Source organism: Rousettus aegyptiacus, unplaced genomic scaffold, assembly GCF_014176215.1.
Source record: "Rousettus aegyptiacus isolate mRouAeg1 unplaced genomic scaffold, mRouAeg1.p scaffold_m13_p_17, whole genome shotgun sequence".
Taxonomy (NCBI): domain Eukaryota; kingdom Metazoa; phylum Chordata; class Mammalia; order Chiroptera; family Pteropodidae; genus Rousettus; species Rousettus aegyptiacus.
In genome coordinates, this window is record NW_023416292.1 from 2,468,975 (window position 1) to 2,613,153 (window position 144,179).

Here is a 144,179-nt window from a genome sequence, read left to right on the forward strand (position 1 = left end):
CACTGTCTTACTAATTGCCAGGTGCTTTACATATATTTTCTAATTTAATGCTCATGACAACTCATGAGTTAGGTCACTGTTTCCCAGAGTGTGGTCCCGAACCAGAGGCACCATCTCGGGAACTTGTGTTAGAAATGCAAGTCTTCAAGCTCCACTACAGACTCTTGGAATGGGAACTTCTGAGGTTAAGCCAAAAATCTCTGTTGAAACCCCATTCCAGGTGATTCTGATGCCTGCTCCAGGCTGAGAACCATGGAATTAGGTACCAGCAGCCCTCGTTCACAAGTGAGGGAGACAGATGTGGTTACTAGCCCAGTGTCTCAGGGATAGTAAGGGTTGGAGCAGGGATCTGCATCTGGGGATGTGCCTTGGTCCGGAGTGTGCTCCCTTCTTACTTATGGTCCCCGGTCAAAGCTGAGACACACCACACTGCTTGTGGGAGGTGACTGAAGTCCCTTGCTAGCCTTGGGTTGATTCTTTCTCCTTTCCACTTGGTACAGACATGTAGCTCCATCTGGAGCTCAAATGCTCTTGCCTTGGGGAAGAAAAGGGCAGAATACCCCAGGATTCATTCTAAAACTGTTTTATTAGGTGCTTAAAATAGCTTCTGGCAGATGGCGTGTAGAATGGGGACTGGAACAGGGCTGCAAATGACATTTACAAAGTTGTATGTGTTTGTGCAAGTGCATGTACGTGCATGCGTACACGCGGTTCATTTGTGTGTGTGTATGGCAGAGTGTCAGAGAAGTTGATGAACTGGGGAAAGGGCATAAAGGAGAACTGGAACAGGATGGGCGATTCTAATTTACCCCAGATTAAACAGTAGAATGTTCTGAAACTGGGTTTCCTAAGGCACCTGGGAGCACCCTGTGCTCTCCCTGGGCACATGGTGGTCAGATGCCATTGACTGGCGGAGTGAGCTCTAATGTGGCTCTCAGGGTTAGGGGACCCACAGAGCTAACATGGGGGTGGGAAGTGCAGTGAAGTTACAGAAAGCTTGTAGGTTTTCATGGGCTGGAACCGCAAAGCTTTGACTGAAGGTTAGGGGCAGACATAGCAGCCCTGGCTTTGCAAATGAGAACACTGAGAGTTCACTTAATTTTCCTTATTTTAAAGGAAATTTCTATGTATGTAAATCTGAATCCCATTTAGGTGCAGAAATGGCAGATGTTCATCAGTCTAATTCTGCCTGACAGGCCCCCACGTTGTCGTGGGTGGCTGTTTTCCATGGCAACTCCTAACTGTAGTCTGGAGTCCTGCAGCCGTGAATGTGACTCTCAGACCCTCCAATACATCAATCCTTGACTTTTTGGGGGGAGGGTATGGACCCATTTCAGAATCTTATTAAGTCCAAAGTGGCCTCTCTCCAGAAAATTTCACATATGCATATAAGCAGAAAAATTTGTCAGCAGTTCACAGGGTCCACGGACTCTCCTGAGTTTATCTGAACCAGTGAGGACTATGATCCTCCACCAGTGACTGTCAATAGCCTGCTCTGAGCCAGGAGACTGGGGTTCCAGGTCCCCTCCATCCTCACTGTAAAATGATGGCGATAATATCAAGGCCATTAGAAGGCAGGGCCAGATGACTCTGTGAGGCTGGCTTTGGGTGTGAGGGTCCTTACCAAGCAGTGGCCTTTGAGCTTGGGAGGGATGTACTTGCAGCCCAGGCTCCTCCATCTCAGTCTGCAACGAGTCCAGTTCCTATAATCCTTGTCAGTGCAAATGATACTCTTCTCCTTAACCTCTGTAGTTAGTACCTGATTCTTCCTCAGAGAGGAGTGCACTGCATTCACATCCTTGTTTGTATGTAGAAGGCAGTGTGGGTAGGTGAATAGAGTATGGGAATTTGGAATTAGAAGATTAAAATTCCAGCTCTACCCATTGTTGTATGAGCTTGGGTAAGTTACATAAAATTTCCAAGCCTTAGTCTCCTTAACTGTAAAATGGGGATAACAACCATATCTGTGTTGCCTAACTCACTGCGTTATTACTAAGAGCAAATGAGAAAGTAGACGTTGGTGAGCTCAGTCACGTGCCACAACGTACCACACATCATTCCTACGCAGGTTGAGCCTGGGATCCTTCTTCCCTCCTCACAGGCTAATAGCCTGGCCTTTTTGGTTCCTGAGGTGGCAATGAGGGGATGAGGAATAGCTCCTTAGCACACCCTCTACCTACTGTTTTCTCTTGTTGCCACGGGAGCTTTCATCTTCCAATAGAGGCTCTTTAGAGCTGCCGTACATCAATGAACAAGACCACCAGGCCCCTTTGAGCACAGTGGTGCTGCAGGTGGGGGTGAGGGACTGTGGCAATTGGAAATTTCTGCAAACAAGGCAGAAAAGAACTCTGAGTTCCTTGAGGGGACTGTAGAAAAGGGAACCTGGAGGGGCACAAAGATTTGAGGTTTGCAGAGGGGGTCGAGGGTGGATGCTGATTCCTGCCTATAACTGGGCAATGGAAGGTGACAAGTGGAACCAGCTTTTGGATAAGGACAAAAATGAGAATGGCTCAGGAGGGCATTGTGGCATGAGAATGACACTTGGCCAGAAGGAGGCCATAGGGATCGTGTTTTCTAATCAGTGCTAAGAAATGGGCATGAGGACAGATGATGTAGTGGTGGGGACCTTAGACACTTGATTGGTGCCTTGCTCAGCTCAGCGTTGAGCTTCTGACTTACCAGTTGATGTCTGAGCTCAGAAGCAGAGGAGGCCCATAGGCAAAGTCTGCTCTGGACATAATTCTGACCAACAAAGAAGAACCGATTGGTGAAGGGAGAGATCAGAACCTCCACTATGGAATTTTAGAATTCATAGCATCTAAGGACAGAAAGGACGAAGGGGCAAAATGAGACATACCCAGACTTCCATGCATGTTTCAAAAGTTAGAGAAAAGAATCAAAAGCTGTAATTCTCAAGACAATATAGTTCAAGAGGTTTTAAAACTGAAGTCCTGACAATAAAGTCATAAATTATCCTGAATAAAAAGAGGGCAGCATCTAAAAATAAAGTGGCTGCACTGGGAGTGCTCTAAAATCTGCACACAGACTGTAGAAGTTCTTATGTTCTCGGCAAATTATTGACATACTTTTAAAGAATATAAATTTGAATCTAGTAGAGCAGGGTCGTTAAGAGAGTCTGGAATCAGACAGCATTTGAATCCTGACCCTGCCACCTACTAGCTGTGTGACCTTGGATAAATTATTTAGCCTGAGTTCTCATACCTAAATTTGTAAAATGCAGATAATAGAATCCACTTTGTAAGGTGGCAGTGAATGAAATGAAATGGCGTGTGCGGGAAATCTCTACTAGAGTGGCTAGCACATGGTAAGGGCTCAATGTCAGCCATTCTGTAAAAAATACGAGGAGATGGTGTTGATCAAAGGGCAACGGCAAAAGGATAGCACGAATGGGTGAGAGCCACCCTGGGAAGGTTAAATACAGGTGTTCTGACACTTGTAAAATCCATGAGGACTACACAAGGGTTCCCTTGGTAAAATCATCAGAAACGAAGCTGCACATCAGGCCTAGAACAGCCAAAGCGTCAACGGTGACAAAGGAAGGGCTGGACAGGATAGGGGCTCCTCCTGTCACTGCTGTTCCTCCCTCAGAATGACGTGCTTGAATGACAAACACAATGAAGATAGAATTGAAGGCTAATGAAGCTCATTCCTCACGACCTTGAATGAGCTCTAGTCGCTCTGTTACGAGGAAGGGCACCGGCAGGCTTGCGAACTCGATGTTGGAGCCTTAATCTACGTGAGCTGCTTTGCAGATTCATGGGGAAAGGCAAAGGCGGTCAGGAGCCTGCGAAAGAGTAAATGTGGCTTTGATTTTCAAAAATAGGGGAAAGCATAGATTTGAGAAATACAGAGGTGTGCTTAGTGTTCATCCTTGGCAAAGTTCTAGAAGCAATGATTAAACTGTAGTGATTATTGCGGTGGCCTCCCGACCGGCCTTTCTGCCTCTGCCTTTCGCCACCCCACACTCATGCCGTTCTCAGCCTAGCAACCAGAGCGATCCCGTTAAGCCAAATTATGCCGCATCTGCTCAGGACCCTCCAACGGCTCCCCTTTCACTGGAAGAAAAAGCCCACACCCTCCCAGTGGCATACAGTACCGAACGCAGTTGCCTGGCTGTGTCTCTGACCGCAGGTCTCACGGTTACTCTTCCCCCACCTGCTCTTGCTCTGGTCACACTAGTGTCCTTGCTCTTGGCCTTCATCCAGGCTGTTCTCTGCCTGGATCACTCTTCTGCTTGGTTCTCTCTGCCAAATGTCACCTTCTCAACAACACCTGTGCTGAGCACCCTATGTAAGCCCCCATTCGCCCTCTTATCTTCTTCCCTTATTTTTTTCTCCATTGCACTCATTACCATCCAACATACTACATATTCTTATTTATTGGTCCTTTCTATCAACTATTTCCCCTCACTAAAATGTGAAATCAGGCTCAGAGAGTTTTATCTATGTCCCCAGTTCCTAGAACTGTGCCCATCACAGTCATGCTTATTAATTATTTGTGATTCAGAGGAAGCAAGGAAAAAAGGAGGGAGGATGGCTGGGTACACTTAGAAAGAGTCCCCATAACTAGGTGACCAACCATCCTAGTTTGCCCAGGACTGAGAGAGTTCCTGAAACAAGGGCCTTGCAGTGTTAACACCAGGAAAGTCCCAGTTGGTCACCCTATACTAGATCAGCCAAACTCATTTACTTTGGTGATCTGGGGACTAGTCTGATAGCGCTCAGGAATGCCACAGGCTCACTATTTCCTCATTTCGACACTGCCTTCCACAGTCGGCCTCGTGAGAGAATGCAGAAATGTTGGTTGCAGGACAGTATATTTAAGTGGTTTGCAGTTGGCTGAGTGGCCGCGCCAGACATGATGATTGATGGACCCGCATGAGGCTGGTGGGAAGGCTGCTGTGGTGAGCCGCAGGACGTGTCCGCCCAGGTCTGCTCCACAATCTATCTGAGCTGTGGATGAGGACGCAGAAGGCAGGATGGAACCGTGCAGTGGCATGTACTAGGGAGGGAAGGTTCATACATTCGACAGTTAGCCTGGGTTTTAAAATCATCTTGATAGATAGAAATGATAAGCCCTACGTAACAATTTAAAATATAAACAGAAATAAATATTGCTTTCTATTTAGGGTTTAAAAAGGCAATCTTAAATGTACAGAAGAGACCAGGTACATAACTGTTTTGTTTGTTTTAAACCAGCATGTTTAGTTGCCTACCCACTCAGTCTAGGGTGAAAGCTAAGAGTTCAAATGCCACTTAGGTCATATTAATAGGCATAGAGGGCATGGTCCCACTGTCCTCCCACCTGGTCGAAACCCACCTGAGCCATGTGCCCAGCTCTGCTCATCCTCATTTGCTCAGTTTCTAGCTGTTCTAGGACACAGCGACCCACAAAGTGCCTTTTTCTCCCTCTCCATAACTGGCTATGTCCTGACGGCGTCATCTCTTTCCAGGAGAAAAGAGGCCACTCACTCCCATCCTCTCCCCAGCTCACCTGAAATCTCTGGGGTGGCCAGTGTGCATAGGGCATGGAGATTCCATTGAGAGACAGGTTAAATCCCCATAACTGCCTTTTCCCCCCAGAAGAAGGGATTCGTTTTCAAGGACTCAAGCTGCTGTAAGCCCCACAGCACCTGAGAAGCAGCAGTGCAACGAGGCCCTGGGAATGAGGAGACTAGGAGCCAGAATGGCATCCCGTCTCCCCAGGGACTTCCGTCACCCCCCTCAGGCTTCCTGTCCGTAGCCAAGGAGCCTGGGGGAAGGGAGGGCAGTAAGAGGTCTTCCATGTTCCAAACTCAGGCACATTTAGGGTGTTTCCAGCTAGTGGGATCTAAGGCCCTGGGCCCCTAGCGGTGCTGGTGGTCACTTTCTGGGGCCCAGGGCTCCTAGGAGTGTTGTGGGGTGGCAGTGGAGGTGCTGGTGGGAGAGGGCTGCAGGGCTCCACAGGCTCTCCAGGGCTCTGAGTGCTTATTCAAGGGAACAGCACCTCGAATCTCTGTGCCACGTGGGCCCATGTGGAAAGGCAGCGACTGCCAATCATCCTAAAGGAAAAGAGAGGTGTTGATTTCTGACTCCAGTTCTTCGTGATCCATGTGGGTGCTGCCCTGCCCCTTCCCCACAGACCTTCTGGGTCACAGAGAACAAATCCAAACCTCACAGATGGTGAACAGGCTAGATCCCACTGGCCGGCTTCAGCCGGCTGGCAGGGCTGTCCAGAATGCAGCCAAGAAATCCCAAAGTTCAGGAGTGTGGGCCATGGGTGTCAGGAGGGTAAGGGGTTGTGCATGTCATGTCTCTGCTTTCCCAGCCCCCAACCCTAAAGAAAACACCACCTTTCCTTGGAAACGAGCATCTGTGAATGGATCCTGCTGACCTGAGCAGCCCACCAGGAAGGTGGGGAGAAGTGGAGGGATCATCCTCCAGCCCTTCTTTCCCCAGCCCTTTCCTGGGGGCCTGGAGCAGGAGTGAGACATTCTAGCCACCCCAGGCTGGAGCCCTGAGATTCTTAAAGTGTGGTCCCCAGCAGCAGCAGCATCACCTGAAAACTTCTTAGAAATGCAAATTCTCAGGTCCCACCCAGATCTAGACCAGAAACTCTGGGGATGGGCCCAGCCATCTATGTTTAGAAAACCCTAGGCTGGTTCTGAGATAGGTTGACTTGCTCCAGAGGAAGAAGGCTTCTAAACTGGCTGTTGGTGGAAGGTTCAGAGAACACTGCTCTCCTGCGTTCACAGAGAAAGGAACATTACCCTCTGGCTTGGGCTGAGTGTGCTTTTTCTAGGTCCCGTGGGGCCCGATGCTGTTTCCTGGTCTGGCTTCTACCAGTGTATATATTTGACTCTCGATGGCAGCTTAGAGCAGCCTCTAATAAGTCTCCTGAATGTGTCTATAGCACAGAGGTCCTTAGGCTCACATTGCTTCTTTTCGGTCTCAGGAGCCCCATGACTTTTCCCAGCCTAACTCAGAAACAAATGCTGTGGCCAGGGGCCTCTGGCTCTGGAGCTGTGCCCTGGGTTGGCCACAGCAGCCCCTCCCCTTGCCTCTGTTGCCTTTCCAACAGATGTCATCTTCACACTTGGTCCTCGGAAGTCAATCTTTTTTTTTTTTTTTTTAATACTGCAGAAGCAAATCAGGCTTATAGCAAATTATATTGAAATGGACCAGAAAGATAAATGCAGTGATTTCCTTGTCCCATAGCCCTCCCCTCCGCAAATCCTCTACACCCCCCACACCCCCTCCTGCCCCAGTGAGCCCAAGTTCTTGCTGTCTTGATGATTTGCAATTCTCTGCATGATCCTGCCTCTTGGGTTTGTTTAATTAGAAATAGGTCTGAGAAGTGCTTCTTATGCACTGGCATGTTAATTGCTTATCAGAGAACGAGAAGGGGCGACAATGTTTGGTGATGGAAATTTCCACTCCCTCCACCTCTTGCTTTTCCTCCATTTTTCTCCCCACCTCTCTCCTTCCTTGCCTCCTGTGCTTCCTCCCTCTCTTGTCAGTCTCTTCTGCTTTTTGTCCCTCTTCCCCTGGCTCTGCTGCTCACAGTTATGGGGACTTTCTGGGAGAGACCAGAATTCAAACCTAAAGGGAAATACCTGAGCCCCCTTGCCCTCTTTCGCCATTTTTTGCCCTCTCTTCTCCCTCCTCTCCCCTCCCGCCCTCTGGGCTTGGAAGGGGTGCCAGAGCAGAAAGCTCCGAGTTACACCCAGTGTTCAAAGTTTCCTTTTGTTCCCTTTCCCCCCTTATTATTGTTGTTCTTATTTAGTTTTATTTTTTTACAAAACAGGAGAAAAGAATGAATTGGGTTGGGGGGAGGTGACACATTTCTCCACAAAGGTACAAAATTGCCTATAGAAAGTCAACCTCAGAGTGCCAACTGGGGTGCCAAGAGGAGGCAGTCTTGGGCATCCTCTTTCCAAATGTCCTTCAGAGCCTGCCTGGGGTCCACTCTGGGAGCGGATCCCCAAGATGGGAGGAGAGGCCTCCGTCAGCCCTTGCCCAGGAGGGGAACGAGCAAGCAACTGAGACTGTACAGGTGAAAGAGAAGAGGAGGGCGTGCATCCCGTGGGCCATGGGCCTGGGGACACGGGCAGGGGACATCCAGGGGCCTCTAGCCATGTAGACAAGTGGGGAGGTGGGAGGCTCTAGCTAGAGTCCTTCTGTCCCTTGCAGATGCTCCTCAAAAAGGCAGCCGAGGAGCCCCCAGAAGGTAAGGGCCACGTTCTGGAGGCTGCAGAAGCAGACTCTGGGGCCACAAAGCCTGGTCTGCCTTGGTCCAGCTGCCAGGCCTCAAGCATGTGGGTCCATGTCACTTTTTTGGCAGGGCATCTGGCCCAGATTGCTTCCCTTTTGGTAAAACGTAGTCCTAGTTATTTTCCTACTGCTGAGGACAGGCCGAGCTCCAGGAATTTTGTGACAATGGGGGTGACAGTGTCTCCCCTTCTGAGGACCTGGATAGCTTCCTTCCCAGATTCCAGGGCAGGACAAGGGGTGCAGAAACCACCCGGACTGAGGGGGCACCCCAGCCCCAGAAAGCCCAGGCTGGAAAGAGAGGCCGCCCGCCCACCCCCTGCCTGGGCTGGCCAGTGCCGAGATGGGCTGCTAGCCCGGCTGCCAGCAGGAGGACGGCCAGAGCCAGGATGGCTATGAGCCCAGGTCGGTCCCCTAAGGCTCTGTGGCAAGGAGTGGCCTCTTTAGTCCTGGCCCACACACAAGCCAACTGGGTGTGGGCATCAGCAAAGGCCACTTGCAGGCAGGCCCAGTACTCGGTGGCCTGAAGGAGACGGGTGATGTTGAAGCTGTCGGTGCCCCGAGGCAGGCGGGCCAGAGCAGTGGCCCCCCCGCCACGGAGGGAGGAGGTGCTGGACCAGGTGAGGTTGGTGGAGACCGTGTTGGGTGGGGGGACCCAAGACAGCAGGATGTGATAGGGGTGCGTCTCCTGCACGCGGAGCTCTAGCCCCCATCCCTTGTCTCTGCCCGGCTGCAGGGGAGCCCGGCCAATCGCCACACTAACTGTCTTAGTATCAGCCCCCACCAGGTTCTGGGCCACACAGGTGTACAGCCCTGCTTCTTCCACTGTCACCCTCCGCAGCTCCAGGGTCCCCTCGGGGTACACCCGGTATTTCCTGCCTGCGCGGGCAGCTGTCAGTCGAACTCCGGCTGGAGTGACCCAGTAGATCTCAGGTTCCGGTTCAGCCAGCGCCCGGCAGTGCAGCACCAGACTCTCTCCACTGGCCACGTGGAGGCTGGCGGGGAGGCTGCGTGGGGAGATGAGGGGCAGGCAGTGGTCCGTCATCTCCCGGAAGGGCACCTCTCGGACTGGGCGGCGCTGGAGGTCTGGCGGCTCAGCACACAGGGTGGACTGCGGCTCAATGAAGCGGACACGGGTGCCCGTGTCATTAGCCCAGCGGATGACGCAGTCACAGCGGATGGGGTTGCCATGAAGACCCACCTCCTGCAGGTTGGGCAGGGACTCCACCGTCTGCCGGTGCAAGGCACTGAGCGCGTTGTTGTTGAGCATGAGGGTTTCCATCTGGGGCAGGTGGTGGAAGGCGCGGGGGTGGATGAAGGACAGCCGGGGGTTGTTGGTGACATCCAGCTTGGTCAGCTCGGGGAGGTTGACCAGGGCAAACTTGTCGATGGAAACCAGCTCCTCCATGTTGTTTAGCCCCAGCTCCTTGAGGTGCAGCATGTTGGCGAAGTCCCCCGGCCCCACCCGCTGGAGCGGGTTCTTGTTAAGGTCCAGGAACTTGAGGCCCGGCACCTGCTCCAGCGCCCGCCTGGGTACCTGGGCCAGCTGGTTGTCATAGAAGGAGAGGCTCTCCAGGCTTTGCAGCCCCTCCAGGGCGTAGTCAGAGATCTCCCGAAGGTTCATGCCTGCAAGCACCAGGCTGCGCAGGTTGGCCAGGGGCCGGAAGTTCATGTCCAGGATGGCATCCACCCTGTTGCCGCCGATCATGAGGATCTCCAGGTTGGGCAGCATCTCGAACCAGCGGCTGTCCACAGCTCTCAGCAGGTTGGAGTTGAGGTGCAGCCGAAGCAGGTTGCTGAGACCAGCGAAGGCCTGGGGGGCAATGTGGTGCAGCTGGTTGTGGTTGAGATAGAGCTCCTGCAGGCTGGCCAGCCCTGCAAAGCTGTGGTCCTCCAGCCGGGTCAACTGGTTCTCTTCCAGGTGCAGGCTCAGCAGCTGGGGCAGGGCACGGAAATCACAGTCTCGGGCATCCGCAAAGCTGTTCTGGGACAGGTCCAGCTCTGTGAGGTTGGCTAGGTATGCGAGCTCACCCTGGTCCACGCGGACGATGCCGTTGCTCTGCAGTAGCAGGGTCTGCGTGCCGGCGGGCAGTGCGGGGGGCACGGCTGTCAGGAATCGGTCATTGCAGTCCACAGTGGTGGCCTCGCGGTAGGATGAGCGGGGTGTATACCAGGGCCGGATCTGGCAGGCACACTGAGCGGGGCAGGGCACACGCCAGGGTACCACGGGCACAGCAGCAGTAGCACCAGCCACCCAAGCTAGCAAAAGGGGGGCCACAAGGAGCCTCATGGCGGAGCTGCAGGGGAGGGGACCATCCACCGGAAAAGTCTGGAGTCCTTCTGCTCTTAGCGGTTTGCAGGCTGAGGGTCAGCAGCCTGCCAGGGCCTGGGGACCCACCCTCCCAGGGCAGTCATGCTACTTGGGGTGAGGATGGGTGGGCATCACTTCTCGCCCTCATGGGTGCGGCGCTCCATCCTTGTCCGCTGGGCCTGCTCACTCGTCGCCATGCCCCACTGGGACAGCCCTGGAGAAGAGGAGGCAGAGTTAAGCATGAGGCAGAGAAGCGGAATCTATTCCCTACTCTCATCTCCCGTGTCTGACTTGGGGCAAAAGGAGCTGAGAGGGGCGGACAGGGCCAGGGCTCCTGGGTTCCATCCTACAGTGCTTAGGCCTTAGCGTCCTATTCTGTGAACTGCAGGGGGGGGGGGGTGAGTGGCTGTGAGTCTCCAAGGAAGGAGGGAGACATTGGGCCTTGGAAGCTTCCAGGATTCTTGGGAAAGGTGTGTATGTGGAGGAGAGGGGACAGCTGCCATTGCTGTCACCTTTAGAGTCCTTCTGAGTCCAGAGAAATGTGGAATAGAGTCCCTAAGCGTTCTTACATCTCTTTTCCCCGCCTCCTTGGCTCTCTCAGTAAATGGAAAATAGAGCGACAGACCTCTCTTCAAGCGGTATGGGCGGGGGATGATGGCAACGAGCACAGCTTCTAAATTCCAGGGGGGCTCCCAGGACTCCCGAAGTTGAAAGGCAGTGGCTCCTGACCCCACACCTAGACAGGCTGGGGAACAGGGTGGTCCTGCTTGGGGTCCGCTTACGTTCTCCTGGGGTAGGGTTTTTGCCAACTTCCCTACCCGGAGGCAGGGCTTTCCCTTGCCCAGCAGCCTGGGTTGGAGCTCTTCAGCCCCGCAGGTGTGTGACTCTGGCCCCAGCCACTTCTCCTGGCTTCTCTTGCTGCCAGTCCACTTACTGACTGTGCACAACCCTTACAGCCTGAAGTTACCCTGACATGCCCCCCTTCTCATGTCTCCTTCTCATTGTCTCCTAGGCGACCCCTACCTGTTCTTCGAGACTCAAGGTCAGGAATCTCCTACTGAAAACTCTTCAACCCACCCCTGCCTGGCTGAGGTGCCTGCTTGAGGCTCTTACAGGGCCCCACATCTCTTTCCGTCACAGCCCTGACCACATAATGTGGAAATGTCTCCCCATGTAAGGGACCCGTCTTACTCATCATTGTGCTTGTAGCATGGGGCAGGTGCCCACTGAGTGTTTATTGTATGAATCAATCTCTGTGGCCCAGGGCCCCTTCCCCTAGAAGATTGGGCCCCACCCCCACCCCCACCGCCACCTATAATGCAAGCCCTTGCCGCTCATTCCCTCCCAATCTAGGGAACCAGTCCAGGTTCTCTCAGACCTCACAGGTAGGCTGCATCACCCTGGAGGCAAGTCCAGTCTTGGCCCACAACTGGGATGGGGGGAAAAAGGGGCTTTCCTGGGCCTGGCCTGACCACCTGGTGTGAGTGGAGGTCTGATTCAGGTAGTTTTCCAGCTGTAGGTGTCAGAGAAGCGGCCACGATTTGCTTGGACTCTTCAGAGACTCTGAATGCCTTTTTTGATTTAACCTTCATAACTAGTCTATAAGATAAGCATTAATATCCCCAGTTGCAGATGCAGAAATTGAGGTTCAGAAGAGATTAGAGAATTTAGCTTAAGACACATAGCTGGTAAGCGGCAAGAGACAGGAATCACCCAAGTGCAGAACTTGTGCCATTTACGCCATGCTTCTCGCCCCCAGGCTTGGCTCGAACCTATCCTGGGCACCACGGGGTGCAGTGGCAGCTGCGGCAGCACGGTGGGCGCCCATTCTTGTTTCCTGGGGCAATGACTCCTGACCAGGGAGCTTGGGGAAGCTGGGACATGTGTCTCCTGCCATCTTCCAGGCAGGTGACTCTTAGTGGGCTAGAGGGGTTCTTCGCTCACTTCACTCCGCTTTCAGGATGTGGAATGGGGGAGGGCAGCACTTGGAAGCGTGGTACCCTTCCTCAGCAGGAGAGCGGCATGCCTACTTACATCTGACTACCTCCCACCTTCTTTTGCAGCTATTTCGAAAGGTGGGGAAACAACAGTGACTTAAAATGCACAGAGGTTTTGTGTAGGGGGGGGAGTGTGTGCTGACATGGAAAAATCAGGGCAAATAAACACACATGCACTCATGCATGCATGCCTGCACACGCGTGTAAGGCAGGGAGCCTAGAGAAACCTGGCCACCCAAGCCTGTGACCATTGATTAGGACCAGAAGAGGAGATTCTGTGGGCAGAGTAGAAGCAGAGACAAGCTGAGTCCCTGATGGGCCCTGTCATGGAACTGGATCTAAGGCCAGAGGTCCTGCTTCCTGCCTAGACCTGGCACGAGAGAGCAAAACCCACCAGCAAGGAGATCTTACTATTATTATGTACTTACCACTTCCTATCAGAGCAGCCTGGGAAAAGTTATTGACTTCTGAGTGTCTGTTCCTTATGTATAAAATGAAGTTGTCATTAGGATTAAAGGAGCTGAGTGTATTACACAAAGAGCTCAATCAATGTTAGTGCCTTCCAGCTCCGCTCATCTCCCAGGGTTGGGAGGCCCTCCAGCTAGGACTTCTTTGGGGCAGCAGAAGTTGGATCCTAGAGCGCCACAAGCCTCTATTAAACTTGCCACTTGTGTACTCAGTGTTGCCCCCAGGTGGTGGGGTGGGAGCTGTGAGCAGAAATAGACAATGCATATGTCATACCTTTAAAGAGTGCCCGTCTGGCAGGTCCGGAAATGCAAAAACAATTAGGAGAGCCCGAGACTGTTTACAGGCAGAGAGAAGGCTGCAGTGGGTGGATAGGGGCCCTCTGCTGGGCCACCGGCATCCCTAGCCTTCAGGCCTTGTCTGAACCCCAGGAGTCTCTTATCCTCTAGCACCTTGTTCTAACACCTCTGTGAAACCATTTAAAACTTAATTAAAAACCTCCAGAGACTGGCCTTTCCCTGCACCCTCAGCAGCACCCTCCTCCTTGCCCCCTTTGGCTGCACTAGGTGAGTGAGGCATTGCTCCTTCTCTTCCCCAAGAGCCCAGGCCTGGGGTTCAGCACCCAGGGAGAGGCAGCAGCTTGATGACTCATGTTCTCATAGTACCTCTGAGCCCAAGACTTGGCAAAGGCCCAGATAAGTCCTCCCTCTCATTGCTGAACACACAGCCCCTTCTAGGGTGAAACTCAAGAGCTGCCCACTCACCTGCCATCACCATTTAAGGCTGTCTTGCACACGGCCCACTCAGGCAGGCTGATTAGCAATTTCTGCTGGGAGCTTAGAGGAAGCTAATTGTCTTTTATGTATACTCTCCCGGGTGAGCGGGAGTTCAGACCATCACGTGTACATTTCTCACAACTGGATTTCAAGCTCTTTGTGGCAGGGGCCATGTCTAAGGTGATTTTTGTGTCCACATAGCACCAGGTGCAGGACTGAGCATGAGAGGGGACTCGTGAGTGAAACATATAATCTTCTCACAACCCTGTGTATAGGCGGAAGAGGGATTATTTAGTTTCCTTTTGCAGGGGAAGCAACTGACGCTCTGAGAGGTTAAGTGACTGGTCAGAGGTTTCACAGCTTCTACATGGCAAGGTCAGGGTTCAAACTTAGGTCTTGCCCCACTGGCCCAGCCAATGTTTGCTGCCTGGTGGATCAATGCCTGCCTTACAGGAGCAGAGTGCATGGCTGGCCCGGGGAGCCAGCCTCAGGTGCAAATCCTTTCAGAGATGGCCTTGGTCCTTAGTTCCTCCACCCTAATGGCTGCCAGGGCCCTCAGACACTATTCCTTGACTCCCAGCAGAGTGACCTGCTGGGGGAGACGGCATGAGGAAGACATGGTTCCTGTGTGAGTTTGGCTGGGCCCGGAGTCATAGGGGCAAATAGAGCCAGCAGGCCTCACATCCCAGCCTGCCATAGGACTGGGGGCTGCTCTTTGTGTTAGCACTGCTAGCAGCAGGGCCACAGTCAGGGAAGTACAGTTGCCCACTCCAGGGGCAAGCTCTGTTAGACCCACCTCCAGGAAGCTGCTCTGGATTTAGCAGAAAGTGCAGAATTGATCCCCTACACTCCCTTTTAAACTAAGGCTCTTGGCAAAGCTCTAAAATAATGAAGAGATTTGGAGAAACTGTTGTCAGTAGCCAGAGCTGCTTTTCCCTGAGAGTCCTGTGCTGCCACATTTAGATCACTGCTTCTCCTGCCCGCTGGTGGAGGCTGCCTCTCCCTGCCCCTCCTCACTACTCTCCCCTTCCCAGCAGACTCCGCCCCCACCCCCCTGAGTCGAGGGTCTGGAGGGACTAGCGGGCAGGCATCGGGGTGATCGATTGCCTGGCCTCCGCTTCAGTGCTAGGTCCCCCTGAGCTGCGGAGACAGATGGGCAGCATAATTGAGTGTAGCGTTGATAAACTCCGGCCTCCTCACCAGCAGATAAGCCCTGGGTGGAAGGGACGCAGGGGGAGGAGGGAGGCCAGCCGCCCCCCTCCCCGTCTGTACACCTGGCTTTGGCTCCTCCTGAGAGGTGAGCATGGCCCCGCACTCCCACCTCCCATTTAATCACAGACATCCAGGACTTCAGAGCTGAAGGAGACCTCAGAGTTTATGTACTCTTGGGGAGCCGGAATTCCATAAACAACTCATGCAAAGGAGAAGTGGTGGAGCAAGAAGCCTGGGCTTTGCTGTCAGCTTGAGACAGTTCTAACTCCCTGTGTGACCTTGGGCAAAGTGGGTAACCCTCTGAGCCTCCAGTGGCTGGGCTGGAGAACGGGGGTAAAACGCTGCTCACGAGCATCGGTGAGGCGCGCAGGTGTGGGGGGCACGCAGTGTCTGTCAGTTCCCATCACTGCTGCCTCTCATTCCTTACCACCCACTTCTCATCGCTCACATTTTGTAATAAACCTTTTTAAAAATACCCCTGAGCTGTAGGAGAGTGCATAAATGGCACTAATTCTAGGTGTATACCTGGGCAAATTTCTACATCTGTAGATACCAGTACAACCACCACCCAGATCGCGATAAATATTTCCAGCATTCTAGAAGGTTCCTGGGAATCTTCTTCCCAGTCCGTATGCAGCCCCCTCTGGAGCTGGCCAGTGTCTCGACTTCGATCGCCATCAGTCCGTTTCATGTGTTAACCCAGACCCCCCTCCCCCACTTTTCCATCACAACTTGGGACCACAGTCTTTAGACACTTTAGGGAACATTAGAACATCAGACTTGAAATTCACTTAATTCTGAAGGGCTATAGCTTTTCTGGGCCTCGTGCATAATCAGCCATCTCCAGAGAGGCTGATTCCTCTCTCTACTTCTATACGTCCCATATCTAGAAATTGCTCTGTGCTTTAGGACCCGGCTCTGGCTGCACCCCCGTGGTCTGGGCCTGTGAGTGCTTAGCTGCCTCGAGGCAGGGGATGGCAGGATGATCTCCTGGCCCCACATACCCCTGGCAGCCCTGTGACTCTGCTAACCTCCCCTCCCTAAAGCCCTGGTGGGTCTTGGCCACTTCCTGGGGCAGCACTGCTCACCCCACTTTCTGCTGCGGACCCCCAGGTCTTCTTATTACAGAGTTCTGGGGCTCTAGGCAAGAGGGCAAATTGAGGAGCGACCAGGAAGGAGGGGCCCAGACTCACTTCTGACCACCCTGACCTCTCTACCTGGCCGTGCCGGAGGCTCCTCGCACTCAACTTGGCCCAAACGCAGCGTCTCCCACAAAACCTGCTCTTGTTTCTTTCGTCCCATCTCAGCACCAGCAGCCACCCGTCTCCAAGAGAACAGAGGGAGAACAGACCTGTTGTCCTGACCTGTCCCTCTCCCACCTCACAAACGCACACCCCACAGCGCTCCACTTTCCTTTTATCTGTTGTCTTACCCTTATGATAGCCGCTTTGACCTCTCCTCCTCGCCCTTACGTGACCCTCTCGTTCTCAGATATCTTATGCCCCCCTTGCTACTTCCTTCCAAAACTCGGGCATCGTGCTGCCTGCAGAGCCCTGCCCCAACTTCAACGACCAAACTCCTCTTCAGCCATAAAAACCCATCCCAAATGCCATCTCCCAGTGTACCACTTTCCTTGATTGCCTTGAGAAGGGTGGTTACCCTACCCCACCCCCCAACCCCCGCAGTCCCTGAGACTCTGAACAGACTTCCGCCACAGCACCTTCCTTGCTGTTAGACTGCAGGTCTGTCTTCCCGGTCAGGCTGTGAGCTCTTCGAGGAAAGGATGGTTTGTTATTGATTTCTGTATCCCCAGAGCCTAGCGCAGTGCAGATTTTCCCTGCAGGGGTGGGAGGTGTTCTACAGCCATGAACTGCGAAGGGCAACCCATTAGTGGGTCATGAGAACAATTTAAAGTGGGTCACAATCTGCATTAAAGAAAAGAAATAAAATAGAAAATATCAGCATGCATTGTATGCAGCTAGACTAAGCATTGTTTTGAGAAGTTTTTCCTTCTATTTTATACACATATACACAGTGTACAGGTACATGATAAAAATTATGCTTTTTTTTTTTTTTTTTTTTGCTTTGGATTGCAGCTGCAAAAACTTGAAAACAATTATTCTATTGAGCATTTCTTGGAAAGGTGAGTCCCTTCAACTCTAGTTGACACCACTGGAAGGTGACTTAAGTCTCAGAGTGACGTTCTTGAGTACCTTCTGTGTGCCGGGGTTTCTATTTGCTGGCCATGCTGCATTTTTCACCCCATCCTCCCAAGAATCCTGGGAGGGCAGCACTTTTTAGATGAGAAATCCCAGACTCAGTGGAGCTGAGGGATCAGATCAAGGTCCCACAGCAAAACGTGGACGAGCCAGGATGTGAGTCCAGGTGTGTCTCATTTGTCAGCCCTTTCTCTTTCCATGATCCTGGTGTCAGAAGCTGACTTCTGAGAGTGGATGATAGTTGGTAGGAGACTGAGGGAGAGCGGGGAAGGAAATCGGAGGCCATCTCCTAGGGAAGGATGAGGTTTCTCACATCCACCTGTGCCTTCCCCGCCTCTCTAGAACGAGAGGAGTCCGTGTTCTGGTAAAAACTCCTTCCTGGGCCTGGGAGGGAAGAGAGTTGTCCCCAAGCATATATAACTCTCTCTTTCCAGGCCTCCGGGCTGGCCCAGACAGAGGATTTTCAAGCTCTGATGCCTGGAAGGGAGCCTGCCTCATTATTTCTTAATTAGAAGCGGAAGGCACCAGTAGATAGCACACAAAGTCATTTCCGCCTGGTCGCGCTGCGGGGGAGTGGAGGCAGCCTGCGGGGCCCAACAGCAGTGCCGGGCTGAGTCCCACCGCCATGGGTTGCCAGGCTTCTGCTGATCATGCTCAGGAAACTTCTCTGACCCCTCCAGCCCTCCTTCCCCTGGGTTCCCCTGGTGCCACAGCACCCCTTCATCACAACCTGCCTGTTTCCTTGTTTGTCTCCCCCACCAGACAGTGAGCCCCTCAGGGGAAGGACCTGTGCTCCACGCTGCCAGTTCCTCCAACTGTCTGGCACATAGTAGAAACTCAGAAGACATCTATAGAGGGAAGGAAGGAGGGAAAGAAAGGCAAGGAAGGGCAGGGAGAGAGGAAGGGGGTCGGTTGTTTCGGAGCTTGTGAAGACCAGGTGGACCAGAGTGTGGGCTCAGGCCCCTTCCACCTCCTTCCTCACCAACCGGAAGGAGATGCACATGGCTCCCAGGGCCTGTCTTCCTCGGACACCCACCCTGGCTGCCCTGCCCCTGCCCCTGGCTGCTGACAGCCACTTAAACCCTTCTCTGGGTGGAGAAGGTACTTCTCTCCCTCTCAGGTTCCCGCTTCTGGATTCAACAGAATCCTACGATGATCCTCACCCTCCAGAGCTCTCAGGTTCCCCATCCAGAAATCCTGTGCACTCTATCGACCTCTCTGAGGGCTTTCGAGGCGGCTCATCACCTGGATCCTGAGGCTGGCTGTGTGACCTGGAGCTTCCTCACTCAGGTTCTCCTACCTCATGGAGGGACGTCTGTAAAGCACCTGGTGCTCAGTAGAGTCTCCTTCCCTTTTTCTCCACCTCAGTTTGTCTGAGGCACAATCCCTGATTTCTAGACCCCTTTGTACTAGGCCAGCACCGGATGGCCACATGGTCTTGAAGGCAGGCATCCTCTCCTAGGAGCGCTTCCACCACCGCAGGCTGGCGCTCCTTCCAGATGGAGCTGCCCTCTCCTGGTTCAAATATAAGCCTCCACCTGGGTCCCATTTCCAGCCACCAGAGCAGCTCAGTTCATTTGTAGAGAGAGCATGGATGTCTGATACGACTCTCACCCAGTACACAGCCTAGGCCCTGGCTTAGCTGAGCAGCTCCTCCCTTCCTCAAGTGCTTGCTCCCGGGTAGGGACGGTAGAGCGGTCCCCTCCAGCTGAATTCTAAATGTCCCAGCTTGACTACAGTTTGCAGTCATTCCACGTTGACCACAGTCACAAGCCAGAGGGGCAGCCAAGCCCAGGCACTGACCCATAAGACTCTCCAGCCTCCCTTCCCATAATTACATCTGCTCTTTCAAGAATGAGGTGGGGTTGCTGGGCAGACGCTGCAGCATTCTTGAAAGGCTCCCACCCACAGCCAGGACACCAGGATATCCCCTCGGACACAGTGGATCCCTGGGAGCGAGGAGCAATGGCAGGGGGAGGAAGCAGAAGGCTTTAGAGAGATGTGGGCAATACTCCTTCCTGCCCCAGTGCCTTTGCACACCCAGGGTCCGTGCCAAGAACTTGCTTTCCTCAGCTGTGTCTCTGGGGGATGTCTTCTCATCGCTGAAGTCTCAGTTTGCACTGCATCTCTCTGAAGTCCTCCCTGACACAGCCATCTACCTGCCTCCCCAGTTAATTAACCCCTTACTCCTTTCTGTATTTTCTAAGAATTCACATCCAGTATGATGCTCATCTCTCCTTTCAGACTGTGCAGTGCTCCGGGGCAGCTCTGTGGCTTCGTGGTCCCAGAACTAATAAAAAGGAAAGCACCAATAGATCTTCTGGTTGTGTTTGAGGTGAATGGGGACTTAGATGGGGAGGTCTGGGTCTCTCTCTCCACAGTGTTTGTGGCACGAAGGAGGGACCCCCAGGGCATGGTGGGGGTGGGGGCGGTGGGGAGATGCCTGGATGGCTGAGGAGAAAGGGCTGAGGATCGAATGCGGAGCAGAACAGTTAAACAAGGAGAAAGGCCAAAGCCCTTCTAACGGAAAAGGAAAATGAAATCAGAATGAAAATTGATGAGGCGGAGAGAAAAGGAGACTCGTTTCATCAGCAGGTTTGCCAGATGAAGCTGAGAGATAAATCACGCGGCGGAAGGAGCCTTGGTCTCTGCACAGGGCTCACCGCCTGCTCCCTCTGTCAGCTGTCTCAGGCGGGCCTGCCAGATAAATGGCTGCAGCTGAGGCCCGCGGCGGCCAGTTCCCCCCCCCCCGCCCCCAACTGCAGTGAGAATGACCTGTCAGTCCTCACCACCTCCTGAAGGCCTGCTCTGGCCATCCCTTCGCCCGGTCCCCCTCCTTTGGTCCCCTCTGCAATCCCACTGGCCTCTCCCTCAGCAGCCCCTCCTCACTCTCCCTTCCCCAGCTGAGGGCCAGGCCTGTGGAGAGCATTTCTCAGCTCTACTGACCTACCCACCTCATCCTACTTCTCTGAAGCCAGAGGGGGAAGCAGAAGTCAGGGCACGGGAATCGGTGGTTGAGGACACAAGACGAGACGGGCCTGGGTTTTAGTCCTGGCCTGGGGACAGACCTTGGAATATGTCCTCTTACTTCTCTAGGCCTTGGGCTCCTCACCCATGAAATGAGGGGGTTGGGCCAGAGCAGTGAGAGGTTCTAAAACTGTGGTCCCTGGATCAGTAGTGTCAGCATGACCTGGAAACTTGTTAGAAATGCAGGTTCCCAGGCCTACCCCAGCCCTCCTGACTCACAGCCTCTGAGGATGGGGACTAGTGACCAGTGTGTGAACGAGCCTCCAGGTGCTTCTGATCAGTGCTTCTATTTGAGAATCACAGGGCTAATCACTAAGGTCCCTCTAGCTGAGATTAGAATTCTGAATGTGTATATATGTACACAGCTTCTTATCATTACCCTGACAGATAAGACTCGAGTTTCCAGAAGCACCTCTATCCCCACTCCCGCACCTTCTTGGTCCTGGCCACAAGGAAACTCTACCCAGTGAGCATTCACAGAACCCCGACTGGCACTGAGAGGGGCTGGGGATACATGGTTATGGGAAGGCAGGAGGAGAATCACAGATAAAAACCACTCTACTATAGTATAAATGGTGTCGCAGGAGCATTTACCCAGGGCAACGGGGGCACAGCCCAGAGGAAAGAGTATGATTCTGCTTCATGTGGGTAGTTGGGCAAAAAAATCAGAGGACTTTTACCAAAAATCATTGAAATATATGCTAAAGGTAGGTGAATTTGATTGAATGCAAATTCACAACTTCATTAAAGTTGTTTAAAAAAATCACAAGGGAGATGTTGCCCGAATTGGTAGGTCGGCAGGTACAGAGGGTGGAAGGCACTGTATACATATTGAGGACATCGGGAGCAAAGGTCCTGGGATAAGAATGTGTGAAGCAGATTCCAAGGAGCGGCTTCCCGGAAGTCCCAAGAGTGGGTGCTGTGGGGAAGTGGCTGGAGCAGCAGGCCAGAGCCAGAATGGTCTGGACGCGATAGTGCATGCAGAGGGCGGCCGAAGCAGGGATGTAAGGTAGGGACCACTACTGCCATCGATGATCATCATCAGGACTGGATGCATTTTGCAATTTAAATTCATCCACATTCACCATCCTATGTGATTTTTCACACTAGCTCTGCCAGGTCATAGATGTCATTACCTCCATTTCAGTGGAAATGGTGATGATGATGGCAGCCATTGATGAGGACTGCTTATGAGCCAGGCCTTGGACTAGGGGCCCGATACGAGTCGCTGCACTGAATGCTCATGACAACACTATGACTTGGGATGACTAGCCCCTTTCACAGATGTGAAATGCTCACGAATATCCAGCTGGTCAAGCCAGGACTCCAACTTGGTTGTGGTTGGTGCCAAAGCCTGTGCTCTAAACCCTGACCCCACATCACCCTCCCCCAGCCCTTGCTGCCTGGAATGGGATGGGGTGATTTCCAGTTGATTTCTCCTTATTCAAACTCCATTGAGCCTGGCCAACCCAAAAGAAACTGGCTCCTGGCCTATGCTGAGCAGCCCTTCCTCAAGGTAAGGCCTTTTCCAATCTAGCCGAGGTTCCCTCTCCCCCCAGCCCATCTGTGCCTTCTAAGCCCAGCACACCCGCTGGAAGACCAGCGGCTCCTAGGGCCCTAGAGCTAGTAGCTGGAAACACTTCCATCCGCGATCAATAATAGGCATAATTCAGGGGCTGCAGCAAGTACAAAAGAGTGTAGGTTAAATCAATATTTAGAAGCTTCAAAATTAAACTAATTAAGAGCAAGCCTTAATGATTTTTACTGTCTGGGAATAAAAAAGACAGAAAGCCCACCTATATTTCATGATTCTACCTCAGTAGCTTGTAATAATTTGGGAAGAATAGAAGATGAAAAGTGCTGCGAGCCAGCTCCACTTTCTGCATTGCAAGAAAGGAGAGACCTCGACCTTGATAGTAAAAGATGGGGAGAAGAGGGATGGGATGGAGCACAGGATGCAAAAAGCGCATTGTAGAAGTCCACTGGCTTGGGTCAGGGACCATTATGGGTTGAACTGTGTCCCCCCAAAAGATATATGACTGGTGTCCTTATAAGAAGAAGGGAGTTCAGATGCAGACAGAGACACTGGGAGAATTCCATGTGATGATGGAGACAGAGATTGGAGCGTTGTAGCCACATGCTTAGGAGCGATACTGATGGACAGCCATGGCCAGAAGCCAGGAGAAAGCAACGAAGGATTCTCCTCTACGGGTTTCAGAAGGAGCATGGTACTACTGCTTACACCTTGATTTTGAACTTTAGCCTCCGGAACTGTGAGACAACAGATTTCTGTTGTTTTAAGCTGCCTGGTTTGTAGTACTTTGATATGGCAGCCCTGGAAAACTAGCACGAGGATCTTGGATTCTAGTTTCCACTCTAAACAGTAAAATTGTGCAAGCTGGGCAGGAGGCTTAACCTCTAGGAGCCTCAATTTTCTCCTCTGAAAAAGACCTTCTCTCTTTTGTACAGAGATGTGACACAGATAAAATTAAAACATGAGTGTGAAATATGTACTGTGAGCTGTACATGCTATACAAATACCACCTGGGCTCGTAGATAGTGGAAAGAATCTGGGAAAGGACTCAGGAGCCATCTGTCAGATGGGCAGGAAGGTCTCTGCCAGCTCACAGGGCTGGTCTAAAAATCCAATCAGATCACAGGTGTAAGGTGTTTTTGCTTCATTAGAGATATTATGTACATGAAGAGTATTTTTATTGTTCTCAACATGGATTTTATTTGCTTCCCACTTGGTCCAAGTTTTCTCATCTGTAAAATAAAAGGCATTTTAAAGATATTTTCAGCATCATTCTATGGGCTTTATATATATATTTTAAAAACAGTCTTAGCAGCCCAGCCTCATTCTCATTCTTACACCTCAGCCCAGTAGCCCAGGACAATTCAGAGGGTGCCAGTTAAGCATTGTGGCTTTGCTAACCTCTGTCCCCTACTGCCTGGGTTAAGGGAAGCCAGAACCAGAGCACTTTTCCTCTGTCCTTCCTCAAAAGTGTACCAGGCATGGAAGAAACAGGAAACCATGCAGGCAGCAAATAAGATCTCTGTCGATCATGAGATGGCTCGCATCCCAAGTCTGGCTGGCTCCCAGAACTGCTCATCTTAAATAAATGTCCCTAATGATGCACTTGTACTTAATACTGGAGCCGCGTCTTGTTGAAGTGCAGTAGGAAAGGGTGGCTGAGCATGGGGCTGCTGCCACTCTGTCTAGGCCTCTTCTAGGACTCCGGCGGGGAGTAGGTCCTCAGGTGGTCTCATATTTCCAGAAGGAGCTGTACCTTGTAGCAGTGGGGTTCTCCAATGCGGAGACCAAACCTCTTTGCATGTAAAAACCAACATTCTACCCAGATGGGTATCAGTGAGCAGACAAGCATTTATCTGTGCACGTCATCCTCATAGGAAGGGTAACATCAATAGTGTCACCATGATAACCACCTGCATAATGCCATCACCTGGTCACCCCACCTGCAGCCCACCATTTCTATCAATACGACCAGCCCCACCATTGCCATTGTCCTCAGCTGTGATCACCAGGGCCCCCATGCTCACTGCTGTGACCACGTATCACCCTGAACACCCTCAACTAGCAGCATTATCTCTTCCATCCACTGCCCCAATCCTAGTCATCGTAAGTACCCTGATAATCACAAGGAAATTTATATGGCTTCATCATTGTGACAAGGACAGAATCTGAAACCAATATGGATTTTGCCATAAGGGAATATACATGAGACAATGAGACCCATTACAATACTAACACTAGAACAAGGGGATTTGCATGGACACAGAGGTCCACCCTGAACAAAGCATGAACGTGGACGTGGCATGCACGCCTGGAGAGCAGCTGGAGGAAGGGGAGAGGGCCCGGATGGGGACGCGGGGCACCGGCCTCAGCGTGGCCAGCTCAGTGTGGCCAGGGGAGCTCTACGTTCTGCGTGGGGGAAGCAAAAATGAGGATCCTTTGCCTCCTACTATCTCCTATTTTCAACTCTGGCTGCACAATAGAATTATATGGGGGAATCTTTTAAAATATACTGATGCCTAAGTCCCACTCCAGACCAATTAAACCAGTCTCTGGGGGCATGGTATTAAAAACAGAAACAAAAACAAAAACCTCTCAAGGATTTCCTTGCATGCAAATTTACATCAAAAGAAAAAAAGAAAAAAAAACCCTGTAAAACAAAAGTAAAATCCATAGTTGTTGATAATGAAGTATTTATTGAAAAGTGTACTGATGTCTGCAATTTACTTTGAAATGCACCAAAAATAAGATGAATTGAAGGATAGATGAAGAGAGATGTGATAAAGCAACTCTAAGAAAAGGTTAATGGTAGAATCTGGTAGATGGTAGGTATATTGGTTGCTCACTATAAAATTCCTTCAACTTTGCTGTATATTTGAAATTTTTCATAATAAAATATTGGCAAAAAAAGAAAAAAAAAAAATCTCCAACTGGTTTTAACGTGAAGCCAGGACTGAGAACCACTGCATCTAAAAGGAAAATCCATAAGCGAGTTTCTCTTTCCTCCACCCTGCATGTGTGAAAAAAAACTACCCCCTTCCTAGCAAACTCATCCAGTGCTTCCCGACCCTTCTCAGGTAGTGGTACATGTAGGAAGTGTTTGTTTGGTGCACCTGGGGGAAATGGAGGCAGCTACTGGCAGCAGGAGCCTGTGACTGAGGAGGTGAGAGAGACATGCAAGGCTGCCCTGGGCCTCGCCACAGCCACACCAGTGGGCCTGCTCTGCTCGAGTGCCCGAGTGCCCGCCCGGAGCCTCCACTTTCCACAGCCCGAGCTCAGCATTCTTAGCAAGGATTAAATCCTTTCCCAGGAAAGTCAGAGCCTGCGCGCGCACGCGCGCCCACACACACACACACACACACACACACACGCACGCACGCACGCACGCACGGTATGGGACGGACACACTGCGGGCAGGGGCCAGCCCCACACCTCATCTGTATGCTCCTCCACACCCGTTGGCCCTGTGGGTGTGTGTGTGGGGGGGGTGCCATGGCAACACCGTGCTCTTTAAACACAGGAGTTTGTGCTGCCATCGCAAAGCAGCATTAGGCAATTTAATTAAGGAGCTGGCAGCAGACAAACTTTGTGAGTTAAAGGCATTTTATTAAATCCCACTGTATTATGCAGCGCAGTTCCCCCAGGAGCCGCAGAGCTGGGGAGGACAGAGAATTTGCTGGGGTTTTCTTTTCTCTCTTCTGCTTTTCCTGGCCTCCCTTCTGCTTCACAAAAGCATTCCCTGAGCGTGGGGAGACCCCAACTGTGATTGCCCGCTCCCCCACCTGGGCGGCAGGCCTTGGCCTAAGGTCTGCAGGCAACCGTCTAGGGTCTAGGGATATAATCACCAGCTTTGATCCCACAGTTACCGTTCAGAGAGTGCATTCACATGCATGTCCTGGGCCTGACCTCCAACCCCAGCCTCAGTATTCACACAGCACGTTCCATATTGCGGCTTCAAGCATCACGCTTCCCATGCTTGACCTCATTGAATCCTCCCACACCCTTGGGGTCAAGATGCTGGCATTACCATTTTATAGATAAGGAAACTGAGGCTTACAGATGTAAAGTAGCATGTCCAAGATCTTGTAAGCAGTCTGTAGCAAAGGAGAAAGCCTAGCAAGCTGACCGCAGAGCCATGGCTCAAAGCACGACTCCCTGCTACCTCTTAAGCCTGGTGACCTATCTCACCCTGCTGAATGAATTCCACTCTAGTCACCCAGCCAAACAAAACAAAACAAAACAAAACAAAACAAAACAAAACAAAACACAAACACAAACAAAAAAACAATTCCAGGGTAAAGCTGGGATGAGAGTGGGGCTCTCCACGACCCTGACCTCCTAACCGTCCAGGCCTAGAATGTGCCTCGTGAAAAGTCACATCCAGGACTCCAGAACTTGCCAACATACTCAAAGGGCCCAACCTCTCCTCCTGGCTGGCCTAGGGAGAAAGTTCCTTCTGTGAGAGCAAATGTAGGGAGGTCTAGCACAGCCCCTGGGCTCCTGGACTACCAGAGCCTCCCCAGCCTCCCAGCCCTGCCTGACGGGAGAGCCCAGGCTTAGGAGTGGCGCCAGCAAGGGCAAAATGCCCTTTACTCTGCAAAATGCCCTTTACTCTGCAGACATTCATAAGCCCCACCGATGCATGGCCTCACAGCCATGACCAGGACAGGGTGCTGCCCTTCACACCTGTGCCAGACACCGTCTTCTTGGGCTCAGTTTCCTCAATTCTAAAATGAGGTTGTCATCTAAATAAAAATAAATAAAACGGGGCAATGACATATGCCTTGTATAGCTAAAATAGATGCAAAGTCTAGCTAATTTCATCGAGGGCTTATTCTCTGCCAGGGACTTGCTGCTCATTATCTTTTTTCATCCTCATAACAACTCTATGATATTATCCCCAATGTACAGATGAGGAAATTGAGGCTAAAAGAAGTTAAGCCTCTTGCTCAAGGTCAGATAGTTTGTAAAGGGTAAGAACCAGTGCCCTTAACAATTCCATTCTCTCTCTCTGCATATATATAAAGTATACCCATAGGTGCATGCATATGTATATGTGCATCTACACATATTTTATAATTATATACATTATATAATTATATACAGCTTTCAGGTATAATTCAAATATCATAAATTCATAATGAATCACATTATATTTGAAAAGTAAATTTCACAGCTGGATTTGCCATAAGCTTAAGGATGTGTTTTCAGTATCTAATAGGAAGAAGCAGACTTCGTGAATGCAGGGCTTCTCCTCTTGAAAGGGAATTCAAGAGTCACAGGCCGGAGCCGGCCCCCAGCCACGCAGCTCCTGGGAGGAGGTGGCCTGAGGCCTGTGTCCTCACCGCCCCTCCCCCACTTTGCTCTTCATCCGTCACCTCCTCTCCCAGTCCCCACAGACCTGAGGCTTTCACTTGGCCCTGGGTCTCTTCTATTGGTCCCCATTCCCTTGCCCTATGTGGTAGAGAGTGAGTCATTGGGGTGCCATTCGAGTGACCCTTTGAGAAGTCCCCAGAGTGGAGGCTGTGAGTGTGGCTGGCCAGGGAGGACAGAGTCAGCTGCAGGGGAGGGCCAAAGGGCTGATTTGAGGGATGCCTCATTCCACACTGCCACAGGTCATCCCCCAGGGAAACGGCAGCCTCCGAAGGATCTGGGTGGACATCTGGAGGTTCTAATCCCAGCTCTACTGTTTACCAACTATGGGACAATCTCACTGGGTCCCAGTTTCTCCTTATCTGTAAAATGAGGATAAGAATATCTGCCTTGAATTTTAATATGTACCATTCACTGACTGAGCCTTTCACAAAGCTTTTTTCTTATTTAATCCACACAACAACCTACGAGTAGTAGTGTTATATTTACTGAAGGGGAAATTGAGGCTCAGAAAAGTTAAGCAACTTGCCCAAGGGCACATGGCAAGTATATGTAGAAACGGTGATTCAGATCCAGCACCGTGTGAGGCTGAGGTCCTTACTCTTAACCACTGCTCCAGCCGCCAGGCTGTGAGGGAGCTTATGGGAGAGGTGGTGCAAAAGGGCTCCAATGGGGGCTAAACAAAACTAAGGCAGAGGGCTTCCCCCGACTCACATGGCTCTGCTGTAGTTTGGTCATTTTTATTTCATTAGACAAGAACAAATGCTCCACCCCCACTGCTAGAGCTGTTTGGGCAGCACGTGTGCGTGTGCACGCGCGTGGGCGCGTGCGTGCATGTGTGTCTGTCTGTGTGTGTCTGCGTCTGCGTTGGAGGATACAAGCAGACAAAGAGGCACTGTGCCCGGCCAGGTGAACCAGCTTGGAGGGGAATGGACTTGGAGGCTGCACTTTGCCAGTGCTTGCTTTCCTGGGCACAAGGCCTGGGTGATGCCAGCTCGTTTTCACAGCCATTTTCTCAGGGAATTAACAGGGGAACATTCTCCTCTGTAATGATGATAAAAACAATAATAATTAACAGGGCAATAGCTAATATTTCTCTAGCACCTCTCCCAAGACCTCAAGACCCTGGGCAAACAGCAAATCTGCTGGCTTTATAGGCATACCCCAGGGCCTGAGAAGCCTCGGGAATTGCCAGATTTTCTGTCTCATCCAGCAGGGAGGCAAGTGCAGGTGCATACTTGAGACCGACCTGTGCCAGGAGATGTCCTTTGAGTGCCAGGGGCAGAGCTGGGACAGAACCTTGGGTCCTCGCCTCCTGCTCCTCTGCTTCATCACCCCTCATGTTCTCGGATACCCCTGTGCCCAGGAGCAGCAGAATAGGTAAGGGAGGGACTGAGTTGTCAGTTATCTTTGCCAAACCTCCAAAAGCGCCCCCATCAACCTCTGTACTCCCCTACCCAGCTGGCTCTGCCTCAGGGAGGACTGCCCCTGCTCCTGCAGCCAGTGGGGCCACGTCTGTCCAGCAAGTCTGCTCCTTGCAGCGGGGAGCTGATGGCTTTCTCTGGTCCCAGCCAGGAATCATTATGCACCAAATATCTAGTTTAAACAAGTGATTAGGCAGCTCTATTAAGAGCATACGTGCTTCCCACCAGGGAGAGACAGGAGGTGGCCAAAGCAGGAAGGAGAACCCCAGGGCCTTGCAGCAGTGGGTTTTCCTTCTCCAATGCATTTTCCAGAGAATTCAGTGCAAGGTAGAGCTCCCAGGGTTGAGAGCTAGTATCCTGAGCGGCTCAAAGCCTGACAGATTTCAGACACAGAGCCCACTCCTGATGGTCTGGGCAACCCAACCACACGCCCTGACACGAAGGACCTTGAGCAATTTAAGGAGACAGAGAGGCCAAGGCTCTTATGTGGCCTGTGGCCCACCTCCCCATACCTACTCTTGAAGAGCAATAACTGGATCCACGTTACATTCCTTTGCTTTCTCCAGGAGTTGCAGGACAAGGAAGGGGTCAGAAGGGGAGACATGGTCAGGAACCGTGTTTATCATAAACATATTCCCCCAGAAACTCCAGAAGAAAGCCTACTTGATCTCTTGAGTCTCCAGATGGACTGAAGAGTCTGGAAATATCTCCAGTTGTATGCGAACATGTTTGTGTGTGTGCATGTGTGTGTGTGTGTGTGCGCGTGTGCATGTGCGTGTGCGTGGGTGTGTTTTCCTGGAAAGAATGTCCATAGCTTGTATCAGATTTTCAATGGAGTTTATGAAAATCTGTTCCTTGGTCAGCTTTGAAGAGACTGGGTTGCCCCCTTCTGTAAAGGTGACTTTATCTTTTGGAACCCAGTGGTGGATTTTGAGGCCTGGATTCCACCTGCTGGAAGAGGGGGGTGGGTAGGACAAGCTTGGGGACACACTGAAGCAGAACTATGACAGATATTTGCCAGGCAGTGATAAGTTGCCTTCCTCATCACCTCAGTTTTCCCATTGTGACAGTTTCATATCTACTGTTCCCTGTCACTCCAGTGACAGCCCTCTAATGATGAAGGTGGCATTGATGTCATAAAAGTTGCTCCAGAACCCCAGGGGATAGAAAGAGATCAGGTTCAGGAAGCTGGGCACTAAATGTTTTGCACAGCAAAGTGGAAAGAACAAAGCCTTCAGAATATGAAAGACCTGAGACAAATCCTACTTCTGCCTCTTACTGTGTGGCTTTGAATAATTAACTCAGCCTGAGTGTCAGTTTCTATATCTGCAAAATGGGAATAGTACCTCATGGGGTTATCTGGAGGATTAAATGAGGCCATGCTAACAGAAACTGGCATAATGCCGATGGCACACAACAGGAGCTCAATAAATGCATTCTCTTTCCCAGCAGGCATGCGTGCGGCATGGATGCCTTTAGCCATCGGCTGAACCTCCGCAATATCAGAGAAAAGGGGGCACTGGGGAATGGCTACTTGGTTAGATGTGCAGTCAGAAGCCATTTTCCCTACAATGCCGCCTGAACTCTCCCAGTCCTTCATGGCTTGCCTTCCTCCATGAAGCTCCCCTCCACGAAGCAGTGAGTGTTCTCAGCATCCCACAAACCATCAGGGCTTCTCGTCCATCTCATGTAGTCTTTACTCAGTCTCTCCTTGTGTGATGAGAGAGGTCACTGGCTCACCTAGATCAAAAGGCGGACCCCCAGGCTGCTCCAGCAGCAGCCTGAACCCCAAGTCCCACCTTTGCCCACCTCTCCAGTCCTCCCTCTCTCCTTTCCCCCGACTGCGACTGCGATAGGGACTGGCTGTCCTCTTGTGCTCTTTCAAATCTTTGAATTTGTTGTTCTGGAATGTCCTTTCACTCTCTGCTCGGAGAGCTTTTAATTATCCTCCAAGTGTCGTCAGCTCAATTGTCATCTCCTTATGACACTCTGCCTCCTTCCTGCTCCCACAGCACCTACCCTCGCTTAGCAGGGGTCATGGGGTGGCCGTCTGCCTCCCTAGGCTGAGCTTCTCCAGCGCAGGGCCTGGCACATGGTCGGTAGTCAGTAAATGTGGTGTGGGGTAAAAGAATAAATGGTGTGGTTGCCCGTGGCTGGCATTAGGGTCCCTTTTAACAGAAGGCTTTTTATAAAAGTGGCAGTCCTCTCACGGGTGGCTAGCTTGGATCCTGCTGGAGTAGGTTCAACCCTGTCCAGACAAGAAGAGCAGGCGGGTGACGTTAGAGGGCTGATGCGTTCATCCCATCTGGGGTGGGGTCAGGGCAGAGGGCTTCTGTCAGTCACCCTACAACCTTCTCTACCTTGTACCTGCACAGGGAAGGAGCAGATAGGGAAGGGAGTTAACAGTTGTGAGCACTGGCGGTGCCAGGCCTAGCTCTGCAAGACTGGCATCCTTAACTCATTTCCCAGATGAGGACAATGGGGCTCCGGGGTGACTTACTTGCTCAGAGCCAAGTAAGAAGTCATATGGAGTTAACACTGGAGCCAGGTTGGTCCAGCTCTAGAGTGAGAGTTCTTTTCTTTATAGGATGCTTCCTTTTATAGAAATCACAAATGGCACCCAGCGGGGACAGGAATGGGGAAAGGCTCACACTGAAAAATTGTGTGTGTGTATTTCTCCTTCACTGATGATGAAGACAAAAGAATGGATAGAGGATGATTTGAATCGGTTGCCAAAGTGGCTATGGACAGCCTTTCCGCCAACCTGTCTGGATGTGGGTCAGAGGATTGCACACTGGGGTTTAGTTTTATAAGGCAACCCTCTAAGCTGTTATCTCCACCTCAAGTTCTGTTGAGAAATGGCTATTTCAGCGCAGATTCCTTCCTCAAACTCAGTAAAAACCTGAGGCCTTTATCCCGCCCATGTTTCTAACACACCACATTTGGTTACCTGCACTACTTGGCCGAAGCCTCAACCCCAAGAGTGTGGGGAGGAAGATGTGCCAGGAGGGGAGGAGGAAGCCCTCCATGGCAAGAAACACGGGGGACTCCAGACAGAAGAGGGCAATGAGGGAAAGGGGTGGGGCCCATCTCATCAGGGACTTGAGTACCTTTATTTTTGATCAGTAATATGTGACCTGAAAAACTTGGGATTTATTGCTATGCTTTTGTTTTTTCCAGTGTTATTGTTTTTCTTTAGTTTTTAGTGAATGTTCCTTTCCAAAAAACTACTCTCGTTACTGTTGAAATTGAGAGAAAGTAGCGATGGTAGGCACCTGAGGCACAGCCCCTCAGGGCAGCAGCTGGTGGCAGACTCTGGAGAGCTGGGGAGCGGGGGGGGGGGGGGGGGGGGGGGGGGGCCGGGAGGACCAGCAACCTCGACCAGGAAGGAGCAATGCCTATGAAGAAGGCCGGACTTCTTCACTGCTCAGGAGCTGTTTCAGGCCCCAAGTGAGATTCCCTGGCAACCCCAAGCACCTAGATTCTGAGCCAGGGCTCTGCAGCAGCGTTTACAGCTTCCTGTTGGGTTGCCATGGAGGTGGCTGCTTGGCTCCTGCTGGAGTGGGACAGGAGGAGCCTGAGAGTGGCCTTCAGTGAGGAACACTCTAGACAGCAAAGGAGCAAAGAGGCAAAAGAGAGGCTGGAAAGTTAAGGAGGGGGTGCGGTAAAGGCCTCGAGGAGCATAGTGTGGCAGGGTTAATAGTTTCTTTCCTTCAAGAGAGATGTCATGCCATGTTGGATAAATAAAATGCTGTGCAATTGCAAAAGCCAAGTTCCACAGTGTATTAGGTACCACCACACTGTTACCCCACTGTCAGCCACCATCAGGGTGACTGATGACTTATCAAAAGCCACTCTGACATTTCCAAATGAGATGTTTTGATAGACATGCCATTCAACAGGGCCAAAAATGCCAGATAGAACCTGAATGTAAATGAGGAACATTCCGTCACCTTTGTCTCACCTATTTAAAGGGTTTTAGTTTGACAACAAGGCCTTCTCCGGAAGAGAGCTGAAGGTGGGGGGTGGGGGGTGTGAAAGGGAGGAAGGGACACGGAGAGAAGGGACATTGGAAAATGAATAGGTGAGAGGGAAGGGAGGACGAGCTCCCTAGAACAGTAGGGAGTCGTGGCCAGCAGAGGCCAGGTGAGATGGCCTCACAGAGTGACTCAGCAGATGGACCAGCAGCAAGAACACAGGCCTGTGCTGTCTGGTATGGTAACCACGTATGTGGCCATTCAGGATCGGAAATGTGGCCAGTTCAAACTGAGAAGTGCTGTAATATAAATGCACGCCAGCTTGTGAAGTTTTAATGAGGAAAAAATGCAAAATATCTCATTAATAAAATTGTTATGCTGATTACATTTTGAAATGATTCCTTTTACTTTTTAAAATGTGACTGCTCAAATATTAAAATCACATGTGATTTGCATTATACTTCTATTGAACAATGGTAGCCTAGACTGTGGATTAGAAAGACGTAGGTTCAAATCCCACTTCTACCACTGACTCAAGGACTCTTGGTTGAGTCACTTAACCTCTCCAAGCCTCAATTTCCTCATCTTGTCAAATGTGAAAATATGATCTGTGTTCTTGTGAGGTTGCTGTGAAGATTGAATAAAACACCTGACATGGTACCAGCTACATGGATGATCAGCGAATGTCAGTCAGAGCCCCTATTTCTGGGAGCCAGGACTGAGTGCCCTTTTGGCCTCATCACTAGTTAGCTTCATGCTTAACTTTTTTTTTTTTTTTACCAGCCTCTGTGAGAATTTGGAGAACTATTGCCCCTTTGTAGACCTCAGCTTTCTCAATTGTAAAATGAAGGAATTGGGTCAGATGACTTGAGTCCCCTCCAAAAAGCTGTATGGCCCTTAATCTGAATTATCTAACCTCTGTGGGTCTCAGTTTCCTCATGGTGAAGGGCAAGTAACAATAACAGCCTGAAGGATGAGGATGCACCTGACCTTCCAGATGACATGATGGGCTTTTGCCTTATGACAAAGACACCACTGGCCTCTGGGCTAGCCTCTGGAACCACTAAGGAACAGCGCCGAAGCCCCGACACCATCAGTGTCTGAAGCTTGGGGCTATGAGCAGTCGAGTGAGCCCAGGTGAAGAACTCAGTACTTGATCATATGTGTGACTAGAGAAGGTGGAACAGGCCTTAAAACTTTTAGCCCAGGAGTATTGTAGCATTGTCTTTCCTATAGAGCTCATCCCTGTTCCCAGCTGCTGCCCTCAAAGAGCCCCTCTCTTCTCCTAAGACTCCCACCTTCCCAGGCCAGTGCAGTGGAAATGCAGGTCAAGATTGCCAGGGAGACCAAGGCTGGAAGAGGGTGTAGACAGCAACTTAAAGACCTAGGGTCAGCCAGTCCTAGAGGCCTCTGACCAAGGCCAGGTGGGGGCTGATGGTTTTTCTCTTGGACCCTAAATGCCAAGGCCTTAAATATCAGGACACAAGAACTCTTCTTGGCAGATCCAGATCAAACAACGTTTCAGAGGGTGGTCCATGGCCCCCTCGAACTAGAAACACCCAGCCAGAGTGCTCGTTAATCATAAAGATTCCTGGACTCCACACCGGACTTCTGGAATTGGACTCTCTGGAGGTGAGACCCAGGAGCTTGCATGCTAAACACACTCTGGAGGTGGTCTCTGATAACCATTGATGGAAACCCCAGGTGAGGTTTGGTCTAGTGACTGTATGGTGGGAGAGACCCCTCAATAGCTCAACACCGGCTTCTCCACTGAGGAGCCTTCATTTCTGTCAGCCCTGTCAGCAGGCGGCCGTGAGATGTTTGAGAAGGTGAAGGATCGGGTGCATTGTGAGGGGAAAGGAAAAGCTGGGGATGACTGTGCACCTCTTCTCACATCCACCAGCCCTATATGCAGAAGGCTCCCAGGTACCTGGAGAAAATGGCCACACTGCAGCGGCGGGGGTTATGGTAAGAATGTCCTGTGATGAGGAGCCAGCTACACTGGAATGGCTGGTTTCTTTTCTTTAATGACAATGGATGGTTACATAGCGATGAGCTCTAAGCCTCCTGAAGGGAACAGGCACTATTGAGGCTGTGGACCCAACCCCCCCCCCCCCCCAAACCCTTCCATCGGGTCATATGGCAGCCAGTGGCGGAAGACACAGGTGTGGTGTCAGCACAGGGTGAGAAGGAACTTGAGGCAGGTGGCCCAGCTAAAGCCAGCAAAGCCAAGATAGCAGTGGGGAAACAATACAGCCTGTAACTGGTTGAGTGGGAGTGGGGGTAGGGCGCAAAAGACAATAGAGAAAAATGCAAAGAGAAGGTTGGGGAAGAGCAGCCGACTGTGCCTTCAGTGATAGAGGAGCCGGGCAGGATACAGACGAAGCTGAGCCTCTCACATGGCCGTCTTCACTTTTGGATAAGTCTCAGCTGTTGAATCCCACAGGTCAGACTGAAAAGCCTGAGACATGACCCCATCCAGAGGTTCAGGAAGCTGAGGCTCCAAAAGGAGAAATCCCTTCCTCCCAATTTCCCAGTTTGGTGCGCTTCTCGCCTCTCCAAGTGCGTCTGGTCAGCGACTACCTAACGGAAGGATGGCCTCAGAGGTGAGATGTGGTGGAGATGACCAGGGCAAACCAACAACATCCTCTTGTGCACAACCGCAGGTTTTATTCAAGAGGTCACGCCGGGGCACTCAGTGCTGGCCCACTGATTTGCAAACACCTTCACTTGCACAGCCTCATTACCACACAGTTGGTCACCGACTCCACTTCACAAATGAGGAACAGGTGGCTCAGGGCTCCAGGTTACCTGGTGGTGGCGGCAGGCTTGGACCCAGGCTGCTCCTGACGAGATGCGGGCTCATGCCTCTCATCACGCTGCCTCTACAAACATGTGAGGGGGCAGCGCATGGAGCTGGAATGAGGTCCTGCCAAGGTCACAAGAGACAGATACAAGAGGCGCCAGCCCCAAGGTCCTGGCTTTAGGACGGAGGGACCAGGCAAAGGGATTTGTGGAAGGCCACAGAGCTAATCAGCAGCAAAGCCAGGACAAGAACACTGGATTCCTGATTCCAAACTTGACTCCTCAGGCAGCAGCGACTCAAGATGTGGGTGAGCCTCGTCATTGCACAGCGGGTGGCAGAGGCTGGGAGCCAGGGTCCATTCCCTTACCTGCTGCTGCTCAGGATTTAGGGAGGTTCTCACTGGAGAACGGCCTCCTGGGGGTTGGGGACCTCGGGCTGAACAGCTCTGCACATGGAAACCACTAGGTTGTGAGGTCCTTAGGGCAGGGTCTTGCTTGTCTCTATACCCCAGCATCCTGCACATTCCCAGCACACAGCTATGGTGATAAACAAATGAATGATGTGTGAATGAATGAATCAAATCAAACCAGCAGGCAACGAGGCTAAGCGAAGGATGCGGCAGAAGAACACGGACTGGGACTCAGAACTTTTTGTCTTCTTCCCTCCTGCATCAGTGAGTATACCTAGTATTGTGCTGGGTACAAACCACGGGCAAGAGAGAAGGGACAAATAAGCAATAATAAGGAAGCATGACAGCTGAGCCTGGACCCAAGTTGACCCAGAGCAAGTCTCTGCCCTCTCTTGGCCTCAGTCTGTGTAGTAGGAGTTGGGGTTAGACTAAATGATCTGCGATCGCCTCCCACACTGCTCAGCACGGCCAGCAGGTGGTGGGCTCGCAGACCCCTCCTGGGTGTAGAGAATAGTGAGGCGGGTGGGGAAGAGCAGGCCAGGCAGAGTCACCCTGGCCCAAGGGAGGCAGACGGATGCTCCTAGAAGCTGGGTCCCCAGAGTCTGAGCAGCCAGAGGTAACTGGCTGTGACAGAGGCACGAGGCAGTAGTCAATTCCATTCAATAAAACTCTGATTGCCTAAGAGCCCTGTAAACAGCAGGCTCCCATGTGGGCCTGAGGTGCTTTCTGTTTCCCTCCCCCCACCCACCGCAGGCACCTGCTTTGCCCTGTCCATCCCAGCTCTGTGCCAGCCAGAGAAGGTCCCTCGGCCTCTGGTGCAGGTGGGCAGCAGAAGGTTATGGGTCTCCTGGCAGGTGAGGGCCCAGGCCACAGGGCAATGGGAGGAGGAGGGAGCCAGAATCACTTAGCCCTCGTTAGTCCAAATTAAAATCAGGAGTGAGATGACAATTACAATTTGCAGTGGGCTAATTGTTTTCCCTCAGAAGCTGATCGTTTTGCAGATTGGGGAAATTAATTGTTTCAAGTCCCACGTGGATTAGCTATGAACCCAGCTGAGGCAAGACAGTCTCTGCCTCCTACTAGACTGGTCCTTCACTTCTCCACCACCATTGAGGCCAGCCACCCAGCCTCAGGCTTCTGCCCTTTGGGATCCTCAGGCAGGGAGAGACTGAGGGTCAGGGGGTCCTGCGTGGGAGGAGAAGCGAGCTTTGGCAGAGGGGCAGGGCTGGGAAGCAGCTGGTCAGAAGGTGCAGCTAGCTGTTCTGAAGCCAGCAGCGCAGCTGCCAGGAGGGGGCGCTCTAGCCTGTGGGTATCCCTGTCATCTGCTCAGCTGAGGGGTGGGCTCTGGAAAGCCTCCTTGCCTTGCTAGAAGTTCCCATTTCCATCTGACAGTCATTCTAACATTTATTTATTCATTAATTCAACCAACCTACTGCGTGCCAAGCACTGTTTAAGGAGGAACACTGCAGTGAACAATGGAGACTACCCCTTCTCTCGTGGAGCTTACATGGGGGATGGACTGTAAGCGGAGAGTAAACATCCAAGTAGCTAAGATATCAGGTGGTGACAAAGGCGCAGAAGGAACACTGGTAAGCAGAATAGCTCTTAAAGATGTCCACACCCTAATCTGTGGAAACTGCTGAATCTGTAACTTTACATGGCAAAAGGAACAGTGCAAATGCAATTAAGGTTAGGGACCTTAAGATTAGGGAGAGTGTCCCAGGTTATCTGGGGAGACAAATCTAATCACACGGAGTCCCTAAAAAAAATAGAGGACTTTCTCCAGCTGGAAGCAGAAGAGGGACTCCAAGCAGGCAAGGGCTCGACGTCCTGCTGCTGGCTCTGAGACGTAGGGGATTATGTACAAGGACTGAAGAGCGGCCTCGGAGCTGACAGCATACGGAAACAGCGACCTCAGTCCTACAACCACAGGAATTACACTCCACCAGCCACCTGAAGGAGCTCGGAAGCACATTCCCCCCAGAGCCTCCAGAGCTGACACCTTGATTTTAGCCTTTTGAAACCTGGAACAGAGAAGCCAACCCAGAAGGACCTCTGACCCACAGAGCGATGAGACAGCAAATGTGTGCTGTTTCAAGCTGCTAAATTTATGGTGATTTGTTACAGCAGCAATAGAAAACGAATTCAGGAACTAAACGGGGACAGGATAGAGTGACTTGGTGCTGTTTTACTCTGGCTGTTCAAGGAAGGCCTCTTTGAGGAGGGGACATGTGGACTGAGACCTGAATGATGAGGAGACAGAGCACCGTGACCAATTTGTCCCCATTTCCCAACTTAAGCACATCATTCTTGAGTCCCAGAAAACCCTTCAGTCCTGGTCACTGTAAGGCAGAGGGAATAGCCAGGGAAAAGGCCCTAAGGTGGGGGCTTTCAGGTGAGACGCCACAAAAAAACATCCCAAGGGAAGTGCAGGAGCAGGTGAGAGGGCTCAGAAAACTTTAAAATGAGGACTGGGCAATTTCAGCTCAGGTGTGGGGAATAGGTGAGAAATTGCTTATCTAGAACTTTTTAGAACCTTCTAGACCTCCTTCCTCCCCTCTATTAGGCATAAGAATAACCCCTGCCTTCCCTGTCCTTCCCTAGGGCTACTTGCTTTCTCTCCTACTCTTGCCTCCCTTCCCCAGCTGGCCTCTGCCAGGGCCCAGGTGTCTCCTCGGTGCCAGAGAACCAGGTGCTGCCGCTGCTTCCCCAGCAGGGTGTCAGTGTGCCACCAGCAGCACACAGCAGGGGAGATTATTCAAGGCATCTTTAATTAGTGAGACAATAGGAGGCTGGGAAAGAGGAAAACAGAGGTTGCAGCTGGCTTCATGCCCAGTCAAAACAGCACCTTTGAGCCTGAAGAATGCCTGAGGCAGAGGGCAAGGGAAAAGCAGAGATGGGCAGTGGGCGCCTCACGCCTCTGCTCCCCCTCCCAGCGGCTACTCCACCTTTACATGAACCACTCCTCCCAGTACGGCTGGTTACCTCCAAACTGAGGCAGGCAGGAAGCAGCTGCAGGCCCAAAGCAAGGAGCCCGAGTCAAGGACCCGAGTTAAAATTTTAGCTCTTTGTCTTGTTAGCCGTTAGCTGTGTGATGTCGGCAAGTTAATTGCTCTGGGTCTCAGTTTTCTCTTCTGTACAATTAGAGTAATAATACCTACTTCGCAGGGTGGTTGTTGTAAGATTAGAGATGTCAAAAAGTGCCCCGTGTGGAGCGGATACTGGATAAATGGTAGCCATTTCGATTATGAGCACTGAACCTCCCATCCCAATCCCAGCCCCCTGAATCCAATGTTTCTCAGATCAGAGTGTGCCCAAGAATCACCTACAGTGCTCGTTAATATGCAGGTATCCATCCTGCTTCTCCCTTCTCTGGTCCCCAACCCGCAGGCCTGGAGGTGGAACTAGCTTCCAAGGAGGTGATTCTGATGTTGGCTGCTGGGTCCACACCTGTCCCAGGTCAGCATCTGCCTCCTGGGAAAAAAAAAGCTGGCCTAAGTCTGTCCTGCACCTGTACCCATTTCAGAAGCTATCTCCACCAATGGAAAGAGCTGGCAGGGAGGTGACGCCTTCCCCCACCCTCTACCTGCACTTGGGCAGCCTCCACACCTAAGCAAGGTGTCGTGGATCCTCAGAACGTCAGAGCCGGAAGGCACCTGTACGTCACCTTGTTTCGCTTCCTTATTTTTCAATGAAAGAAATAGGCCCAGAGCAGGGAAGTGACTTGTGCATGGGCACACATGGCAGCTCTGGGCTTCTGACTAATCTGCAAGATGAAAGTACTTGGCTATGTGACTGCTAGTCCCGTTCAACTCTAAAGTTCTGTGTTTGGGGGATTATTTACTCCAGGAGTTGGCTCCATTTGTCCCAGGTCAGGGAACCTTGAGAGCAGCCCAAGGTCCACTGACTTTGTTGGCCACTAATCAACCTAATTTCCTGACCAGGGGTCAGTAAAACCTTTATTGCATCCCTACTCCAGGTCTTATTCGGTTTATTATCTACATTTGGTGGGTATTTCTCCTTTTTCCTTCCTCCCTTGCTCTTTCTCTCTATACATTCATCGATGCATTTATTCCCTGCCTGCTCTCTGCCAGGCTCTGAGCATATACACAATGAACAAGACCCGAATGTCTTGGGGAAGCTCTCAGCGTAGCAGGGCAGACAGACAGACAGACACTCAGTGGTCTGATGTGGCCCCAGGGACTATGAGATCTGTCATGGGCGTCAGCCATGTGGGATAACAGAAGTTAGGCCCTAGAAGTGCTCCATCTTTCCTTTGTAACTCTGTCCTATCTCTGGCTATCTGCTGACAAATAATATATAGTAATTTAGGTATGATACAGCACTATTATTGAAAAGTTAGAAATTATGGAGAAAACTTAAGCAATTTCCTTTTCCACCTCCTAATGCTAACAGCTGTTATTTTGGCGCATATCCTTTCAGGCTTTTTCCTGTGGTAGTAAATATTCTCACTGTCTCTCTCCCCGAGTTTCATGTCATCTTTCTTGTTTTGGTAGAACACATCCTTAAGTTACTTTTGAAAATGAGGTTTCTTGAAAATTTGCATGTTTGAGAATGCCTTTATTTGATCTCCATAATTAATTGGTAGGTTGACGGGAGATAAAATTTCAGGTTGAAAATAACTCTCTCTCGTATGTTTGAGGGCATTTTCCATTACCTACTTGCTTCCAGGGCTCTGTTGAGAAGTCTGCTGCTATCTTAAAGCCTTCTTTTTCTTTCTAGATACTTGTAGACTATTCACTTTCTTCCTGACATTTTAAAGTTTCAAAATGTGTCTTTGTGAAGGTCTTTTTTCATTAATTGTGCTGGGCACCTCGTGGATCCTTGCAATCTGGAAAGTGATCATTTTCATTTGAGGAAACAGAATATACTCTCGATTTCGAACAGCTTATTCTTGTTCTCTGAAGTTTCCTTAAAAAACAAAAATCACTCAAATGTTCATCAACTTGATAAACAGATAAACGAAATGTGAAATAGCCATACAATGCAACACTATCCGGCCATAACAAGGAAGCACTGAGACATGAGACCACGCGGATGAATTCTGACAACGTCATGCAAAACGAGAGAAGCCAGACACAAAGGCCACGTATTGTATGACTCGTTCATATGAAAGGTCTTGAATAGGCAAGTCCACTGAAGCAGAAAGCAGGTTAGTAGTCGCCAGGGGCTGGAGGAGGAAAGAATGGGAAGCCACTGGTATGGGTCTGAGGTTTTGTTTTGGGATGAGGAAAATGTTTTAGAATTAGATAGTGGTGAAGGTTGCACAACCTCGTGAATGTAATAATAATATAAAAACCCCACTAAACTGTACACTTTAAAAGGGTGATTTTATGGTTTGTGAATTACATCTCAATGTTTTAAAAAGGCCCCTTGTTCTTGTTCTGTGGGCATAAAACCCTCTCTTATCTCTCTGAGGATATCAATTGTGGTGGCGGCGGTAGTTTTTACGTTTCTTTTACTCACTGTATAAAGCTTTCTTCAAGTTGTTTTCTGTTTATTTTGGCTTATGTTTTTTATACTGGATGCTTTCCTCGAAAATCTGGTAATCTTTGGCCGTTGGCTCATATTCACGAGTGAGGCATTTAAAATGACTACAAGTGCTGTACATGTGCAGAGCTTGCTAACTGGTCCATCTCACCATGGGAGTTTTCAGTGGAATCCCCCAGATATCACCATTTGCCCAGGTACTGGCATTCCTAGAGCCAACAGGAAAAAAAGGGCAAGGAGCTCCCCTATTTGGCTTGCAAACTGTCAGCCAATCCCCATTTTTCGATATATTGCCTCGTCTCCACCCATACTTGTATCCATGTCCCCAAGCAGCGCTTCTTGGGTTCAGTCTCCCTGGAGAATAAAGTTCTCCCCAGGATGCTGTTCGGGTAAAGTAGGGATAGTTCTGTGGTGAAATGGGGTGAAGAACCACTCTGGGGTATCACTCTCCTGCTTTGGGCCCTGCTCCACATCCTGTCTTCAGATGGCACCAATTTCTGAGCCTTCTGTGATTCTGTGGCAGGAATCTGTCCATTTCTCATTGGCTCCTTCTTTGGGGTGGAGGGGGATGTTTCTAGGTTTTACTTTCTGTTTTAAGCTAAGTCAATTAGTTTCTCAGCTTCCCAAACTATATAGATATCACTGATTCACTTTGTGCTCCTCTTCCTTGCCTTTAAGAGCTTGTACCTTTTTTATTCCTTTCCCCTTGTCTTAATGTGGCAGCAGAGAGAAACATGTTTAGTCAAAGTCCCTCTTTGCTACGTGTCATTTGAAAAGCAGCAGATACTTGGCATTCTCGGGTTTATCATAAAGTGGTTTCCTGTACCAACCTCCCCGCCCCCTCCCGTCCTCCCCTCCCCACATCTGATTTGCAGGTGCTGTGAGAGTGATTTGGGGAAAGCACCTGGTGAGCTGGGAGTTAGGTGACTTTGCCCTCGTTAGCCAGCAACACATTTCTCAGTCATACTTTATTGCATTTTATAGGGAAAATTACATGGTAGTCTTTAATCCATGGATTCATGAAGGGCTATAATGTGTCCTTTGAGAATGTCAAGGGTCTAGTGTACCTCTGTCGCTATAGAAACTAGTTTCCTGGTGACAATCAAGCTTAGTGGCATCCACAATGGTGCGATGCATGGATTCTGGCTCTGGTAATGAGCAGAGAGCAGTCCCTGGAGAGAGGGCCACACTCACTCTAACGAGTAGCCATATCCTTCAAGATATCTCCTGGGCCTCATCTCCTAGAGCACCTAGCAAGGGTCCTGGCTTGCAGCACTTCAGCTCAGAGGATGAGGAGGGAGAGGGTGAGCCTGTCTGGCCCACTAGCATCTGGCTTCATTCGAGTGCTCCTGGAACTACTTCCAAATCCAGCCTCCCAGGAACTTCTGCTTCGCGGTCACTCAAGCGAGGGAGAGCTGGCTCAGAGCTCTGTCAGTGGTCAACAGTCCATAATCAACTTTTAAAGTGTGTGTGGGAAGAGGAGATGGATAGTTCAAAAGTCATGTGTGTTTGGCTTTGAAATGCATTAGTGCTTTTTGTCCCTGGTATATTTATTATGCAAATGAATTAATAAATGTTAAGTGCTTGGAACAGCCTGGCTCATGGTAAGTGCTTTATAAGTGTTTGCTATTATTATTATTATAAAAATTATATTTAGCTTGGGTCTATATGAAAATAAATTTGTATTCCCTGCCTCTCTGCTACTCCCTCAACTCAGAAAATGGATAAGCTAGAGGCCCCGTGATTGAGAACTCCTGGGTCTTAGACGCCTTTTTATACAACAGAGAATAAACCACCGTAAATATATTTTGCTCATTGGTTTGTCCTATTCACTAGCCTGGTGAACTCACTTTCTGTCAGCCCCACCCCTCAACACTTCACCAAGAACCAATCAGCCGATGTCTGTAAAGTCAGTTGTGAGCAGTCTTCCCAGGCTGTGCTGATGGCTTCCCCTCCCCAGTTCAGAGCTGAGGCCAGCGGGCTCCTCCTCCTCCTCCTCCCAGTTTCTTCCTCCCTGCTTGGCACCAGCTGCTCCAGTACATCCCTGGTCTTGATGGGGCTCTGGCTCCTCCTTCCCAGCCGAGTGCGCTCACTTCCCCCTTCCAGCTGTTCCTTTTGCCTTTCACAGCGGTGTCTCCAGCTCTCCTTGCCTCTCCTGTCAGAACCACCATCATCTCACTTTCTCCCTTTTCTTGCCCTGGGCTGGGAGCCTCTAAGGGAGGTCCTGTCTGTCTCTGCAGTCTGCACACCTAGCAAAGGCCTGGCACATAGTACATGGTTGATCCGTATCTGCTCTGTGTCTTTTGCCTGTCCCCTCCTATACACGCACATACCTTCACACCCTTGCTAGCCTCCCCTCAAAGCCTCTGGGGCTGCTCTTCTGCCCCGCAGGATGCGAAGAAGGTGGTTTCTCCAATACTGGAAAAGCCTTTCTGGCCGCAGCTGCCGGAAAGGCCTAACTGGGTTGCCCGGCTCAGCATGTCAGGACTGATACCTGCTGATGAGGCGCAGGCTTGTTCTGTGCAATTTCCAACTCATTTGTCTTTTCATTTGTAGCTTAAATTGGCCAATTTCATCTGGAATGTGCTTGGACTTCCTGGCAATCCACACATAACAAATGAGTGTCCCCAGCAGCTATGACAGAGAGACTGGCAAGGGAATGGGCCCAGGTCTCCCACAGCAGCACAGCGATGGTCCTGACCCTCTAGAAGCATGAATGCTTGAGAAGGGATGACCAGCCCTGATGTCCACAAGCCTGAGGGCAGGGAGGACCCTGCAGGGAGAGGCCCTAGAAAGACCTGATTTCTTTCTTTCCTTGTATTTGTTTCTATCTACCTCCCTCCCTCCCTGTCTTGAGGGAGAGGGTCAAGTGCAGGGAATGGAAGATAGTTGTTAGGGCTTTTAAGAGTAGGCAGTATTGACATCCTGTTGAATGAAAGAAGCCGAATACTCCTGTCATATGAAACTCAAAAACAGGAAAAACTAATCCAGGTTGCTGGAGTTCTGAACAGTGGCTACCTCTTCAGGCGTTAAGGGTGAGGGTACGTGAGGGGGCGGGAGCTGGAAGATTCAACATCTTGATCTGGGCTGTGGGAACATGGGGGGCATTGTACACCTGTGAACAAACTCACCTAGTTGCACACTTAGGATCTGTGTTCTGCACTACTGTATGAGTTTTACATCAATAAAAATAAGAAAAAAAGTCACAACAACGGTTTCCAAACTTTACTATGCATAAGAATCACTCTGGAGCTTATTTAAAATGGAGAATTTTGTCCGCTCACCCTGGAATCTATTTAGTTGGTCTAGAGTGTTGTCTGGGAACCTCCCTTGTTAACACCCGCTTTCTCCCCAAGGGTGGTCACAGACCAGACAAGCCCACACAAAACAGCCCAAGTGCCACCCTGCTGGGAGCCATGAGTGGCAGCGTGGTGGTTAAGGGCTCCCAGATGCCATCAGCAGGAAGGGTTGGAGGCTGGCCAGGCTGTGGCAGGTGTAGGCACTGAAGGGCTGAGTATCAGGACAAGGACTGGGCCCCCTCATCAGGAAGAGAATTACTCTGAGTAAAAAGCCCTCCTGTCCTGGGCACCCTGCCGCAGGATGGCTGGGCAAAGAGCCGCCTGCAGAAGCTGGGGAAAGCTGGTCCCCAGCAGAAGCGGAGTGCCATGGAGTGGCCTAATGACTCCATGGGGCCTAGGGACTGGGTTTGGTCAGTCGTGCATTCCTCAGGAAGCACCTATGTTAGAAGAAAGAAGGAACCCAAGACTGAAGACACATGCCTGAAGAGGAGACCCTGGGGAGGGCGTAGCCAGGCGGCATTTCCATAGATAAATGCCAGGACAGGCTGAACTTCAGCTCAGAGAATAAGTCCTACGATGTGTACAAATTATGTCTTCTGAGCCATCCTAGGTTTGAAGGTCTGGGAAGGCTGAGATATAGGGAGAGGGAGCTAGATAGCAGGGCTTCAGGGCATTCACCATATAGTCCCTTACAAAAGCCATGCCATCTGATCATCACAGTAATTCTCTAACATGACTTACTTATGTGCACTTTACAGATGATGAAATCAAGACTAAGAGATGTTCACCAACTTGCCTCAGGCCAGACTTATAAATAGTTGGAATTTGAACTCAGGCCTGCATGACTCAAGCCCCACAATCTTTCCATATTCCCTGCTACCTCTCCCCCTCAACCTCTAACAGTGATCGAACGTTGAAGAAATTGCAAAAAGCTTTCTCACACATTATCTTATTTGATTTTCACAAATACCTTGTGTTAGGTAGCTATAGGTCCCTTTTATGGATGAATATCTGACCTTCGCATAAAGAATAATCTGTCCAAGGTCAAACAGCTGGTAGGTAGCTGGGAACTGGGCCTTAAACACGAGTCATATAGCTCTAAGTTTGCAGCAGCCCCTTGTCTGCACCAAGAAGCACCATTCAGCCCTGTCATGAGTCTTGGAGAATCTGGGGACACCAGTGCTGAAGCGCTGCTTGGTTTCATGAGTGGAAACTGGTTTTACATGACTCCTGTAGGGACGGAGATGGAAAAATGGCCTCGTCAGGGACATGGAGGCCCAGGCCAGAAAGCTTTGGTGAGCAGCTCAAGATTATACAAGACACAGAGTAGAGGCTAAAACCCATGTTTCCTCAAATGGATCATTTCCAGAGGCCTTCTGGGAGATTCCTTCCATCTAATAATGTTTTTGGCCTCAGGGGGCCTCCTCTCCATCCTTCGTTTGGACCATGAACTAATGCTAAAGGTGAGAAAGAAGCATTGGCTGACTCTAGGGATGGGGGAGGGGAGGGCAGAAGTCCCTGGGGGTCTTCATAGTTCCTCTGCCAAAGGGCAAAAGGAGTCATCAGCTCGTGGACCTGGGGCACATCAGCAAGGGACAGGTAGGGTTAGGGACTGGATGACTGCCCTGCCAATACCTATAAGGGATTTTCCCAGGGTTTCTCTCTGGTTAACCTGGCCATTAGGGAGTCAATACACAGCATGTGAGGAAGCTGTGTTGTAGGGTGACCTGCCAGTATCTGGACTCTTCTGAAGTGTCAAGTCTTCCAATAGTGGCAACCATCCTGGACCCTCCATTCTGTTTGTGAGTGCACTTGAGGATTATTTGCTTGGTGGCTTCTCCCAGCAAACATTATTTACTCATCCTGGTTTCTCCTCGCTGCCTACTCTACTCTGGGAAATGCAACCAGTGTCTCCAAGTCAGACCTAATTAGACCAGCAAATCACTGGCACTCAAGTCATCACCGCACACTCCAAGCATGAGTGCAAGTGCTGTTTGGATTATCTTGCAAGCTGCTTGTTGTGTCTGTTTGTGTTTCCTTGGATTACCATTCTCTGCTTCCCGCCTTCCATCATCTCCCTAACAGAGAGGCAGGATGCAGTCCCCCACTGGCTGGCATTCATCTTCCCAGCCTGACCCTCTCACAGGCTATTAAGCTGCTGTTGCAAGATCGAGGAGGGGAGAAAGATGAAAACAGTGCACAGAGAGCAGCGGAGGGCAAATGGGAGTCTCTTAGAACTGGTTCCATTGATAAGTCAGGCAGAGAAGAAATGTGTATGAAAAGTGGAAAGCTCCCCAGACAGCAAAGCCAGGCGAACGGACCTCCTCATTGGGTGGTTCACAGGAAGAGGCTGGCCTGCGAGGGTCTCTGCAGAGCCCAGGCAAAGGTTACTAAGGTCACAGCTGCCCCGGTCTCAGTGAAAAAATAAGCATTTCTCCCCACCCGGCCACTGTTCCTCTCCCCACAAAGCACTGCAGGAAGAAGAAAGCGGAAGCCGACAATCCAGCCCTATTAGAGATTCAAGATTCCAGCCTCGCCCAGCCCTTTCTGCTGCAATCCTTTTATCCCCGTCTCACGGCTGCCTGGCTCACTCTGCTTCTCACTGTTCTCCCATCTGCACCTGACCTCTGGAAAGATGACCTCGCTGACCTCATGGGGCTGGTAGGATGGACAGGTATGACCTCCTTTGCCCTCCATCACTGCGCCTCCCTCCCCACACCTCTGCCCAGCTGCCCATTCTCTCTCCCTTCACTCTGACTTAAGGAAAGGTTTCTTCCTTTTAAAACACAGCCTCATCCCTTCCCACTTCTTAAGGAAACTCAGTTCTTTCTTTACCTAGCCTCTCTCCACCTTTAAAAACAACAATAAAAATGCCGCTGTTGTCTGTTACTCTCTCTAAACCCCACTTGCTTATACCCCTGTGAGTTGCTTTTCAATCTCACGGCTCTTCTTGATCCAGTAGCATTTTCTCGGCTTTCAGTCTCTGGAAGCCCTTGACAGAACCATCCGGCACGGCTGAAAACCCTGCCTTCTTGCAGCTCTCTCCCTGTTTCTGTGCATCCCTGTGCTCACCTCCCCTCTGGGATCGGCCTCTCCTGAGGCCCTCATGCAGTCTCTTGTCATATTTGGCAGCTCTACCCTAGTGGCCATCTCATGCTGTCATCTTTTCTCCCCATTCGGTTCCCTAGAGTACCACACTTCTGCCTGAGTCCTTAGAACACTGGTCCTAAATCAGACACGTTATATTCTCTGCCCCAACACTGGCCCCATTTCCTAACTAGCCCATTCTCCCAACAGTCTGCTTGGTCTCCCCAACTACCATTCCATTTTCTTTAGGGAGACGATTCTTCAGCTCTTCCTTTGAAGGGCTCCTGACAACAGAGTGTGACCACACATTCCCAGGGGTCTGAGGGCACAATCCCAGATGGCCTACCAAAAGGTCAAAATCTCTTTGAAGTCTTGTTTTAAACCACTTTATAAACTTCATACTAAATCTGCATTTGCTTTCCTCTAACATCTGCTCCTCGAGTCTCTAAGTCATGTGGTGCCACCGCAGAGAACCCCATTCCTAGCCTATTCCTCAGCTTCCGCTGTGGGCCTCACCTTCTCAGGACCCCTCCAATCTCTTAATTGCTTAAAGGTGGGTCAGCGCCATTAGCGGTTCCTTGAGGGCAGGGCCCACGGTCTCTCCCTTGTTATCTGTCCCTCTGACTATGGCCTTTGGGAAGGCCTTGATTTGGACTAAAACCACACATTCCCTGTGAGACCATGAGACACGTTTCTAAACATCCTCTATGAAAGTTCCGCCCTGAAGACCTTATCTCCAACATGTCCCTGGAAACTGGGGTTGGCTCTCTTGTCACCTCACCTCTCCAGACAAGGGATGGCAGAGGTGCTTAAGCAAGCCCATCTCCTGGGCGCCGTGCCCAGGATCAAGACCATCCAACTGGTGGTTCCTTTCCAATCACTTAATTGCACTTGGCTCTCCACACCTGAGGCTGAGGACTTCCAATTGCTCCACAAATCCTCTTTAATTAAATCTCCCGAGGCCCCTGCCGAGTGGCAATAACCCGGCTCCTATTCTACATGTAAAAATGCCCTGGTGGACTTTTCAGCTTAGGTTGGGCACGTCCAAGACCCAACCCATTGTTTCTGTAGACCGCACCGGCACAGCCTGACCTGCAACCAGCTGGGAGGGCAGTGGTAGCAGGAAGCAGGAACTAGAAGAGCTTCTCTGGATTGTGTTAAAATGAGCAACCTGCAAATAGATACAAGACACCATACAAATCTGGCACATATTAATTTGGAACCATTAGTTTTGGGCATTTTAGGCAATACAAAGCTAGCCCTGTCTGTGATCATCTTTATTGCCCCAATTGTTTTTCTGATAGTTCAAGTAAAACTGAAGGTGCAGTTATGCAAAATATTGAGAGAGATGTATTCCTCTCTTGTGAAAGTCTAGGCACAGGGGTAAGTCGGACATTACTGCTACCTGCGTAAACACAGATGCTATTTCATCCACATCCTTACTGGCAAACATTTACTGAGCCCCTATTTTGTGTAAAACACTATGCTGGGTGCTAAGAACATGCAGGACCCTCATTCCACTGAGCTCGGTACCACAAACACCTGTGAGGTACCTATTACTAAATATGTATTAAGTGCCACTTGCTAGTTGTGTGACCCTGGGCCAATGAGTTTTCTGACTTGTAAAATGGGCAAAAGCAAATGTTCTTCACTGGCGAACGGTAAGACTGTGGCACATCCCTATCACAGAACACTTGCAAGGACGAAGAAGAACAGACTATTAAAACAGGCAACACCTTGGATGAACCTCAAGGAAATTATGTTGATTTAAAAAAGCCGATAGAAAAAAATTATAGACTGTATGATGCCATTTATATAACATTGGTGATATAACATAATTATAGAGATGGAGAACAGATTGGTGGCTGCCGCGGGTAAAGGATGGGGGTGTGTGGCTATAAAGATTAGCACAAGGGAGCCTTGTGATGGTGCAGTTATCTAGATTGTTGTGGTGGTTATACAAAACTACACACACACACACACACACACACACACACACGCACACATCAATGCACGTATGACTGGTGAAATTTGAAAAAGCCCTATGAATTACATCAATGTCAACTTCCCAGTTTTGATATTGCACTGCAATTGCATAAGATGTTAACGTTCATCCTGGGGGAGGCTGGATGAAGGGGACTCAGGACTTCCAGCATATTTCTCTGCACTTCTAGTGAATCTACACTTATTTTAAAATAAAAAGTCTTCAAAAAATGAGGTAGAGTTACCTACAGCATAAGGTTATCTTTGGGGGGTCGGTGAGTTAATACAAAGCACTTGACAGCATCTGGTACATAGTACACCTTCATCATATGTCACCGTTGTTATCACTACCATGTGCCAGGCACTGGGAGCTCCAGCACGAATAAGTCACGGTCTCTGTCCTGAGGGGGCTTCCAATCCAGCAGCAGAAGAAGATGCAGCAAAGAAAGATTTTTAACGGAACATGCTGAGTGTACTCAGTACGTGGGAGGAGGCCTCTGAGCTTTGGGGGAGGTTTTCCGGAAAAGATGTCACGAGAGCTGAGTACTAGAGCATGGGAAGAGTCGGTCAGGTGAGGAGGGTGTGAAGGGTCCCAGGCGGAAGGAACAGTCAAGCCCGGCTCAGATGTGGGACCATCTGGGATGGCTGAGGAAGCAGACGCAGGTGGTTTACTTGGGTGTTTGGGAGGCGGAGAGTGCAGGAAAAGAGGGTGGCAAAGTAGGCAGAAGCCAAGCCAGGGAGGCTGTGTATGCCCCAGAAGCTCAGACGTCACTTCTCAGGACGTGGGTGAGGAGCCACTGTCCTTCAGCCTAGCCACCCCTGTTCCGTACTCTGGATTCTCTGGGCACTGATGCTCCTGAGACCCCAAAGAGGGCTCGATCAGTCACTCTGTCCCTGGCACTGAATGAGGGACTATGAGTATCCGAGAAAAGCTAGAGGCCCACAGCAGGCTCTGCAAAGCCATCCTGGCCTGGCCTTATCTATAAAGAGGGTAAATCTGCAAACCAAACTGCGTGACACATTCCAGACCCACCTTCTTCCTCCTACCCTACAACCCTACCGGGGTTTTGTTTGTTTGTTTTTTATACCACTGCTCCTCCTACTCCTGTGGATGACCCAGAGCTCACAGCAGCCTCTTTTCCACAAGCACACAAGTACAGCAGTGCAGACAGTGCAGAAGTGGGGCCACAAGCAGCAGGCTTGAGTCTGAGTCTTCGTTGACCAGCCCCATGACTGCGCGCAACCATTAAACCGTCTGAGCTGAGCTGTACTTTCCCCCATTGACAACGAGTGATCATAACACACACCCTGCTTCCTCGCAGGGGTGGCCCTAAGAACATTAAAAAAGCAAACACCATAACGTATGTGAAAGAGCTTTGTAGGTTGTAAAGAGCTGTTCAGATGTGAAAGATTATTACTGCTGTTTCTGAAAGAACTATTGGTGAAGAGGAGCCCACACCTCTGATCGGAACGTAAATCTCCTTTGAATCTAGGCAAAGCCTTTAACTGAGGAAGGACAGTGAAGGAAAAAGAAGGGGGACAGGAACAGGAGCGCTGTTTCTCTATGTAGCAGAACCCTGGCGAGGCAGCAGTCGTCTGGTCTGCTCGTGCCACACTCAGGCGGGCAGCTCTTCCCTCCAGCTTTTCCCATAAGATCCTCTGTATTTAAAAACCTTTCATTAATGAATTCACTCTCCCAATATTTTTGAACACCTAATTTGTGCTAGGCACCACTGCTATGATGATGAACTAAACAGACAGGGTCTCCGCCTTCATGGAGTCATAGTCTAGTGGCAGAGACAGACGATGATCTAATAAACACACAGTTATATAATTAGATATCGTAAAGGGCAAAGAAGGAAGCATACGGGGCATTCTGAGAGTGTTTAACAGGGGCCTGATAAAATTCTGCAGGTACCCTGGGAAACTTTTCTAAGGAAAGGCTGAGATCTGAAGGATCACTAGAATTTCAGGAGGAGTATGGAGTGAGAAAGTGATGAAGGGCCAAGGAACAGCACATGTGAAGGCCAAAAGGACCTTAGCAGCCAGGAAACTAGAAGAAGGCAATGTGCAGAGTGCGTAGCCTGGGGGTTGGGGTGGGGCGGTGGACCTGGAGAGGAAGGCACAGGCCAGGTCCTCCAAGGGGTTGTCAGCCACTGCTCATCCTAAGGAGCACTGGGAATCGCTGGTGAGTTTTGAAAGTGTGAGAGAATATGACCAGATCAGACTGTATCTCTAAAAGGTCAGTCTAGCAGCTATTTGGAGACTAGATTGGAGGTGCAAGAATAGAACAAGCATGCCAATTAGAAGGTAAGCCCAGTGGTCCAGGCAAGAGGTAAGGTGAGAGAGGGCGGCCTGGAGTAATGTAGAGGCTGCACAGATGGGGAGGAGAGGATGAATCTAGGTGCTATTTTGGAAGTAGATTAGACAGGACCTGGTCATGGACTGGATGTAAGGGGGTAAAGGAAAGAGCTGACAATAACTCCCAGTTTATGGCACACAGAGCTGGTGTAAGGTGGTACCATTCACAAAAACAGGCAACATTGGAGGGGGATCAGGCCAGGGTGGAGAACACAGTGGGAGATTCAGGAAGAGAATCACAACTCTGTCACTGAGGTTTCTTGAGACATCCAACATAGTCAACCAGGCAGATGGATATAAGGACATGGAACTCGGATGAAGAGGTACAGGCTACAGATGTACACTTGGGTATCCCCTGAATATGGCTGATACTGGAATCTATTCATGAGGTGGTTAGGGACAAGTATCCCATCAGAAGAGGCTACCTTGAACCAGACCGTAAGGAACACCAAGGTTTAAAGATCGAGAAGAGAAGCCTGAGTCAGCAAAGAAGATTTAGGAGTAACCAGAAAAGTCAGGAATACGGAGTCAAAGAAGCCAAGGGAGAAGAAAGTGTCAGAAAGGAGGGAAAAATGCTTCTGAGAACTAAAAAATGTTCCCTGCATTAAGCAATACGGAGAGCTGTCTCAGCAGAGTGATGGGGAGGAAGCCAGACGGAAGTGGGGCAGAAGAAGTGGGAGGTGCAGAGATAGAGCTAGCATAGCCAATTCTTTCAAGAAATTTAGCTTTTAAGGAGAAGAGAGACAAGGTGGTGGCAGAAGGTGGAGCTAGGCTTGAGGAAGGTTTCTGTTGTTGTTGTTCAAGATGGGAGACACTTGAGCATGGTGGGAAGGATGCCCTGGAGACAGAGGACAGGATCTAGAACATAGGTGGTGGAAGAACTGGCCTCTGCGATGGAAATGCTTCCTCTGCAGAAACGGGAGCGGAGGGCAGGGCTGGCGCACAGGCAGGTGTGTGTGCGGGTCTGGTGGGGATGGATTGGGAGAGTTCTGCCTGATGACTTCTATTTCTCTGTGAAGTAGGAGGTGAGGTCCTCAGCTGAGAATGAGGGTGTACGTGGAGGTTTGGGGAGGAAAGTGTAAAATAGTCATTGTAGAGAGTCGGAAGAGAGGTAACCAGGAGAATGTGATAGGAACACCAGGCACTTTTGAAGAAAAAGTTGGTTGATGATGGTGAATTTTTAGAGGAGCCAATCTGCCTCATTTTGTCTTTTTCTAGCAGGTTGAGTTGTCTGGATAAAGGCAGAAAGAAACAGTAGAGTGATTAATCCAGACTGGGACTTTGCCAAATTGGGGCATAAAAAGACAGAGGGTCAAGAGAGTTTAGAATATTGGCAGGAGAGCTCTTAAAATGACATAACATGGAATCTATCTGGATTCAGAGAAGGAAGACAGAGGAAGGTAATGGATGGCAAGAAAGTAGAGGTACCAATGGGCCAGAGGACCAAAGGAGTTAAAGATTGGCTATGTGGGAGTCATCGGACAGCAACCTGGGAGACCAGGAAGTGGTGACCAGAAACTAGAGATCTCTACTATGTGATTTTTCAGGTGAAGAGAAGATCTAAGGTGTGACCTTGAGAGTGAGTGGCTGAGGTATGGAAGCTAGTGACGGTCTGGGGGTACAATGAGTCGCCCATGTAGTCACTGATCTCACCCAGGACCTTAGAAAGGGGAAGATACTTATGGACAGATGTCAAAGACTTCACTGAACCAGGAAGGTGGCTGGTGATGATCATGGGGGGAGGAAGATGCAGCCTGATTTTATAAGACTTGAAGAATAATGATGTCTTAGAGAAATTACATTCCCTTGCACCTGAAGTACACTCTCCAGAGTGAAAGGTCAAGAAAGAAAGTGGAAGGAGCCTTGAGAAGAGGTAATAGATATAGATACAGCACAGGGCCAGACATTAGGAGATTTATCTAGTCCCGATGACACCAACATGCTCTGTGACCTTGGGCATGTCCTTTCCCTTCCCTGGGTGACTGGTTTTTCATTATTAAAAATAGATTGGAGAAATTCTCTAAGCTAGAGCTTCCCAATCAGCGTTAGGGAGCCACAAATGGGTCACAGGTGTGCTGAGATCATAATCCCCTTCACATCTGGATCAGTCAGAGTCCCTGAGCCATTGTCATTGCATACGTGTGCTCTGATGTGAATAAGAAGGTGGGAAGCAGTGGGCCAGACACTCCTCAGGGTCCCAGCCATCTCTGACATTCTGTTTGCACATCTCTGGCACACTGTCTTGGAGGAGGCTTGTGGGAAGGCTGATAGAAGAACAGACTCCTGCTACAGGCAAAGTCCATCTGTTGGCAGAAAGGAAGCCAAGTTTCCCAGCTCCCTCTGGCTCCCCTCACCTCCCTCTGAGCACCAGAGGAAGGAGCTGTGATCTGCTCAGATGCCCAGGTGAGGGCAGGTGCCTCTGCTCCTCTTCTGTCTCATGGCTGGGTGGTTACTGGTGGCCCCATTCAAGCCTCAGCAGCACTAATAAACATGAAAGAGCAACCACTCACTGGTTCCTTCTTCCACTTTCCAGTTCTAAAAACAGACTCACCATTTCTGAGGAGTCAGGCGGCGTGTCTCATTGCGCATGACCCAGACAGAGCCTTCACAATGCAGCTCTTCTCTTGGGGCCAGCCACTTCTCAGAAATCCATGGAAGATCCATTTATGTGGTTGACCTTGGGCCACCCTCTCTCTGCTATTAGCCCTCCTTGGCCTTCCTCTCCTTCCATCTCCTGTCAGATGCTATATGCTTAGAGAAGGCACAGACATCGTAATTTCACCCTAATCATAAAATACCAGGAAAGACCCAGCACCTGGCCCTGTACTTTGTATACGGTAGATTCTCAATAAATTTTTAATAAATATTTATTGAATAAATGAAGACTATTCTTGAATATTTGAAAAAGAAAATCTACCAAGCCCATCGGAATTTTTAAAATTATTGATCACATTGCTCCTATTTATTTTAGTAGATAATTAAAAGATTACTTTGAAAATTTTTTCATATTTATTGGTGCCTACTATGTGCTCAGCATTTTATAGGTACAAGCTAGTTTCATTTTCATAACTTGTGAGATGGGTATATTAACCCCATTTTACAGATAGGCATTAATTAAGAGGCATGTCCAAGGTCATAGAGCTAGTAAGTAGTGGCCACAGAATTCTAACCCTGATGTCTCCAACTTTAAAGCCAGTGCTCTCTTCAGCATATCAGGCTGTCTCTTATGATGGCATAAACAGAATGGAATCAATCGAGAGACAGAAGGAAAGGGGGAGGCAGAGCAGTGTGCAGGAAGACTGCAGCAACGCAGACCGTCAGAGGCTTTCCACCGCCTTGCTCTGGGAAGTAGTTTAGAAGCTGGGTAAGCTTTGCCGAAGAAAACTGGAGAGTCAGGCCCTTGTCCATCTCTCCCCCTTTGATTGCTTGGCTGGCTCAGCCACTACCTCCACAACCTGGCATTTCATTCATTGGTGCTTGGCTTGGTTCTCTGAGCCTGCGAGGGGCGACGAAGCTGCAAGGACTTGTCCTGTGGATATACTACCCCTGCTCCCCTTCCCATGAGGCAGAGCGACTACTGGGCCCAAGAGTTACCTCTGGTTCTCAGGGCTCAGGGAGCAGGCAGGAAACTGGCCGAAAACACAAGTGGTCTGACCTGCCACAGATGAACACTGCTGTCAGCACCCCCACACCTGCCTGTCTCTGCCTGACAGGTGAGCAGCTGTGCTCTACAGCTGTCTGTCCATCTGTCTCCTTCTGATGCTCCTCGGAGAGGAGAGGCTCTGAACCTGAATCGGCAACCTTACTTCGAATATTAATCAGCAGGGAAAAAGAAGGGTGGGGCAGGAAGTGTGCCTCTATCTCCACCACAAACTGAACCTCCTCCCCACTGCCAAGTCCCTCTCACTGCCTCCCCTCCCCCACCCATGGCTCCCCTAGCTCTGCCTGCCAAGCTCTGCAAATTACCACACATGCCAATAAGTCATTAGAAACCAGAACAGCAAATGTGGGGTTGCCATGGAGACCGACACCAGGAGCTGGCAGCCCTGGGGGCCGGCCTGTGGCTCAGGTGTGCTGTGGGGAGAGCTGGGAAGGCCAAAATGCCTGAAAGAGGGGAGATAATGCGCTATGCACTATAGGGGTGCTGATTCCAGGTTGGGCAATGGGCTTTGCCACCTCCTCTCCCTCCTGTCCCTAAGGCCCCAGTCCTGCTCATGTGCAGCTTGTTAGGTGTGATAAATGCTGCACAGGCTTCAGGAGACAGGTGCAGCCGGGGCCAGTGGGCCCAGTCCCCTCCCTTCGTAGACCTGTGTCTCTCCCCAGAGGAAATGGCCGGGATAAAGCCCACCTGGGGACCAGCCAGGGGCCCTCAGCTTCCTGAGCTGGTTGCCTGTGTTTGGAGGAAACTGAGGCCCAGTGTGGGGCTGAGGACAGGATGGCACTCAAGCAACGCTCCTGTATTCCTGAGCCTGTAACTCACTTTGCTTCTGCCCAGCACTTAGCATTACTATGGCCCTTGTAGATTAAAACACACACACACACACACACACACACACACACACACTCACTTGTTGAAAATGGCTGCGAGACTGTGTGTAAGCATCCAGAACTTCTGACAAGACAGGACCCCGGACTGGAGTCTCAGCTCTTCCACTAACTCGGTATGACCTCTGATGAAGACACTTCTCTCTGGGCCTCGGTTTCATCATCTGGAAAATAACTGGATGTGTTTCTGACACATCCAGTGTATTTCAAACTGGGCTCTTCAGAGTTATGAAGCAATTCCTGTGGGGTCATGGGTCAGGAGGAGGCCAAGTCAATAGGGTTCTTTTCCACCCACTTTGTTCCAACCATGGTAGCCTTGTATTAATTTCCTGTTGCTGCTGTTAACATATTACCACAAATTTAGTGGCTTAAAACAACACAGATTTATTATCTTACAGGGCAAAATGGGTCTCACTGGGCCAAAATCCAGGTGTTGGCAAGTCTGCGTTCCTTTGTGGAAGTTCCAGGGAAGATCCTGATTCCTTGCCTTTTCCACCTTCTAGAGGCCACCTGCATTCCTTGGCTCATGGCCCCTTCACTCTTCAAAGCAACCAATGCTGGTCAAGTCTTTCTCACATCGCAGCACTCGGACACTAATTTCTGCCCCCTCCTCCGTATTTAAAGGGTTCTCATGATTACACTGGGTCTATCAGATATTCCAGGACCATCTATTTTAAGCTCTGCTGATTAGCAACCTTAACTCCATCTGCAACCTTAACTCCTCTTGCCATGTAACCTGACACACGGTTTCAGGGACACAGACATCTTTGGGTGGGGGTGGGGGGCGCACATTATTCTATCTACCACGCATGTGTTTTGAAAAAACAGATCAATACCTATAAATGTTTGAAAGCCACGTGACTGGAGGACTCTCAGTTGCCATCAGTTTTAAAGTACTATGACTTCCTTTTCTCCTTGGGGGATCCTTTTAAGGAACTTAGGAACTCTGAGGCCTGCCTATCGAACATGACCGTTGACCTGTTGACAGATTTAGGCTGTCCCAGTGGGGCATGCAGAGTGATGAGTCTCTATGTCCACCAGAAAAAGAGGTCACTAGGGAAGGATAAACGAGGGCTGTTTTGGGGAACCCACCTGTCTCAGCAATTTCCTTTCCATTCCACACAAACACATATGCTCAGATTACCCTGCAAACATCTGTTTTCCGTTTTACTTTCAGGTACGGCCAGATGAAGCTGGGTGTATGAGTGTGTGTCCATTCGTGCATGTGAATGATCTCTCCCATCTAACCGAATGATCACAGAGGCCATGACCCTGTTTTACTTTGCTCCCCATTATATCCATCCCCATCCCTTGGCACCGCACCTGATGCAGAAGGCACTCTGACTTAACCATCATAAAGTTGAGATACCATCTTTTCTTCTCATATCTTGACTTTCAACATTGTCCCCTTCCTAGATCCATCCAGAGGAGTCCCCAGATTATTTGTAACAAATTCTAAAAACAGTACTAAGTTCAAACAGCGAAGGTCTTAGAATCTTCTTGCTGATGTCGTTCCAGGTCCATAGCGATCAACTCTAGATTTTGCAAGTAAAACAGGCTCTGACTTGCCCCGAGGGAGATGGTGGCTTCTCATTGTCCTCTCATGCAACACCACCTCTGTATTATACCTCTGCCAATTGCCTGGGACCCAGTGGGGGCTGAATAACAAAACTCTTATGAGAAAGATGTCCCATGCATTATTAATCACAGCCCTGATGTTTTGTAATTTTATGCAAATGACTCACCCTCTCTCAGCCTTATTTTTTCCCCTGGTATAAACCAGCGGCTCATTCCTCTTCCTACCTCTATAATATATCCAAGGGGATCCTGGAAATGTGATTCGGTAGGGGAAAGCCATTCTTTGGAGGAGTGGCCCTGGGGAAACTGAGGTGGAAAGGACCTAGCATTTATTGAGCTTCTACTTTGTAGCAAGCACTTCACACAGATCAGCTCATTTAATGCAGTGGCTGAGAACCAGGGCTCTAGAGTCAGAAAGATCTGGGCCTAAATTCTGGCTCTGACACTTGCCAGCTGTGTGTGGCCTTGGGCAAATTAAAATACTTAATGTTTCCCAGCTTGAGTTTCCTCCACTGCAAAATGCGGGAACAGCATCCGTTTCACAGCGTTATGTGGATTAAGCGAGATAAATGCGGTGCAGCTTTGTCATATCATAAGCACTCAGCAATGTTAGCTCTCATCATTAATAACCAATGAAGTGAGTGTTATTAATCCAAATTTATAGATGGGGAAACTAAGGCTCTGAGAGGTTAAGTGAAATGCCCAAGGGTGTGCTGTTAAGGAAAGTGCACTCTAACCTAGCTCTAAATGATTCCAGTTCCTCTGGATTGTAAGATGGGAGGATAGAGGCCTCAGAGCTTGTGCCCAGAGCCTCTGGGTAGAGTTGGTGGGCCCTCCTTTCTCAGGTTGCCTAGCAGAACCGGTTGCCTATGTGACTCTCAGCTCCTGCTTCTTGGCTGGGAGCAGGGTGGGGGCGGGGACAGTGAGGGCACCACTGAGGGTCCCCACTCCACCTCAGGGTGCTCTCCCTGCAGGTAAGAAGTGAGCCAAACCCCAAGTCTCAAGACCCAAGCGGCCTTCCTCCAGGGAAGGGACAGATTCATCCCTTGAAGGAATGTTAGCTCATTTGGGCACGATATTATTTCCAGTTCACTGTATACGAAACAGATTGGAATGTTCTAGGAGTAATCTACCAAACAGGAGCCCAGACAGTGAGAGGAAGGGAGAAGAGAAACCAGCTGCACACTGAGTGAGGGAGTGGAGCTCAGGGGGTTGGCAGAGAACTGGGGCTGATGTTAGCGGGCCGAGGGGCTGGCGGACGGCAACTGATGAGCGGAGGAAGATCTCGGAAACCACCTGGAAGCTGGAAACGCGACCTTCTCAAAGCAAGAGGTGTCACAAGACAGAGATCAGCTGGCAAAAATGCCAGACAACGTGTTTTCATTCTCTCAAGAAAGGGCCGCTCTGCTGTCCAGAGAGAACAAAGGGGGGACACCAGGAACCCGGACGGCGGGGAAGGAACGAGCTGCTGCGGAGACAAGACTGCTCCCCAGCCGCGTGCGCCGCCCCCCCCTCGCCGGCCACCGTCCTCCCCCTCCCACCCACCCCCCGCGAACTACAAGCTCCCCTCTCAAGAATTCTCCACTCTGCAGATCCAAACCCCACCCCGTTTTCCAGGCCCCCACCAGCCGCACCCCCTGGAGGCAACATTCCCTATGTACTCCCACACAGAGCTCTCAGTTCTGATAACATTTATAGTCTAAATCACACAGTTTAGCACTTGGTTTTAAATACTGTCTGGTATTATTCCCTCGTTATTTCTTAGGAGTATAAGTTTTGCCTCCCCAACTGATCTGTAGGTTTCTGTACCAGTAAAGACTGCGACTTGTGTTTGTTTATATTCTCCCCACCTCACACCCCACATCACCTAGGACAGAGCTCAAAAAGTCCTTGGAGGGTGAGCAATAATTGATCAAATCAGCTTCGACGGCTGGAGAACATCCCCACTAACCCCCTGGTGAAATGCTGAATCAGCCAAAATCCTGGAGTTTTAGAAGGTCAAATCATTGTCACCCCCTTCCCCAAACCCCGCCAAGGCTCTCCATCTCACTCTGAGGAAAGACGAAACTCCTCACCGCAGCTCCAGGGCTCTCCGAGATCTGGCCTTCTCGGTGCTCCTCAGACCCACCAGGCGCAGCCCAGCCTCCAGGCCCTTGCTCTTGCTCTTCCCTCCGCCCAGTGTGCCCTTGCCGCCGTGCAGGTACCTCATCTGTACTCACAGGTCACCTTCTCAGCAAGGTCTCCCTGGGCCACCCTGTGCGAAATTACAAACTCTGCTCTTTTTAACACACCCTTTCCTATCCCTCCATTACTTAACCTTTCTCTCTAGCACTTGCCATTCACTAGTATCCCATTTATTTTACTGTCTCCGCAGACGATTAAGTGTAAGCTCCTTGAAGGCAGAAATCTCTGATTGCTTGTTGCTCACTACTTTCTATACCTCCAAGCCGGGAACAGATGCTTAAGAAAGATTTGCTGAAAGAAGGGATTCCAGTCCCACCCTGTGTTCGACTTGGCTGAGGCATGGTTCTGCCCAGAGAGGGGCAATGGACAGGAGAATTCTGTAGGTCCCCTCCAGATGTAAGATTCCACCATTCCACCCCTGGGCTGACTCTGGAGAAGCACCTTCTGAAAGTCAGGGGCCTGGAGCTGTGTGGGCCCCAGCTACCTTCATCCCACTGGAGGTCTGTCTGGAAATGGAAGATGGAGGGGTGGGGCGACTACCAGGCAAGGCAGAGTATCAAGTTCCTCCACCCACCCCCATGCACAGCTTTTAAATTTCTAGGTTGCCCACCAGCTGCCCCTCTGTGGTCACTCCGTCTCCTGGCATCGCCGCCTCTGCCCTCCTCAGCCACAGACAGACACTTTCATCACCTGCCTTTGAACGCTCCTTTTGAGATCACTGTAGAGGAACATAACCTCTCCTGCCTTTCTTCTCTCTTCCTCCCTTTTCTTCTCCCCTGAAAGGATCAGGTAAGACAGACCCGCTTTTCCTGCGGGACCCACACTAGTTGCCTAACAATCACTGCCTCTTCTTTTATATGTTTTTTTCCAGAAGGATCTGCTTCGTGTGTTTGTAAATATGAATGATTGGATTCGTTCTTCCCAAAACACATGAGGCTGCCTTGTTAGAGACACCCCACTGCACTAGTCCCAAACTGTCCCCACCTAATGTGCTGAATCTGGGGTCTGTCTCCATCCTCACATCTCCCAGAAGTCACTGCTGCAGTGGTTCCACCTCTGTGATCGTGGGGACAGACTCTCAGGGTCCAGCTTCTCTGAGGCCACTGGTTCCACGTGGCCCCCGAAGCACTTAGTTGAAGCAGATGGAAACAGTGTTGGCTTTTGAGGAACTGTGACCTGTGGGAGCAGGAGGAAGAGGGGACACCCTCTCCGAAGGACCCCAAAAGGGGACAGGACCCTGGCTTGGACATAACTTGGACAGTACTTGGGGAGCTTCTGACTGTAGGGAGGGAGGAGAATGGGCTAGATGACCCCAGAGCACCCTCCAGGCCCAGGGACCGCTAGATTTTGGGGGTGGTTAAAAAACAGGAACCTCAGGTCAGAAGGAAGGTTAAATCCTCCCTTCCTCACAGAAAGAAGGTCAATATTTTTCTAGCTATATGTCTTTGAGCAAGTTACGGAACCTCTCTGAGTCTCGGTTTCCTCAAGTTTAAATTAGATATAATAAGAGTACCTACCTAAGAGGGAAATTTTTGAGGATTTAATGTGATAATGTAGGTAAAGTTCTTGGTACAGTGCCCGGCACATAGTAAATGCTCAATAAATACTAGTTGCTATGATTAGTGCCACTACAATGTGGGAGGTGGAGACTGAGAAATGGTTATTGCCCCAGGAACCCTCTGCCTGCTCTTCGTCTTGGAACTCACTTCAAGTCCATTAAATGCCGAGCAGCAGGGAAGGTGTAGGTGAAAGAAATGTACAGAGAAAAACTGAATTCTAAGCCAGACTTGGTTCGACTCACCTAATAGGCAGCTCCCTCAAACCAAGGCGTCTCTTGGGTCCTCAGGAAGTGAAAAAAGCCAGAGGACAAGGGCTGTGGCAGCTCTGGGTTTAGAGCAGAGACTGTTTGATGGTGGCTTGGGACATTAAAGAAGTCATGGTCATGAGACCAGTCCCAGCAAGGATGTACCAGGTCCCCTGCCCAAAGGCTGTTTCAGGCTGGAGAGTATGGGGACATTCTGGGAGGCCTGTAAGCCCACTGGAAGCTCAGCTCTGAGCATTGGAAATGAAGAGGCTGGAGTGAGACATGTCCAAGGTGTTACTGATATCCACAGAAGGCGACACATACACAACACAGCATTGTTTTCATATACAATCCCTATGCCCGAAACCTTTGGCACCAGTGTCCCCAGGCCCACCATCTCCGCCTGACTGACTCCTTTTCAAGCCCTAGCCCAAATATCACATGCTTTCTTAATCTGCAGACAGAGTCTGTCACCTCTTTATCTGCTTATCCCTGTATTATAGCATTTGTTTCATTATTGTAAGACTGACTCTCCTATTGAATAATAATAATAATATACTTCCTTTGCCAGGCACTGCACTAAGCTCATGACATTTATTCACTCGTTTAATCCTCATAACAACTCTATGAAGTAGGCACTATTGTTATCCCATTTATGCATGAGGAAACTGAGGCATAGAGAAGTTAGACGACTTGGCCAATGTCAGTCAGCTAGAAGCAGTGGAGCCTGGATTCAAACTCCTGCTGTGCAGCTCCAAAATCTGTATCCTTACTGTGAAGTCCTGGAAGGCAGGGGCAACGCCTGATCTGTCTTTGTCTATAGCGCCTAACACGGGTCTGAGCAAACAGTAGGTGCTTAGAAAAGATGGGCTGGTTGAATAAGCAAATGCCTGCATATGGTTAACCTGGTGACTATTCCAGCCTCTGAGCTGTGGGACTGACAGACCAAGGCTTTCGGTGAAGTAAAAGATAAAGGCACCCTTATTCACCCTCTCTTAGCGATTCCACCGCCCTCCGCTCTGTCCTTTCTGGTTGTGTCTTTTCTCACGTGTCTCTTGCCTTGTTTTTTGTTTCTCAGTTTATCTTCTACCTTGGTCCTCCTCCCCTTCTGTTCCTGGTCACTCTCCCTCTTTCCTGCCCCATCTAGCCTCTGTCCATTATCCTTGCCCTTCTCTGTAATTCTCACAGGCTCGAAAGCCTCCTACCCCCACTCTTCGCCTTGGAGCTTTTATAGAGTCCAGGCTTGGCCAAGGAGACTGAGAACACCAGTGGCATTGACTCATTAGACTGGCCATGGACCAAGCTTCTACCCCCTGACCCTTAATGAAAACAACAATTTCCCATCAACTCTACTTGGATGCAGGGTGGTGGTACAGAGCAGGAGTTGCCTATCTATAGCTTGACACACATCTGAATAGTATGAGAAAGACAAATACTTCCCTGCCCCTCTCTCAGGGTCCCAACTCCTCCATGAAGCCTTCCCTGATCACTTGAGAAAGTTTATTCACGCCAGCATTCAGTAAATCCTTATATGTGCTCATATTCTAACTGAGGGGACAAAGCGTGCTCCTGAAAAATTCAATTAAAATGTAATCTTCAGATAACTGTACAATTTACCAGATGTCACAGACATCATAGGGGCCAAAGGAACTGCAGATAGTCAGTGATTTTGGAACTGCAGACAATCAGTGATTTCAAAACAGAGACCTATGTGACCTGAGGCAAGTAGCTGATCGTCTCTGGTCCTCTCTGGCCCTCAATTTCCACAGTTATAAAGCAACGGATTATAATCCAGACCTTAAAAGGTTGTCAGGAGGATTGAATAAATTTTGTAAACTTCCTGACAGACTGGGGTTTAGTATGCACTTAGTAACAAATTTGTCTTTCTTCTTCCTTTGTTGAAAGAACTGAATTTCCATTCAGCCTTTCCAGATAAATAGTGAGATATGAACTGGCCCATCCTTTTCAGGTCAGAAATATCTTAAGGGCAGGATGGCCCTGGGCCTGTAAGCTTTGTGATACTTGCTATACCGTAAGGAGACGGGCCTATCATGTTGGAGGTCATTCAGTGTGACAATGATAACAATTCACTAGGATTGTTCACACTCCCCCGCAAGCAGTGAATCTTCGAAAGAGCCGGATGGGCACAGAACTAATCAGCTAGGAAGTCCAGGTACAAGTTGAGTTCTGTCCTGAGACATGGAGGTTTGTTTAATTGCTGTATCCTCAGCTCCAAAAATAATGGTAGGTACACAGTAGGTGCTCAATAAATTGTTGAATGAAGGCATTTTCCAAAGAGCAATTGATTTTCTTTTTCCTTTCAAATAAAAGAGGGGGGGGGGAGGTTAGGAGAGGCAAATGGCAGCGTACAGAAGACACGCCAGGGAAATGCAGTTGTCAGGCCCACCAGCTCCTCCTCTGCAAAAGGGATGCAGGGAAGCAACAGTGCGTGTGTTCCCACTGTCCAGGTGTTCCGGAGCACGGAGCACATGCCTGCCTGTGGTCAAAGCTGCTGTTTTACGGAAGAGAAGCGGGGCAAAGGTACAGAGAGACACTTGGGAGCGGGGGAAGGAGAAGTCTTGGGGAGAAGGAGGAGGGTAAAGGAAGAGGAGAGCCCTGTGAGGAGAAAGGGAGATGATGAGATGCTTGAGGAAAGAGAGTGAAGAGTGAAGGAGAGAGAAGGAGAGGGGGAGGAGGGAGGGAGGCATGGGGGGGGGGGAAGGGATGGGGTGTGGAGAGTTACAGAGGAAACTGCTGTCTCAGCCAGGGTGGCATTTGTCCTAGTAGACCTCTGGGTTCCCACTGCCATTTAGTACTTCCTTCAGGTTAGTCTGTGCCAGGGGGAAGGTGTGGATTTGGGGGTGCTCCTAGATACAGGGTATATGCCAGACCTTGGGCTGGTCTCAATCCCTGGAGCACCGAGTCCTTTAGTTCCATCCTTCCCAAATAATGACATCCCATCCCAGGTCCAGAGAGATCCCCTGGGCAGGAAAAGGAGACTTGGTGTGAGCCAGTGCAGGGGAAGGCAAAGGGCCTAGAAGGCTCAGACCCCTGCCGGGGCCTTCTCTTTCCATCTCCCCACAAGGGCACCTAGGCCAGCCAGGGAAATGGGTCAGGCCGCCCACATGAGACTTTTTTCTGATAACAACAGGGCCCACAGGCAAGGGGTCTCCGTGCCCTGTGCACAGCCTTGCCCACTCCATGACCAGCATTCTTTGTTGGAGGGATCTTTAAGGAGCAGCAGGCAGTGGGAGAGGACCCTGGCCTTCTCCTGCAGGAAGAGGACACTGGGCTAGAGCCCATCCCAGGCTGGCAGGCAAGAAGGAGGCTGCCTTGAGTCTGGGTGCATGGAAAGACCCAGAGTCCCTGGTAATTGTGACGAAGCTGGCAGGGAGCCACCTCTATGCTCCTGACCAGGGGAGGCTGTTCTCTCTAACACCCGCCTCCTGGGGTCTTCAAGCAGAGAGCTCGTCTGGTCCATCTCTGCCACTGAGTGCTGCGCCCGGCCCACCCCCTCCCGACCCTGCCATTAGAAACTGCGTTGGCTCCAACAGATGGGAGCTGCGGCAGCCTGAGGAACAGAGCACAAAGCACAGCTGACATTTTCCTTCCTGTTCGTTTGGTGGGAGAGGAAGGACAGGGACGGGGGGTGGGGAAGAAGCACAGCAACACCCCTAGGCCCGCCCCCAGGGTCGAGTCTCCAGCACCTTTAGCTTCTCAGCTGAGCCCCGTCACCCGCAGCTTCTCGCCGACTAGGCACCCAGAGCCCGTGCCGCCCTTCCCTGCAAGACAGACGGACCACCTGTGGCTGGCTAACCCCTCCTATCCCCTGGGTGCTGCTGTCTTCCCGATTCCGCTCCCCACTCCCAGAGTCCTCAGGATGGGATCAAGGCCGGCCCATCCCCCACCCCAAATGTCCCATCCCAAGCTGCAGGCAGACCTCTGCCGGTCCGGGAGGAGCCTGGCTCCTGGTTCCAGATACTTCGGACAGACACCAAGGCCACCTTGTTCCTCCGCACGGGCACCCGAGCTCCAAGGAAGGGGAAGTCCCCGCGGCTCTGGAGCTCTGCTACCCGCTGTCCACTGCTGTCACGCCCTCCCTAACCTCTCTGCTACCTCTCGGTTCCCGGACATCTCAGAGCTCCGCTCTCCCCAGCAACAGTTTGGGGCGGTTCGAGCCTCTCATGGTTGATTTCGGCCCAGACGCCCCCTCGCCCGTCGCCTTGGGTCCAGCCGGCGCAGTCGGCCGCCTTCTTTACATTCTCCAGTCCGCCTTCTCTCTGCTCTCGCGGCCGCCTCCCTCCCCGAGTCACCAGCTCCCCTGCAGGCAGCTCGGCGGCGCCCGCGGCCGTCCCTCCCTCAGCCCCCGCTGCGTCCCGGCGGCCACGACAGCGGCCCTGGTGCCAACTGGGGTCAATCCGGAGCCGCACACTTACCCCGCGCCCGCCGTCCGGGTCCCGGAGCCGCCACGCCGCGCGGCTGCAGCCCAGATTGGGCTGGGGAGCCTGGTCCGCGCCCTTCTCCCGCGCGCCGCCCGCCCAGGCCGGGGAGGTTCGTGGGCACCTTCGCGTCGTGGAGTTGTCCTGGGAGTGGTGCTGGGGCAGAGCCCGGGAGGGCGACGGCAGAACAACGATGCTGCCCGCCCGCGCCCCGCACCCCGGGCTCCGCACCGCCCCCTGCGCTCCCGGCCGGAGGCTGCGGGCTTGAGCCGGGCGCTCCCTCTGCGCGCGGCGCGGCCAAGTGCACCCAGAAGGCCCCCGCGGCGCCCTGCGCCCCTCCGCGCGCCTCCTCCCGGCTTCTTGCTCGTCCTCTTCACTCGCTTCGCCGCCGCTCTCCCAACCTCCCCAGCCCACTCCGGTCGCCGCCTCGCCGTCTGCATGCCACGCCACCCCCCTCCAGTCCCGCTGCCATTTTAACTCCTGAGTGGCCAGAGGCCCCCTCTCCCTAACAAACAACCTCTCCCCAGAGGGAGAAGTTGGGTGGGGCCAGATGCTAAAGCTTGAGGGTCTGGGGCCAGTGGTGGTCAGACGCAAGGCTTGCCTGAAAGAAGGGGGCACAGCGACTGGGTCTGAGAGGAGAAGGGGATGGCTCTTCTGATACCGCCTTTTACCCTCTTGCAAAGGCCAATAGGTTCTACCCTTCTGAAGTTAACAGCGCAGTAAGGAATGCCGTGGGTTAGAATTTGTTCATGGACACAGACATCTCTGTTCTAAAGATTGCAATACTCCCTGAGTTCTCATGCCCTTGCAGCATTGCCCCCTGTTCAGGGCAGTTCTGACATCTTGGAAGATCCCACCCTGGCCCTTAGCAAAGGATGTCAGTCTACCTGGGTTTTAGGCAGGAACTGGCAAGCCCAGTCAGGGGCTTGGCTTTGGCGGTGCCTACCCTGCAGGCTGGGTGGTTACGAATACTGGAAAGGAGAGTAGGAGCTGATCCATGCTGAAGGTGGATGCTGGGCTGCTGCCTGGTGGCTTGGAAAGGCTGGGTCCCTGCCACCAGTGTGGGCTTGGAGAATGGATCTCCTGCTTGAGCGAAGGCTAAAGGCTCATGCCTTAGTGGGACCTTCCTCTAGAACCACTCAGAGTGGACACAGCAAGCTCAGCTCCATGACAGGCCACACCTGCTGATGGGGCTTGACCAGAGCCTGCAGAATCAACAGGAGAGTAGGTGGGGTGGAGTCCAAGGTAGGGGGAGTTCTGTGAGAAGGGCATCCGGACAGGGCTTTCTGGCTCTGTCTTTTCCAAGGGCACAGACAGTGGTACCTCCATGCCTGGAGGCTTTTATAAAGTTGACTTGAAGACCTGTGTGTTCTGTATGAACAGAGGCTGTTCTCACCTTCATATATTCAATAAGTACATATTAAGTTACCAGTGCACCTCCCCGAAACAACCCCCATTCCCCCATCCTCCACCCCTGCTGTGAAACAGAATGGCCTCAAGGAGCTTGGAAGAGGAACAAATTGGAAACATAGGAAACAAATTTTTAACATTTTAAGGTAATGGAAGTGCCACTGAAATACAGAAAGAAAAAGCCATCATGGGCTAGAGTTATTCATAGAAGATTTTATGGAAGATTTGAGATTCAAGCTGAGTCCAGATGGAGGGGACAGAAAAACAGAGACAAGCAGAGTAGAATGGGCTGTCTGGAGGGGAGGGAAAAAGGAGAGAATTTATAGAGCTACTTTTGGATGCCAGGCCTTTTCACATCTCTCTCATTTCATCCTTTAAGTTGACTCTTACCCCATTGAACAGACAGGAAAATGGAGGTTCAGAGAGTTAACATCTACAGGCAGAATTTGAACTCTCCTTGAACCCACAGTGTCCTGGCTATAACACCACATTGCATATACAGAGTGGAGCAGATGATGAAGAGTCTGAATTGCCAGGCTGAGCGACTATGCACTTGTGGTTTGGGATGAAAGAGGCAGGAGATGGGGGCTAGTGAGGAGCCTGTGGTAGGAAGGAGGGCCAGGGGACCAGTGAGAATAGAGAGCAATGCGCCTTTGTAAGGAAGACCTGGCAGAACTTTGACACTGACTGATTGAGTGAAAGGGGTCAAAACTTGACTCTAAGCTTTTGAGTGTGTTTGGGTCCCTTGTCAATTCAGTGGAGCCACCTCAGCATCCAGAGGGCCAATGTCATTGTATACAGTATTGATTGTGCAAAAGAGGAAATGCTACCGATCCTTTACTAGCTCAAGGGCATGAGCTCTCACGCTCCAGTGCCCCAGCCTCGCAGCATCTATGTATGCTGCCTAGTGCCTCTTAGCTCCCAACCAGACCGGAAGCTTCTGGAGGGCTAAGACTGTCCCACACAACGCCAAGTCAAGACTAGTATCTTATAGTAGGTGCTCACTGACTGACTAGTGAAAAATAAATGAGGTAAAAGCAAGTCATATTTGCCAAGTGGCAGACTCTGTAAGACCTACGTTGGGTAAGAGAATTGCATTGCCCGTAGGAAGAGAATGGGGAAATCTTCTCTTAAGCTGACTCCAAATCTCTTACAACCCAATGGAACTGAGGAAAGAGCATAGGTTTGAGAGCCAGAGGTTTGAAACTGCTTATCACTTCCTCTGTGTTGCTTCAGGGAAAGTGCTTAAATTCTCTGAGTCTAATTCTTTCTTATATAAAAATTTTAATTCAAGTAATAGCAGTTAATACTTGTTAAATACCTGCTACATGTAAGGCATGGTAAAGCACATTTATGCATGAGCTCACTGAAAATTCCACCAAATCCAGGACTGAGAAAAAAAGAGGTTTAACATAACTGGTACATAATGGAGCTAAGATCTGAACCCAGGGCTATCTGATTGTGGAGTCTAAGTATCACACTAACCTGCGACACTTCCTTAAGCCAGATACTTTCCTGGGAAAAAGTGGGGATTCAATTCAGATTTTTGGAAGCTCTTAGGTAATTAACAAGAGATTTTAATGGCCCCGTTACTGACCTTGTGCCCTCCAAGTTTGATCTCCAGGTTTAGCTATGTCAGGAAGCCTGGGAGGGACTCTGTAACACAGAGTGCCTCCAGAGAAGGATCCTGGGATTATATGCCTCTACAAATGATGCTCAATTCAACTCCACTTGGTTCTTTAACACAAGGTCACACACTGGGCTAGTAGGCATGCTATTTGTGTGGTGGAGGGCAGTGAGAGAGGAGGGCTTCTGGAACTCAGCAGATAAGCCAAGTCAGAGAAGGGAGGTTGGGTATGTCTAACACCTCCTTTAGTGGACCTTCCACTGCCGGATGCAGCCTCTGCCCCTGGGCCCCACTTTAGGATACCCCGGATGGGGTCTTTGGAGTCACTGAGGACTGTTGTTCTCCAAGTGACCCAACTAGGTAGAGAGTGTGGCCCTAGAGCAGTGGTCCTCAGACTTAAGTATCACCAAGAGCATGTGTACAAGTGCTAGAGCGTGTGTACAAATGCTAGAGCGTGTGTACAAATGCAGACAAACAAGTCCTACAGCAGAAACAGATTCTACAGTTCTTGAAATCTGCATTTTTGGCAAACTCTCCTGATTCAGATGATTCTGATTCAGGTGCCTGGATGAGCCCTGCTTTGAGACACGCTGGCTTCTGGCGCCCATTGCTCTCTGACCTTTCCTGTCTGGGCTCAGTGACAGCAGAGCTCTGTACTCTAACTATTAGGGAACAACAGTGAAAGAACACAGAATTCCTGCTAGAGGCAGGTTCATGGTGAAGCTGATGAAGCTTAAGCTTTAGGGTCGCTCACCTGAGAGGCAGGTTGGCTATGAGATCTGGGAGTTGTAGAGTGTTCTATATAGGGAGGGGAGGCCAGTTTTCAAACAGAAAGCATTTTTATGTAAGCATTTCTGGTAAACTGAATAAAAAGATGTCAGAAGAAAGGGATTTGAATTTCCAAAGCTCACATAAACTGTTGTGATCACTTCAGTTCTAAAAACATATTACCACTGGACCTAATTTTTTATTTGTTCTTTTTCTTCGAGGGGCCTCTCAAAATCTGGATCTTCTCCTGGCCCCTCAGATAGCTCCCAGGATCCACAGACACCCTCAGATCGCAGAGAACCGGGAAGGCAGGAGGACGTTGCAGATGGCAGAGCTGCATGGAACTGCAGGGAGTCTTCACATTCTTGGAAAAGGCACTGCAGGTAAAAATGATGTAGGTTGAATCTGTTTTTGCCAGAAACAATGTGAGAATGGAAATTACATTCCTCACCAAGGTCCTGGTGCCCAGGTTTTTGTAGGAATAAATGTAAACACCATAAACACCATATTTAATCAACTGTAAATGATACACCTGTACCCATATTTGTTAAATTGAATTTGAGTATATAAAACAGCTAAACTGGACAATATGTTAACCAAATTCCATTCTATTTAATTTAATGTATTCAAAGATTCCTTGGAGACATGCTGTTTGGGGGGTGGGGGGGGTGGAGGGAGCCATGGAGAGCATAGGAGACTCCTACTTCCCTCCACACAAAACCCGTGTAGGTGAGAGGGAGACTCAGAGGTCTGAGCTGGGGAACAAGGGTTTTGTGGCCCACAGCACCTCCAAAACTGACAAACCGGCAGTATCATATGTGGGTACAACTGGCTGACTCTGAGGTGCATGTATCTGAAGTCGAAGACTGCATACACACCAAGAATGGGGGCCGTTGGAGAGGGCTTGGAGGGCTTGGAGTTGGATCAGGCTGATTTAGAATGGCTTTCTGGAGGAGGAAGGTTCTGAGAAGATCTTTGAAGGCAGGTTTCTTGAGAGGTCATCAGTCCCAGGGACCCTCAGGGACCTTTTCATTTGACTTTTGCCCCACCTCGCTGTAACCCACAGGCTATCAAGAAGACTTTATCCTTAAGTGCTCATTACCCACCTTCCATCTACTTCAATGCTTTTCATACTAGACGTGGAGACCCATTAGCGAGTTATAATAAGAACTTTTTTAAAAAAATGAAATAGAGTAGGGTAGAAATATTTCATTAATACTTTTGTTGCAGTTTTATGTTAACATTGGGTGTGCTGAGCTGTGGTGTTCAGTGTGTTTCTTACTAGGGTACTATGGATCTCCATCAAACTTCGGCTATTTATTCCCAAAGCCTGAAAATGAGATACACATGGAGTATCTCACATGTTAAAAATAAAGTATTTAACCAAATCCAGCCTTTCTACTTGGCGTGACTTCTGTTGATTGTCTTTTTTTCCAATCAGACTCTATTCATTTCTGAAGATTACATTTCAGAAATGATTCTCAAGGCAAAGAAACGAGTTCCACTTATCCTAATCCCATCCTTTTCTCTTTGCACTGTCTCTGACCCCTGCATTTTCCTTATTATTTTCTCTCAGAGGAGAAAGTCTTTATGGTCATACTTCCAATATTTGAATTAATTCCTGCACAGATCCTAGAGCTCACAGGGCTCTCCAAAGATCACTCCTGAGGTCTCTCCTAGCTGCCGCCACCTGAGGCTATTTTTGCTTCTAAACCTGTGCTTCTGAAACTGCATGTACATAAGAACCACCTGGGGAACTGACTAAAATGCAGCTTCCTGGATCCCACGCAGTGGATCCTGAGTGGGGTTCCCAGGCTGCAATTCTGATCAGCTTCCCAAGAGGTTCTGAGGACCACACTTTTCCCTCCTGCCGGGATAGTCTTGGTTTAGGCCACTTTATATTTATTTGCCATCGTTTGCACTTTGTCTGAGAAGTTACTTTGTCTGGGTATCCTACCTTCCTACTTAAATTATAAACTCCAAGGAACTGTATCATTCATTATTTCCCCAGGGTGACCTGCAGAGGACCTTACTCATGGTAGACTTCCTATAAGCTCTTTGTGCATAAGACAGAATCCTCCCAAATATCTCCCTACTCCTCCCAGCCCCAAGCCCCTGGGTAGGGGTTCCCACCGAGGAGTGCTCAGGGCAGGGCTAAGTGTCTGAGTTGCTCCCTGGATCGAACAGCATTATTGATTTGGTGATTCTGGCTCTGTCTGACTTTGTCCTTTCCATCTAACCTCCACAGATTTAGGGAGAAGTGAATCGGTAAAAACTAATGAGTCCAGATGACCCCCCCGGGATTGTAGCTTCATGAAGCGCTCTTATATTCTTCCCATGCAAAACACATTGAACAGCTACGGCAGAGGGCTGAGCAGCAAGTCTAGAACTAGAAGAAGGCATGCTAGCCTAAAGCAGCCTAAAGCAAGCATCCTGGACCCTAAATCCTGACACTTAGGTCTTAACATGGATAGAAGGAGAGAGGGCTGAGGGAGACATGGTCTGCACAGTCTTGTTCCTAGATCAAATGGTTCTTCAGGCAGAGAGAGAGGTCAGCTTGGTCTATTCTCCTGTCCTGCGGAGCAGTCCTGCATGATAAGCAATTTGGGTAAAACTGACACCAAGCCCCCTGATTCTGTGCTGGAGCTTCAGTGTGTTGTCTCATTTGGTTCTTATGAGGTTCACAGTAGCTCGTCTCCAAAACCAAACTCAGTCCCGTGTCCTCTGGTCAAAATCCATTGGGGTTTGTTTTTTCTTTTTTCCCTACACATCTCCCCTGCCTCTTATAAAAACCCCACAATCCCCGAGAGCCGGCTGTCAAAGGGACTAAAATCTTCACAGTCGGAAATCTCACCCTTATGTTTTATCCTTCCTGCTCCTCCTCCTACAATTCACGTTTGTTCCTATTTTAACCTCAGGGGAGGTGGAGAACAGCCTGTCACTGGTCACCAGCCTCTGTATGTAGGACCCGGAGCCTTTTGGTTCATGAAATCTTTTCTATCTTCTTTTCTTCAGGCACTATAAACCCATCTCCTTTGCTGGAGGGTTTTGCTTCTAGGGGGGAAAAAAAAGTTGTAAGAAGTGGAGGGACAAAAGTAGGGGAGGATGAGAGCTGAGGAAATAAATTAATGCTCTCTCTCCCTGAGCTAAGGGAGACTGATCTGCCTGAAGGCAAGACATGAGGGAGTGACCCCCAAATGCTGGGCTCCTTACAGACCAGGAGCCTGGGCAGAGAGTACAGGAACTTGGGTCACTTCTGAGTATTTCTGCATAAATGGCTAATGGTCCAAATCCCTTCATGGATCCCAGGCCCCTGGCTCTTTTAGGCAGGTCCCACCCTGGAAGAGAAGATGGGTGAAATGGCCCTTTTCAGCCTTACTCACCTGGATACCAGACGAGTGGAATTTTCACACTCCAGTTGGGAGAACAAAAAGCTGAGGACTGGGGTCAGGCACCGGGCCCTCGTCTTCCCTGCCTCCACTGTGATTCATAAATGCTCACCCCATACATCGAGTAGGGTGGCTGGAGCGGATGACTAATGCATGCCATTTTCAAGATGCTCCCTCTGCACAGGAAAGTACATTCAGATCCAGGTTTTAATTGTGTGTGATTTTAGCTGAGATGGCGTTAATTTATTTCCTTTGCTACTTCAGCGGTTCTTCCTCTTTCATCACGGTGTAATTATCTGGAATGTATCTTTTTTTCTTAAGGACAAAGAGAAGAAGCTGATCTTGCTCCTTTTCCACTGATTGAGGTTTAGAACATTCTAGGGGCTGCCAGATGCTGTTCAATGGGTTCTTCAGAATGGAGACCCTATGGCTTTCCCCTCCCTGGTCTCCCTGCCCTCCCACCTACAACCAGATTTGTCAAAGGAAATGCTGGGTGCTGCAGGACCCTTACTAACCAGGCAGGCCCTCTGACCAGAGGAGATTTTTCAGCCAGGGCTGGCTCCAGTGAGTTTCCGAAATAAGGGGTGCTTTCTTCCTTCTACAACCTTCAGAGAAAGAAGGAACAAAGGGTTCCTTGGAGGAAGGCGACAGAGTTAATCAAAGAAAGATGGGAAACAGGGCATCTAAGGCCCCTGACTAGTGCTCTGAAGCTCATGCATTCTGACTTAGGTCGCGAGAGAGTCTATCATTTAAGAAAGTGGGTAGGGCCAGAGTGAATATGATAACTCTTTAATACAATGTTTCTAACTTATTTTCTTTTAACTCGAACTCTATGATAATCATAAAAACAGCACACACATCTTCAGAGAGTCTGTCATGTCTTGGCCCAGAACTTTACCCTCTTTGGAAATTGTTTTGTTGTATATCTGCATGAGCTAAGACCACTTTTATCAAGGCTGACTAACTCTAGCTTTTATTATGAAAATGAAATAAATTTTATTTTCCAAATGTAGAATTATAGTATCTCTAATATACTTTTTCAGTCTCTAGGTAAGTTCCAAGTTGGAGATTAAGCTCCTCCACCCCTCCCCTTTGGAGCACAGCTGACTCACAGACCTAATATTCAGCACGGGAAATCAAAAGAGCATTGGCCATGCCAGATGGGGACCATTTAAAGACCTTTTGTCTCTTGCCCACATTGCCCTCCCCATCCCATGAAATCAGTGTTTTCTCTGGTCATTATGGCACATAGTAAGAAATTCAGTAAGTCTATGTTGCATGAATCTTGCAGTATTATTAAGTTATCACGTGCTGCAGTGATGGTGGTCAGGACATGACAAGGTGCTCCATAAGTATTGGGTATTGTTTCTAAGATCCCCAACACCCTGCCTCCTCCATGGGTCCTAAGAAGTTCCAGCTGGTGGAGATGCTAGTTTTCTCAAGGTACCCTGGGATGGCTGCCAACATCCTCTTGTTCTGCAGAACTTATGCTTCATCACCAAATGGGGACCACCTGTCCAGATATTGGCTTCTTTCAGTCGAGTCAGAAGTATAGCACAGTGCCATTCACATAGTAGGGCCTTGAGAAATGTTTGTGGAGGGAATGAATTGTTCCTCCACCTGGCAGCCCCTCCAATTAGGCAAGACAGAGTCTGAGGGAGCTGAGGCTGGACCTCACAGCTCCTCAGTGAACAATTAAGGCTCTGACTGTGCTCTTTATGTATGGGGCTCTGATTTGCCTGCACATTCTATGTTCTGAAAAGCATTCTTGGCAGCCCATCTTTCTAGTGTGTTTAGGGGTTTATTAGAGGCTAGTGTCACTCTGCTGTTTAAAATTTGTTTCTGAGTTCTCCCTAGGTTGCTTTGAATAGCTTTGGAGTTCGATAGCTCTTCCTTCCAATTGCTTTTGGTCATTTCCTGACTGTGTCAGCTGCAATCTCAGTCTCCGTAGGGCAATAAGTATCAGTTCCTTTCCCAGTCGGGCTCTAGCCAGGCTTAGTGGACATTTTGGCCATGTGATGGAGATGGTGTGATTCCCGGATGTGCCTGTCTGTCCATTTGCCCCAACCTGCCATTTCTTAAAAACAAAACATTTACTTACTACATGACCCTGCAATCACCTTCTAGACATATAGCCCAAAGAAATGAGAACTTATGTCCACATGAAGTCTTATTCATTAATGTTCACAGCAGTTTTATTTGTAATAGCCTCAGATTGGAAACAACCCAAATGTCATTCAATGGGTGAACGGTTAGACAAAATGTGGTCCATCCCTGTTACAGAATACGACTCAACAACAAAAAGGTATGAACTATTGATACACACAACAACGTGGATGGATCTCAGGGCCTTGTGTTAAGTGAAAAAAGCCAATTTCAAAAGGTTACATACTGCATGATTCCATTTATATGACATTCTCAAAATGACAAAATTATACAGATGGAGAAAGATCAGCGGTTGCCAGGGTTTGGGGAGGAGGGGTGGTTAAGGAGGAGAAGAAGAGTATGATGTGACTATAAAGGAATAGCATGAGGGAGTTTGTGAATGGAATAGTTCTGAATCTTGATTCTAGTGGTGGTTACACATGATAAAATTGCACAGAACCACACACACACACACACACACACACACACACACACACACACACACACAAATGCATGTAAAATCAATGGAATTTGAATAAGGTCTGTAGATTGTACCAAGATCCATTTGCTGATTTCCAAAAAAGAGAGCCTCCAGCATTTGTTTGCACTATTTGGTAGCCCCTGATTTACCTTTGGTCTCTGGCATGATATTCAGGTATGTTTAGAAGGACCAGACTCCGCTGGCATTCTCAAGTATTAGAAATATAGCTAAAATACTTTAGTTCTCTTTCTAAAGTACGATGAATCCATTTTCCCAGAATCATTACAATCTCATTTGGGAGCTCTACATATTTCCAGCCTATACTTTTTCTTGTGGTATTGTACTCTAAGTGCATTATCTACCCTGTGAAGGAGGACTATAAACTTATTTTGTTTATTTGATAAGGCTAAGCCTAATCAGCTTCACCTTCAAGTTTAAGGAGGATTCTGAATTTGATTACCATAGGACTCAGGTTTTGCTGCTAATTTATTTTGGAGCCAAGTCTATTCTCTGAACTCCTGGCGTGCTCCTGGTGGTCCGAGGCTCTGCCCTAAGGTTGTCGTGGGGTACACAGTGTTATCTGCCCTTACCCTGATCTTTATGAGAACTCTGTAAGTGAGGCATTGGTCCCCTTGTTTTAGACACGAGAAAACTAAGATTCAGACATGGTGGGTGACTTTTCATAGGTCACATGGCTAAAAAGTGTCAGAACCAGGAGTCAAGTCCAGATCTGTTGGACACCAATCTAAATATATTATAATAAATTCTGGAATCAGTACTGAAATCTAACTCATTTTGTCACTGATTTGCTCTGCGACATTGAACAAGGCACTAAACCCTTCCCAGTCTCCTCACGATGAGGTGGTCTGGCCGGGTGGTCTTTGACATCATAGCTGACTATCATGCCATGTTTTCCTACTTGGCTGTGAGCTCCTCAAGGGCAAGAACCAGATAGCAGTGGAGGTCCCTTCCCCAGCATCTCTCATTCTCCTTACATAAAGAAGACCCATACAAGTTGTTGAAGAATCTTAGACTAACTGGGGCTGTGGTGAATGGGTAGGCAGGGTGCCAGAGCGATGCTGGTTAGGAGTGAAGGGCTGTGATAAAGGGAGCCAGTGGAACCAAGTGCTGCTGCTCTCAGCAGAGGGAGGCCTGGGCTGGCCAGAAGGAGGAGGCGGGGTTCTGATGTCTGGTTATGCCTGAGTTAAAGCATGCAGACAGAAGAGTGGCTGAGGCTGGCAGTTCTAAGGTCAGCACTTTCCAAGTGGGTCTAGGTGAGCTTGTTGGTTTTGGAGGAGAGAGGTGGTCTCGACTCAGAGCTATGGCTGGACCTGGTTATCCATGCTAAACCATAGCACACAGGATTCAGCAACTGAGTAACCATGACCCACTCAGCTTTCCATGGCTCGAAATAGCTGTCTCTTTTTCTCTAGCCAGGAAAGTTAGTCTTTCATGCTCAGGTCTGTGACATGTCCCTGGACATCCTAGGAGAAGCAATCCCTCTCCTCTGCTCCTCCAGGGTGATTATGGAAGTCCCTACCTTGACATTTATCACTGCAGAGGAGACCATTTGGGGCTCTTAACATCTGACCAAACACATGATGTGCTCAAGACCCACCGCAGAAGCATGGCTGTCAGGAATGGCCAGCTCCCTGACCCTCCTCTCCTGACTCCAGGGGGAGTATCCACAGTGGCTCTCAGTCCTCCTTGGTGGTCTCCCCCTTAACCCTCGTGCCTGCCTGCTACCTTCCTCATATGCTCTTACCCCCTCTCCCCACCAGTTTGCACTGTTTAATCTTTCACACATATACCAATCACCTGCCCACTCTGGGTCCAGCCCAGAAATAACGAGAAGGGGGCACCAAAGCATTTTGTAGAAGACTCTGTTCCTATGAGAGAATAGCACTGCACAACCAAGGGCTGATCTAAGGCCATTGGCTATGGATCATGAGGGCTGTGCAGGGGCAGAGTGACGGCGGGGCCGTCCCTGGGGCAGCGTGACCCACGGGGCCATGTCTTCACTGCCTTCCTTCTGCCAAACATCATCCTCGGCTCTTCCCCATTCAGCAGCACCAGGGAGAAACTGGCGCAGTAGCCACGTGCAGAGCTGGAAGGCTCAGCCAGAAGGCAGCTGGTTTGAGGCGTCCTCATTTCTGGGGAGGGGTGACGGGGACCTTTCCCTGAGATGTCCCAACATGGTGAACCAGCTTTAGTTTTCCCATTGGCCTCCTCAAACGTGTTTCCCACCCTCACAGGGACCTGAGGGAGTCACTGGCAGGCACGTCACTGAGGACTTCACCTCCCAGCCCTCAGACAGATGCTCTGACACAGCAAGACAGGCTGGGAGGGCCCAGGCAGAGGGAGGACATTGTTCCTCTGGCTACTTTATTTCTTTGGTTTGTGGCTGTTTGACAACAGCAGTAAAAACAGCTTATAAATTAGGCGCCGGGCTGTAAACCAGACACAGGTGTGGTGCAGGGCGCGAAGACGCTCTCTTCCCGGAGTCCCTGCACGCTCCCCCTGCAGGGCAGGACGGTTCTCTCCTGCACCCCAGGCCCTGGACAGGGCGAGGGTGAGAGGCCCACAGCTTTCACCCCTGGTACTTACTCTGATCGCAGAAGGGCAGGGCAGCCACACTATCAGCCCCTCAGAGGCTCTTCAAACAGAGAGATGTTTATGTCTTTTCAGCGCAGTCCAAATCACAAGCAGGAAACTGGAGCCTAGGGAACATAAACCAAGGGATACAAGGTAGGGATTTTTTTTTAAGCTTGATGTAAATCAACCTCCAAAAGATCTCAAATGAGGCCAGTGGGGAGGAAGAGCTACAGGCAGGAGGCAAGCAGGCCTGGCTGTCAGTTCAGTGTGACCTGATGCAAACATCTTTCATGTTTCCCCTTCCATGCGGTGGCCTTTCTCCCAGCTGGCTCAGAAAGCCAGCGATTATAACGGAGGGGGAGCCTGACAGAGCTGGGGACAGGGTGTCAGTGCAGCTTTGAGGAACTGCCAGGACAGGCCTAGCCTTCTGGCAGCTGTGTACACTGCTTCTCTGGCCACAGGAGGTGGCCGGCCCAGCTCTCTATGAAGCACTGGACCTTCCTTCTCCAGACCCTATGGGAGCCTCCGGACTGAGCGTCAGAGCCTGGGGTGGGGGCATCTAAGCATCCATCCAATTGTGCTCAGTGCACGCTGTGTGTGGAGGGGCCTCAGGACTTATGTACTAGAGCTGACCCTAAGAGTTAGTTTCTGAACACGGAACACAGCTGTTTGGACTCAGTACCCCCAGTTCTGTTCCTCTGGTCTTTCCATCAGCCCCCTGGCATGGTTGTATAAAGCTCCTACAGATGAGTCGTTCTCTGGTTTTGTTGATGTGTTTTCTTTGCCCGAGTCAAGTCATTGTGCATGCCCTGCCCATGTGAGGAGAGGGTGAGGGCAGGAAGGGAGCCGCTTCTCTTCCAGACTGGAATTGTCCTCTGGGAGCAGGCCTGGACACAAGGATGCCAATAAGCAGGGAGAGGACACCCAGGGCACCCTAGGAGATGGTATGCAGGGGACACATGTGCACATGCGTGCACACGTGAGCGAACAAATTGACATTGAGGTGCAGGTCACAAGTCTTGTGTGGGTTGCTTTTCTCCAGGCATTGTAGAGTTTTCCTTATTCCCTTATCCTGCAGGGCAGCTGCCTGCACAGCCCACCCTGGCCTAAGCCCAGGAGGTCTTGAAGGGGCAAGTTTCTGGGCTATATTGGACCTAACTTAGATCCACTGAGTTTTAGACCAGTGAGCTACAAAAAGAAGATGTTTCTGACCCACTGAAAACATCTGGAAAATACTCTCAAATCTAATGAGCTGTGTGACCTTGGGCAAGTCACTTAACCTCTCTAAGTTTAGAGCTTTTATCTTGGAAGTTACGAAAGTGATCCCTGTGAAATCGCCATTAGGATCAAATGACAGAGTAGATGAGAAAGAGCTCTAAAAAGTCAGAGTGCTGAAGAATGTCTAGACTTCCGCAAAGACCACAACAACCATTAGAATTAGTGCAGACTGGTGAATGCTAGAAAAGAGCTACAGACTTTTTATATTTTATACTCTCACCACCTGAGCTTGCTAGCCTGATCCTCTCTGTGTGCTGTATGCCTCAGTCATTCTACACACACAGGAACACGTGCGTGTGCACACATACACACACTGCCCTAGATGCTGTTGATTGATTGTTGACCAATTCTGCTACCTAGGGTACCCAGGAACCCATATCATCCCCCAGCGCGGAGCCCTGGACCAGGAGCAAAGGCTCTCAGTGTGACAGCCCTATTCTTTGCCACTCTTAGCTCACACTCTGGGACTCAGGAGACTTTAAGATGACTCTGGATATAAATCTACATCCATTTGTATGCGTGGAGGTCTCCTGAGCCAAAAGTTCCTTTGTGGGGGTCAGGGTGACATCCTGGGACACCCTTTGGCTAACTTATGCTTAATGTAACTGCCCCAGTGTGGGAGTGTGCCTCCTCGGTGGGTAGTTTCCCCTCAAAGATAAGGGTTTATGGGCCATCAAAACAGCTGCTATCTCACTGGGCGGGGTGACAACATAAGAAATATTTCTATTTTAGCAGAATAGGAATTAAAGGACCTTTTTTCTGACTGAACTTTAGTTTCAATTCCGGAGAAAGTCTTCCCAACCAGCCTGTCCACAGCAGATGTTCAGACTGACCCACGTCCTCTCTCCCAGTCCCAGATCTCAGGCCACTTGGCACATAGGCCTGGTGTGGCTGTCTCTGCACCTCTGGGAGCTCCCAGAGCAGGGACCCAGGCCTCCTCCCACTCTCCACGTTCATATTCATCTGTACAGGACTCTGTGCCCAGGGCCTTTCTGTTGGCTTTGGCCAAACTCCAAATACAGATTACCTAGGATTTCTGTGGGGCCGGATCCAAAACGAACCACACTTAGGAAAGTTCCAGTTTCTCCTTGGATCTGGAATCACGATTAGCTGCAGTGTGGTGGCACAGGAGAGGGGTGGGTGTGGCCCTCTCTCCTCCCCTGAGTTTCAGTCTCCTGCCAGGAGTTGGGGTGGGGGCTGCGAGTGCCGAGTGCCGGCTCGGGGTGCGGGCTGACCTGTATCCCCTTGGTAATGCCTCTCTAGATCTCAGCTCTGGTTCTACTGCAGCAGGAAGAAAAGGGCCTAACACTAAAGCCTTCCTCCCTGCTGTCCCCAGCGCGGTATTTTTCCACCTACTCCTCTGGCTTCCTATCGATTTAAATAGAGAGAAGGCAGGTGGGGGGAGAGAGGAGAGCAACCGAGGGAACAAGAGGCAGGCTGAAGCAGAGAAGGGAAGAGGAAGAGGGATGAGCAGGATGGTGGGAGGGAGAGAAGAGAGGTGAGTAGGGAAGAGAATGAGAGCTGAAAGAGAAGATAAGCAGAGAACATGGGAGCAAGAAGATCAAAAAGGAGGGAGACAAGGAGAGAGGAGTGAGGGGAAGAGACTCCGCCCAGGCCACCCCTCCTCCGGCCAGCTGAAGGGATTTGCCCGCGTGGGAGCCATCAGAGCCCAGTGCAGCCCACCCCGGGAGGACAGAGTGCAACCGTGCTTCACCAGCCCCCCAGGAGCCCCGGGCTTTACGGGATGTGCACAGGCAGAGCTGCGCCCCACTCTGTGCCCACCTGACCCCCCCCATGCTCCCCTCGCCCCCACAGGTCCTGGTGCACATACTACACCATTAGATCCCTTTCTGTAGATGAAGCACTTTGCATGTGGGGCTTTCCTCTGTTTGCTCCAAGGTGAGAGGTGACCTCTCTGAAAGGAGCCCCTGGCAGGTGGGTCTGCCCCATGCAGTGCCCAGCCATCCCGGGTGCAGGCTCTTTGGGGGTCATCTCTGCACCCCACCCGGGGCTCTCCTGTCCCATTTTATTCTGTCCTGGGGCTTCGGCTTAGCAAAAGATTCACACAGTGATGTTTACAGGCGCAGTTGGATTTGTCTGTGTTGCCATGACAACAGTGAGGGCTGCCCCTGTTCTTTCTCCCACCCATACTCTGCTCCTTTCACAGGCTGAAAACCTCTCTCTCTCTCTCTCTCTCTCTCTCTCTCTCTCTCTCTCTCTCTCTCTCTCTCTCTCTCTCTCTCTCTCTCAGTTCTTCCTCCACCCCCTACGCACACCATTATTCCTAATTTCCATGGGACTTAAATTTCCCTCCCCTATAGCTCTCTGCTTGGAAGAAGTGCAGCTGTGCATATTTCTCTTCAGTCCTTCTAAGATTGTAGAGTCTCAAGAGCTGGTCCTAAGCACTGAGGGTAGAGGAGCATCCTATGTCGTGAGTGGGGGTAGAGGGGCAAAGGACCCTGGACAAAGTTCGTGGGCATGGTAGGACCTCCAGCATCCTCTGAGAAACTGCCCTCTCCTTCCTCAGAGTGCTCCTCAACATACCCATTCCAGCCTCCAGGCATCCCCAGCACCTCCAGTCTTCTCTGCCCCAAATACCTGTTGCCCTCTTTCTTCCAATTCCGTCAAGCTTCCCCACCCCCTGTGAGCTTTTCCTGTTTAACCGCACCTGACCTCAAACCCCAGGATCCCGCTCAGCATTTAAGTACACTCTGGAGTATTGATCTGCACTTGCTTCTCTTGTACGTGCCCCACATCTTTCTGGGCTGGATTTGCATTCAGCTTGCTCAGAAGCCTGAGGCAGTATGTTTTCTGTCCAACACAACTTGCCATCCTTCCGTCCCAGTACCAGAATCCTTTCCTATGGCAAACCCATTTCGTGTAGATTGGAAGGGTTGACCAGCTGCCTTCCCTTCACCCTGCCCCATCTGCCTGAGGGATGGGCACCTGGCCAGGCCACAAGGCACCTTCTCTGAGACCTGCTCTCAGGACATGGGACTCTTCCTCTGGACAGTGAACTGTAGGACAGTTTAGTCTTGGGCTTCCAGGGGGTTCACCTTTCCCATCACGTAAAACGGGACAAGTAAATGGCAGGAAGCAGTGTCATGGCAAATAAATTATTTTTACCTATCACTCTGGAAACTTCCCGAGACCAAGGGATGTGTCTCCCCTACCAGACTGGAGCTCCCCAAGGACAGGAGCTGAGTTCCACCATCAAACTGAGAGCTCCCCATGGTAGGAGGGTTTCTTAAGCAGATTACGTGCTAAAGTCTTGGTAGTTTAGCTGGTAAACTATCAGGCATTTAAAGCTTATCACCAGGGTTTAATTCCTTATTTGAATAACTTTATAAAAATTACATTTGACTATAAGCTCTCTCTTGTTCACCATGTGAGGTGCAATCTTTGTCCTCGGGGATTTACAGTCTGACAGAAACACTCATCTGTGTGATGACAGAAGTTCATATAGTGTCTACCGGGGGTGTAGGAAGGAATGGCAATACCGTCAGAGGGCAAGTCTGGAAAATCTTCAGAGAAAAGGCCCCAGAGCCAAATCCTCAAAGAGGCATAGGCACTTGTCATCTGGATAAGGTGGAGAATGGCAATCTGGGCTGAGGAGCAGCCTCAGCAAAGGCATGAGGTGGGAAGCAGCCTGTAGGCTTGGGAGCTGTGGGTGGGTGCAAGGTGTGGCAAGAGGGTGAAGATGGACTGCCCCTCATGCTCTGGGCTTTCTTCCCTCCCCTCCTCTCCTGGACCCTCCCTGGCAGCAGGCCTTCACAGAATCATCTTCAGCTGCTTGGATGCTACAGTCTTTCAGGGCAGGGTAAAGATGCTGGGCCATATGCTGTGCTTAAAAGGGCCTCCTTCTCCGGCCCTGCCCCTGGGTTACCATTAGAACTCTCAGTTGCAGGTACCAGTAACCACCTGTTTCTGATAGAGGCATAAATAAAATATGACATTTATTGAAAGACAACCAGCGGGATATGCTTCATCAGCTTAGGGTACAAATCGGGTCACAGATCTTTTTAGTACTTAAATTAATCCTTTAAGCATCCATCAGCCCAATTTAGCAGGAAGTCCAGTATCTCTTTCTTGATGTCCCTCTCCTCTTCACCAACTCTTACCCCTTGTAATTGATAGAAAAGTCCTAGACCTTGTAAAGTGGGAAGGCGCCAGTGAATAGAAAATTAAAGGGCTTGGCCAGTCTGTGCCCCCACCACTGCCTCGTGAAACGATGCTCCACAGTCCGGTGGGGTTTCTGTTTCTGCCTTGATGCCCTTGCTGATTAGGTTCTCAAACAGACACACACAGGGATGTGCCACTCTGGGGCCCCCCACATACTGCAAATGAATGCATACTCAACGTGCTCATCCACTGTCTCCGAAGGTCATCAGCTAAGTAGCTAGATCAGGGAGTGTCTAGCGCTAGAAAACAAAATCCAAGTAAATCTGAAGATCTAATTGGATTTATTAAGTGATTCATGAATCGGGCTGCATCTTGTCTAACAAGTAGAAGGGCACTCTGAGGGGTTGTACAAACTGGAAGGTTTTATAGGAAGAAGGGCGGGGCAAGTGAAAAGAAAAAGATTATCTGGGGGCTGGGAAGGATTTTTTTTTTTAATACATATTGCATCTTATTTCTAGGGGGTTTGGGGACGGAGAGGGTCCAAGTGACAGATTACCTCACTGGTGTTGACCAAAAAAATTCAGATTGATTAAGATTATGTTTCTAGGAGAGGTTGAAACTGAAATTAGATCAAGTATTAAACCTAGGTTTGGTATCATGGCCTTTTAGAAACGTCATTTTGGGCCTATGGTTTTCTCTTTAACAATTGCCTGTGCCAAACTCTGCCACCAAGATAATCTAGGCTCCAGCACTAAGGCTACATGGTCAGTCTGGGGCAGTGCTTCTCAAGTTTTATTGTGTATTAGAATTACCTGTAGAGCATGTTCTAGCACAGATTTAGGGCCATACCTCAAGAGATTCTGACTGAGCAGGTCTTGAGTAGGGCCAAATAATTTGCATTTCTTAAAACTCCCACAGAAGGCTGATGCTGGCTGTCTTCCTCAGCCAGGGACCACAGTGCAGAGCCCTGTCTAGATTGCCTTTTCCTCAGGGTGAATTCTCCCTTGGGGCCCTTGGTGTTTATTGTTACCAGCAATGTGTAGCTATCTCATATACATAGAGATGTATCACTCTCTCAGTCTATGAGGACTTACTGAATTTGAAAAAATAAGAGATCGGTGTTTTGATCCTTTTCCTTCCAAGAGGCTCTTCGGCTCCTATGCAAATTGGTCTGTTCCTTCCCCAGTTGCCTCTGAACCCTCTATACAGATGGTTCTCAAAGTGGATTCCCTGAAACCAGCAGCATCAGCATCACCTGGGAGCTTCTTAGAAATTCAAAATCTTAGGCTTCACTCCAGACTTACTAAACTGTATGTTCTTTTATATGATGGTTAGTTATGTGTGGCCACAAGAAGAGACATAGGCGAGGCTCAAGAAAATAAAGTTTATTATACTCACAGATTCTAGAAATAGGAGGTATGCTACTTAGGCACATGGGGAGGCACCTGCATTGTCAAGAGGCGGAAGGAACAGGAAGGAGGAGAGAGCTTAGGCCAGGCCTTTATTGGGTGTGTCCTCATAGAAGGCAAGGCAGGGCAGGGTAAACAGTGTAGTACTGGCTCATTCAAATAATTCCCATGGGCTCTGAGTAACAGGAGTAGCTCCTAGGTGCCTCGTCTTGGGATGCTAAAGGCAGAGGACTATTGCTTCTTGGGGTGTACTGGAGAAGGGGGAGCCACATAGAGGAGGTTTGGCTCAGGACTGGTTAGTTTGCATATCAAAAGCACGCTCCCAGGTGGGCCTTTGGCTGTTTCTAAGAATTGGCTCCTCCAGAGAGGGGGCAGTCTCTCTTCTCAGGTAGAAAGGTTTTTAAGATGTCAAAGCATCATGATATATAAAAAATAAAAAATATAAACACTACACTTAATGCAGAAACTCCGGGGGGTGGGTGGCATTCAGCACTCTGTTTCAACCCCCCTCCAAGAGATTCTGCTTCACATGAAAGTGTAAGAACTGCCACTCTACTATTTAACAGAAATATGCGAGGGCAGCCTTTATCAAGCCATAAAATAGGTCCCTCAATATTTCCACATGGGAGCCCTTTCCCCTAGCTTTGCCTAAGCAGGAGGGGCTGCTCACATGACTTCCAAGCTGCTCACATGACTTTCCAAGGGTGACTTGCTGAATCAGCTCTGTGTGCCCGAGAGGGAAGGAGAGCTGCAGGCTGGGTGCTGTAGAGCTGTTTCTGGCCAGTCTGGCCGCTACCTGGTCTCTGGGATTGTCACTACCCTCCTTGTGTCTCCTCAGCAAAATGTGGGAACTGAACCTAATGATCTCAAAGTGCCTTCTAGTCCTGCCTTTTCTCTTGTCTCCTCATCACTCCCCAGGTCCTTATTTGTAAAATGGAGATACTGCTCATCCCTGTATCATAGAGACAATTAAATGAGGTGATGTGTGTGAAGCATCCAACATATGGTAGAGGCTTGATAATGTTAGTTGAATTTTAAATTACTCTTTTGTCCTCCCAGTTTTGCCAAAACCTTCTTCTTAATTCTTGTTTCTACGTCCGCTCTGCTTTCATCTGGCCTCAGGGGCCCTTATCACCTCCAAGACTGTCTTCTCTTTGCAGAATTAGCATCCTTACAGCTCGCAGGTATGGCTGGGAGAGGCGTTCCCCATATTCTTCCTCAAGAATCAGGTGATAGAGGGAAGAATTGGGGTCGTGCAGTTTGTATCAGGCACTGAGGAATGGAAGGTCTCGGAAGCAAAGACAAAGCCGGCCTGCTCCAGTCCTCTGCTCATATGCTTCCTGCTAAAACCAAATTCCGGTTCCTCTTTTAGGACTCAACTAGCCCTTCTGAGGAGCAGCTCAGAGCCTCTGCACCCAGAGCTCAGCAGAGACCCCTGAGTATCTTCCCAGCCTGTCACCGCCCCCCCCCCCGCCCCGTCTCCTCCCTGCCCCTCCCCCATCTCTACCAGGGTGCGTCTGCCAAGGGCTGGTTATTTATATCCCAGAGCAGCTGCTGACAGACAGCTGGGAGCTGGGAGGCATCTGACAGGGATGAGCGAGGAAGAGATGACAGGGTTGTGGGCGGTGCTGTCATTCTTAGCAGGACTGCTGGGCAGAGCCTCCTCCCCTTCACCTAGGGGGGTAAGACTTCGGCAGGGCTGACAGGGGCATCTGGGAAGGGGCACCCCAAAGGGAAGGGAGCAAGGGCTATGATCCTCGGCAAGGGGAGGCGACAGGGGTTGGAGGGAAGAATTTCGTCCTAGTTGATATTTTTGGGGAGGGGAGAGAGCAACTATGGCTTAATTATCTGGGCACTTGCCCATGGCATCAGCTGCTCACAAGCTTTATGACCTTGGGCAAGTCACTTCCTTACTCAGGGTAAAGCGAGATGGTTGGGCATGAAATTCTTGAAGTTCGCTTCCAGCCACGTTAGTGGAGAGGTTACAAACACAAACATTGGAGTCTGAATCCTGGCTCTGCCACTTGCTTACTGTGTGACCTTGGACAGTTTATTTAACCTCTCTGTGCCTCCCTTTCCCTCTTTGGAAAATGGGGACTTTTAATAGCACCTACATCAAAGACTTTTTGTAGGATGAAAGGAGTTAATTAACACATGAGATTGCATGAGAGCCGTGCATAGTATATGGTTATATAGTCTAAACACAGCCCTGAGTCTGTGATTTTTTACATTTGTCCCCTTGCTCTAAGAAGGTAACTGTATTGGAAAATAGTATGAGACAAAGGTAGGGCTTTCTTTACATATGTTGCAGGAAGAAAGAGGAGACGTTGTGGGTTCGTGTGCCTTGTGTCATCCAGTTGGTAACTTGTAAACTAGGAAATGTTTGGGCTAAGGCTATATTTGTTCTGAGTCTGAGTCCTCGTCTTCTGACTATTCCTCAACCTGTTATCTCTAGGGACTGTTTGGTCAAAATAGCAAAAGATCAAAAGGTTATTGTGCTCTTTTTCTAACTCTGTCTGTCATTCTGCCTCTCCTCGCCTCTCCCCAGCTTCTCTTTCTTCCAACCCCTTGCCATCCTTCTATTTTAAAAACTAATACCTGGTCTTGAAGAGAACCAAATCTCAAGCGTGTAATTAAGTCCCTGGGCACAGCTGTGCCTACAGCATCAGCCTGGCTGTCAGGGTGGGGTGGGGGCTGAGCAGGAATTGGCGGGGGTGACCTTGGACCAGGGAGCCCGTCAGTCCATCCGCCAGCTCTGTCTGAGCCCAGCTGCATACAGACAGACGCTCTGGGTTTATAGCAATGCCACCTCAGCTGTGGTGTCTGGGAGCAGTTGAAGTCAGTGTGGATGGTGCCCTCTTCTCTCTTTTACTAATCTTGTCCCCCTTTTAAGAAAAGGAATTTCCTCATAACAGATGAAGCAAAAAAAGCTGATAGGTTACTATGGAAACCAGCTGAACACAAACTCTTAGCTTCGGCTAATACTTGACTTGTAGAAATACTTACATAACCACAACTTGAACATACACACACGCGCACGCACACCTGTAAAAGGAGAATAATTGTTGAGTCATTCTCTAATCATAGCGGTTAGGTTTCGATGTCAGAGTCCAGATGAGAGGTGAGGAGGAGATAAATCTGTCCCTCTTTAGAGATGACTCTTGCAATTCACTTCCCTCTTGGAAGCCTGGGAAATCGGTTCTGATACCCTAACATCTCCCAGGAGTCACAAATGGAGGATTACAATCTCTCTTAATCCTCTGCTGAGTCATCCTCATTAAAGACCTAAGTTAATATGTCTCATTTCAAAGAGTCCCCTCCTCCCCCCCTTTGGCCAATACAGCACTGGGAAGAAGGGAACCTTGGAAATAGTAGTCATTCGTTAAACATTTCCTGATCGCTCACTATGCACCAAATTCCAGGAATTAAAAGAAATAATAAAAAACTGGTCCCTGTCATCCCAAAGCTCATAACCCAGGCAGTGGGCAGTAAAACACAAATGATCTGTTACTAATAATAAGGGGTCCACATCTGCAAATGATTTTCACATATGCACAAATAGTGCATTCAAGGTGACGCTTATGATGTCATGTGTTCTTGAGGGGTGAAAGTGGCGTTGCGGGCCACCCCTAGGCCTTTCAGCTTTTCCATCTTCAGTCACTGCCTCTGCAAGCCACACGCCCTGGTTGCACAGCTGCCACCTCTTTCCCTCCTCAGAGTTCACTGCCTTCTCAACTCAGAGACTACCTCCTGTGAAGGGGATCACCCTGGTGCCCTACAGAAGCAACGCAGGCACCGTCAGACCCACAGGGAAGGTGTCTTTCAAAGGAGCACACGGCCTGCGAGGTTAACCTCCACACACTCTTACATGGCATCTCAGTCAACAGGTGAGCTGTGGGCCTCACGAGGTCTAATGTGCGCAAGGGCGCACCGCTGGTTTGGGTAGAACCTGAACTCTCCCCAGGCAAGTTGGCGGGTCTCCAGCGCTTTCGCCCCTGTATCGTGACCGGCAGAAAGCCTGAGTGGCTCTGTTTAAACATGTCGGAGTCGTTCTCTATCTTTTCGAAATTGTGCCATTCTTGTCGCTCTTTATCCTCTTCCTCTTTTCTATCTTTTCTTAAAACTCATTGTCACCAGACCTAATATATCTGTTTGTTTGTGTATTATCTATCTCCCTCCATCGGATCGGAGACTCATGTCTAATTTGTTCACTGCTATAGACCCTGCACATAGGAGGGACATAGGAGAACCTCAGCGTGTTTGTTGAATGAATAAATGAACAAATGGGACCTCAAACAGAACCTCCCTGACTTCTGCTCTGTCCACTTGGAGGAAGCCACTAAGAGTCACCAGAAGCTGGCAGCTGAGGAAGTGGTCCTGAACCATGCCAGGGGCCCTCTGAGGGACCCAGGAAGCTCGCACTCCACAGCCAAGGCTGCCAGAGAGGCCTGGGAACTTTCAGTAAGACAAAATAACAAATGTAATGGTTTGGGGTTTGCTGCTGCTGCCCACCCCCACTCCGCAGCTAATGAGCGCAGCCTCTCTGCTTTCCTGCATTCTCTGCTCCCAGTCCCAGAGCCAAGTTCCTCTCGCCCCATGCTGATGCTCCCAGAGCTCATCTGGAACCTTTTGATTTTCATCTCCAAAGAAATAAAATAAATTCCACTAAACGCTATTTATTTTTCCTTCTGTTTGCCCTAAGGCGGGCCTGCTGTGGCTCCTGGGATCTGGAGTTGGGTAATTAAGGTGATTTCTGAGGTTTGGGTACTGGAGACCTGAGGGCCCTTCACAGTAAAAAAAGAAAGAAAAAATGCGACCGCAACCCCAATTTGTAAAGGGGTAGTGAGGAAGGAGGGTGGATGAGAGATACACTGTCCACAAAACCTGCCTGACACAATTATAGCCACATTTGCATAACAGAGACTGAGAGCTCACTTAGAAGGAGTGGTAATTAGATTCTCTGGTGATTAGGGACACTTTCTGGCGTGGGAAGAGAAGACGGAAATCCAGCCTTGAAGTGGAAAAAGAACATACAGAATAGAGGAAGGCTAGCGGGCGGCGTGACCGCGGGGATGGTCCACTCCAGGAGTGGCCTGGCCTGGCAAGTAAAGGTTTGCAACCTTTTGCTTGTCCAAGACCTAGGGCTGGTGTGGGCCGTGGGAGACACACAAACCTGCCTTATGGGAAAAATGTTTACCAGGCAAAGGGACCAGGAAGAGCCCCAATCCAGCTGAAGCACTCCTGAGTGTTCGGGAAAAGCAAGGGGTCGTGTGGCTGGAGCAAGGGAGCCAGCAGAGCCGGACAAGAGGCCATCAGAGCTCTTGGATGCCTTGGGCATTAGCTATGCTCCTGGATTTTTACTCTGAGTGAGAAAGAGGCCACTGAAGGGTGTTAAGACACATGACAGGATTTTTCATGCGGACAATTCCAGCCGCTGTTTGGCAGACTGTATGGAACAAGGCTAGAAGCAGGGAACCCAGTCAGGAGGCAAATGCAGTAGTGAGAAGGCCCAGGTGGCGGCTGTGGAGGTGGCAGGAAGTGCTTGGAGCCAGCAGAATTGATTGCTGGGTCGGATGTAGAATATGAGAGAAAAAAGGGATTCAAGGATGATGCCCAGCGTTTTAGCCTGAGCAATGGAGCTACTATTTTCCGAGGTAGGAAGAATGGGGAGGGAATAAAATTCTGTTTTGGAGATGTTAGGTTGGAGCCCATTAAATATCCAGGTGGAGATGTGGAGAAGGAAGTTGGAAATTGGAGTCTGGAGTACAGGGGAAGAGGTCTGGGCTAGAGATATAAATTTGCATATAGATGGCACTTAAAGTAATGAGAATGGATGAGATCACTCAGGGAGCAAGAGCTGATAGGAAGGAAAGGAGGTCTGACAATGAGCCAGAGCCTGGAGCTGTTTAGAGGTTCTTTCTGGTGGATCCGTGTTCTAAGAGAGCATCGGTGTGAGTAAACTGAGGCCTTGATTTCAGGCATCCTATCTCCACACCCCACTCCTACAAAACTCTCCAGCCTTGGCAGCCCAGTGTCCTTAACAGAGATGGAGATAGAGGGCAGAGCTAATTGTGACCTGGACAAGTCCCTTCCTTTTTCCAGGCCTCGGCTTCCTCCTCTGTAAAAGGAAGGGGAGATGTTTGGTAGATGCTTGGTCTCAGCTTGAACTCTGAGTTTAAATCCAGAAAGTCTAGCGCACTCAGGAGACATAATGTCTTCAGGGAGACTGTTGATTGATACCTTATTCCCCTCGTCTGGCTCTCATTATCTACAATGTACAGTTGAGGCTTATTGTAGATTCTGTATTTGCAAATTTGCCTACTCACTAAAATTAGTTCGTAACAACAGAGTCTATACTCAGGGGGCTTTGGCGTTCCTTTGCAGACATGTGCAGAACAGTGAAAAATTTGAGTTGCCCGAGACGCACGTTCCCAGCTGAGGTCGAATGAGGCGCCCTTCCACCTTCTTTCTTCAGCTCTCACACTGTAAACAAGTGTCTTCTTCATGGTCTGTTTAGTGCCACCTTTTCCCATCTGTATGCTTTGTGTTGGTGATTCCGCTGTTTAAAGTGGCCCCAGATGCGGTGCCGAAGTGTCATCTGGTGTTCCTAAGTGCAGAAGATGGCGAAGTGCCTTGTAGAGAAAATACAGTTAGAAAAGCTTTGTTCAGGTGTGAGTGACAGCACTGTTGGCTGTGAGTTCAGTAGTAATGAATCGACAATGTCTATTAAATTAGGTGTCTTTATACAGAAACACACATAAAACAAGGTGATGTATTGATCGAGTGAATAAAATATTGTGACCAGAGGCTTGAAGGAACCTAACCCTGTATTTCCCTTAGAAGCAATGGCTCAGTATTTGCTAATTCAGTGTTTGCAGTGATTTGTAGACTGCTAATGTGAATAACAACAACGAAATCAGTGTATTTAGTTGTTTGTTAAGCCCTAATACGCACACATATGAAGTAGTTTCAGAACTGCTAACTCATACCCCTGTGAGAAGCAATTTTACTGACCACAGTGTAGTACTTGTGTGCAGTTCTTTTTGTCTTGACTCTTATAGTATCCAGTCAAAACTGTTTTCCAAAGTTATCTAAATTAGTTCTTTTCTTTCTCATCTCTTTCAATATTGGTTTATGATTAATTTATATTTGGTTTATTTATTTGGTTTATTTCTCAGTTTGTATTCATTTGGGGTTCTCCTAAAATTCTGGTTATTTTTTGAAAATTTGCACAGTTAAATTCACTTTTTGTGATATACAGTGTTGACAAATGCACAGAGTTGTGTGTCCACCAGTTCAGACATGACATAGAACAATTCCATTACTCTGAAAATGCCCTCATCCTGCCTCTTTATAGCCAGTTCCTCTCCCTACCTCTAAGCCCTGGCAATTACTGATCTACTTTTTGCCTATAAGTCATGCCTTTTCCAGAATGTCATATAATGGAATCATGCAGTGTGTAGGCTTTTGGATCTGACTTCTTTTACTTAGCAAAATGCACTTAAGACTCATCCATGCTGTGTGTCGATCTGGAGGCTGTTCCCGTTCATTGCTGGGTAGCGTTTTACTCTATGGGGGTACCGCAGTTTGTTTATCCATTTTCCAGTTAAAAAACATTTGGGTTGTTCCAGTTTCAGGTGGTTTTGAATAACGCTGTGGTAACATTTGGGTATAGGTTTTTGTGTAAACATGAATTTGCATTTATCTTAACAAAAAAAAAGTGGGACTGTAGGGTCATAAGGTAGGTGTATGTTTAACTTTATATAAAAACACCAAACTTTCCCACAGTGATGTAATGTATGAGAGTTTCTGTTGTTCTACAACCTCATCAACACTTACTATTGTCAGTTTTTAAAAAATTTTGCTGTTTTAATAGGTTCATAGTGATATCTCAATATGCTTTTAATTTAACATTTCATAATGATTAAAGATGTGAATATCTTTTTATATGATTATTTGCCATCTCTATATCTTCTCCGGAGAAGTGATTGTTCTAATCTTCTGTCCATTTTTTCAGTGGGTGTTTGCTTTCTTATTGTTGAGTTTTGAGGGTTCTTTGTATATTCTGGATACGAGTCCTTTGTCAAAAATGTGATTTGCAAATATTTTCTTCCAATCAGTGGCTTGAATTCCTCATCTATTAACAGTGTAATTTGCAGTATGAAATTTTTTAATTTTTATAATGTCTAATTTATAATTTTTTTCTTTTATGGGTCATATTTTTGATATTCTATCTAAAAACACCTTACCTAATCAAGGTCACAAAGATTTTCTCCTACGCATCTTCCAGAAGTTTTAGTTTTGTGTTTTATATATGATCCATAGGCAAAATGATCATATGAACTATTTTAAACAAATTTTGAGTTAATTTTTGTAAAAGGTGTGAAGTATAGGTTGCGATTCATTTTTCTGCATATGTTCGTCCATTTTGTTCTAGCACCAACACTAAAAAGACTAACCTTTGAGTAGTCTTTTTGAGTCAGTTGAGGAAAAAGACTGAGTTTCAATGGGTTGAAATGGTGGTCCAACTCTGACACAAATTCCGATATGTGTTCTTTCAACACCACCAAGCAATTAACTCAGTTCTGACACTATATTTCTGGAGATAGCATCAGATCTCACAGGTTAAGGGCTCAGTCCCACAAGACTTCTCTCCTCCTCTCTTCAGATGCCAATCACAAGTTCAGGTTGTCACCTGTGCTTCTGAATGGCTGGCTGTAAATCGGAGGTTCCCATGACCCTGACCCCCTTTTCGGGTTTCATTAATTTGCTGGAGCAGTTCACAAAACTGGAAATCATAGAAAGTCACTCAGAAAATTAGAGAAAGGTTTTGGACTTTCCACAAGTCGTTAAAGTGAGGAAGGGTTTTTAAGCCATCCTCAGGGAGATCTTCTGGAGAAGGGAAAACCTAGCTGATGTCGGAGCCCCCCCCCCCCCCCGCCCCGCCCGCCCCATCCCTTCCCCTCCCACAATGAGGTATATTTCTCTCTCTGGTTCTAGCTCCTTGGCTTGCCAGGTGAAGTGGATGCTGCAGCCTGGGCGGGAGGCCAGGTAGACTCATCAGCTCAGGGTGAGCATCTAGGGGAAAGGCTGTTTTGTTTGCTCTCAGTGAGCCTTATTGCAATAACAGCACCAAGGTGTCCTGGTGCTTTGACTGTTCTCTCCCTGGGCTCCTAATAGAGATTGACAGAATCTAGCATTCCAGGTAATTCTATTGTCAGTTTCAGTCGCCTCCTGTACCTCATTAGACAAAAGCAGAGAGAATGAGTAAAGAAGGAATGTCAAGCCCAGAGCAGAGGGGGCCTGTTAGAGTAAGCAGCGTTCGGGAGATGAGAAGGTAGTGAAAAACTTATCTGGGTCTTTCAACCAGCCCCTCGAGGCTCTGGGTGAGAAACTGGGACATTTACCATAAAGCTCTGCAGAATGCAGCCAGTGTGAACTAACTGTTCAGGTTTAGCTGCAGTTCCTGCTCATTGAAGGACAGAGTGAGGGGAGCCTAAGAAAGACCTTCTTTTGAATTGTCCAGCTCTTGTGTAAGAGGCTTCTCCTGGTGGTGGGACCCATCAGGAGGGTGTCTCTGGGTGGTTTGGGTGTGAGCAGCAAGTGAGTAAATCATTGGGGTTCAAAGTCTTATTTGATTTATCTAGAACTTTAGGATTTCATTCAAGATGGATAAATTGTAAGACCATAGGAGGGAATCCTGGGCCTATAGGAAAACAGGAATCTGTTATTGTCCCATACTAGTATCCTGTCCCCAGCCCTGGCCAGAAGAACACACAGAGTTACATAAACACACACATAACACACTCGACACTCACTTACAGAACTTCATGTACAAGTACACACAACACTCAGTCATCTACTCATACACGTTTTTAAACACACAGAACTCTAGATCGAACATAGATGCTAATTACATATCCATACAATGCACACAGGTTCATGCTGAAAGCATTCGTCTGCGAAGTTTTTGTCTGTGGCTGATGGCATCGGTCCCTTTGCCATCTATTTATATCTTGGATGTATACAGTTTACACACATTCACACCCACCTAGCACTCTCACAACACACAGCATGCACTCAAACACCCATGCCACAGACACATTCACGCATACACAAATGCACATGCCTCTCCCATTTTCACGAAGCGTAGAAGCTCCTGACCGGACCTGGCCACTCCGATGCTGCGCGTGCTCCACATGTGCACACCTGCGTACTCACGCTTTCCCTGCTGCAGGCCTTCGGCAGGCTGGGCCAGTGTCCACACGGACCAGGAGAGCAGGAGTGCTTTCCGCCTCTCTCCTGTCATTGACATGCAGCACCTGTCCCGTCTTTAGTTCTTTGCAATCCGCCTTCGACTGGGTTCAATGCCAGAGTCTGCCTGGCACAGAGCCCAGAGCAGCATCTGAGAAGCAAATATCCTGTGGGAATGAACCTCCACGAGCCCAGATGGGCGCGTGCCAACTCTGGAAGGACCATCAAGAAAAGAGGCCCTGTAGGTGACCCCTCACTCCTCACCAGTGCTCAGGAGAGCCATGAGATGAGTCAGCATATGGTTTCCTCTTTTCATCCCTCCTTTCTCCTCCTCAAATTTCTGGACACTTTGAGTATTCCAGGCCTTTCCCAAACTAGAAGAATGAGTGAGACTTGAAAGAGAGACCAGCTTAGAGAACCCAGAGTTGGAGTCTGGGCTATTACATTTCCCATTAGTCTTTGCGTGGACATCACTATAGCCCTCAAATCTGGAACATGTCTGGCATAATTAATTTTAACTGAAAAAATATAAATGTGTGTTAGCCTGTGAAATAGGACCCACAGTGCTCTGTTTCTCAGGGACCTCCGTACATTATAAGGAGAAATGCAACTCTGAGGAATTTTTGTTGTTATTGTGACCAATACCAGGTAAGTAAATCGTTTTCTTCCCCATTTCACGTGTTTCTGACCCTACTTACCTCTCATACCTTGTATTATCTGGTGCTAAGCAATAAGACTAGTTACCATTATTTGAACACCTGTTATGCTCCAGGTACTATACTAAGTATTTTACCAACTTCTCATTTAATCCTGACAACATCCTCATTAAATGAATATACTGTCACCATTGTAGAGTCAGAGGATCTGAGTTGTGATAGGCCAAGTAGCTTTGCTCAAGTTCGCCCTCCTAATAAGCAGCAAAGATAAGATTTCAACTCAGGTCTTAGGTTCTCGAGCCCATGCCTTCCCCTCTATGCCAAGCTTACATTTATGATCACCATAGAATGCAAATTCTGTTCATATATCTGTTGTCTAAGCCTAACCCCCTTTTCTGTTTATGTCCATCTCCCAATCTCAAACTGTAAGCCAGACTGTGAATGGCAGGAACTGGGTTTTATTGAATTCATTTCATAGTACTTAACACACCTCCAGGAAAATATAGTAGAGATTACTTTTTTGAAAAAGTAATGGCTTCATAAATTTCAAATTGTGTTTGGAGTCGAGACTAAGTGCTAGCTCTGTTCTTAGAAAAGAACAAAGTTCAGAGTGTCTTGGGTTTGAATCCGGCACCATTACTTACTACTGGCAGTGGAACTTTGCTCTTGTCATTTCATCTCTCTGGCCTCAGTTTCCTCATTTGTAAAAGTGATGATCTTTTGGGTTTCTTCCAAACATGACTTTCCAACAGCCTCCCGTGTCACGTGATACAGAATAGAAGTGAAATCATTTCATGTGTTTCAGAGCAGACTGCTTCCTGAACCCCATCTCTTGCCTCCTCCTGCGCATCTTCCCTGTTGGTCTGGTCCTGAAGGAATACAAAAAGTCAAGATGCAAAAAAACCATTGTAACTCTATGTGATAGATACTAATTAAACTTATTGTGTGATCATTTCACAATGCATACAAATATCAAATCATTATGTTGTACACCTGAAGCTAATATAATGTTTTATGTCAATTATACCTCAATAAAAAATTGATGTAGATAAATAGGAAAAAAAGAAGAAAAGAGTCAAGCTGCAAGACCCTATTATTGGAGAATAAAGACAGCCTCGACAGTTTATTTGACAAGACAGCTATCAGGAGCTTCCCAAAGCTATAGTCAGTCACCCCAGCCAAGTGCCAAACAGTTCATGTGCTGAACACTCTCCATGCTCTTAAAGAGCCTGTGTTGGGGGAAAAAAATAGTCCAGGGAGATGACCAAGGGCTATGAGAAAGAGGGCTGTAGAGGGACAGACAAGCTGAGAACGTGGGTGGTCAGACTCCTGGGTTGACGGGGCCTCCAGACACCTGTTGGCAGAAGGGGAGGGAGGCAGATCTTCACCAACTTGAAGACAGAATCAGCCAGGCAGGTCCACCCCACATATCCCTTTCCTGTCATCAGCAGGTGCTTGGTAAAGCAGCACCACTATTGTGCAAAGAGCTCGTTTGAAGAAGAAGTCAGGATTCTAGATCTGGCTTTGATGCACTGGTTGACTCCAGCCAAGTCATGTACCTCTCTGAGCCTCAGTGTCCCCATCTTTATGCGACCAGATTCTTTCAGGCCTCACCATTCTGGAGGTGTCACTAAAGGATGAGGATTGTAGTAATGGTATGTGGACGGGTAGGCTTTAAAGTTCCCCAGGAAAAGTACTCAGTTCCTAAATAATCCTCTTATGGTTCAAAGCCTTCTTGGGGCAAGAAAAAACTGGCCATGACACTCTTCTTCTAAACTCATGAAGTCCCTGCTCTGTGCTCGCTTGCAAACTCTCTCCTTTGTGAATTGCCTGTAACTGGAAACATGCAGGTAAATATTTAACCACGATCTTTGAGGTGAGAGGAATGCCTGATGTGTTGGGTTTGCAAACTGCCAAGGTATAACACTCCCACCAAAGCTAATTTCAAGATACTAAATGTGATGTCATTGAAAGCAAAGCCAGGAAGAGATTCATAGCAGCACACGCTATATTCTCCCCATACAGACACAGCAGACACAAATAACTTTAAGAGCATAGATAATAATAAATCATAATAAAATAATTAGGAAGTGATCAATTTTGAGTATTTATTACCTTCGCTTTTATAATTTAATCGTAGCTTTCTGTAACTTACTTTTTAATAATGGCTGCATTTAACAACTATCTCACAATATTCCTGAAAAATGTGTGGTCCTTCTCATTCAGTCCTTCTTAGACAAATGCCAATATTTGAAGGGGTATACAGTTGATGCCCTGGTTGTGGGAGCCTTGTGGGTTAACCTAGGGCACTGATTTTTGCACGCTTCTTTTATCTTCCTCTTTTACTTCTATTTCCCCATCTGTCATAGAAGACATTCCTCCCAGATTCCCCTTCCTCTGTTAGAGTAGTACTGAGAGAAATAAGATCAGGGCAGTAGGAACACATTACTTCTTATGGAACCCTCCAGTTTACTAAGCCCAAATCTCATATTAATTCTCAGCAGTTCTGTGCAGTGAGGCTGGTGGAGCAGTGAAGTTAGTGGATGGACCATTTCCCCCCAGGTCAGCAAATTTTTTCCATAGAGGACTAGAGAGTAAACGTTTTGGGCTTTGCAGGCCTTATAGTCTCTATTGCAATGACCTGATTCTGCTGTTGAGGTTAAAAGCAGCAATAGACAACGCATAAAAATCTGAAAGCAACTATGTTCTAATAAACTTTACTTATGGACAACGAAATTTGAATTTCATATAATTTTCAGGTATTTCAAAATGTTATTCTTTTTTTTGACTTTTTTTTAACATTTAAAAATACAAACATCACTCCCAATCTGCAGGTCAAATGAAAACAAACCATAGGCAGATTTTGACCTGAAGGCACCAGTTTAGCAACCTTCACAGAAGAGGAAATTAAGCTAGGAAGAAAACAATGACTTCTTCAAGTTGATATAAATAAACAGAGTTGGGACTGGCTTGGTTCCTATTCTACTGAACTTTTCACTATATCAAGCTGCCACTGAAAAGAGCCACTTCTGCTCTTTAAATACACTTTAATGAACCCACAGATGAATTCTCCACTGCAGGTCCTCAGTAATCCCAGGGGCTTGTGGGTCACTGCTCATTTCTGGCCATTTAGCTGTGGTAGGACTTCTTATGCACTAAAGTCAATCGGAAGAGACTTTTGGACAATGTATAGTTACAAACAATTTGTAACCTTTCTTCTCTTCTGTTAAGGCAGAAAATAAAACTCCCACAGTCTTTACAATTGTTGGTTTTATGACTCTGTCCTATTTTCTCCAGGTATCCTAAATTTTCACAAAGCAGGGACTGCTTATCTGTTCATTATTCTGTATTCTCGGGTGTCTAGCCCAGGACTCTTGCTGCAGGAAGAACTTGGTGACTGATGACCAAGCTCCGTCAATGAGCAAGCTCCCTCAAGCCATGGCAATGTGTTACAAGGGGCGGGTATGACCCACCTGTGTGAGTTATTTTCCTTCCAATATATTATTATGAAAAATTTAAATCCCCAAAAGAATGTAAAGAATGGCATAGTGAATATCCTAATGCCTACCACCTAGATTCTATAACTAACACTTTGCTCTATTTGATTTATCACGTATCTGTCCATCTATCCATCCATCTGTCCATTCTTAGGTTTTTGACAAATTTCAAAATAAGTTGCAGACATCAGTACATTTACCCTCTAAATACATCGGCATCTTATCATTAACTAGAGTTCAGTATTTGTTTACGCTTCTTTTTTATATATTTATTTTTTGACCTGCATAAATTTGAGAGGCTCCGAAGGCTGTCTCGGGAAATAGCTTCCCACAACACAGGCCCTTAAAAACTTGAACATTTCTTTCTTTGGCTTTTCCAAGGCTTTGTTAGTGCAAATACTTTTGGTGGCAAGATTCAAGTTCACCCAGTGGCGGCTGGAGTAGTGGAAATAGCCACTGGCCAGGCCTGGGTTTGAATCCCACTCCCAGTTGTGTGTCCTTAAACAAATTTGTTGTTGTTGTTGTTTATAAAAACCCTCTTTGTGCCTCTTCTCAAAGCCAATGTGGTTAATAACAACTACCTTGAAATGATGATAGTGATAACAAATTGTGTTGGTGACTTACCCGGTAAGTGGCAGTGTGGTAGGATAACCAGGCTGAGAAATTAACTGTCTGTTTTCCAGACTACAAGTATGTCACGAAAGATTGAGAGCTTTTTTTCAAGTTCACCCCAACTCCACTTGGGAAAGCCTTCTGCAGTTCAGCCTCTTCCTATACCTGGGGGCGGTTAAGGAAAACCTACCTTAGCAAAACCTCTGCAGAGAAAGAGTTGGCTCCATAAGGAGGGGAGGAAAGAAGGGAAGTTGCTGCTGGGAGTGGAACTGGGGAGTGGTTTGAACCCCAGGGGAGAGCAAGGAAGATGAGGAAGGGTAGATTCTGTGGGTAGAGGCCTGCCCTCCACACCCACGAGCCATGCAGGACACATCTGAAGCTCTCACAGGGTCTGGGGAGCTCGGGCCTGTGAATAGCTCTCACCTCCTTGAAGGAAACCTACAGATTTCATCCCCAAGCTTTCTGAATTGTGTGATCGTCCTGAACACTCAAATCACCTGAGAGAGGGAAAGGGTTATCCCCGGCATAGTGGAATGTCCGACCAGCTAAGTAGGTGGCGTCTCAGAGTCATATTTAATTTAGAAAATTAGCAATTCAGCCTTGCACTATTCTCTCTCTCTCTCTCTCTCTCTCTCTCTCTCTCTCTCTCTCTCTCTCGCTCTCTCTTCCTTCTGACAAGTCAGAAGTGTCTTGAGAGATGTGTCCGTGAGAAGTGGTTACATGGTGGAGTCTCTTTGGAGAGGTTCTTTCCCTTCTGGCAGGTTTCTGGTCAGAGACAAACCTAAGAATCCCTGGGAAGAGAAGGACTTAAGAGTGCCCACCTCCCACCCGTGGGGAGGAATGGAGCCCCAGGAAAGGGCCCAAAGGAGATGAAGGGAGCAAGCCAGCAAACCCCATCTGAATTCCCCTAACCTTTTATCCCAGAACCAGAGACAGGTTCTCCTGCTCCCACACATCTCCCCAGGTTCTCTTTCCTGTAGCTGGCCTGCTGGAGAGTAGAAGACAAATGGAGTGTGAAAAAAATTGGCAAAAATAATTACAGGTTACAACAAATCAGTCGAAACCGTGTAAATAGCCTCAGGCAGGTAGCCGAGTCAGATTCTTTTGTTTAACTCTTGTCCTCCCCTGGCAGCTCCAGCATGAGACAGAAGACTGGCACAGCCCTCATGTGACATCTGAAGAGGGTCTGGTTGTCCCCAGCCTGTCCTAACCAGCTTTCAGATGGGCAGTGGACTCCACCCTTCTCAGCCTCAGTTACAGCACCTACACTGAGGTAACAAAAATATCTACTTGTTGAGGGACACAGATCTCAAAGAACACAGGAGAGTCAAAACTGCGTTTGGAAGCTGTACAGCGCTAGACAAACAGATCGTCTTTTTACCTTCCGATCGTCTCTTGCGTCCAACTGCTTCTCTCCATCTCTGCTGGAGGCTCCTTAAGCCACCTCCCACAGTCTCCCATCTGGTCCGCTGCATGGCCTCTTCTGACTGGCCTGTATGCACTCTACCCCCGTTTCTAATCATTTCAGTAGGCTTGCAGCTGGCACAATCTTCTAAAATCCAAAGTCTAGTCATGTACCCAGGGTTGTCTAATTCCTGAGGACTGGAAGGGAAAATGATATTGAGCGTTGAAAGGCTGAAGTTAGTTTGGATTAAAAGGAGAGAGACCTGGAGAGAAGCGGGGAAACAAGTTTAGTGTGCTCGGTGTCATGGGGGCTTCTCTCACTATTGTGTCTTGCCCTTGTGTTTCTTAACAGCTGTGAGGGAGGACAGAGTTTGCAAATGTGAAACAAATGGAGTGCCATTAAATGCAAAGCCGTGTGCCTCTAATTGTGAAATACTTATGCCTTCAACAGAAGCCCAGGGAAGCTCATGGTGAAGGCTGAATTTAGATGGGGTCTTGAAGAGCAAGCTGGGTTACAACAAACAGAGAAGGAGGAGCTTCTGGACAGAGAATCAGATTGGGTTACGATTTAGGGGGCAGGGGACAGCAGTGTGGGCATATGGGGACGAGATGGCTGGACTATCAGGCAGCTGGCTGCTGGGTGGTGGAGCCAGGTGAAGCAGGACTTAGAAGTCTAGCCCGAGGTGATGAAATCTAATTCAGACTAAATTAGAATAAATCCGATGATTTATTGATTTGTGCAGTGGATAATTTCATAGCTCAGAAGTGGAGGAAGCAAGAAAGAAATGTACTGCTCTGGACTTAACTCTGGCCAGCCCTAGGGAACACTTGTTGGCAATCAAGTGACTGGGGCCCTTAGAGAAAGTGACTCTCAGCTTGGAGTGGGTAATGGCAGGCAAGGTCTCCAAGCATGGCAGCCCTTATTCTAAGCTGGAGGAAAGAGCATTTGAAAAACCCTGCTCACAGAGAGGTCAGGCCCCTGGGCAGATCTGCAGGGCTGGCGGCGGTGGAGGTGCAGTGTGGGGCAGCTGAGGCAAGCAGAAGATGGAGGCTCTGAAAACAGAATCTCCAGGACAGCTGAAAAGAGAAGAAAGCACTGCCTCTTCCCCACCATCGCACACACATGCACACACACACACATACACATGCACGCACACGCACACACACGCACGCACGCACATGCACGCACTCTCACACACAGGCCCTCTACTCTCCAGGTTTGTCATTAGGCATTCAGGCAGTTAATTCTCCCAGGCACACCACTGAGAGCACCAGGAGCCTTGTAGAGTGGAAAATGGGATGGCGTTACAAGGCTCATTACAGAATGCCCACGGGAGTCCATGAAGACAGGGATTCCCCTTGCCCTCAGCCTCTTCAGAGGTTCTGCACCTCTCTGCCTCAACTCCGCCCCAGGCAGCAGGCCCAGCCCCTCGCAGGCCCCAGCCCCTGGCTCCCTCCCAGCCCTCCTTCCACTCTGTACCAAGTCCCTGGCCATGCACACCCTCTCTGGGCCCCACTTCAGCTTCCTGATCTGAGACAGGCCCTGTGCTATGTGCTTTTTGGAGAAGAAGAAGGCAGAAGAGCCAGGTGACAGGGAAATGGGGCCTGGAGAGAATCCCGCACCAACCACACCACCTGCCACCAGCGTTAGACCAAGACCGCTCACCAGGAAGTAGGGGCAGCATTCTCACCTCTGCACACACATTTACACACGCCATTATAAAGTGTCTTCCTGCCACTCAAGTGCAGCCCTGTTATGGGGTGGGAAGGTCAGGGTTGGGTGAATGAGTGGATATTTGGAGTGCTTAACGCGTGCTCGCCCTGTGCCAGGCAATACTCCCGTCATTTGGGATATGTCAGTGAACCAAAGTGACAAGAATTCTGGCAACAGTCAAGCTTACATTCTAGGGAAGGGAGAAGAGCAATAGCAACAACCATAATAGACAAACGAATTAGGTGTTATATCGGCAGGTGGTGTTGCAGGAAAATAAAGAGCACAGTAGAAGGGATGGGGAGTGGGTGGGGGCTGCAGTTTTACATAGGGTGGTCAGGGCAGGCCTGGTTGGAAGGTGACATTTAAGCAAAAGTGTGAAGAGGTGAAGGAGTGGAAGCATTGCAGACGGTGGAAGCAACCAGAACAGAGGTCCTGGGTGGGAAGAGCTGGGCTCTTTGACGAGACGGCACAAAGCAGAGAGGAACTAGGGCTGGGCAGAGCATGCTCACTTGCACAGGAATGAAAAACGGAGCCCAGGCCTCGGAGTAGACAGTACCCACCATCGAGGTCTCCCTTGGTCACGCTGTACAAAATAGCACCCTTGCCCCCAGTGCTCTGCGTCTCCTCGCCCTGCTTCATTTTTTGCATTTCTCCCACCCCCACCCGCATGTTATGTACTTGTTTGTAGTGTCTGCCTCCCTAAGAAAGGATGTCAGCTTCACGAGGGCAGGGCCTCCACCTGTGTGTCCACTGCCCTGTCCTCAGGGCCTGGCACACCGTAGGTGGCCCGTAGATGCCCCGTGTACGTGCCTGATGTCAGAACTGCTAGCGCGTGTGAAGAGGACAGGGTGCCTTCCACACCAGAGGCTGCCAGTGGGCCTGCGAAGGCAGCTCTTCATTCCCTGAATTGCAGGGAACTTTCTGACCCATGTCGATTATTGTCGTCCTTGGGGGAGGTCCATAGTGGTATGCCACAGGGCTCCTACATTGGCCTCGATTGGTTGAGAGCAGAGATGAGCAGTGCAGGCAGAGTCCCACGTAAGGATTGTTCTTAGACCTTCCTCATAGGCATGCAAATATTTTTTACTTTGTTTGTTTAACAAATATTTGTTGGGCACCTACTGTATGCCAAGCACAGAGCTTACTGACTTTGGGTTGGGGGAAGAAGGAGGGAGGGGCAATTAGAATGACATCACCCTAGCCCTATCCAGGACTCCTAGGGTTGAGTATGCCAGGCACATGAGATGCCCTGGCATGCAAAAGCGAATAGCACAGTACCTGTGTCAATCAACCTGCCGACAATCTGGTAGATGTGCCTGCAGGCCCATTGTGATAAGTACACGTATCTGCAGGCCCATTGTGATAAGTACAGTGACTGCACATACTGAGGACACAAAGAAGCTCTCATGCAGGTGTGGTGCCTGCACTGAGCTTGAAGTTGAGTGACATGTCTCATTTTGTGGCCTGGCTCAAAGTGCCCCAAGTCCTTTTCTTGCTAAGCCTGGAAAGAGGAATTTCGGTGTATGGGTAAAGCATTGTCCCCTCCCAGTGGCCTGAGCATATTGATATTCCCAGGAGAGTAACTAACACACCACACAACTCATGTGATGATCTTCCTACATGTGAGGAGGTGGTGTCTGAGAGGAGTTGATAGAATGGAGTAGGTGAGGGACCCTCTTTCTCTGTTCTCTGTCCCCTCTCCGCATTCAATGGTCTCCATTTTTAGGTGCCAGAACTTTAAGCTGTTTGAGGTGTGGGTTCTCTCTAATCCTAGTGGGAAAGATTTGATAAGCACAGTAAACAACGCATTTACCCTAATAAGCTTCTGCTCCGTGCTCTCCTCACAACTATGCTTTCTTCCCCGACTTGCCGCATCCCCTGGGGCAATTAAAAGTTCCATCTTCATACAGTTGGATGTGGCTTCCTGAATCCCTCCCTCACTTCCTGCCTCTGAGGCCAGGCCCTTCCTGCCATGTCCTCGCTGTGAATAGGACCTGATAAACATAAGGTTTCTTGATTTTAGCAAGAATTGGACAAAGGCTCCTATAACTATCTTTGTAGACAAACTAGAATAATAAGTTAGATGAAACTAAAGGAATAAGTTGGACCTCGTTGGTTTACTAGCCCAAGAAAGAGTGTTGATTAATGTCATCATAGAGATACACACAGGGCTTTTTCATTGACCTTGGCTTTTCAATATTTTAATCAGTGACTTAGATAAAGACTAGATGGCATAAATCTTAGAGAAAAAGACAATACAAAAATCGGCAAAATCGAATCTTTAAAGATGAAAAGAGACAAACCAGATTGTGTGCTGGATACCTCGGGAGGTTCTCCCATGAGCAGCCCAGCAGGAGAGCTTCAAGAGCTCGGGCTGGAACCAACCAGTGCTGACGTGTGAAGTCCTCACATAACTTGCATTGGGAAATAGGGTATTTTTCATGCCGAAAAGGTGGTCATCCAGGTTGCAAAGCTCAGAATCTATCCTCTCACCTTCATCATGAATGTGCAAGGCAATGGGGCGCTGGCTTCCCTCTCCTGGCTCACATATGCACACACATGGCGCTCCAAGCCTTGTCTGGCCCGAGCACACCTCTCCATGAGCAGCGAGGGTCTGGGAGGACCGTGTCCATTCTGCCAGCCATATGCCCGAGAACCTCTACTTAGAATCTGTATGGCATGTCACTTGTAGTGTTTATCTTTGCCTCTTACTCTACAAGTTAAAAAATAAATAAATAAAATATTCCATAAGTATATACGCTGCACATAGGATAAAAAAATCAATTATATGAGTCCACAAATGGGGAGACTTGGCTCACAGCTTGGACTAAGTGATGAGGGAAGTGACCTAGCAGCTGATAAAACCATGTGCTCTGCGGCTTTATTAGCATCCGGATTTCAGGAGGGGACATTGTGCTCGTCTTGCCAATCCACCTGCACATAGAGGTGCTTAGTACTGCCCACTCTAGGCTCAAGGAGAAGAAGGGCTGACGGCTCTCACTGATGTACAGGCAGACTACTTACAAGGCTGGTGGAGCAGCCAAGAGAACCAGACTGGAGCAGCTTAATTGGCTGAGGCAGATAGATTCTGAGTTGAGCTGGCCCAGGCTTATGTCTAGGATTCTAAAGCAGAAGGGAGGGTCAAGAGAGACAGGGAATGGACCTGGATGACTGAGAGAACCAAGCAGAGGAGCCAAAGCATACCATACTGAGGCGGACAGGAGCAGGTGGTTTGGGAGCTAATGAATTGCTGAGGAGGGAAGCAGATGAGGGATGCAGTGGAGGAGGAGAGCTTGGCATGCTGTGGCTGAGGGCTCCTCAGAAAAGACTGCCTGCCGCTTGCTTTGAGGAAACTCCGGTGTCACTATCTGCCTTATTTTAAAAACTATTTATTATTTTTTAAAAAGTCAAGCTCATGCATGAGTACATTTTTTAAAAATTCAGTAGTAACACTAAGTCTACAATGAAAAAACTGCAATTCTTTTCTCCACTTTTCTGAATTCCTGCTTGCTAGGTCAAACCTCTTTCAGCTTTCCTCCCCGTTTCTTCTGTTTCTCCCCATCCCCTTATTTCTAAATCGGAGGATTATACTGCTATGTCTTCGTGTTTCAGTTTTTTGGGGTTTTTTTGCTCCTTTATGGAAGACGAGGATTGTACTCTCTTATATTCAACCTTTCCTGCTCTCCTGACACCCAATAAACTCACACAATCACGTCTCCCATCCTCCTATGTAGTATTGTCACTTGTGGGTGAAATCAATGTTCAGTGTTTATGACGTCATGGAAAAGTAATTCACTGATCTAGGGGATATAATACAACTTTTATTTTTTGGACAACTTTATGTTTTGTCTGATGTTACTAGTTTGTTTGTTTGCTTAGATTTCCATGTATCTCTCACAAGTTCATTTGAAATTCTCTGGCTGAATAAGAATCACCTTAATACGCTCAAACCCTATTCCTTCCCTCATTGAATTGTCTTGGAATCCTTGTTGAAAATCAGTTGACCATAAATGTGAGGGTTTGTTTCTGGACTCTTAATTCTGTTCCATCAACCTACGTTTCAATCTTTATGCAAGTACTACATCACATTGATTACTACATCATTGTCATAGGTTTTGAATTGGGAAGTATAAGTCCTTCAAGTTTACTCTTCTTTTTCAATATTGTTTTGGTAATTCTGGATGACTTTAATATTTTTTCCTGACCAGTTGACTTAGCAAGAACCTCTAGTATAATACTGAATAAAAGTGATGAAGGCAGACTTCCTCGTCTTGTTTCTGATCCTGGGGGAAAGCATTCAGTCTTTCACCATTAAATTGATGTTAGCTGTGGGTTTTTATAGGTGTTCTTTATCAGATTAAGGAACTTCCCTTCTATTTCTAGGTTGTTGAGTGTTTTTATCATGAGACTGTTGAATTTTTCAAATGCTTTTTTTTTAGTCTATTAAGATGATCATATGATTTTTATCCTTTATTCTATTAATATGATATATTACATTGATTGATTTTAGTAGGTTAAATTAACTTTTCATTCCTGAAACAAATTTCATTCTGTCACAGCGTATAATCCTTTTTATATGTTGCTGAATTTGATTTGCTAGTATTTGTTCAGCTTTTTTGCATTTATAGTCATAACAGATATTGGTTTGTAGTTTTCTAGTGATGTCTCGTTTGGTATCAGGGTAATACTGGTCTCATAGAATGATTCGGGAAGTGTGCTTTATGTATCCTTATACTCATTTAATAGTTTGGTTGGATTGAAATAGATTTTCTTTTAGGACAGGGGATAGCAAACTTCTATAAAGAAGCAGATAGTAAATACTTTAGATTATAGGGGCCACGCGTGGTTTCTGTCACATATTCTTTGATTTTGTTTTGTTTTATTTTATTTTTTAAATAACTTTTAAACCTTTCAAAATCATTCTCAGGTCAGGGGAAAAACAGGCTGTGGCCTGGATTTAGCCCACCGGCTATAGTTGGCCAATCCCTGCTTTAAAATTTTGAAGGCATTGCTCCATTCTTTTTTAGTCTCTTTCCTAATACTTTCTAAGTAAACTTTGTTGTTGTTTTGCTTTTTTTCCCCTCTGAAAGCATTTATATTCTTCTATTTATCTCTGATTTCAGGAAATTTTTCAAGGATGTATTCTGGTTTAGGTCTTTTTTGTTTATTATACTAGGAAATCTGTCAATATGGAGACTATAATAATGGAGATACATATCTCTTTAATTTTGGAAAAGTTCTTTCTTTTTAGTGTTATTTCTTTACTAGTTTCTCCCTTATTTTGCTCTTTTCTTCTTGAATTCCTGTTATTCATAAATTATTCTAGTTTTCTTAACTCTTCTCCATTGTCCCCCTGTTCCTCCCCGTCCCTCTATCATTTGTCTTTTTAACCTGACTCCCAGGAGATTTCTTCAACTTAATTTTTCAATCTTTTAAAATTTTTGAAATTTCTTCCACATATAATTATAATATATAATATAATATAATATAATATAATATAATAATTTACGAGAACTCTTTTTTATTCCCTGAATAAGAAGTATGTATTTCCAAGAGCTCTATCTTATTATTTGAAAGTTTTCTTTTATAAAATCATGTTTTAGTTTCATGAATATATTACCCTACATCTCTAAAGCTATTTAAAGTTTTCTTTTGCATTTTTCATTGTGTATTTCCTCATTATTCTCTTTTCTTTATTTTTTTTCCTTCGGGAAAGACTTTTCTGGATGTTTTCCTCCTGTTTGTTGATCTTTGATTTTCCATCCAAATTTAAGAGTGAGAGACTTAAAATCTGATCCACAACTGAGATAGGCTTGTTAACTAGTAAGCTTCACTGGTAATGGGGCAGGGATCCTGCCTTTTTGGGGGAAGGGGATTGGGAAGAGAGGAACAAATATAAATTTCTTTATTCTATTTTTCTTTCCTCTATGAGAATTCTCTAATCTTCTGTCTAGGAGTGGCAAGTAAGTGTAGGACTGGTTCCCAAAGTTCTGGGAGCCAAGTGAGGGGAGAGGAGGACTGTGGTGTCAGGGGACTCATATTTCAGGATATAGACTTTGACTAATCCCCCTTTGCTCACTGTCGGTCCATCTGTGTTGGTGTTCCCAGGTACACAGCCCCTCATGTTCAGCCTCTTGAGAGAATAAGCTTCTCTCTTTTGCTAGGGGAGGAATTGGAGTAGGTATAGAGTTCCAGTGTGGGAGATTGGATCTGGGGAATCTAAATGCTTCTTATAAAGATTTTCAAATAATCCCCCTATTTCAGTCTCCACAACTCTCACTTCAGAGATTCCAGGTGTTTCCAATCGCAAAACCTTTACAAAGCTCTGAGGTGCTAATTGGCTTCTTCTTATTGGCTTTTTAAGATTTGCTTTTCCTCACTTGCTAAGTTAGTTACCATTTGCACACCAGCATGTCAGGTTATAAGTCTTTTTAAGCATTTCTCTTCTCTCTTTGACTCTTATTCTTTTTGAATTTGAGGGGTTAAATTATTTTACTCAAACTCCAGAGAGATATTGAAAACAAGCTCAGATAAGTATGTGTGATCGATCTGTCATATATTAATGGGAGTTATTACCTCCTTTTTAGAGAAGATGGTTCCACATACTTTGGCAGTATCCTCACTGAGGTGCAGTCACTCTCTCCCTGTCAAATCCTGTGGATAGTGGGGTCCCTACTACTGGTTCTTATAGGTTCTGGACTCCTCCCCCATGAAAGAATCATCAAATTAATAATCTAAGTTCTCACCTCAAAAACCTAGAAAATGGAATCAAAATAAACCTAAAGCAAGCAGGAGGAAGGAAATAACAAAGATAACAATGGAAATCAATAAAATTGAAACCAGTAAAACAATAGAGAAAATCAATGATCTGGCTCTTTGAAAGATCAGTAGAATTGACAGACCTCTAGCAAGACTGACAAAAAAGAGAGGACAAAAAATACACATATCAGAAATGAAACAAGGGGTAACACTGAAAATCTTGCAGACATCAAAAGGATAATAAAGAAATGCTACAAACAACTCTACATATGTACATTTGACAACTTAGATAAAATGGACCACTTCATGGAAAAAACAAACCATCACAACTCACTCATTATGAAATAGATAATTTGAATAGCTCTGTAACTATTAAAGAAATTGAATTCATAGTTAAAACATCCCCCCAAAAGAAATTTCAGGCCCTACATCCTTGCCAATTTTTTGTCTAATTGTTCTATTAGTTGTTGCAAGAGGGATGTCGATGTCTCCAACTATAATTGTGGTCTCCCTTGAGTTGTATCAGGTTCTGCTTACTCCGCCAGGCTGTCTTTTAATTGGTGTATTTAGACCACATATTAAATGTAATTATTGATAAATTAGGGCTTAAGTCTGCCATTTTATTTCTGTTTTCTGCTTAGCTCCTGTTTTTCATTTGTTTTATTTTTTCTGCCTTCCTGTGGACTACTCAAACACTTCTTAGAATGCCATTTTGACTTATCACTAGTGTTCTTGAGTGTATCCCTTTGTACCATTTTCAGTGGTTGCTCTAGGCATTAAATTATATACAATAACTTAACGTTGTCTGTTGGTGTTATAATTTTATCAGCTTGAATGGAGTATAGAAATCTTGGTACTTTTTACATCCCTTTACCCTCCCTGTTTGCAATATGATTTTTTATATATATTTTTCTACAAACATTTAGTACCGTATTAGATAATATTATAATTTTTCCTTCAACTGTCAAATATAATTTAGAAAACTTTAGAAGGAACTCTTATTATATCAATCCATATTTTTACTCTTTCTGATGTTCCAAGATTTCATCTTTCATGTTTCCTTTCTGTTTCAAAAATTTCCTTTTGCCACTCTTTCGAGATAGATCTGCTAGTGAAAGATTCTCTTAGTTTTCCTTCATCTGAGAATGTTTTAAGTTCCCTTCATTCCTGACTGATGTTTTCATTGTGTATAGGATTCTAGGTTGACAGTTCTTTTTTTTCAGCACTTGAAAAATATTGTGCCGCTTCCCATTGACATCCATAGGTTTTGATGAGAAATCTGCTGTCATTCAAATTATTTTTCTCCTATAGGTAGCTCCATTTTTTTTCTCAGAATTGTATCAAGTTTTTTGTTTGTCTTTGGTTTTCAGAAGGTAAGTTATGATGTGTTTTGGCATGGATTTCTTTTAGCGTGCCTTGTTTCAGGTTCACAATGATTCCTGAATCTGTAGGTTTATGTGTCTTGTCAAATTTGGGAGGTTTTCAATCATTATTTCTTTAAGCATTTTTTCAGCCCCACCCTCTATCTCTTCTCCTTCTGGGACTTTGATGATATGGATGTTACCTTTAGTTATAGTCCTTTGTGGGACTATGTTATAGTCCTTGAGGCTCTGTTCATATTTTCTTTAGCCTATTTTCTCTCAGTTATTTAGATTTAGTCATTTCTGTTATTGTAGCCTCAAGTTCACTGATTTTTTTTCTGTCTCCTCCATTCTACTGTTAGGCCCATCCACTTAGCTTTTTATTTTGAATATTATATTCTTAAGTTATAAAATTTTCATTTGCTTTTCCTTCATGTCTCCTATTTCTTTGCTGGGAATTCTTTTTCATTTTTTTCACCCATGTTCTCAATTGCTTGTCGAAGCATTTTATTATGGCTGCTTTAAAATCACAGATAATTATAACATCTTGGTCATCTTGGTGTTGACATCTATTCTTGGTGTTGACATCTATTGATTGTCTTTTTTTATTTTTCTTCATTCAGTTTGAGATCTTCTTGGGTCTTGATATGACAAATATTTTATAAGAACCTGGACAATTTTTATATCATTTTAAGAGACTATGGACCTTATTTAAACCTTCCATTTAATCAAATTTTCTCTGACAAAGCTCCAGCAGGTGAATAGGGTAGACTGGGGCAGATACCTTACTATTGCTAGGTAAAAGTAGAAGTCCAGTTACCCACTTGGCCTCTGTTGACACCCAAAGAAGGAAGAGGGTTAGGGGTAGGATTTACAGCTCCCCACATGGTCTCCTCTGGCACTACTTCAGTGGTGAAGGGGAGGGGAGCCTCATTACTGTCAAGTGAGAGTGGAAGTCCAGGCTTCACTTGTGATCTTCACTGACACTGAAGTGGAGCTATATTATTATTAGCTACCTAGATAAAAGTCCCAGCTCCCTATGGCCTTCTTTGACAACTCCCTGGCAGGTATGTAGGGACAACTCATTACAGCTTTGTAAGGGTAGAAAGCTAAGCTTCTCATTCAGCCTTTGCTGGGATGGGTGGGGGTGGGGCCATGGTCTTTCCTGTGGTGTTTGGCTGGAGTAGACCAGTTATTGTTGGAACTTTTTTTTTTTTTTTTGGTCTCGTTAGGCTGCCCTTTTCCTTGTTCATTAGCTCAACCAGAATTTAGGAGAAAATTTTTCTTTCTCTTTCTGTGCCTATTGGTTTTCTTGGGCTTATGGCTTCCTCAGCAATAAGTCTGAGATATATAAGCCAAAAGAAACCCAAGGACCTCACTACTATGTTGTTCCTCACGTTTCCTAGCAAGTCTGCCTTCAGCTCTCCACATTTCAAAGTCTTCTTAGGTTTGTGTTATCTATTTCATTGTCTCAGAAGCAGAAGTCCCCAATAATTATCGTTTCCATTTCATAAATGAGCAAACAGATTTATTTATGTGTGTTCCAAATCACAAAATTCAGAGAAGAATATAGACGAATTGCCAGGGGTCCAGCAGGCAAAAACCAGAACTGGAATATATAATCCTACATTTGTGTGACTCTAAACTGGTACTCTTCTGTGCCACATAAGTCCATGGGGCCTAGTTCCAAATACAAGAATAGTCATATGAGAAAATGATTAGACTTTCTTCTCATGGTTTCAGAGAGCAGAGCCATCCAATCAGAGAGCAGAAATCATCCATTAGAGATGCTGTCAAATAAGGTCCCTAAGGTATGGTTCATGAAACACTTGCATAAGAATGTTAACCATGTTTGTTAGAAATGCAAATATTGAGGTGATTATGTGTATATGTGTGTGTGCCTTTTAAAATTAACCATTGCTACAGAGAAAAAGATGGAAAAAATTCCATGGCCTCTTGGAGCTCCTCAAACTGAGACTATGATCTTCCCGAAGGAATTGCCCCAGTCACTCTGCATGAGTGACTGTCCATGCTGCTCTTTCAATACATAGTAAAGCTAGCCTGGTGAGCAAGGCCAACCCAGTCCTTGCTTACTGGAACGTGCCATGAGCCTTGGGTGTCAGGGAGATTCCTCCAGGGGAAGGATGACTAGGGGGAAAGGGGGAGGAAGGGCAGACAGTAAGAGACTAATGGAATTAATACTTGACATTCATTAACCAAGGATTTTGGAACTTTGCCAGCCCTCTCCAGCAAAAGGCCCAAAATGCCCTCTTAATAGCATTAAATGAAATTACAAATCAGAGATGCTGGCTGATCAATCTCCTTGGGGTTTCTCTGTAGACACTCTGCGGTGGGGGTGGGGATGATCCTTCAGTGGGTCTCCCAGTGCTTTTCTGCCAGCAGCTGTAGCCCTTGGTCCACCTGTCAGTTTCCCTTTCCTGTGGTCTGGGGAGAAGGAGCCAAACAAGCAGGTCTGGTCATGGTCAAAGCTTATTTCTTACACCATCCCACCCGCCCCACCCCAAAGCACAAAACCACCTTTCAAAGGGGAGCTAGAAGGAGGCAAAGTGCTTTGTGCCAGCAATTTCCATGGCTACAAAATTTATTTCTTTATTTACTAAACTTCTTTTTAATTATAGTTGACATACAATATTATATTAGTTTCAGGTGTATAACATAGTGATTAGACATTTATATAGGTTATGATGTTATCACCCCAATAAGTCTAGTACCCACCTGGCACCATACATAATTATGACAATATTATTGACTATATTCCCTGTGCTATACTTTACATCCCCATAACTATTTTTATAACTGGCATTTTGTACTTCTTAATCCTTTTCACCTGTTTTGCTCATCCTCCAACTCTCTCCCATCTGGCAACCATCATTTTGTTCTCTGTATCTATGAATCTGTTTCTCTTTTGTTCGTTCATTTATTTTGTTTTTTAGATTACACATATAAGTGAAAACATGGCATTTGTCTTTCTCTGTCTGACTTAGTTCACGCAGCATAATACCCTCTAGGTCCATCCATGTTGTTTCAAATGGCGAGATTTCATTTTTTTTTTTTTGGTGGCTGAGTAATATTCCATTGTATATATGTACCATATCTTCTTTATCTAATTCTCTATCAATGGACACCTAGGTTACTTCCATATCTTGGCAATAATAAATAATGCTGCAATGAACATAGGGGTGCATATATCTTTTTGAATTTGTGTTTTGTATTTCTTTAGATGAATGTCCAGAGGTGGAATTGCTAGGTTGCACAGTAGTTCCATTTTTAATGTTTTGAGGAACCTTTATACTGTTTTCCCATGGCCACAAAATTTAGGTTGGAGTGGTGTCCTGGGCAGAGAAGCCATTGTGGAATCGTGCCAAGAGGGACTTTTCTTTTTTTCAACTTAGCCTGAGCCTAGGTTCTGGAGAATCCCAGAGGTCTCAGAGTGAGAAGAGGGAGCCCTCATCTGTTGGGTGCCACTTATTTTCTGGGGCCAGGCTCTGGGGTAAGGAATCTACTTGGAAGCCCATCTGGGTCTTAGAGACTTAAGAGATTTGGTGACCTGGGTTACTTTCCATCTCGTTCAGCATGTAGTTCATCACAGATCTTGCCTCTGCCTGATGGAACATTTTTGGACTCTCCAGCAGAGGCCCTGCTGCCTCATCAGACCACTTGCTCAGGTTCTCCACTGCCTTGGCTTAGCCAATGGGATTTAATGGTGATTCATCATCCTCTGCTTCTCATGACAAGCCTTGATTACCTTGTCACCTACACTCTTTCTTTCTCCTGGGAAGGAGGATGGGGAAGATAACCAAGACAGGTTGGGAAGTGAAAGCAGACGGTTAAGCAGTGAGGTCTCTTGTGGAGTGGCTGAGACTCCAAGAGGACCAGAGATGGTGTGCCAAATGGGGAGCACCTCAGCTCTCAGGATGCTTTTGTGTTGGCAACAACCATCAAGTCTGCCTGCCAGAATCTCATTGGCCAGGCCTTGTCTCCTGCCAGGAACAGAGTCCTTGCCTCTCACCAAGACCAATCAGCAGCACAGTCAGCAGCAGAGTGGGCCAAAAGCAATTTCTTCATGACATTTCTGAAGAAGGGTGTGATTGAGCACATTGTGCATTTCTCTGGGCTCCCTGAGGGTCCGATGGCATCTGAACCGACAGCCAGCCAGAACCTCAAAAGTGGGGGTGGGTGGTGAGCAAGTGCTTGTGTCTGCATATGTCTGCGTGTGGGCCTGCTGAAGCTTTCCACAAACAGTTTTGTGTGCACCAATAAGCACAGGTGTTTTCAGATGCCTGATGAATAATCATGTCTGTACTACATCAAAATGGGAAATCAATTCTGGTAATTACCCTATTTCCTCGATTCTAATATGCCATTGATTATAAGATGCACCATTGATTTAATAACTGCTTCAGAAAAAAGCTTTACAATAAACATATACATCTAAAGACATAGTCTTATTTCAGAAATGTTAAAATATGTGTAGGGGAAGGGGAAAGATGTATATTATAATTAAGAGAAAATGGTAAATGGGAGATAGTAGAATCAATTACCTGATTGAATTCGCCAGTAAATGCAGTTGGTATGACTTATTGGTCTGTACCGAGAGAGAACCTTTTTAGATGAAAAATTTTTTGTGTCTGTGGTCACCCTGACCAATGACTCAACCACCTTGAGTTCAATTATTGTGCCTCACTCTTTCTTTTCCAGTTCTCAAGGGCCCCTCCTTCCCAAAGAGTATTTCGTCATATTCACTGCCATGTCAAGCATCTGAGTCTAACTAGGTGACTCTTGGAATTACAGACAAGAAGGTACCTTCATCTCCTTTCGTTTGTCTCTGTCTTCTGAACTCAGTTCCTCCCCTCAGCTCCCCAGGGATTCAGATCTCCCTCCTAAGGGGTCACCATCATGAAAGGGTTGCATAGTCTCCTCCCAACCATCCAAATGGGGACTGAGTGAGACCATCATCATGTGCCTGCAGCCTGTCTCTCCCACCTTCTCTCCCCGCACACTCCAAAACCTGCAGCCAAACTGTGTCACTGTCTCACCAACACTCCAGGCCTCCTCCTGACTGCAGCCTTTGCTATACTGTTCTCCTGACCTGGGAGGGACTCAGATGCCCCTGCTTAACTCTACAATCTGCTGCTTTGAAGAGAGAATAAGGTGGGCTTTAAACACACCCTAGATTGTGTGATAGCCCTAATAACAAGCCAGCAGGACATCTTGGTGGTCTGAGGTTTGATGTGGGAAGCAGGGGGTGGTGGGGGTGGGGAGGGGGTGGGAGTGGGAATCATCTTTGAGAAAACAAAAATCATAAAATTTTTGGTTTACACTGGAGAGTGGGAGAAACTGGCTAGTAAACTGGTTGAGTAAGTAAGGGGGATGGGATGGTCCAGGGAAAAGACAGTCAAGAACAAATTTAAGAGGGATACAGTCTTTATAAAGGTGCTAGAGAAGGATCCTGCTAGAAAGAAGGCAGGAATGATTTCAGGGTCGCTTATAAATCTTCTCCATATCTAAATCTACTTTCGCCTCATTTTTCTATCTTTTATTTAGTCGTTCTCAACCTGGGGAATAGAGTACTTCTCTGCCTAGGAGTGTTTGGGAATGTCTGGGAGAGTTTTAGTTGTCAGAATGAATGGGCCCATGGATGCTGAGAATCATGAAGTTCATGTGCAAGAATGAATTACCTGCCCCAAATACCAAGATACCCAGACCGAGGAACGCTAATCCCTGCACTACCTCACCTGGTCTCTGGGGGCTACCCTTCATTTGCCCGGACTCCTATTCCCTATCAGACTGACAATCTGATTTGGAATTTTAAAATAAAACTTTCCTAAGAAACTAAGAGAAGACAGATGGGAAATTATCAAAGAAAGCAACAAAGCATAAAAACAGATGAGCACCAAAATATTTCTGAGTCTAATGAAGAACAAATCTATTCAGTCTAGTTGCAGAAGCACTTTTTCTTAACTCGTAGTTTTCTTGATTGAAACAATTTACTAGGTGCAGATATATCATTTCTCTCCTTACTCTAAGGACACCACAGTCAGTTGCAGTTCAGTTGTATGAGCCTTTCATGATGCTGGCCCCTTAGGAGATCTGAATCCCTGGGGAGCTGAGGGGAGGAACTGAGCTCAGAAGATAGAGCCAAACGAAAGGAGATGAAGGTACCTTCTTGTCTGTAATTCCAAGAGTCACCTAGTTAGACTCAGATGCTTGATGTGGCAGAAAATATAAAGATGCTGTCCCCCTTAAGCTTTCCAGAGGCCACTTCCCAGATTTTTCTCTGGGTGTGACCCAGAAGAACCATGGACCCAAATCCACTCTAGTCTCAAGCTGCTCTGGCCTTCTGGAGTCTTCCCAATCTCTGGTTTATCACACTAGCCCCGAGCATCAGGTCCGTCTGAACAAGTTGTCATCTTCCTTTTTGCCTCTTAGGGTGAGGATAAGGTACTGCTCGAGCTGTAATGGAATACTCATAAACTTTCATGGTTTAACACAATACAAGTTTATTTCTCATTCATTTGAAGTCTAGAATAAATGTTCCTAATTGGCAGCAACTCTCCTCCCAGTGGTAATTCGGGAACCTTAGTTCCTCCCATCTGGTGGTTCCTCCATCTTTGATATGTGGCTTCTAAGGTCAGCATGTGCTTGTCTTCATCAAGCTGGCAGAAGAGGAAAGAGAATGGAGGATTGCTTGCAGGTGGTCTTCACGGGCCAGACCTGGATTGCCTCGCGTTATTTCTGCTTATATTCTCTTGGCAGGAATTGACACATGGCCTCACCCAGTTGCAAGAGAAACTGGGAAACATGGTAGATGTGTGTCTGGGAAGACAAATCATTGAGTTTGATGATTAGCCAGCAGTATATGCTGAAATCCCTCCATGTATGGGATTTTGTAAGTCTTATTGTCATTTTTCTCTATCATTTTTGGCTGGTACAGAGCAATTTTCTGATTAAGAAGAAAAAGCTCATTTTTCAAAAAGTAAAACAGAATTACCATATGACCCTGCAATTTTACTCTTAGGTATGTACCCCCAAAGAAGTTAAAATAGTACGCAAACAAATACTTATGCCTATATAATCATAGTAGTGCTGTTTGCAATTGACAAAAAGTGGAAACAACCCAAATGTCCATCAATGGAATGAATGGATACACAAATTATGGTATATACATATAACAGGGTATTAGTCAACTACAAAAAGGAATGAAGTACTGATACATGTTACAATGTGGATGAATTTTGAAAATATTATGTTAAGTGGGGAAAAAAAACAGACCCAAAAGATCATATATGATTTCATTTATATAAAATGTCCAGATAGGGACAACCATAGAGGCAGAAAGCAGACTAGTGGTTGCCAAGGACTCAGGAGTGTGCAGGCGGGGAGCATAGAGTGACTGCGTACGAGGACAGGGTCTCCTTTGGAGATGATGGAATTATTTTGGAAGCCGATAGAGGTGGTGGTTGTACAACATTGTGAACATTCAATGCCATGGAATTGTTGCTTTTCAAATGGTTAAGTTTATGTTATGTGAATTTCACCTCATTAAAAATTTTTTATAATTATAAAAAAAAAGTAAGTGGATGGGTTTTAAAATTTTTGTTTTTAGTGAAGCCAGTGTTTACCTATTATTCCTTGTTAATATTGTTAGTCTGTATCACTTAAGATGGTACACATCGTCTTGGCCTGGTCCAGCAATTTACATCATCCTGTACTCCCTTTAAAGATATTGGGGAATTAACTGACTTATTTTTCTTTGACTCCTTGGACTGGCTCTTCCCTTGGGTTTAGTTTCTGAAGTAGAAAATGATTCTCTGTCAGAGTTCATTTTCTAAACAATGATAATTGACATACCCTGGACTTGATTATTTTTACTTAGGTAATATTCTCACCTCCATTCACTTGTGAGGCTTCTCAGTTTTCTTCCCACCATGGCTTCACTCAGCCACTAGCTGCTCCTCCACTCCTGTCCCCTAGGTGTTGTCTAGGAGGTTGGGACCTAAGTATTTTCAAGCCTTCCTAGGACTTTGTTCCAATCTTTTCTGTGTGTATGATCTCAGTCAAATATCCCTTAAATAATAAAAAATAATTTTAAAAAATCATATTCTGCTCATGCTTCAAATAAAATTAGCATTTACTGTGTCGCTTTGTGCTTTTTGTGTTGTAGGACTTTTTATTCCTCTAGACTGTGAGCCCTTTGAGGGTAAGAGCCATGCCTTGATTGTCTCTGTGCTCTTAGCGCTTAACTTAGTGCCTAATATACAGTAGTGCTCAATAAATAGGAATTAAGTGAATGAAATGTAATCACATACAGCTAAGAGAAAGGTTATTTTCTCAAAGGAATAAACAACTTGATTGAAGCCATTCTCTTGCAGAGAGAGCAGCTGTTACCTGAAATTAATGGATTGTTCATTCCTGGGGACCAGCACAAAAGAACCATTATCCAGGGCTGGCACGAAATATAAGCAGGCAGGCTCAAGGAAAGAAACAAGCTGTGTTATAAGTGGGAATCTAGAACTCAGGAAAGAGTGGAAGGGAGCAGACCAGAAACAGTCAGAATAGAGCAAAACCTTCTACTCATTGGTGGTGGTGGGAGGGGGAGCAGGCCCTGCCAGCAGCAGTGGGGGGATCCAGCCAGGCAGTGCACTCTGAGTGTGTGCGGATGGGCATAGGTGATGGCGTGGGTGGTGGTCTTAGGGAAGCTTATCAAAGGGAAAAAGAGAGGACCTCAGCATTATCGGACCATGATAAGAGGCAAGGGCTGTGCTACGAGCAGGAACCATGGGCCAGTCAAATGGCTAAGTAGTCAGGCTGGGCTCTGCACAGGGTTTCTAGACAAAATGATAGAATTAAGAATCCTAGGAGGATGGATGGGAGTAAGGCTGGGTCTTGGTTTTGGGGGATTTGGGTTCTTGCCAAATTTCCTTGGCAGATAGTCCTACCTAGGTAGGATTGTTTGGTGAGAGCCTGGTCACAGATGAGGCCCAAGAACTGGATCATGCAGTCAGAGCAGAACTGGGTGACTTATGTCTGAGCTCCTGAACTGCGCTGGGCTCCTTAAACTCCCCTGACTGAGGCCAGCATGTATCTCTGAGTTTGAGGCAGGGTTGAGCATGCAGACAGAACTCAACTGCTAGAGTCTAGGATTTAGAGTCTCTTGCAGCCCCATTAGAGTGTGGAGAAGGGAGGCCTTCAGGGAGCAAGGAGCCATTAAGAGTTAAACCTGCAAAAACCAGACTTATGTCGTTGCCAAGCTGGATCAGGTGATCAGGTTGGGTACCTATAAATTACTCCACTGGATTTAATGCATATACATTTTAAAGAGTTTCTTTACCTGTAGCAAAGTAGATTTACAGTCTGAATGACTGAGCTTATTAATTCTAATAACCTTCTCTAGAACAGAGAATGGGAAATAAGGGTCTGTGTCCTGAGATATGAGAAGAGAGAGGAGCCCTCCCCAAAACCCATAGCTGTGGTGGATACAAGGTGTCTTCTGGTGACCATGACCTGAGGGGTTTCTCATGCCTCCTTTCCCCACTTATCCAGGTGACATGCCTCCTTCCCTGAGGACTCCAGACCTATAGAACTGTCTGTTCTCTTAATAGTTGGGTTGTTCAGCTCTCCCTGGATGTGTTCACCCAGGCTCTCAGTAGCGCTTCCCCTGGACAGAACCTGGGAGACCATAGTAAATTCTGGGTGCAGGGTTGGCTTGGCTGAGGTCTGGCTGCCTTCTTTCCTGTCTGTTATCTGAGCATGGTTCTCCTGTCTTCTCAGCAATTTTATGAGTTATCTAGTATTTTTCAATAAATTCCCTTTTCAGATTATATCGGTCTAAGTCAGTCCTGATGTTTACAATCAGGAATCCTGGCAGATATAAAAACTGCTATCTTAAGTGGTGGCAAAAAACAAACTGTCAGAGAAATGAGGGATTTGTAATCTGCCTGGTTGGAGCTGAAGACAGTGAAAATTCATAGCCAGGGACTCCTGCAGCCTGTGGCTCAAGCGACAAAAGAGCTTCTTCAGAATCACCAGTGGTCCCTGGGGTGAAGTGCCCACTGCTGACAAAGATCTGGAGCCTCTGTAGTAGGTACTCTTTGTGTCCATGGCACATCCCTGTCCTCCTGATTTCAGGGCAGCTGTGGGACGTTCACACGCAAGTGTGTGCCAGTGTCTCTGCTTTGAGGCTTTCTCCAAAGCCACAGAACACGCAGCTCATGATCAGTACAGCCAGCCCCCAAGTGTAGGGGCAATTAACACTCTTGAGGGGAAACCTCAACCCAAAGGGGATGGAGCCGGTGGATAAGTGGTCTCCATTCTTTTCTTTCTGAGGACAATTTGGAGGTGCCTTCTTCAATGTGCTATTTCTGAAGACCCCCAGTAGGAGTGAGCCCACCATATTTAGCAACTCAACCATGTGTCCTTCATGGACTTTTCTCCCTTTCCTGTCTCACTCTTCCTGCTCCCTCATCTGCTTCCTGGTGGAAACCCAGATAAACTACTGGTACCTAAGTCTGAGTCTCCATCTTGCTTATAGGAGAGCCCAAACTAAGACAGGCAACAATGTGAAGAAAGGAAGAATTAAAGGACAGGAGGCAGGAGGGGCAATGGAAGGAGTGGCTGTAGGGTTGCTTCTGCCAGCACTGGATGCTTAAGGAGAGAACGGAGATCTCAAACTCATAAATTTCAGCCCAAGGCATGGACGGAAACCCAGGGACTTTCTATGACCTTTCTAAAAGGATCTCTTATAGCTCACAGTTACAGGACTAAGATAGTCAAAAACAACCCAGCTTGCTCTTATAGGTGGTCCAACTGCAAATTAAGTTAAGAATCATAGCTTTCCTACATTTCTAATATAAAAAGTAGGGAATTAGCCAGCAAAGAGTGGGATCACAGCCGCTGGAATGAGGATATATGGGAAGATTTGGTGGATTCAGAGTACCCTTTACCTCTTATCCCCACTGAGCCTTTCTTGCCAGAAACAATAGCTCCTCCCCCTCCATCTGATGTTCCTGTTTTTCCCTAGTGTGGAAACACTATATGAACCCATCTTATGGAGTTACCTTGCAAGGGGAGGAGTCACTATCCTTGTTATATCTATGCCAAAAAAAAAAAAAAAAAAAAAGAGCCAAGGCAGATCTCAGCATGATAGTTGTGGTTGTTGTTGTAGTGGTTACCTACACAGTAAAATTCAGGGGAAGAAAATGAGCACACCAAAAGTATTGCATAATTATCATTTGAATCACCAACAATCTGGGAAATCCATGTGAGAATGAATTATGAGAGAATAAGACCAAGAAAGAGAAGAATACAGTTTTAGATTGTTTGAATTTGAAGATTCTTGGTTGAATGTCTAGCATAAGGCACTAATTCTAAGTTCTAATTCATTGTTTGGTTGACTGAACCACGAATTTCACATTGGTTCTCACTACATGCAATTGAGAAACCAGAAATTTCTTGGACATAGAAAAGGAATGCATAGAATTGGGGACAGAAATGTGGATATGAATGTATGAGACCCATTCACTTGCTCTGAGAGGATCCAGAGACATTTCTTTCTCCTATGGTCTTGAGAAATATATTTTTATCAAGATGTCTAATGGGTCATGATCTGTTGCCCTGGAATAATGGTTAAGGCCAAAGAATAGAATAGAAGATGCTAAAAATCACACATTCTAAATCCAGAGTGATCAGCCCACCTCTCTGCAGGGCACACGGAAGGACCGGTACCACCACCACCACTACCAACACCCTACCTGCTCCCACAGTGTGTGGTGATACCCGAGAGAGATCTGCTAGCCTTTGGAGGGTGCAGTGTTCACGATGAGAAGCTAAAAGAGAAAGGGGTATTCTAAGACAGCAGTCCCCAATCTTTTTGGCACCAGGGATGGGTCCTGATATGAGAATCTAATGCCTGATGATCTGAAGTAGAGCTGAGGTGGTGATGCTAGTGCTGGGGAGTGGCTGCAAATACAGATGAAGCTTCGCTCGCTCTCCTCCTGCTGTGCAGCCATGCCATGGACTGGTACCAGTCCACAGCCTAGGGAATGGGGACCCCTGCTCTAAGAGAATCGTGTGTAAAGAAAGAAAAAGAGAAGATTGCCATTTTATGTCCTGGTTGTGATGCAAGACAAGACAAATTTCCCCAAGTTGGGTGGGGAGAGGTGGGGAGACAAAGCCCTGCACCAAGAGAAGAGGTTCTTTTGGAGGAGAGTGAAGAAAATTCAACACACACACTAAAGTTAGGGTCAAAGGAAGGTTTATTAGAAATAGAATAACACTCCACAGAGTGTGGTCTCCTCTCAGAGGCAGAGAATGAGAGAGACAGTGAGAGACAGTGAAGACACTGAGAGGGACCCTGAGTGTTCAGGGAATTCAGTTTATATGTCATTCTTTAGTTCCCATTTCCTTTGATATGGACAAACAGTGAGGAAGGGGAAGAGTATGTAGTGTGAAAAGGTAAGAATAGGTAACATGAAAGGCCTGCTGGCAGTTCCCAGCCTTTAATCCTTAGGTTCCCCATGGTTTTAGCCATAGGGAGTGACTCTTGGTTCCTGTTTCCCCTTCACAGGTGTGGGGAATGAGTGTTAGCAATCCCAGCAGAAATCTTCCTTGTTCTGAAGGTGTCCTCCTGGCCTGCCTGCAGGGCTGATCAGCATGTTGCAATCTCTGAACGTGGCTTATTAACATTTTAATTCTCTTACCTCGTCCCTACATTAGTTGGTTGTCTGCTTAGCTGATCTGTGCAAGGGAAAGGAGACAAAGAAAGATGGTGGAGTAAAGTGTATGTATTGCAGGGGTTATGGATGGGGCACATGCAGTAAGCCTATACTTCCACCTTTTGGCATGGTAAAGATCCATGAGTTTCTAAGTGGTTGGGTGGATATAGCAAAAGGGAGCTCGTCTTGAATTGTTTTGTCAGTGACTCCATGCAAGGACTGCCTGCCGGCCAAGGTCATCCCAACTGATGGAGGCCCAGTGTAATTACATGGTGGTTGGGAGATGAGACAATCCAAAGTCAGTCTCCTGAGTCAGGAAAATGTGCAGTGAAGGTCTTCATGGGGCCCCCCAAGAGCTCCCAGGTGGGACAGAGCCCAGAATTTGGTGCCTGCCCACACAGGGCTCAATGACCGCCAGAGAAGCGGCAACAGCTGACAGAAGGAAGCCTGCAACCTCACTCAGGGGAGAAAGGAGATGTTTGCATTTTTCCTTCTTGCTCCTCTTTGCCTAATTGTGCAACTGCCAAAACCTCTAGGACTGACAAATAGAGGCCTGATTAAGCTATTATAGAGATCATTGCCCCTTGCCTCTGTCCCATTCCTGAATCAGTTCACAGAGGTCAACGGAAGGTCAAGTACTCTTGAGGGAAGATCTTGCAAGACATCAAGAGAATGCGTCATGAATCTTTTTCTAGCCTTCCCTGAATGGATCTGTGGCCATTTACCAGGACAACTATTGATCAGAGTAACAGGATTACCCACATCTCTCAAGGATTATTGGACACTGTCTCTGATATAACATTAATTCTTGGGGACCCAGGACACCACTTTATGCACTGGTCAATATGAGGCTTGGGGGCCAGGTGATTAATGAATTTTTACCTGTGTCTGCCTCATGGTAAACACAACAGGGCACTTAGCCCATCTCATGGTTATTTTCTCAGTTCCTGACTAAACAATTGGAATAGATAACCTCAGCAATCAACAGGGTTCCTGTCCTGGCTCCTGATCCCTGGAGGAAGAGCTGTTGCCATAGGAAGAACAAGTGGAGTCTCTGGACTCAGCCCACAGCCATGTGGGAGTTACAGAGATTACTGCAACCATCAACAGCCTCCAGCTTAGAGAGAGCGGCCCAGAGTGAGAGAAGTTGTGGGTCCAGGTAGCAATGTAAGGGGCCCTGCCCTATGCCCCTTTTGACCTAACAGATCCAGTGATGATCAGTGTCTGCAGTAGATCAGGCTTCCACATGGAGCCATTGGACAACACCGATTGGAGGATCAGAGTGGGGGCCCCTGGGATTTTGGAAAATGAGATCACCACTTTGCTCAGTAATTATTCGTATGAGAAACAGCTCTTAAGTTCTACCAGACTTCATAGACTGAACACCAGAATATAGGGCACCAAGCAACTGTGCAGCCCACATTGCTGACCATGAACTGGGTCTGATCTGACCAACAGCCTAGAAGGCTGTGCCCAGCACCACCCCACCATCAGGTGAAAGCAGTTTATTGGGACTGGGTCCAGCCAGGCCTAAAAACATGAGCAAGTTGCACATGGCTCACGCTCCAACCTGCCTGCCCCTGTCACATGGGCACCCCACCCTCAGCACACACCTATGACCTCAGAGAAAGTTCCCCTGACCAGTTGATTGTGGGGGAAAAATTGGAGCCTGATTTACAGGTTGCTCTGTACAATATGCTATCATCACACAGTAAGGAACCACTGTGGCATTTGAATAGCCCACAGGGCCAGCCTTGAAGGACATTGCCCTAGGGATAGAACTTCCAGCCATATATTCTGACCACTCTTCACAAGAGAAGAGAGGAACTGAGGGAAGCATCCAAAGTAATTCATGAGCAGTAGCTAATGGTTTGGCCAGATGGCCAGGAATTTGCAAGAAACTAGATAGGAGAATTAGTGACAGAGAGGTCTGTGAGTAAACCCAGACCCCCAAATTACAATACCCTCTGGTCTCCCTCTCATTTCCCATACCTCCCCACCCTGTCTTCCAAGTGATCTTGCTAGCAAGTTGATCTGATCATGTCATCCCCCTGACAAGAATTTTAGTGACTCCCTGTTTCTTACAAGGAAAAATATAAGCCCTTTACATAACCTGTCCCTTGTCTATTTGTCCAGCCTCACCTCTTACCACTTCCTTCCCTAACACTTATGCTCTAGGCTGATCCTCAAAAGATGTCTTTCTTTCTCAGGCTGCCATATGCCTGCACATGTTTTTCCCTCTGCCCAGAAGAATTTTGCCGTCTTCATCCTCCAGACCTCAGGTCAGAGGTCACCTCCTCCAAGAAGGCTGCCAAGATGTCCCCTGGTAAATCCAGGCCAGCTACTACAGTCAACTTTGAAGCTACACTGCTTGGGCGTCAATTATGACTCTTTTTCTTAAACTTGGGCATGAGACTTAGCCTTTCTGTGTCTCAATTTCCTTGCCTGTAAAATGGACAAGGTTGGTGTGAGGATTACTATATCAGTATAAATAATAAAAAGTAATAATTACATTTATAAAAATAAAACATAAATAGATAAGGAAATAACACAGAAGCAGAAATATAAAAGCAGAATTGGGCCTGGTAGAGAGTGCTAATTAGTGCTAACAGGCTGTGCTAATTATTGCTGTGAAGTACTGTTCCGCTCCCAATACTTTGTGCACAAGCCCAAGCAGACAGGGTCAGGGTACGCTCCCCTCTTGGTGTATTTAACACCCAGCAAGTTCCTGGCATATAGCAGGCTCCCAGTAAATACTTGCAGAATGAACAAATGGTGTCTGGAATCAGAATCAGAGATACAGTTCCAGTTCCATCATTTAGTAAAAAACCATGGATAAGCCACGCAGTGAGTAGAAGCTTCAGTTTCCTCATCCGAAAGAGAATGATTGTACAAATGTTAATTTGAAATTGTAGGAGATTGTAGGCCATCTCGTAGGTCAAAAACAATTGAATACAGCAATTTCATATACTTCAACACAATTCTTACATCTTAGGGCTGATAGGAGGTCCAAATGAAATAATGAAAGTGAGAGTGATTTACAAGCTATAAAGTACCGTATAAATGTTGGTATTAATTATTATCAGATACGTGTGGCAGGCTGGAGTTGATACATTAGAGTAGAAGAATCATTTCATTGAATTCTGTTGGTATAACAAATGGCGATTTGGAGAAACGATTAAAAATTTGAATTCACATACACGTGGCATCAGGCTGGAATTGAACTCAGGACTCTGAGCAGAAGGCCCTTGGGCTCAGGTGGGGTGCCAAGCCAGGGGAGGAGCACAGGGACACCTGGCAGAGAGCCGTGGAACTGAAAGAGGCAGTGGCTTATCCTCCGGCCTGTTTGCATTTAGCATTCCGCAGCTTTCAGAACCCCTCGGGGATCTTTCCCCCACTCTGGTTCCTCCAAGAACACACATTGTATTTGTTCACACTCACTACGCCTCTCCCAGACTCCCAAGGTGACAGCCTCCCCAGAATTTCTGATTCAGTAGGAGCTTGACTGGTGAATGTCAATACACACAGGTCCATGGGAGCCCACAGCCCTCTCCAACTCTGTGACTCTGCTGAAAGAGATCTCTTTATAAACTCAGGCTTCTCTCAGCAAATGTCATTCTTGCAGCCCTATCACCAACATGTGATCATGTCAGATATGATATGAGGAGGGAGGATGGGCTTGATGACTTCTGAGATCCAGGCAGGTCAAGTAGAGTTGGCGACTAGCAGAATTCACACCAAGCTTGCCTTATATCAGAGCACTCCAGTGACTTCCTTTGTGTATCCTTTGCCCTCTTTTCTTTCCTGTATAAAAAAGACTCTCAATCACCTAAATTTGGTGTGAGTTTAAGTCATACAATTATCCACCACTAGAGCCAGAAAAGTCCTTGGCGATCACCCACAATTTATAGCTGAGGAAAATGAAGCCTGAGATAAGAGGCTTGATTAGAATCTAGACCTGTGGAATCCCAGATTAGTACTCAGATGCCTTGTGATGTATTTTAAACAATGGACTAATTTGCCTCTTATCAGCTGTGTGACCTTGGGAGCATGCTCTGGCCTCTCTGAGCCTCAATTTCCTTATCTATAACAAATTTCTCATCATTGTATATAATCAAATAACATACAAAGAGCCCAAAATGCTCCTTAAAAATAAGTTTTGTTCACTGTGGAATAAAAGACAAACTTTGTTGAAGGATCGATAAATATGACTTTTGGCAACACTGATTGTGGGGAGGAGCGGAGAGTAGTGTACCCCAACATATTTTGTATTACACTATTTTACCCTGCTTTGTGTAAGACTGGTGGTTTTTTCCTAATTTGATTAAATTCAAGAAACATTTGTTGAACACTTATGTGCCAGACTAGTTTAAGGTTTGTGGGTATGGAATATACTAAAACAGTGTCCCTTACATTCTGTCCCCTTTAGCTTAGTTTGACTGACAGGCAAACAAGGACCTGTGATGTTGTTCTGAGATGCACTAACAGAGGAGTGTACCAGGAAAGGCCATTCCAGGCAGAAGGGACAGTTTGAACTAGCACCTGGAGGCATGAAAATCAATTTGGAGAATGTATCAGGTAGGCATAGGCTTGGCAGCCAGCAATAGAAAACTCAAAATAGCAGGGGCTTAAGCAAGCTTGAGGTTTATTTCTCTCACACATTAAAGAAATGGAGAGCTAGGCGGCCCAGGGCTATCAAGAACCCAGACAGTGCAAGGTGGTTGCTTAGACCATGGACTCCAGAGTCACATGGTCTGGGTTTTAATTCTTTCTCAAGCCATGAGACTATGAAGAAGTTACCCTTCTTCTTTCTTTCCTCATCTATAAAGTGAAGATAATAAACTACCTGTCTCATAGGATTTCTATGAGGATTAAATGATTTCATACAGGAAATATTTTTTGAACAGATTTTGGTGCATAATAGTGCCATATATTTTTTAATATTCTGTTTTTCTGCTTCATCTTCCTTAACGCATTGCTTTCACTCTCAAGGTCACCTTATGGTCCAGAATGGCTGCTGGAGTCCCAGCCATCACATCCCAATTCTAGGCAGCAGAAATAAGAAAAGGGAGAACAAAGACTCTTTCCTCCAGCTGAATCTGCTTCCTTTAAATAGTTTCCCAGAATTCCCACACATGGCTTCTGCTTATGTCACTGGCCTAAACTTAGTCAGATGGCCTCATATAGTTCCAAGGAAGACTTGGAACTCTGATCGATTAGCTGGGTTCTCTTAGAAAGAAAAAAGGGATATGGATTTCAATTGGCAACTTGCAGTCACCAACACAGGAAACAATAGCTAAGCTCCAGCAGATGGGCTTCAACGCAGGCGTTTAGGGTCAGGTGATAGGAGATGAGGCTTAGTCTTGACTGTCATATCAACTGCTGGTTAGATGCATGAAATCTTAACCTCAGTAGGGAACTGGGATTGGGGATATTCTCTGGGAGTCATCAGAATACAGGTTATTTGGAGCAATGGGGAGTCTGAGATCCCTTACGGGTCACAGGTAGAGTGAGAAGAGGGTTGAGAAAAGAGGTATATTCAGGTTCTAACATCGCTCCTGCCTGTGGACAGGGATTAGATTGATGGTTGATTAAGGGCAAGGAAGAAAGTTGAAAATTCCACCCTTTGACAACTGTCTCTCCACATCTTATCTTACGGTGCTACTTTCACACTGCTTCCTCTTCTAACAGATTTTCGTCAGTCTTTACAATAGTCATGCAATATCGTTTCCTTGAAAAATGAAAGGTGCCACTTTTCAGCAATGCGCTTGCCTGCACCTCCTCCCCACTGCAGAGAGAACACCAATATCTAGCGAAGAGGAAGGGGGAGAAAGGGAAGCCCATGTGTCTGAGTAGGACTCTGAGCACCAAGCTTAATCATAACTTCTACTGCACAAACCTCTAGTCCGCATAGATGTTTCTCAGAAGAACAGAGGGTCTCAGACGTGGTGTTCTAGTGTTCATCCCAACTGTGGCTGATGGCAGAGCAGACATCCAATCACAGACACTTCTGGAAACCAGACCTGCTTTGGAAGCTCTGTTTTCATGCTCCAGGTCCCTGAACCCTCCCCATCCTTTGAGAAGAGGCAGCCTCTCAGCGGAGGTCCTTGCAGGATAAAAATTGGGCCCAGCTTTTCTCTAGGAGCCCAAATTCTTTGTCCTCGAAGCTCTGCTTCTGCCTGGCTAGCCCCTGCTACCTTCCCCCAGGACAGCAGACAGACTGGGATGCGAAAGCAGGGTCCCCAGGCTGTAATTTACTTCAGGGAGATGAAGTGTATTTGTTATCTATTGATGGATGTCTACTTAACCCAAAACTTAGTAGCTTAACACAGTAATAAAAAACACACATTAAACACACACACACACACACACACACACACACACACACACACACACTCTCAACATAGTTTCTGTGGGTCAGGAATCTGGGAGCCTTGGCCTGGCAGTCCTGGCTCCAAGTCTCCCTGAGATTTCAGTCAAGATATTGGCAGGGGCTGTGGGCATCTGAAGGCTCGACTGGGCTGGAGGAGCCATATCCAATATGGTTCACCCATATGACTAACAAGATGGCCCCGGCCATTGGAAAGAAACCTCAGTTCTTCTTCTTGTAGGCCTCTTATGGGGATGCTTGAGCCTCTCATGCATGGCAGCTGACTTCCCCCAGAGTGAGAGAGTCAGGGGACAGTGCAGGCAGAGGCTGCCCCTTTGATGGCCTAGCCTCAGGGTCACAGTGCATGGCTTCCACTACATTTTATTATTTAGAACTGAGTTACTAAGTTTGCCTCACAGTCAAGGGAGTGGGGGAATTTGGCCCCACCTTTTGAAGGAAGATAAAAGAATTTGCAGAAATATTTTAAAACCACAGCAGAGAGTTTAAGCCTTGGGGATCCTGAGAAGGGGGCCAGAAGTATAATCAGAGACAGACTTATGAACCTCACCCTCAAGCCTCTAGAAATGTAAAGGTGGCTGTAGAAAATTATGTTGGGTTAGGTTACCACTGGAAAATTCTGTGACCTAATCCAGAAATTTCCAAATGTCGTTGTCGCCAATGTTATCTCAGAGATGCCTCTATTTAGTTTATGCTGATACCTAAGAGGCTCCCAAACTGCAAATCAGTATTGCTATCAAGCCCATTGTGTCCTCCCCAGAAAGCACTTTTTGTGGTATGAAAAGGGAAATCGAGGCCAGGAGAGGTTGAGAAATTCATCTTCTAGTCCCCCAGTAAGGCATAGGCAGTGGTGGGGAGGATTCTGAAAAAGTCCTATGTGCCCAGCTCTCCATGCCATAGCATTTCCCTCCTGACGCTCCAGGAAGCTAGCACTCATGGGAAACTCCCAACATGCCAGCAGTGTGCTGTTTTCATGTCATTTTCTCTGCCTCCCAATCCACTAAGGTGAATATGGATTCCCTCATTTTACTGATGAAGAAACTAAGGCACAGATACAAAAAGTTATGCTGTAGAAGAAGCTCCAGGTTACTCAGCCACAAACAGGTACTGTGATTCTAATTCAGCCAGAATGACTCCAAAACTAGTGCTCTACCTTTCCCACCTTCCAGATGTCTGACTTCTGAAATTATATCTGTTCTGCTGTCTCCATGGCACCAGAATGTCTCTTAATTTCTTGCACAAAGCTGGGGGTCTCCAAGATGTGGGAGCCAAAGGTCCAGGTTTCCTTTGCAGGAAAGTGGTGTTCAGGGCCACTGCCCTTGCCCCCATGTTCCCTCCTTTTCACAGCAGGCAATAGCATCTCCTGAATCCCAGAAACAAGAGCCAGATATCTTTCCCCTCTGTTCACCTAGAGCTCCCATATCACCAACCCCCTTAATGGGTACCAGGGTCATGTATAACATGGTCAGCTCAGTCTCGAGTTCTTGTAGCAACTGCAGTCAAGGTCAACAGCGATGGAGGCCAGATTGTTTTTTACTCACCCTCAAATGCCACAGCCCATGCTCCCCACTCCTGCCTCCTCCCTCTGGAGCAGTGGACATGAGGAAGGCCAGAGCCCTTCTCCCTGAGAGCTGCGGCCACTCGTGGTGGGTGCAGAGCCCCCAGCTCCATGACCAGGCAGCTGGTTCAGCCTGGAGAGGGGATAGGGCAATGCGGTATTGGCGGGGGTGGGAGGTGGGGGAGACAGGGGCAGCTCACACCCACACCAGCCTCTAAAAGGTGCACCTGGACAAAAGCTACTCATTTAAGAAAGGCTACGTTTCTAGACACTGAGCACTGTCAGCTCTCCCCAGGAGAAGAAAGATCATCTGAAAAACTCTCCCTGTGTACTGGAGACTTAATGAGCCTGCCTCTCTCACCAATTTGTAGTCTGAAAGATCATCAAGAAAAGGGGCAATTCCAAGCCTAGAGAAAAGACTCTGCTTTTTTGCCATCGAGGCATCAATGTGGGCAGCATTATACAGCTCAAATCCTACCGTAGCCAGCCATCGGTCTGGCCTTTGCAAGCTCAGCCTCCCTGGTGTGGAGCGAGTTTAGCAGCTCCCTCAGAAAAAGCACACAGCTGATGCCCATAGAGGTAGGCCTCTCCCAGTGCCCCTCGCTTCTCCCACCCCTCACATTCTCTGCTTCCTTTGAGCCAGCTGTGTGTGGTCCAAAATAGTACGTGCCAGTTGTACTCTCTTGTAATTACATACTTTTAATTAAATACTATATGAACTGATAAAATATGAGCCCCCAGAAAGAGTTGTTTCTATGAAAATTAAGTTGGAAAGAGCCCATAAAAGCAATTTACATTTTTTTAGAAAGGGAATAAGAACACTATCCAGGCATGGTTGAGTCTTCGATAAAAGATTAGCATGGGGAGGGTTGGGGAGGGGAATTATAAAAATCCCAAGGACTCTGCGTTCAAGTTGTTGCACAAATGCTTTCAGGTCCTTGGGTCAAATAGAAATCTTCACTGATGCCTCTTGGACGTCACTCAATGGAAGAGAGATGAGGGGGAAAAATCCAGTAGATCTATATTTACAAAAAAGGTTATGGTCTTACATCAAAAAATTAGCAAACGTTCATTTATAATTTTCAAGGTAAAGCATTGGTCGAAGTAGGAATATTTGGGCCGAGGCTCCATTTGAATGACAACTTCGCCCTGTCTAGGTGGCAGCCTGTGCTCACAGAGCTTAACAAGGGAAGAGACCAGGCACACACCAAAGGCTAATTAGAAAATCAATGTATCCAGGCCTAATTGACAATGCTAATCATCTCTCAGAACTGAAGAGTCCTGGCTGCTCTGAGATCAGTAGAGCCTATCAGGGAGAGAGGGCTTCAGATTTCCACGAGAAAGCAGCTGTTTCACTCATGGACCTGGACTTAATCACTACCTCCGATATCAGGATCCCTGACCTCAGTCCACATGACAAATGATTAGGCTTCATAACACATTTTCCAGCAGCCGTCCCTGCAGTGAAGCTGTTTCCCTCTTGGTCCTTCCCCGCACGTGTCCGTTTTCAAGCCTGCACCTGAGCAGCGCAATGTCGCTGGAAGAAAACCTTACTTTGAGCCTGCTTGTCCTTTAAGGTCATGACCTCAGCCCTCAAATAAATCAGCACCCCGTTCTGCTCAGTGATTCCGATGTTTTTTCTTTTTTTTTCTGGTAAAACGTTTCCACTACTGGAGATGCCTATTTGATACCTTTTCTTCTTGTCTCAAGCTTCTCACACCTGATCCTTCACCTCTTTACTGGGAGAATAGAAACCATCTGACGTGTGCTCCCTCATCTTTCTAAAACCTCTTCTCCCTTTCCGTTTCTTCTCCTCCTGTGCTCTGGTTATAATCAAGAGAGTCCCATGGGGCAATGGACTGGGTCTGTTTTGTTGTTAGCACCTAGCACAGGATGGGCCCTCAAATTGATTATGAATGCATCTCCATCCTTTCCTGAGCTGTCAGGGCAGTCCTCATTGTCTATAACCTTCTGAAGGAGAGGGAGGACAAGCCCATCACGTTGGCTTAAACATCTGAAATAATAAACACGAAATCCTTGCTGTTTTCTTCCTTCACAAATGAGGTACTAAGCCCACTTTTTTAGGCTCATCTTGGTCTCATTTCCATGTCATTTGCATTTGTGTGCGCTTTACCCAGAAGGTTACACTTCTCATGTCTGAATCCTCAGTGCGTAGTAGCACATTGCTTAATATATATGTGAGGCTCAATAAAAAGGTGATGAATTGTTTAGTGACCCCAAACGTAAAAGTCCCTCTGAATTCCCCCCTTTCCTGTTCTTCCTACATCCAATCCACTAGCAGACAGACATCTTTAGATTTTACCTTTATTAAACGGAGCAGTAAACTTTTTCTGTAAAGGGTCAGACAGCAAATGTTGCAGGTATATGAGCTATATGGTCTCCCTTGTAACTACTCAGCACTATCTGTATGGCATGAAGCCAGCCATAGACAGTACAAAAATGAATGGGCATGGCTGTGTTACAATAAAGCTTTATTTACAAAAACAGTTGTGGGCAGGATTTGGCCCAGTTTGCAGAATCTTGCACTGTAATGTATCTCAAAACCGTTCTCAGCAAAACACAATAATACTGAGAAAAGGAGCCATATTTGGTGCTTTCTATCCTCTTCTGGAAGTGACTTGAGAAGGTTTAGTGCAGCCTTATATGGTGATGTGCATGTGTTTAATACAGAGGTGAAGCTCCTTTCACCAGCTCAATGGAGCTCTTTTCCTGGTCCTTGGCTAGGTCTCTCACTTCACCCTTCTTTTCCGACAGACTCATGTATTCTAGACACAAAAGTTGGTGCCCCAGCACTGCCACTTATTACCTGGGCAACCTTTTTCAAGTCAAGTTCTTAACCGTTGAGAATCTCTCTTGTCTCATTTACAAAGCTAGAGTAGCTTTGCTACTTTCCTCATGGAGTTAAATATAATCACATATCTAAAATGCTTAGTACAGTCTCTGGCATAGAGTAAATGTTCAATAGCAATTACTATTGTTATTATTGATACTACTATTACATATTGATAGGTCTCTCCATATATAAATGCAGCAGTTCTTCGTGTTTAAGAACATGGGCACTTGAGTTAATCTGCTGAGATTTGAATCCCAGCTCCATCACTTACTATGTAACCTTGAGGAAGTGCCTCAGTTTACCTAACTTGCAAAGTTGTTATGAGGAGTAAATGAGTTATATGTAAAGTACCTCGAAGAGTGCCTGCTATAGAGTGAATGCTGTGCAAGTGTTATCATTATCATTATCACCATCATCAGGACCAGAGGCATACTAAGGCTCCCCAGCATAAAGAGTAAGTGGACCCACCCCACTGCTTTGACAGAGTCTGAATCCCCGCCCCTTGCACAACAGGATTCAAAAGCTTCTGTCATTCTCCCCTCTATCCCCAAGAAAACATTTTTAACATTCCAGCCTGCTTTTAGCCAGTGGGTGAGGACCCTTCTTTCCCTTTTTTCTCCACACACCCCTTTCCTTTAGGGATATTTGCATCCTTGGTACTTATTTAGCTCCCATAATCAGGCTGCTTGTGTTGTGGTGATTGGAGTCATACAAACTGGTTAAGAATAGAATTCACAGTCATTAGCTCCCGTAAAGACCTCACTCACTACTACTGCTCACAGCCTCATGGGAAAGGGGGATGGGAGGGCAGAATGTGGGGTTCATCCCTCCCCTGACTTTTCCAGCATCTGATGAAGTAGCTCACTTGCCTCCTTTCCCTTTGTTTGTATTAGGTGGGCTCCATCCCTACTGGTTTACATCTCTATGGTCATATCTGTGGTGTTCCTTTCATTCAAGGGGGCTCTTTGCGTCCTACAGATTTCTAGAGACTAACCCCCACATGATCAGTGTTGCCTGGTTAAAGTAAGCACAAAACAGGGGTTGGACGACTTCGGACAGAGATGATAGAAAAAGAAGAATACACTGGATACATTATCTTGTTTTCCATTTTAAAACATGGTTTTAATTAGCTAGTGCCATGGAAACTGTTCCACGAAGCTATGAAATACTCCAGTTAGAGAAGAGTTAAAAGAAATAAAACCTCTACAGTACAAATTGAATGCTTTGCCATTAACAAAACTGTTATAATTTCTTTTTCTCTGAAATTTGCTTGTTTATCTGTTTTTCCCACCTCCAGGCAGCCTCCTGCCTTTTCACAGGTCTAATGCAGCTTGTATGCAGTTTCTGCTTAGATTACTGTTAATTATTTCTTCAGCACCTCCGTCTCTTTGTTCAGAATTCCAAGCCTCAGAGATTGGCTCCGTTTCCCTAATCTCCAACTTTTCCCAAGTAGCTCTGAACTTCTTTTTAAAAGAGGCACTCCTGCCAGTGCATTCCCTGGGCTTTTTCTAACTTGCTTACTTCCTTCCTTCTAATGAGAGAAAGCGTCCTTTTATAATCTGAATTCTGAGGCAATCAGACTTTTATTCCTTTCAGCAGCCATCAAACAAAATGGAACATGAATTAAGTGAGTCTCTCCCCGCTGCCAAAGAAGGAGCCATGTATTGTAAAAGCAGGACTGGGCACTTCTGGTTAACGTGGTACACTGAACCTACAGAAAATAACTACCTCCACAGCCCCTTCTGCTCTGCAAACACATGGGAAAGCTGGATAAAATATAATGAAAGAAAATTCAAAAGCATAACCAAGCTCAAAGTTAAGGGGAAGAAATCTTCAATGCTAGATTAACAAAGAGGAGACTCAAAGTCAAGGTGTTAGTGGCTGCTAAACCAAGTAGCTTGTGGAATTATCAATCAGCTTGGGGCTGGAGTTCTGATAACCTGACTGGGGAGGGTGTCTTAGCTGCAGGCCCCATGTAGTACAGCTGAGCTGTCATAAAGGTAGGAATGGCGAAGAGCTGGTCTATCCATGGAACAACAAGATAGAAACTTCACCAACCATCTTGGAATTTGATGATGAAAGCTTGATGTCCACTCTGGCCATTAGTGTACAAAGAATTATGCTCAAGAAATTGGCATCCTAGAACAACTTGACAGGCTTGAGTTCTAAGTTCCCACTATTTACATGGTACAGGGACTGCAGCTGAGAAATTAACATAAAAACCAGCCAGCAACTATTAAAACCTATGGGACCCTGCAGATGCCTTTTGAGAAGGGGCACTTCCACAGCCCAGGACATATGGTAATCCTGTGGGAAATAATCCTCACTGAAGAGAAAGAAAGCTCACTGTTAAATGTTATACTCACAAAAGAAAACAAACTACCATAGGGGATAGGTAGCAGATACATTAAATCAAATAATTATATCCCAATATCTAGATATAATAAAACAACTTGAAAAACTTCAATAAGTATCCTTTAAGTGTTAAAATATTAAAGAAAGACTGCACATCAAGACAATATGAATAAGACCATATAACAAAAATGTAAACGTAAAAAGAACATATGAAAATTCTGAGAATAAAAAATATAATAGTCAAAACATAAAATTTTAGTGTAAGTTTTAGTAAGTAGCTTTTTCAAGGCCAAAGAGGGCATGAGTGAATTTTTTAAAAGCTAGATCTAAGGTAATAATGCAGAATGAAGCTAAGAAAGATAAAGAGATGAAAATTAGGCTAAGAGGTATGGAGAATATAATGAGAAGGTAAACATACATTTAATAAAAATTATAAAAAGAGAGAAAGAGGGAAAGATAAAATGCTTAGGATGAAGAACTGCTGACCTAAAATTCTATACCCAGTTCAACTGTCATACAAGAATAAATGTGAAATTAAAGCGTTTTAGACATTTAAAGATTAAGTTTATTATTCATAGATCTACATTGAAAAAATCTTTTAATTAAAAACCAAATATAAAGAAGTAGGTCTCAAAAATTAACAGTGCTATTAAAAACTCAGGTGATTCCAATGCAAACTCTTGGCTAAGACCCACAGATTTAATCCAAAACCTTAATTTTACTTAAGTGAAAATTGAAACTCAGAGAGGTGAAAATGCCTTACCTAAGGTCAAATACACTGGTTATCACATAAGAGGCAGAGATATTTAAATGTTCTTATATAATTTTCCAACCAGTTGTCTCAGAGTTTGTTTAGCTTGAATGATGAGGACTTAGACCGGGCACAATTATAGAAAGGAAAATGAAAGAACAGGGTGTGTTGCTCTAGCACAGGATTTGTTCAGTTAAGTCTGGTGTAATATTCACTGGGCTGATTCCCACTGGCTTTTCTTTGTTTAATTAAGTAAATAAATTCTGTGTTTAAAAGAACAAACCCAAAATTTAACAGTGAGTAAAGAAATATGTTTATATGTTGGTAAATCTAAGTATCAAATGTTTTAAACATTTAATTTGGGGGAGTTTAAATATAAGATGTACTTAAAATATTGTTTCATCAGAAATAGTGTATATAAAATTGTCATTTTTATAAGTTAATACTTTTTGAATATCGGTAATTTCATATGGCTCAACTGACAGCGGTAGCTTGAAAGACATGCGTGAGAGATCAGACCCCAAGCTCTATGAAGACCTTGTAAAGCCCGGGAGAAAGAAAAGTCTCAGTAGACTTTCAGTGTTAAAATTCTAAGGGTGTAGAATTCAATAAAAACGCTTATTAAAAAAATTAAGTGTAATTTCTAAAAGGAAAAAGTAGACTATTTTACTACCTAACCAAAGAAAAACATGAATTTAAAAATCCTGGATTAATCCAACGGTAAGCAAGAAAGGGGGGAAAAGTGACAAAGAGGAGGCTTAGTTCTGAATTGGGTCAGTCTCGAGTTGAAAACATGGCTGTGCCACTTTCTAGCTCTTTGGTCAATGCCAGGGGCAAGTTATTGATTTGTCTTTCTTTCTGAGCCTCATTCTCCTCGGTTATAAGATGGGGACAATGAAATTTTCACAGGATGGTTGTGAACATCATGTGAGGTAATACACGTATGAAATGAATGGCTATGGCACACAGTAGGTGCTCAGTGAATGTCAGCTCTCCCCTCTCCCCTTCTGCTGCACAACCCTCACCCTCGCCAGTCTGCCGTAAACTAAATACATGTTAAAGAAGGTCTTCCTTCCTCCTAACAGCACCCATCAAGGTATCATTTAAGTCTGACTTTCTTGTCCTGTGCTTGGTGAGGTTACTAGTACTAGGAATCTATACAGTGTCCTGACCTGCAGTTCTTTGTCAAAGGAATTGAGTCAGGTGTTCGTACTTTAATAGCTGCATGATATTGGGCAAATGATGGGTATTAGCTGAACCTCAATTTTTTTCTTATGAAAAATAAGTTAACAAAAGTGATATCTATCTTAGGGCTTTTTTTTTTTTACATCAAAATTCAAAAAGGGAGAACGACAAAAGCTTTGTAAATCACAAAGTGCTATATATGTCGTTATAGGAGAATGTTGGCCCTGTTGGATACCTTAGAATCCATTTCCAGGTCTAATAAACCTTGGCTCTCGTTCTAGTCGCTTCTGCTACTTCCTGTTCACTGAATATAAACTTTCTCTCTCTCTGACACAGATGCATTTATTTATGCATTCATTCTTTCAACACGTTTTCGCTGAGTGTTTACTATTTGCCAGACATCGAGGGTGGTCTTTTCCTTCAAAGAGCTATTATGGTTTTTAACACTACTGGACATTAGAATTGCTCTAGAGTAGCTTGTTAAAAAAATATACCAGTTCCCCCAAAGATTCAGAATCAGTAGGGAGGATTCCAGGAATGTGTATTTTTAAATTAGTATGTTAGGTTATTCTGACATGAGCGATTCTTGGCTCACACTTTGAGAAACGCTGGCCTGGTCTTTCCCTGGAATCAGAGGGGCTCATCATTCATCCCCTTTGTGCCTGCCAAAGTCTTCACCTGCCAAAGCTTTCTCTTGAAACTGCAGAGCTGAGAGAGAGGGTGTACGTCTCTGCGTGGTGGCTCTGTCCTCAGAAATGTGGGCCTCCTTTACCTCCCACCTTCCTCCTTACAGAAAATCAGTCCAATAGACTGTAGCAGCCTGACAGACCATAGATAGAGGACTCTGTCGTTAGGACAAGCACCTGTGAAAGGTATGAGTAAGGAATGATCCAAGATAGCCTCTAGGGCCACCAGCTGCATTTGTTCTTTGAGCCTTATGCTAATGAACTCTGATGTTCTTGTCCACCCTGCTCAGGCATCGTACCTCTAGCCGTGTTAACACAGCTTCTGGCCCTGGGCTGCCTACGCAGGGATGTTCTGCCTTCACTGTGCTCTGAGGAGACCAGCAATTATGAATCTTGATTTCACTAGACTGCAGAGAGAGGATGAAACCAGACTTCCTAAAGTCCAAGAAACCCCTCTAGACCGCATGCACAGGTATATGACTCGTCTACCTGTTTGCAGAGAGACCAGCACTGGTGCGATACACAGAGGCCTGGAGTCTAGGTGCTGAGGTGCCCAGGTTCTCAGGCTGTTCAGATGATTTTCCTCAGTCCTGAGACCAGCCTGCAGTTAGTCACTTCCTTGTTCTGGACCAATCCTTTTTCAGCTGCTTGGGAGTCTCAATTCTTTCTTTCCTCCACCCATTTTACTCTTCCCAATGTCTCGCCCTTGTGCCCACCACACCCTTATCTTTTCACAGACATGGCCCTCAACACCCAAGTTTTTCTCTAGGGAGACAGAGTTTTTCAATTTGAAGAGGCATGGAAATGGAGCATGCCACATAAACAGCATCACGGGCTCACGGCCATTACCATTACTACAATAAATCCTCAGCTCCCCAAGCTTTCTACTAACCAGAGCTCCTTGAGGACTCCTCTTTCAGAAAGAAATGATGGTAAATCAAGCTGATACCAGGAATTTATCTTTTGATAAAGTAACTTCTGTCCTATGTAGTTCATTCAGCCCTATCACCTTTCCTTTTTTTTTTTTTTTTTTTTTAAATCTACACTATCACCTTGAGACTTGGTCTTCTGGAAATAATCACTTTGAGGGCCTTTAAGATCTCTGTTCATCAAAGAAAGCATCAACCATGCTCACTAGGCTGTGCTGATGGTGGGAAGAAAGTAGAGTCAGGATATTTAAAAGATATTTAACAAGAGTTTTCGGAATAAAACTTAGTTACTTAGAAAGCTCAATTTACCGGAACAATTCATTTTGTGAATGTTCTGGTTAGTCAGTTATGCTGCATTGTTACCTCAAAAAGCTTTCCAATAAATGTTCGTTGAATTGGATTGCACTCCACAACCCCTGTCTTCTCACTCACTAGCGCAGGAGAAGGATGAAGAGTGGAGCCTAGCCAGGACACTCCAGCCTGTGCTTTTCTGAACCAGCTGGAGATTGTCAAGGTCCTGAAGGGTGGCATTCTAGAGCAATCCCCCACAGAGTCCTGAAACAGGCAGTCATCTTGGAATATAGCAGGAGCCCAATTTCCTCTTGGTTACTGGAAACAGTCACCTTCGGCAGTTATGGAACCTCTTTCTCGGAGTGTTGGTTCAGTGACAAGAGGAGGCCCAGGTGTGGTGGGGGGTGTCAGCTTCCAACTTAATGAAAACATAGTTGCGTGTGTTCCCTTGTGGAAGCATTCCTCCCTTGGGCTCAAGACCTGTCTAGGCCAAGAGAATGTACATATCAAGAAAAAATTCTAGACTCATACTGTTAGGTATAATCATGAGGGGTGCCACGTTCATCTCTTCACTTGGTTTTCAGACCTTTATATTTTGGTGTTGAGGGAAATGGCATCATTGTTTGATCAAAGGTTTAAAGATTATATGATATCCTGTAGGAGGACAATCCCCCAATCTCTTTGGGTGTAGTCACTCGGCTAGAGTCTTAAGTGAGCCTCTACTGGCTATTCCACTCTTTTATCAGACCAGCTGCCTTCAGATGATGGGGTACAGGATAGGATCACTGAATTCTATGGGCATGAACCTATTACTGCACAATTTTCATATTGATATGAGTCCCTTTGTCAGAGGCAATGTTGGATAAGATACCATGATGATGAAAAAGATTCAATAGCTCCCCTGACGACAGTGTTGGCAGAAGAGTTTTAGGCAAAGAAGGTAAATCTTCATATCTAGGCCCATGAAGAGAAAACATTACCCCTTCGAAGGTGAAAAGAATTTAATAAAATTAGGTGATTGGCTGTTTTCCAAGTGATCGGCACTGTTTCTGGTTCAGGGTCATCCTTTACTATTGGCAAAGTGGTTACTCATCAGTGGCGATTGCCAGGGAAACCTTGGTGCGCAGAAATCCCTGTTGTGATCATTTCTGCCACTATCACCATTCCATACATGGGCCCATGGATCAGGATAGCTGGGAGAAGAAGTTGACCACAGCCACAAGTGGGTCATTTTGTCTCCATTATTTTTGGAAGGTTCTTCTAGCGTGAATGATCACTGGTAATCATTTCCTTGGTTCATAAATATCCACAGTCTTCACTCATTCCAAGAGTTTTCCCCAGCTCTCTTTGTTTTATCAGACTTCTACTGTTAGTCTTTCCAAGCTCCTGACCAGTGAAACTAACCTGTTAGCCACTGCCCATGAGATGACATAGATTTGTGCTTCAGCCAATTTTTCCTTCCAAGTAAATGAGATATTTTACCCAAGTGTCTGCCCACTGGGAAGTTTTTCAATATAACCGTATTTCAGGGCCATCCTTGAGTGGGGCTATAATGCATCAGCCATTCGCTTCTGGCTGGTGCCAAGAAATAGACTTATCTATAAACCAGGACTACATTTTGCCCTTCTGTTAAATAGTCAGTGAGAAGTCCCCATGAGGCCACTTATGCGTGTTGAGAAGAGATGGTAAAACAGCAGGAGCAGATGCAATGGGAGTTTCTGTCGATTTACCTGGGCCACCCAGACATGCTCGGGTCTGCTTTTAGATACAGCGTCTCCGTTTAATACTGGAATGATGCTGCACATAGCTAACTTTATGATTTGGTAAATAAGAGAACACCCAATTCATAATGAAGAGCTCAGGTCACATCATCACTTGATATCCTTTGGTGAAAAGTTCAGATACTTTGAGTGTTGTTGAATCTGCTGGGTCAAAAGGCCTAAGTGGTGGAACAACTTGTGCTTCAGGCTGGGCTGTGTATAGAGAGCTCTTTTGCTCTGGGACCCACCTAAAATGTCAGCCTATGGGCTGCTGAGTGAATGGAACAATCAAACGTTGCTTTCAAAATTCAAAGACCCATTAAGCATTGGGCCTTTTTCTTTGTGGTGTACAATGCAAAGTGGAACAATTTAACTTTAACTTTGGAAAGGCTATCCCAAGATGTTCTGGACCACTGGACCCCTAGACATTTTATCAACATGTCAGCCTCCAAAATTTTGTGCAGTTTCTATTCCTGTCCTCCGTTAGGACTGTTTCTCACAGGGGCTTCAAGGGTTCTTGCTACATCCTGCTCATTACGTGCAACTGACATAATGTCATCAACATAATGGTCCAGCATGAAGTGCTGTGAGATATCAAGCCTCCTTTGGGTTATAC

General features: G+C 47.4%; 1 protein-coding gene across 3 annotated transcripts; it reads right to left on the bottom strand.

Annotated features, from left to right (window-relative positions):
* Positions 1–7,738: 7,738 nt before the first annotated feature.
* Positions 7,739–66,995, bottom strand: LRRN2 (leucine rich repeat neuronal 2). Of its 3 annotated transcripts, XM_016140315.2 has the most exons (3): positions 66,589–66,995; positions 16,752–16,956; positions 7,739–10,795 (listed from the first exon to the last, which is right to left on the bottom strand). In XM_016140315.2, exon 3 carries the CDS (start codon positions 10,558–10,560, stop codon positions 8,398–8,400), a length of 2,163 nt encoding a protein of 720 aa, XP_015995801.2. In that variant the 5' UTR covers positions 10,561–10,795; positions 16,752–16,956; positions 66,589–66,995; the 3' UTR covers positions 7,739–8,397. The 3 variants fall into 3 exon arrangements, with proteins under 3 accessions (XP_015995801.2, XP_015995783.2, XP_015995792.2); XM_016140297.2 differs by lacking the exon at positions 16,752–16,956; XM_016140306.2 differs by lacking the exon at positions 66,589–66,995 and having other exon boundaries at positions 16,752–17,055.
* Positions 66,996–144,179: the final 77,184 nt, after the last annotated feature.

What these genes read in the sequence shown, in the direction of transcription:
- LRRN2 (XM_016140297.2), bottom strand. Translation starts at nt 10,560, where the DNA reads ATGAGGCTCCTTGTGGCCCCCCTTTTGCTAGCTTGGGTGGCTGGTGCT.